The sequence below is a fragment of the Sardina pilchardus genome, chromosome 13, assembly GCF_963854185.1.
Source record: "Sardina pilchardus chromosome 13, fSarPil1.1, whole genome shotgun sequence".
Taxonomy (NCBI): Eukaryota; Metazoa; Chordata; class Actinopteri; order Clupeiformes; family Clupeidae; genus Sardina; species Sardina pilchardus.
The window spans coordinates 5,584,691-5,727,846 of record NC_085006.1 but is presented as its reverse complement, the minus strand read 5'-3'; the positions used below and the strand labels follow the sequence as shown (position 1 = coordinate 5,727,846).

The window sequence follows — 143,156 nt, the reverse complement described above, 5'->3', positions numbered from 1 at the left end:
GGAGACACAGACACAGACACAGACACGCGCGCACACACACACACACACACACACACACACACACACACCTGAAATCACTCCCTATCAGGTTGAAGTAAACATGATCCCTGGATCCCCGGAGGCCCAAAGCACTCCAGAGATGGCCCCCATTTGGACACGGACTCATCTCAGCTTTCAGCCCTTACCTTTCACGTCCTCACTGCTCCTCTGCTCACTGGCCTTCACTCTCCCGCTTACTCACTTCACTTCAGTCCCACTACCGGCACTGGTGATCTTGAACTTGTTTACACACAAACACACACACACTCACTCACACACACACGCGACAAGGTCCTCCTCCGGCATGCCAGGCCATCCCTCACGGAAGTGTGTTGTTACACTTCCAATTATAGAACAATATCATCCCGGCACAAGGCCTCTGAGGAGGCGCCAGACTCAGACGTAAACTCCTCCATACTCCACACGCGCCACTCCACAAGGAGCCGCGCCAACAGACAGCTGACACCGGGGCACACCAGGGGAATACATTTATGGTCACCGCTGCAGCTCTCAAGGACTGGCCAATGCAACGGGCTTCATGTGTCCCGAGGTACTGAATCTGAGATTTAAGCACATGTCTATGGGGCACAGTGTGTTGTGCAGCCAACCCATAATCATTGATCAGGTCAACTGTAGCTCATGGGAATAGTAATAATTTGGTAGACTATGTACTTGTCCTGATATATTTGTATTGAGGAGGTTTGCTTTTCATCAACCAGTTCCAGTAAGCTGTCTGTCACCCCTGTCCACAGACTTTCGCAAGTGTGTGGAAGTGGTGATAGGACGCCAAAATAGACAAGGGTAAACACTGAGTGTGGAGGTCAAGGGTCAAGTTCCTGTTACATCACAGAGAATCAGCATAATATCATCACCCTGGAGATCAGCTGTGCCACTAATATTAACTGTACCATTAACGATTAAGAAACAGAATAGAACACATTCTACTATATAATCATGTAATGAATAATGATGTAATTATGTAAACATTGACTAAACAAAGACACTGACGATAATTGACTGTAAAGTAGAATTTATTCAGAGAATTGCAGAAAAGTACACCATATCGTAACTCAAAACTAGATATTGACTCTAATGTAACAGCTGTTGAAGCGGTCACATGACTATGTATACAATATCAGCAACTTGAATCTGGTCATTAAATTTCATTCGCCTTCATGCATTAACTGATCAATAACGCAATAGAACTGATATAAATAATGACTCAATAAAGGAATTTAAATGGGAATTTATTGCAATCAAGTGAATTACTGATGATTTGAAAATGAGGGAGGACGGTATTCTTATGCATTATAAGCTATATAGTTAGGGGCTGAATGAACATCTATATTCCTACTGTTGGCTCAACATTTGCTTCACAGACTGTTGGGACTGTTACAGTACGAAGCCGTTGATTAAGCTCTGTTTCATCAAACTGCCACCAGTGTCCGGTGTGTGGTACCAAATCTAGACAGACCCCCAATGACATGGCTAAAGTGCGGAGCAGGCCGTGACCCGGCCCCATTGAGAGAGGAGGAATGAGGCACGTGGCGGTCAGTCATCAGTCGTCCACGCTGACGGTGGACACGGTGGTGGCGGTGGTGGTGGTGAGCGAGGCGGAGGTGCCCGTGTTGGAGGCGTCCATGCCCTTGACCCGCGGCCGCATCTGCTCCTGGGTGTTGCGCTCGGGCTTGACCAGCAGCACGTAGCACTTGGGCAGGAAGATGCAGGCCAGCAGGCCGAAGCTGGACGCCAGGATGGCGAAGATCTGCACGGCCACCATGAACTTGCCGCGCGTGCTCAGGTACGCCGGCACGAAGGAGATCCAGACGATGAAGAAGACGAGCATGCCGAAGGTGATGGACTTGGCCTCGCTGAAGTGGTCCTCCAGCTTGCGGGCGGTGAAGGCGAAGGCGAACGCCAGCAGCGCCAGCAGGATGTCGTAGGCGAAGATGCAGCTGATGAAGACCACGCTGCCCGGGTGGCACTCCAGGATGATCTTGATGTTCTGCGACGCCATGTTCTTGACGGGGTGCGGCGGCAGCAGGCACAGCCACACCGTGCACGCCACCGCCTGGACCAGGGTGCACAGCACCGCGATCGCCCGCTGGTGGGCAGGCCGGAGGGCGTCGGCGTCGCTCTTGGCCGCAGGAGGGGCGGGGGCCGGCGCGGTCTGGACGACGTCCGGGCTCTGCTCGGCACCGGCGGCGGCGGCGGCGGCGGCGGCGGCGGCTGCTTTCTTGGCGGCGGCCTTGGCGGCGGAGCGGAGCCGCTTGATGGCGCGGGCGCGGAGCATGAGGATGGCGGACTTGCCCGTGATGGAGGAGAGGCAGAGGGCGAAGCCCAGCGCCAGCGCCACCTGGCTGGTCATGCACGACCAGGGCCGCGGCTCGCCCAGGAAGACGATGGAGCACAGGAAGGTGACCACCAGCGAGAAGAGCAGGAGGAAGCTGAGCAGCGCGTCGTTCACCTGCGCCATGGGCGTGCTCAGGTGCGCCAGGAACACGCCGCCCACCGCCACGGTCACCAGCGCCCCGAACGCGGAGATGGCGATCAGCGTGATGCCCAGCGGCTCCCCGAAGTCCAGGAACTCGATGGTCTTCGCCACACAGGCGTCACGGTTGGCATTGGACCAGTAGTCCTCACTGCACTGGATACATGCTCGGGCATCTGCGCAGAAAGGCACAAGGACCAAAGTGAAAACACTTATAAGGGATTAGAGTGTCGGGTGCGGCTCATTATTTTGATGGTGGTTGTGGTGTGTGGTGAGGGGCGCGTCACATGATATGGTGTGGGCTATGTCTGTCTGAGGGAGTTCATTTGTGCTTAGCCACAGCTGCTGCACTGCATTGGGTGCATGACTTCATACAGCACACCATCCCAAAGTCACACATACATACAACAGGACTTTGACTACATACACACACACACACACACACACACACACACACACACACAAATACATATGAAGATTTACTTTTTCTATTTTGTTCCCTTTTGTTCAATTCATAGCCATTTTGTACTGTACTATAATCATTTGTTTTCATTTGTAAAGCACTTTGGATCAGCTTTTGTTGCGTTAAATGTGGTATATAAATAAATTGACTTGAGTTAACCATGTGAAGCCCTCCTGCTCCCCCGTTAGCAGCAGGGCAGACAGGATACAGCTGACATACTATAGACATACTATATCCATATGCTCAAATAATGAGCAAATGTACTATCTATTCATAGACACTGGCTCTGTGAGCATCCAAAACTATTCTATCCTCATCTTGCACATAGTGATGTTGATTATTACGAACATACTGATCATGACCACATATACATTTCTGAGCCTTTTTTGCGCTCTGATGAGCTTGTCCAGTCACCTGAGGTGTTACTGATTTCTCCATCTGCACAAGGGATGCAGTCAAAGCAGCAGACGGGCTCCCCCTGCCTGATGCCTTTCCTGGTGCCTGGTAGGCATATCTCACTGCACACAGAGCGCGGTATCTAGAAAACACCAGCAGAGGGCACCACAGGCCTAATGAGACTCATGAGTGTTTACATGGTCAAGTCTGCACTGCACTGTAATCTGACCAGACATATGATAGGCATAACAGCACCCAATTAAACATGGCCATTATGGACAATGGTAATGATGGACATTAAGTCCCCGCTGACCTCTAGGACGTCATTGTTCCAGATGATGGAGGCATTGTTTATGGTCATCCTGGACTGGGCTGGAGCTGTGCTGTTGTAGAACCCAACCTGGACGTACGAGAGCTCCCCCGCTGCACTCATCTGCCAGTTGATGATCTCATACATGCCGTCCACATCCCCGTCTTTGAACTCAAACCTCTCCTCAGTGTGCGGCACAACGAACTGTACGTTTTTCAGGTAGTACATCAACTTTAGAGGGAACAAATAAGCAGTTAGCATAACACACATGCAGCTTCACAACAAACCACATTAAAGTAAAAACACTTTGCTGTAGTGGCCAGGTTAAATGTATATGAGTATGTTGGAATGTATATCATCTGTATGTGTGCCAGTGTGCCTGTATTTATGGTTTGGGGGAAACTGTGTGTGGACTGAAGCGCATGTGCTTCTACTGCGCAACAGTGACCAACACTGACCAACACTGACCAACAGTCCAGCCACCCACCTGCCAAGGCTCGAAGCTGCCGATGTCTGCGCAGGTGCCGTTCTCAAAGGGCCCTTTCCCCGGCTCACAGTGCTCCAGGTTGTGCAGGGCGTGTGCTACCGTGTAGACGGCCTTGTAGACGCTGTAGGTGAGCCGCAGCTGGCCCACGTCCGTGTAGGTGTTGTTCAGCTGCTGCAGGGACTCCTTGCCCGAGCACAGGCCCTCGGGCACCACTCTGCCCACCGCCCGCGCCGCCGTGCTGTTGCCCGCCTCCAGCGCCGCCCGCGCCGCCCCGGCCTTGGCTTGGCGCAGGGCGCGGCCGTAGTCCAGCGTGCAGTTGAACGCCGTCTCCCAGAACTCCTCGGTGAGCGGGTGCTCGTACGGGTCGATGTCCAGCAGGTGGCGCCGCAGGCCGGGGAGGTCGGCGCGGCGGAGGCCGAAGCCCAGCGTGCCGCCCAAGACCTGCTGGATGCCCGGGTGGCGCGCCACGGCCGCCGAGGTGACCCAGGCCTCGCTGGCCAGCCACGTGCGGTCGGTGACGTTCTGCCGGAGCAGCTCGTCCAGCAGCGGGCTGAGGTCCACGTCCGAGGAGAAGACCACCACGATCTTGGCCGTGGAGTCCACGACGGACCGCACGATCCGCCGCATGTCCTCGGGCGTGCCCGCCTTGGGCAGCGTCTCGGAGAAGGAGATGCACACGCCCGCCTCCTCCACCTGCTCCTTGAACTCCTTGATGCCGTACTTGCCGTAGTCGTCGTCGGACGCGATGGTGCCCACCCACGTCCAGCCGAAGTGCAGCACCAGCCGGGCCATGGCCGTGGACTGGTGCACGTCGCTGGGGATGGTGCGCAGGAACGTGGGGAACTGGAACTGGCTCTCCAGCACGGAGCAGGACGACGAGTAACTCACCTGCAGACCAGCATCACCAAATACACACACACAATGTATTAAATGTTATGGAGTCCTACATCATGTGACTGTAATTCATTATCATTTCAGTGATGTTAGGAGTACTTTGATATTGTAATGTGAAATATCACTATACAAAGTTAATACACTGCTCTAGATGGTACAACACCCCAACGCAAAGTGTGATACGGCCAACAAATCGGAACAGTTTCATAGGTGTGAAAATAACATACGGTTAATGCACCCCTTACAAAACAGAACGCAGGGAATAGTGCGTGATATATAAATGATAAAGATATGATTCTGCTCTTCATGTCTTGTGTGAAAGAGGTCATGGGGTGCACCTGAGGGAAGTAGTAGAGGCCCAGGATGCGGGCGGTGGCGATGGAGAGGTCAGAGCCGCCGGCCCCCACTAGAGCGGCCAGCGGGGGTCCAGAGCCGCAGCGGTAGTTGGGCACGGCCTCGTCCTGCCCGGTGAGGTAGGTCAGGGTGCCCTCCACTGCTTTGGAGATGGTGAAGCACGAGTCGTAGATGACGTAGCCCAGGTCTGTCGCGGGCAGCAGGTCTGGACTACTGTTTATTTCCTTGATGGCAAACAGCATGGTCTGTGTCCAGCGGAAGGCACGGAAGTTAAATCTGAAGGGTTAAAGATTTCATTAAAATACAGACCATGTGACAAATGCAGGAATTCAAGTGCCATATCAAAACATGTCATCATTGTTCATTGCTTGATTCATTATTCAGTTATCTCTTATAGGAGTACTAATATTTATTACTACTATTTATTACTATTTATTACTACTATTTAATTGATTATTCCATCTGTGGTTGGCAATGGTAATAGCTCAGTGTATTTTGTCTGGTGTAATAGATCATTTCAGCCACGAGATGGCGCCAAATACACCCAAGTGAATGAAAAGTCTTGAAGGAAAAATCTGTGAAATCAATAGATTGGTCCTGGTTATTGTGATGCATAAATCGTGCCTGTCATTTGATTAGTCAGTGAGAGACGAAGATTTTAATTGGTTCTACGTCAGATGCGGTGGTCGGGCATGACCACTTGGTTCTTTAACATAATAGGGTACAGACAAGATGCAGCAATAGTTCCCCTAATTGTAATGGACATTGATATGAGACGCAAGACTATTATGTTTGAATGAGAACAGCCTAAAAACAAATTCATAAAGAGTAACTAACAAAGCACTGTCGAAATGACAACGAAACGTTTATTTTATTACTATAGGCTATTTTATAATAACTCTCAAACCAATGTCACTCAAAGACTTGCCTATTTTTTATAAGATGATGATATTCTTACCCTTCGCATCCAGTCGATACAGGTTCCGATGTGGTGTTGCTATCAGTTGAAGCAAGGCGCTGGTGAACGGAAAACATGCCGCCTATGACCACCTTCTTCTTTTCCACACTTTTGTAGCCATTCAAATTGAATTTGGCCTTCAATTTACAACTCGCCTGCGCGTCAGCCGTTGTGCAAAAATAAATAACTATTATAGCATAAACCAGAAACGTGCATTTAGTCTCATACCCCCTGAACTCCATGTCAGTGAGTAAGAAGTAAAGCCTACCCGTTGCGGATACAATAGAGCTTGCACTGATAATTGTTTTCACAGGTAGCGGCACCCTCATAATTTCCCAAGGGACTTTTGCTGTTGCATAAGTCAACCGCTATAAGGTGTGCACAGATTATTTGAAAAGGTAGCATGATTTATGTCAAGACTTTATGTTGGCTTTGGGTAACCTAAATGTGCAAAAATAATAATATTAATACAAAATCAAGACATGAAGTTCACATAAGGTGTTGAGGTCAGTTATTGCACAGTGAGACCACTGATGTAGACTAGGCCAACCAACTCCTCCACCACTAGCCTGCTACTGCAACTACTACTATTACTACTACTACTACTACTACTACTACTACAACTAATAATAATAATAATAATAATAATAATATCTTTTTGTGGTTTAATAGCTTTCTGTAGCCATATCAGTGTTGTAACACACAAGTTATGGGTACAACACAAAAGAGTTTTCTGGATAGCCAACACTCTGACATACAGGCCTTCCCGCCCAGCTTAACCTCATTTTCAAAACTGAAACAGACAGCCATAGGGGACTTGACCTATCAAACAATCCATAATTAACACATTCAAGAAACATTTGAGTGACTATCAAAACATAAAATGCTAGGGGCTCCAAATTAATTACATAGTGCATGCAATGACTTGTAAATAGACTCTGCTTGAAAGCCCACTTGTCATTAGGCAAGCTTTCCCCTGATGTGGGTAGCATGTTAATGGTCTCAATACAGTATCGCTGACATCCTGTGGGATGGAGTTGTTTAGACGCTGTGCTTGTCACTACTCGTCCTTCAGTGAGACGTGAGACTCACACCTGTGCCCTGACGTGTCAAGGGAGCGGGGAAGGCAGGGAGAGCTCGCCTGCAGCCAGGGTGCAGCTGTCACTTGTTTATGAGACACTGATGCTGGAGGGGAAAATACTTTTCATAACCTGAAAAGAGAATGATTTAATTCCGCAGAATTACAAAATATAGAGAAATACGTTGTGGACACAATCACATATTCTGGATAAACTGATGAATTAATGCACACTATAGCAAAAGCTTAGTTTCTATGTCTGCCTGTTGGGAATGTTAAGAGAACAGAGGAGAGGCTGTTTGATCCTAGAGGGGTGGTCTGAGGCCTGTGGTCATCCACAAGGAAACCATCTCACTCACCTTAGTCCTTACAGGTTTTTGATATTTATTTTATAGATCACTGACCAGGAGCACACGCTGATTCTGTTGTAGACATTTTGTCAGCAACTTAGAGTTTAAGTTTAATTTCAGCAACTTAGAGTTGATCAGAGGGTTATGGTAGCCTATTATCAGGTGATCTTTGAGATTTTAATCAGATCATACTGTATGACTATGCAAGCAACATTATATAACCCACGCATCTCACATGCCACACATTGAGTCACATTATTTATATAACATTATTTTTGAATGTCAAAATCATGAAATGTCACACGTGATTATGTAGTAAGCAAAAAAGTGAACAAAGCAATATGGTTTATAGTTTAGGCCTGTGAAATGGTTTTCCAACTGTCCTGAAGGAGTACCCATATACTGTACTGTATGTTGAGCACTTGCTGGCTGCTATTCGTTCACTCTTGTTTATTAAAAGACATACTATGTGACTCTCTAGCTTGTGAGGTCAATGTTACGTGGGGTCAAGTAATACAAGTAATACAATCTCCCAAATGACTTGAGAGACCTTGCATAGTCAATCACTTCAAAGGCTAGATGCACTGATTTGGAAGGACGTGAGGTCAATGATCAAGGTCACATGAAGTCCATGAAATACAGGGTTTGCGTGATATTGGCTGAATGGCTTGCCAGTTACTTACTACAAAGGCTAAATGCATTGATTACACACTCAAGGTTGTGGGGTCAAAGGTCAATGCCACGTCATCAAATGTCAAGATTCTGTTCACTGCAGGGCACTGGTGGTTAAAGCAGGCAGCAGAGGTCAAAACTAACTGAAATGCTTTGCTTTGAATTTGTTATGATTTAGCATAATGTTTACTGTACGTTTCGTGCTGTTTACTGTCTTACGTGTCATTTGTGGATGCCTGTAAGAAATCTCCCACATTGTGGGACAATAGAGTAAATACTGAATCTTAAATATTTTGTTGAGAAACTGTGAAAACTGAACTGTCAAGTCCTCACCTGGTCCAGTGTGATGATCTTTAACATGGCATGACTCCATAAGATCCAGTATCAGAAGTAAAGTTGGTGTAAAAACAGGCCTGGTTCACATTGCTTACCTCACATACATGAGATACGCTCCTTAACTGCTGACACAGTTGTGTGTGTGTGTGGTCATATTGCCAGCATTACCTCTGCTTCCTCCAGCTCTATCTTTTTTATATTAAGTTGGAATCACTGAGCCACTTACCGCTTGATTAAAATGTGAAAAATGCATGACAAAACTGTAGATGAGACATGGCTTGAGCTGCATCTGAAACATGTATGCCATGTTAATGCTCTAACCTGTTAACATGGATACTGAAATGACAGGCAGGTACCCTATATGTCGAAAAAAAAAGGGCAATTCTTACATTGTTACTTCCAGCATTAAGCAATCTTATTGTTGTAAACTATGGTGTCAATCAATAAGATAGAGATTAGTTCAAAGTCAATCCATTTTAACTCAAAGCAGAAAATAAATATTACACCATTTTCATTGACTGAGGTGCAGGGTAAGATCTAGACCTAGATCTACAGTTTGATATGTTCATTTCTTAAATATTGTATGTACCTGTGTCAAGTTGTGGACATGGGCTATGAAAAGGGTAACTCTTACATGGATGTTCAAATGTAAAATAAATAAAGATAATAGATAACAAAAAAGATGGATAATAAAATCAATGTTACTGAATGTCATTGACAGTTTCCACAGGCTCTTCCAATTTGACCCCAATAACATCACATTGTAATGATGTCTAAAGCCCACTAGTGGGCAGCATTGTATTATCCGTATGGATCACTAAGAGAGGATATCCTTTAATATCCTAAAGATTGAATCATTTTTCTGTGGATTACCAATGCACACATTTTGTGGGATGCAATATCAGTTTTGCTTGGCTAAAGAAATACACAACCACGTGCCACAGATTGTGCAACAAAATGGTTAACTGGAAATCACGCCAAGAACATTAGGGCTTGGGAGGAACGTGACCGACAAGCCCACAGCCTTATGACTGCATGTTAGCAGAAATCACATTAGCTGATTCTTCACGTTACACATGAATGACATTTCAAGGCCACTGGTCAGGGAGTTCAAGCAGAGCGGTGTAGAATGCTGGCCAGTGATGGCCAACGACTTATGGACATCCTTCCAGGCTGTCCAGCCATAGGATGGCATATGCAAATGAATATCAAAATAAAAACAATTTGAATTTGACTTTCAACAGAACTTCTTTATTAAAGCTTGGTTTTCATTATACAAATTTCAGTTTTAAAACTGCATGCGGTGGCTTGGTTTGAGGCACAATACTAAATAAAGGGGGAGGAAAAAGCATTGTTCATTAAAAAATAAATCCAAAACAAGGAATTGCATAAATTAAACTGAAATATGATTTCATATTGCAGTTCAACCCAACTACGTAACTGTCTATTAGTTTTGTGTTTCTGTTTAAACATATTCTCTGTAAAATATACATGTAAAAAGGCGACACCAGATAACATTAAGAACAACTGTTTGCGATTTAAGACAATGAATAAAACTGATCTTGCATGGTTCTTTGCAATCATGACCAAAAAGGTTCGGATAAAAACTGAAAACATATAGACAATAAATACCTAGCATGTTATTCATATCACCACCACACTGCAACATGTATCTACAGCAGAGTTTCAGGTGCAGGGGGGGTGGGGGTGGGGGAGTCTGTGGATCTATGACTGTCCATTAGCAGGCCAGTGCTAGGGCCATGGTGGGAACATCTGTACTAGGGTACAAAGACTCCTAGAGTCCCCCCCAAGAGTACGAGCTGACCATAACTTACAAATATTTCATTCACCCGTTCTGACCACAAGATGAAGGGAAACGCTCTGCTGCACACAGGAGACAGCAGACACCATCTCCTTCAGTCTGCATGTCATCCGTTACTGGGTAATTGGAAACGCTATTTCTCTAAATGCAAAAAAAAAAAAAAAAAAAAAAGCACAAAGGCTCATGGGTACACAGATGATGCCATTAAAATGTGCAAAACGTTGCCAAGGCAGTGAAACCGTTGGCCATGATTATGTTTAATGAAGACACACCAAAGAGTTCGTCGCTACTCTCCCATACTCAATATCTACACAGCTTTCTTCTCATCTTTAAAAAAAATTGCAGCATGAAAAAATGTTAGTCACTAAGTCCACTGGGGATGGCTTTAGTCCCCAAATGAATCAAGGAAAACAAAGAGGAAAAAAAAGAGGAAAGAGGCACAATTTCTACGACGACCCTCAGCAGAGCGGGGGGCTTCCGTCACTCATGTACACACACACGCCTGCTGTTCACAGGGTCAGAGTCGCCCTCTTACAACGAGCTTCCTCTGCCCCAGATGCGACATTGTCAAGAAAAATTTGGCAAAACAGTTTAAATGAAGCTCATCAGCTTTTTCTTCTTTTAAAAAAAAAGAAAAGTAAAGTAAAAGTTGATTGGTCACGTCACCATGCCGGGCCTCAGCGGTCTATCAGGGGTGTTATGGGTAATGAGGCTGGCTCAGGCCAGGCACGCAGAGCCGTGAGAGGTGAGGGCCAGAGCGCCAAGAGCCTCCGAGTGACCGGGCGATCATCTCATCTCATCTCACGGCCGTTAGGCCACAACTTCATGACACAAGGCTTTTTGTTAGGCGCCTAATGCTGCTAAGCTCCATGGTATGTAACACTAAAAGGACCCGGGGACGTCCCGGGGGCTGCTCTATCCGATGCACCAGTAGGAGGCACATGACAATATAGGAGGCAATCAACCTTTCTGCATCTCAGATCTCCCATCCACCAATATACACCAAAAACCACTTGCAGAACTCAAAAAGGTAAAATGACAATGCATTGTTACATATGGAAAACTTAACAAAAATAGAAAGTTATTATCATTATCGACAATAACAATAATAATAATAGCAATAATAACAATTAACCTTTTTATTCAACATTTCAACCGCCCCCCCTCAAAAAGAAAGGAGGAGGTGCATAAAGGTAGCGGCTTCTGGTGTGCGCTGATCACAGTACAGCCTGCCATCGTGGGAATGTTCCGATCGCTGCGGGTCACTGTTGGGGCGGGGTGGGCCAGGGCGGGTGCGGGACAGGGAGGAGGTGCAGGAGGAGGAGAGGCGGAGGAGAGGCGGAGGAGGGAGGGGTGGAGATGGACCTCTGGTCTACTCCCACTCAGTGGTTCCTGGGGGCTTGGAGGTCAGGTCAAACATTACCCTCGAGATGCCAGGGATCTTCTTGATCTCGTTGACCATCTTCATAACAACCTATGGGAGAGACCAGATTGGTCAGAGTTAGAGTTAGTCTAAACTTCTATTATGCTCATAAAAACTCATGCATGGTGCACTAGTGCAGGAGGGTGTACCAAAACATAAACCTATAGCAGCTATGTGGAATTTCACAAGGAAGGTTAAAATGCCTCAAAGATCTCGGTGTTCATGCAACCCAAAAGCCTATGAGAGCAACATGGTAGCTTTTACTTGGAATGGTTTTGAACATGGCAACTTTTATCACATACTGTAAGTCTCTTTTCGGAGTACTTACAGGAACTTGGAACAGTCCATTGCTAAATCAGTTCTACTAACTTCTCACCTCCAAGTCCCGTTTTTCATTTGTTTTGGCCATATGAACCAGTACTAAGTCGTAAGTGACTTATGCCGAAGTTGTTTATAGCGTTGTCACTTGGTACAGGGTTTAAAATAGGCACCCTCACTCGCCTTGCCAAATGTGAGTAAAGTAGCATACATTTTGCAAATATTTGAATGACCCTCACTGTCTACTGTCGCTTCAAGCAAATCCTGAGGCTACACCTGTTTTGTTTTTATGCTGGGAACAGCTGTGATAAAATTAGTCGGAGCAAGCCTGCATGCTGGTTAACAGTTAGTCATCAGATTAACGTCCAGAGAGCTCATCGATGTTTGATTTTATTGCCACTGAAGTAATAAATAACATCTGGAATTGAAGTGTAATTGCTGCCGTGTCATACTAGGTTAAGTTACAGGTTAAGAACATGGGGTCATCTCCGTGTTCTGAAACGAGGGGCTAAACAGTTGTCCTAAAGAATGTGCACTCGTACGTCTGATATTTTGGGGCATTCTTAAAGGGATATTCCGCCATTTTTGGAAATACGCTCATTTTCCACCTTCCCTCGAGCAAAACAATCGATATTTACCTTATTCCCGTTCATCCAGCCATTCTGTGAGTCTGGCGATACAACTTTTAGCTTCAGCCTAGCATAGATCATTGAATCGGATTAGACCATTAGCTTCTCGCCTGCTAGCTTCATGTTTAAAAGTGACTAAGATTTCTGGTAATTTTCCCATTTAAAACGTGTCTCCTCTCAAGTTAGAAAGTGCAACAAGACCAACTGAAAATGAAACCTGGCGTTTTTCTAGGCTGATTTGACATGGAACTACACTCTCATCTGGCGTAATAATCAAGGCAACTTGCAGCTACTGGCACTACTACTGCTTGTTGTCTATGGGGACTATTTTCAGATGCTGCGTAAGATATCACTGCGCCTATGGTACGTTTGCAAGTTGCCTTGATTATTACGCCAGATGAGAGTGTAGTTCCATGTCAAATCAGCCTAGAAAAACGGCAGGTTTCATTTTCAGTTGGTCTTATTGCACTTTCTAACTTGAGAGGAGACACGTTATAAATGGGAAAATTACCAGAAATCTTAGTCACTTTTAAACATGAAGCTAGCAGGCGAGAAGCTAATGGTCTAATCCGATTCAATGATCTATGCTAGGCTGAAGCTAAAAGTTGTATCGCCAGACTCACAGAATGGCTGGATGAACGGGAACAAGGTAAATATCAATTGTTTTGCTCGAGGGGAGGTGGAAAATGAGCGTATTTCCAAAAATGGCGGAATATCCCTTTAAATTGTGTATATCCGGTAAGTTACGCATTTTTCAGATGCTATGATGAGTCAGCAGTAAGCAAGTGGAGGAAGAAACTACTGCAAGTGAGGAGGGACTAACAAAGTAGGGGAGAGCCGGGACAATTCTGACACTTTTTTAATCAAACCTAATTCACAAAAAAATCGTACCATGCTGAGCTAATATTTTGTCAGCAGCAACGTACATCGGTCGGTCCTCTGCCAAACACAGTTGCATTTTCAGCAAAACCGTTCACAGATTATTTTAGCAAAAGTGGGATGTGCATAATGTTTCATTCGTCCCTTGGTCAGGACGAATGAAATATACAGCTCAAGCCATATAAACCTCCCGCAACTATAACATTTTGAATGAATGGTACTTCCAAAAGGTTTTATTTTAGATAGATTGGTGCTTGGCTGTACGTCTTAGTGAAGGTCTGATAATAACTATTTGCATTTTGCAGTCGTGTAGCCCACCTCCCAGTTATGGAAAGATCATGCATATGGATGATTCTGCCATTTTATAGCTAGAACAGCAAGTGATCCCATTTATATAATGTTTCTACCGTGCAAAATGTTATTTCACCATGTTTACACATGGGTTAGTTAGGCCACTGCACATCCAAATAAGTGTCCTTTACGACCCCCAGCCAGCCAGTCTCCATAGGTTAACATAACAAAACTCAATACCCTACCTAACATCTTTCTTAAACTGCTTTTAAACTATAGTATAAACAGAGATCAAGGACCTTGACACTGAGAAGTGTCAACAGAGAAGTTTAACTAGTTTTAACATTAGCAAGCGGCATTCCTGTATTTCGCCTATATTTCAGGCAAATTGCAACAGAAAGTGATGCATTGTTTGCATATCAGACGTTGCTGCCATTGCACAAGGCTGTTCACCATCCTTTTGGGTCCGAACCAGAGCAGAGTGTGTTCTGCATGCCGCCCATTCTCGTTAATAAAGTCTCTGACAGTAGCATGTTTTCGTATTTGCTTACACAGGCAGCGTGGGTTTTAAAGATATTGCTGCTGTGAATGCAGGTTTGACAGTGGGTGTGGCTTATGAATTTATGAGACCAATCAACGTCGACCTTGGTCACTAGGGGTTCCAATGCAAAAGGAAAAGACCCTGCCCTGATGTAGTAGCTGAGAGATTTATAGGAACTACTGTCAGAGGAACTTAATAATCCATAAAAAAGGGAAATATTCTCCATATATCTATTGGTATGACACATCGAAACAAAAATATCCTGTAAACCCCGTTTTCAATCCCCACAGGTACATTCTGATCCATCAAGGCCTCACCTCTTCAGGGATGTGGTTGTCAGGTGTTGCCGGGATGCCGGTCATGAAGTCGCTGGTGATGAAGGTCCTGATGACCACGGAGCGCCGGCACGAGGGCTGCTTCTGCAGGGGGTCGCGGTCAAAGTGCAGCGGCGTCAGGATCACCGGCATCTGACTGATCTTACGAGAGTAACCTGATTGGACAGACGAGAAGAGGTCATGGACGTTGGCCTACGATGACGCACTCGCTCACTATTCCTAAAGTGAACCACGCTCGCCAAGCATCTTGAACACAAAGTGCTCTCAGTGGGGAACACTGCACCTAATGACACTTATTAGCACTACAACAACATGGCACACGTGGGCTAATCGACTGGGGTGAGTGATAATTATTTCAGCAGCACAGCAATGGACTCTCCTGTGGCCTCCACTGAGAAGAATAGCTAACAGGAGCTCATTTGTGAGATCTGAATGGGAAAGCCACTCACTGACACACCTAATGCTTTTGAGCAGAATTGATGGGCATGATTGATTGAGTATGTTGTGCCTACAAAATTAATATATAAGTGAGAGTAAAATGACAAGCACAACTCAGACATTATGCTTTGAGTTCTTACCAGACTCCCTCAGGATGGAGTGGGCCACATAATCGGCCTGTCTGAGCGTGCTCAGTACGCCTGTGGTCAGGAAGGTGGGGGTGATGTCGGTGGGTGGCTCCTTCACTGGCGTCCCAAACACATACACCACTCTGGCAGCGGAAAAGGGAAAAGGAAAAACGATGAATCACCGTGGAGACGAAATCCTGGGAAACACTCAGAAGAAAGTGCCACCTGTCTTGGTAGTGGTGAGAGTGGCGTTGGGGGGAGATGGTGTGGCATTACCTGTTGATGGTGTGGCAGATGCGTGGGATGAGCCTGGACAGGAACATCAGGGACTCCCAGTGAGGGGGATCTTTACTGCACACGCCACACACATAGCTATAAGACCGCGAGTCACCCTGCACACACAAAGGAGAGAGAGGAAGAGAGAGAGAGGGAAGGAAAGAGTCAGACAAAGGGAAGAGAAAGAGCACAGATGTCCCGTCAGACTTTCTGTTTAATGCGTCATACAGTCTAAACCTCAAATGACTCTATGGGTCACGAGTGCTATTTTTACTTCACAACTTTCCAGACACGTTTAACAACACTGCAGAGACAAGGCAATAACATTTCCAAGCTAGTTTTCTGGGCAAGTTCCAACTTCAAATATGTTGATTATTGAGGTGAGTGATTCACAGTCTCAGCAAAGAGGGGAGAGGAAAAGGGCCAGATCCCTCTGCTGATCTGCCTGTATTAGCAGCAGAGGTCTTGCCAGAGTATATTTAGCCTTGTGGGATGACTGAGCAGTATGTCTGGCTCAGAGAGCCCGTGCTGCATCAGTGCTCGGCCCTGACCGTGGTTGGTGTTTTCATACTGGGTGTGTGACCGGCTCGCCACTCCCCTCCCACTCACTGGTCAGCCACAACTCACTAACACAAGCCTCTAGACACAAACATCCTGAAGTCTCTCTTTTGCACACGTATAGACAAGCGCACACGCGCACACACACACACACGTCTATCTCCATAATAAACTGAGAGCTGTTCAGTATCCAATATACGACCATTCTACAGCAGACTAATCTTTCACTGTCAACATGTTTACCTCTTCAACGTTAAAAGTCTATTTAAAAACCAAGACGCTCAAAGCTTACCAGGACAAAAGTGGAAGCACATATAGAATAGAGCAGCTATTTTCAGAAACCGCCAACTCATTCATTTATGACATGGACACGGCTACTGGAATGATGTGTAACTGACTCAAAGCACAACAAAAAAGAAAAAGACAGAAAAGGGCAAGAATAAAGAATTAAGGCTGTCCATAACCCCCACCTCCCCACACAAAATAAACTTTTCCATCCAAGTATGGTTAACCACAGGGTGAGGCAACATGGCAAACTCACAGAAACAGTTGTTCCGAAAATACTCAGGGCTCGAGACAACAACTAGAAAGACCTCTTGTGTTCAGGATGCCTGGGAAATTACAAACTTAAACTAAATGATTAGCCATAGACTAGACATGCTGTCTGTTCAGAGAAAACTATTTTCTAAAAGCAGCCCCCCCCATTTCACAATGCAGACATTGTCTGAACCTTCTATGGAAACAGCCATTTTTCCTTGGAGGAGAGGCCTGTTCTACTTCCCTAGCTGTACAGCAGCACAGCCTGAGTGATTTAGAACAGTTGGCTGAGCAAGTCAGATAGCAGTTCAGTTAGGGACTACTGTTTACTCTGAGAAACTTGAATGATTAACATTTTCTCAGTAATAGGATACGAGTCTGTTAGTCTATCCATCCAGATTCAGATGTACCAAAGGGAGTACCATGAGTGCCAAAGTATGGCAAGCTGCCAAATCCAATGGCAGTCCTAATCTGTGCACTTCACCAACAAAATTGTTGGTTGCACTTTACAGGGTCACGTTAAAAATATATCTGACTGGTACAATCCCATTGACGTTATGTACAGTCTATGATTAGGTTTTGGTTTCTCAGGTTGTTGAATTTTGAGCTCAATATCCAATCAGACAGTTTGCTTTAGAAATTGCTTTACATTAACAGAGCCAGGACTGCATTTTTTGGGGGGGGCAAAAACAAAAAGCATTGAGAGCCATCTGCTTTTATAAAAGTGTTCAAAAGAACATTCTTAGTTCAAAAGAACCTCCCCAGTATGTGGTTCCCACCCACCCACACTCACCTGGACGCCCACTGTTTTGATGGGCAAAAGGAAGGCATTGAGTGAATGAAGGCTGGTGATCTGCATCAGCTTTTCCTCCTCTTCATCTGATATGCATGATTTTACCCTCTGGAGGAGTGTATGAGGCTGCAAAGACAAAGCATACATTTCGTATACAATTGCAGACCTCATCTGTAAGATATTGCTAGCTGTAGCTGATAACGGACCACTCCAGATGTCTAGAGGCCAATACCTTTTTGACACTGGCAGAGAAGTCTGTGATGATTTTCAGGATGTTGTTGGTCTCGGCAAAGTCTTTGCAGACATAAGGCTCATCTGCGCATATAACTCGGATAGCCAAGCCGGGACCTGTCGGACAGAGGTATGTTAAATTAAAAACCTGAGGACCCAGAGCGATAAAGACAGCATATCAGAGCATGCGAGTGGACCACACTCACCAGGGAAAGGATGTCTACAAACAATCTCCTCTGGGAGTCCAAGCTCTCTGCCTAGGGCTCGAACCTCATCTTTGTGGAAGTCCTTCAATGGCTCTATTACTTTACCCTGAAAAAAAGAGGACAATCCATAGGAAACAAAGTTTGTCGTCAACAATTCAAACTTTCTAACCAACCAATAATCTCCATTATTGACAATGGCTGAATTAAAACTTCAATATCAACTCTGCCCAGTAGCCATGTTGTTGGAAGGTTCCTACCTCATCCCGGAGCTTGCGGATGAGCTCAGTGTCATTGTGGTGTGTTTTGATGACCTCAGCCTTGCCACTGGCAATGATGGAGGCACTCTCAATCAAGTCAGGCCTCAATGTGCCCTGGGCTAGGAACACCTCCTCAGGCTTCAGGTTCATCTCCCCAATCACCTCATTGGCTACCTGTAGAGACAGAATCGTCAAAATGCAAGTTACTACTCGTGCTCCAATAACAGCACTGCTCAACACAAAGACACAAGACGGCCACACACATACACACACAAGGAATATTGACCAACACTAAGCACCTCATGATCAAACATCAATACGCCAATTTCCAACAGTAACTGCATGTCATTTCATCAATACCGACTTTGGTTGAAAATAAAATCCCATGGATTTTCCTCAGAAAACAAAAGGCCCCATTATAGGCCATAAGCATGCAGCGATGCTGATACACAAATGAGACAGTTTGTAGCACACCTTGACAAATGTGTCTCCGATGATCTTTCTCTTCTCCTCTGGATTTGTGGTCATATTGAGTGTTTTGCTAATGCGTTTCCTGGGGGTCCGGTCTTCCTCAGAGATTGGCAGGGATGTTGTGCCGTTATAGAAAGTATGTGCTGCGTTCACCACTGGACGGAACAGGGTATGGCAAATGAATGATTATTTTGTAATCACAATTAGCCATGACAAATGGCAATAATAAAAAACACTTCAACTAGTCCATCAAACACTGATTCAGTTACACTTACAGTGAATAGAAAACTATACAAATGGCTTATGAGTATAATGGCGATATTATAACAGCAATTACCAAAAAGTCATCGTAATCCCGTTGTATGGCCAACATTAACATATAGGGTCCTATGCAAGCTTTGTGTTGACGATGGTTGGTAAATCAGGGATCCTACCTTTTAGATTGATACCCAGCTTTGTCAGCGCCTCCTCCACACTCTGGCTTTCCCGTTTCCTCATGAAGCCATTGTCAATGTGCACAGCGATCACTTGGTCTTGGTTCAATGCCTTGTTAAGAAGGGCAGTGCACACTGTCGAGTCGACACCCCCACTCAGAAGCACCTGAAAGAAGACCACAGCACAGTCCCACTTGATTTCAGGCAATCACAAACACAACTATTTAACTTGTCAACATTGAGGATCAAGTTTTACTGTACATGTCAAACTTGATGTCAGATTGTGGCAAATCAGGTCAATCCATGAGAGTGGTCATTAATCATACAGACACCTAGCCTAGAAATCTAGACGCACCCTAGCGGCCAAAAATATTTTTGCCTGGCGGGATGGTCTAGGGTCGCACCGTTGAGGACAAGCCTGCGCCAGGCTCGAGTTCAGACGAGCCAATCAGAACGCTCTGTCTGTGTACGGAGTCCTTGAGCCCGCCTTAGCTCACCTTCGGCTTCCGATAAGACGCCAGGGGGCTGGACCATGCGTCCTCGTTCGACGAGTTGGGTTTGAGACCGTATCGCACAACCAGGGCTGCCAAGTCATTTCTCACGCAAAATATTTCCCCATTCAGTGCACTATAGGCTATATTTTTTTTTCATGATGATAAACTTTGGTCATTGCCTTGCTGTAGTTCGAGCTCTGATTGACTGACAGCAATAACCAATCCATCAGTCCTTTGTGCCTAAATCTCACCAACCATAGAAGGCATCACGCAATATAAACAAATCAGAAGCAACGTAAGGCGGGTCTTGGCGCCTCTGACTTGTCTTTCAAACACAACAGCGCCGACTCCGACAATTAGATTTTAAACATTCTACCTGCTAGTTTTAGTTCACTGTTGATTCGCTGTTTCTCCTTGATTTTCCAAGTTAATGTTAAGGCTGCTAAGTCTATCATTGTCCTATACCTGTTGCAGAGCTGTGTAACATTTATTTGCCTCTTTCTTGATAAGTTCACACTTTGAGTGTGACAGTCAAAAAAAATGTCGCCAAAAACAAAAGATGGATGAGGCTAACGAAGCGCACTCGTTTGAATCGGCTTTGGAAGAGGCTTGGACTTTTCTTTGAAGTTTGAGCAGAAAGAAGCACCTAAGTCATTCGTTTTAAAGAAGGATGTATTTGCCGTTTTGCTGACCGGCTACGATTGGTCACAAATGCTGGCCTATTACGTGCAGAGGCAGTTTGAAAGACAACTGTTCATCCCACCCACAGACTTCAACTCTTTGAATGGTCCGACCCCAGACTATACATTTCTGTGTAGTTTGGCTTGCCAGGCTAACAGACACCCTCATCCCAAGGGGATTTAAACTCTGAAAATGACAGTCATACATACAAAGAATGCCATAATAAACTCCAAGATCAATACAATTCAGTGCGTAAGATTCACTCTGAGTTGTGTTCTTAGACAGCCTTTCTAAATGAGTCAGCCTGTTCGTTTGGCAAAAACCACGGCTTAATTAGAGGGTTTTTGGTGGAATCAGCTAAACACACAATTACCTCGATAATCAACAATCCGCAACACTGGGCAGAGACTGTTGGACTGAAGTGCATTGGATTCCTCTACTTCTCTACAAAGCAGACTATGCCAAGTGGGTGGGACTGAGTGAGAGGTTGAGTACATGATTTTCCAATCTAACCCATTTTACATCCCCAGAGAGCAAACCCACTTCATGGGAGCTCAGGGGAGCCAGGCAATCACCTTCCTCCAGGAGAGAAGGCAGATTAATAGGAGTTCTTAATTACTTGGCACCAAATCCTGACCCCCCAGCACCCATATTCATGATCCAATCTGTAAAGTCTGAACACACATTACATCACAGTGTGTTGCTGCCACCATGCCATCCAATGTGCCATCCTGATTAAATGGCTGAATGATGTTTGATTAATCATTAAATCATTTCCTGGCGGCGATGGAAACCGAGAACACCATATTCCACCCCAGGCATTCCAACAGACAGATAAGACAACCTCCCTCAGGTCAGTAGTAGTAAGTCAAACATCACAATGAGTTCTGACACATGAGCTAAAACTCCCGGCTCACCAGAACTTTGGACTTGTCGACCTTCTCCTGGATCTCCCGAATGCAGCCCAGCTGGCGGTTCTGCACTGTGAAGTTGGTGCTGCAGCCAGCAATCTCAAACAGGAAGTTCTTTAGCATATCCATGCCATTTTCTGTCAAGTCCACTTCGGGGTGAAACTGTGTTCCGTACAGTTTCTTCTGTTCATTGGCAATGCCTAGCAATGAAACACAAGAGACAGTCACTGAGAGGCACTTCATTCAGTAACATTAGAAGGACAGGCGTTTACAGTGATCCCTTGACAACTCATAACAAATGTATTTCCTGTCAATGTCAATGTCAATGGGTAGTAGCATGGATACACTGAGCTAAATTTCAAGTCATGTATTCAAGTCATGCATAAACACTGGCACCCCCATTCTGGTTGAGGAGCTTCCTTTCCCACTCCGTACCTGCAACAATGTTCCCAGACTGGGCAACAACTTTGAAGCCATCGGCCACTTTGTCCACACTGTCTCCATGAGTAAGCAGAACAAGCTCCTCCTTTTGAAGACCCCTACAGCAGAGAGAAATGTCAGTTTAAACCCAGTGGGTAAGAGAGAGTTCTTAAGCAATGTGTGTGCGCTAAGATGTCAGGCTTACCGGAAGAGAGAGCAGGAATTGTCAACGCCAATGCGAAACACACCATCCTCCCTGACACTCTTTCTGTGCACTGTGCCTCCAAAAACTTTATTCATCATCTATTAGGGGAAAACAGACATTAGAAACACATAGCTCAGGAGTGGCAAATCAATGAGTGTCGATTGCTAATTTAACAAGATCGCTCAATGAATATTGGGATAAAAGAAAATGTTAACACATGAATATATGACTGTGGTCATTCTGAACCATCATCTCACCTGCATGCCATAGCAGATTCCCAAGACGGGCTTCCCAATCTTGAATATAGCTGAATCAAACCATGGAGCATCCTCAGCATAAACCGAGTTTGGACCACCAGATATAATAATAGCCCTGAAGACAACCACAAATTCAGTTAGAGCTAGCAGGTCAAATTTCTAGAAGATCAATACTCATGTACACACTACACCCTCGGCATCATCGGCAATCTAAAGCTAATGGTCCAACAGCGTGTCCTAACAGGATCCAAGCAAGGGACCATCTTGTAGCATTCAATGTTATCTGTCTGTCGTGTCTGATACTGAATCCATTAAATATGCCCTTCTATTGAATCATATTTCTCATTCAAAATAGCAGAGCAACACAAGCAACAGAAAGAAAATACAAACGGGGCGTTCGACAAAACATTGTGTTTGCATCATTCTGCAAAGCACTGCTTCTCATTGTGTACTGTTATGACATTCTAATTGAAAACAATGTGATTAAACAGATTTATTCGATCGCATCGCATCCTATTAGGACACACAGTAAAATTTTTCCTTACTGGTCTTGGTTTTTAATCATCTACAGCCTTACTACTGTATACACAAACAATATCAAACAAACTTTTCTCATGCAACCTCACCATTCACCATTTTATAACGATGGTGTAAAAGGAAATGACAAAATTATCAAGACAGAGAACACTGAGGAAATATCACAGAAAGTCCTCTCACTATAATGTAATATTTCCAGAAAGGCCCAGGGAGGCTGGTATTCTCTCACTATAATTACTCTGGAAGTAGTCGCATAACAACAACCTCAGGAGTGTGAAAGACGAAGGCAGACTGCATTCTCTAGACCCACAGACATTTTAGAGGCTAAAAGTAGAGCTTGTGGTTTCAGTGCTGAGAGGGGACTAAGAGTGCTTTCACACCAACAGCAGTTGGTGCGCACCAAACGATCCATTCGAACCAAAAGCTCTTAGTTCGGTTCGTTTTCGTTGGTGTCAAAGCATCAGTCACACTCGGGTCCGCACTAAATCAAGTAGACCGAGACCGCCAAAAAGAGGTGGCCTCGGTCCGCTTGACTCCGCACCAAATGCCAGACTCTGGTGCGGTCCCTCTGGTGAAAATGCAAACTGGGGTCCAAACCATAGACTGTAGGTCAAAATAGTGAGTCAAAATTGGCGCTTATTTCTACCAGAGGATAAATATTGATGAAACGTCAAGCCAATTTTTGGTTCGTTTGCTGGTGTGAAAGCAGACCTCACTGGAGTCTATATGCGCCATAATAACAATTGTATTGCCTGATGCGTACCAAATAATCCCAACTAGTGGTGTGAAAGCGCCCTAAGGAGACTTTGTAGTGAAAAGTCCACTGGTAAAAACGGGATGGGATGACTGCATTGGAATAGGTCTTATCCTAACCACAAATAAAACACAGCACCTCTCTTGTGTCTTCCTCACCTGACAGTGAGACACCTGAACAGATAAGTATGCAGATCCATTGGATCCATTCCAAAGACTAAAACATTTGACTTCACTCCTAATCTCTGAACTTCTGCCCTTTCAAGGTGGTTAGTCCTATGGAACCTCTGGTGCCTTCCTAACACATCTCCATTGAACTTCTATGTTAACACACAACAACGTACAGGGTAATGTCAGCCAAAATACAGGGGGCTCATTTGGAAAATCATAACAGTGATATCTGTTGTTCTATTGAAAATTGAGAATCATACTCATTCTTTGGTCAACTGAAACCACAAGATCAATGTTTTAGCCATGTCAACTTTAGCAACATTAGTACATGGCTGCATATTTAAAAGGTGGTCACCGATGCTTTTAACAGGACACTATGGGATAGGCCCAAGGGTTGGGATGACAGGCAACGTGCTTAACTCCTACAAGTACTGTAGACAACTAGACAACTAATACAAAATATCTAAGGACAATAGTCCCATCATAGATAGTCAACTATCTTCCTATTGTGTTTTCTAGAACACTCATTCACCCCAGAGTTCAGCAATGACCTTAAATCTAAGGTCTAGCTGTGACTGCCCTGGTTTAGCCCTTAAAATGAACCCACAGGCCACTTATTAACATGATTAGTTGAGAGATAAAACAGACAACAACAGACACACAGACAAATAACTGGGACATTTCAAACCACAAAAGTCAAAATGCTGATGGTCCATATTGTCAAGGGATAGCATATGTCCATATGTCCAGAAAGCGAAAACAATCAGTTAGACGTAGATATTTCAAGCTCAGGAGTTGGAAGAATGTTATGGCATAGTTCCACTACTCAGTTGAAGTAGCCAAAAATAAATGTCAAGTCATATTTTAGAGTGTTTTTTTTTGTGTGTGTTGTGTATATCAAAGGTCCCTTAAGTATGGATATGTGCATCAACTTTACCAGGTCTTACCGAAAGCCCTGCTCTTCGATGGCGAATGCTGGAGTCTCCAGCGGCAGGATCTCTGACTGCACGAACAGCTCTCGCACACGTCGATCAATCACCTTTCCATACTGTGCTCCAGCATCTAGGATTACCACTGCACCATCGTATTGACACGAGCTGACTTTGGTCTCTCCACTGATGTCCACCTGCAAATACATTTTTGAATTCCCATTACAAATCATATTATGAATTACCTACCAATAAAAAAAGTTTACTTTGGAAAGGCTCCCCTTTCAACTTCAGGATCAAAGTTAAATGGCAGCCATTATTTTCTTGTTTCTTGACGTAATTAAGTAACACGTGCATGCATGAGAAGACGAAACTGTGTGGATGGTATTAGCAGCACACAGATGCCGTCACAGATTCATGTGGACAGTCACATGAATCTCAGAAGTAGGTGCAACATGCCCCATCTCTATATGGATACAATCCAGTTACATAAGCCCAGCTACTGCTGCCTACATGCAGGGTCTATTCCTGCGCTGGGCAATATCACATGTGTAGTATCACTATGGCTTTTACACATCCTCTGGCTATGCACCACCACTGTGGTTAAATGCAGGCGTTTAATTTGCACTAGTACACAAGGCATGAGGAATCATTAGTTATGGCTGGCTTGCAACTGACCATCATACAAATCGTGACAAATACATAGTTCACTTAAGTGATGAACAGCAGGTTGTGGACCACACAATAACATGACAAAAAAAAACATGATAACGTTTGTCAGGGATTTTGCACACCAGCCGGCTGAAGAGAGAAGAGCAGTGGAACTCAGAAGTCACGAGAACAGTAACAGTGTACCAGTTGTGATGAGCAAAACCTGGAGAGACGTACGCACTACGCAGGGGTGGCCACTGTATTTCAATGCAACAATTTACCCGGGCCGTGAAACTGACAGCATACATCAGTTAGTGAGTAACTGAAAGCCTACAGTCTGACAGATGAGATTTAACTTATGCTGCAGCTTACTCAAATCCTTCAAGAGTAACTGAGCATCTAGTGAAAACTACACCATAGCCACGTTATCCGTCCTAATTAGAGACCACTCCTCCGTTGAGTGCTTGCATTTATCAATCTACTTGCTTCATCGATGTCATCCAATGCATACATGATGGGGTTATCACTCATTACAGTGCTTCCCTTTGAAAACGATGGGTAGTAAACGCGTGGTAGTTCCCACGTGGTTTCTGCGACTCTTCCGTCAATGCAAAAACAGAAAAACTTGCAGATGGTCGTACAATAAGCACGACAATAATATCATCTCTGCATCAAGGTTGTCGACGTTGAAGCATTAGTGCAGGCAGGTGAAGTCTTCAGTGTCGGCAATCCAGAAGTGGAATGAGAGAATCGAAAATCGTTGGCCTATCAAATATCAACACACTACCGCTAGCTAGCTAATAAGTAGACTAACGTTAGCCCTAGCTAGCTGGTTAGCAAGGTGCAAGACATTCAAAACAAGCGAGAAGTCGATGTCATTTTGAACCCAGAGTTGATGTATGAGACACTACACTCCCAACAAAAGCACAACACACGAGTTACGGAACAGATTCATAAAAAGTTACTGGAGTAACACAAAGCTTATTCTACAGTCCGCCTAAGGCTATGATGGCTAGCACTGTAAGAGTTCACAGTGGGCTTGCTAGCTAGCTGGTTCATTCCACGCGGTTCAATAACAGGGTGCAGAGGGAGTAACGTTAACGCACTCTTCGCTGAACAACTCACTTTCAGGTGGAGCTGCATTGAGAATATGTGATCTGTAGCACATGTGCTAACAGAACGTTTTTGAGGCTATGTTTTATCACGAACAATACCCAAATGAGATCGCAACAGGCAGATCACCCTGTAGAAGCAAGCTGCAAGTTTCACCGAAACGACACAGGCCATAACCGGGGACTATCCCAAGGACCGAACCCCGCTCTAAAGGCATCCAGAATACCGCTGGGGGACTCCGGGCTCTCAATGCAAAAGAGACCGTGTTCATCCATCGGTTACAGGCAGTAGATGTGCCAGCCAGCATACTGACCTTGGATTCCCCGTTACACACAGCCATGAATGCCTGGAGTGTGGAAACTGCCTCTCTCTTCCTGGCCCTTCGTTAATTTGTCTTAACCGAGGGACTCAGCACGGGTTTTTCTATCGCGCCGACTACTGCCACTGATTACAGCCTGCTAAGCGTTTCCCACAATGCCGCGTACGAGCGTGTGATCTTCCACTACCTCCGTCTGGCAGGACCCGACTGACTAGCCGACTGGACTAGAGTTATGTCAGAGTTAACTCGGCGACTCTCAAAGGAGGAGTTTCAGTGAGTTTCACGTGAATGGGAGATTGAGGGCAGTTTTTTTTTATTCTGTGGTGAAAATGTTAGAGCCACGAGTCTACATGTGAATGCAATTTAAACCGTGCAGCATTAATTAGATCCCCATTTTCCGGGTTTGATATTTAGTCTTTTCTGAAAGTGGGGATCTAATACACTGAGAAAGGTGGTGAAAGTAGAATAGCAGTAGTTATGATGATTGACAGGCCTGATCATAACTATTCTCTACTTTCACCTCCTTTCTCAACGTCTTTTATTTCTCTATTAATCATAAAGGAACTTTATTTATTTATTTATGCTAGGGCAGGGGAGCTATTTATTATCATTATTATTATTATTATTATTATTATTAATAGTAGTAGTAGTAGTAGTAGCCTAGTAGTAGCAGTAGTAGTAGTAGTAGTAGGCCTAGTAGTAGTAGTAGTAGTAGTAGCCTAGTAGTAGTAGTAGCCTGTAGTAGTAGTTAGTAGCCTAGTAGTAGTAGTAGTAGTAGTCTAGTAGTAGGCCTAGTAGGCCTAGTAGTAGTAGTAGTAGTCTAGTAGTAGGCCTAGTAGTAGTAGTATTAGTAGTAGTAGTAGTAGTAGTAGTGTTAGTAGTAGGCTATTAGCCTAGTATTAGTATTAGTATTTTACTCTGCCACAATTTGACACAGTGTAGACCTAATATTTGCACTGTGCAAAAATGTAGCACCAACGTGTGGAATAAATCGTATGAGGCTAGAGAAAAGACCAGTGTTGCTCAGCAGAGATTCTGAAAGTAGGAGATAGCATGATGATAACTGTGTAGCCTACAAGTCCAGCGCAATGGTATATAAAACCTTTGAATGGTTGTCCAGAAAAAAAACACATCTTGTATAGGCCTATAAACTTGAGTTTAAATGTTTTAAGGTGGCATTTTGTTTTATCCTCTGCTTGAAAAAAAATATGTCAGGAGATTCTGATTTTCCCTTTAATGCATTTTGGTTTTACATGGTCTAACCCTAGCAGTAGCCTACATTCCTCAATCGATAATACTTTTTCTACTCGGTCTATTACCTTTAAAGACACAAAGAGTTGACCGACAGTGGGTAACAAGAGTGTCTCTCATGGCTAGTCACATGCCATTGACCCATCACCAAGTTCACGTGTCCTTGATTTCGCACTAGCAGTGCAACATACAGTCACTCATTACTGGAACAGAAAAGGAAAATAGAACCTCCTGATCGAGAAGATGCTTTCAGTCATGCTCTACTGTATTCAATTAATCTTGTCTAGCTGATAATGAAGTCAGGGGATAATGAATATTTAGTTGGTGATTTTGATGAGGCCTATCTGAAAAAAAACCCCTCAGTGTTAAATTGTATCAATCCAACCAATTATTATGAAAGATGTTAGAGCTGCCAACAGTCTGTCTCCAAATTTCTACACACCATTGTGTACTTTCAGAGACACCCCTCTACTATAATGAGTTGTTGTAAAGCTGAAAACCAAAGAGAGAGTTACATGTTGCCACCTACGTGACAGAATTCCCCCAAATGTCACACCCTTTGCATAATAGTACAACTCAGTGCAGTGTGCGCAGGTTTACTATTAAACTGCATCAAGTGAAAAAGATATACCAATATTTTACATTTGTGTCAAGGCATGTTTAAATGCATCACAAGTTCAGACATTGGTTCATGGTTCACAGAGCTGACTAAAGTCCAGAACCAATGATGTAGGCCTGCCTCCGAAGATGAAAATAATAATGTGCAGTGGTTGTTTTACTCCACACTGTTTCAAATGAAATGTGGCAACACAAAGTAGTGGCCTATATGTGAAGGACTAATATGTAATGATCAAAATTATTTTGTAATAACATGATGTGGTTATTACTTTAGTGTAAGTAAATAATTGCACAAATAAATAAAAATACATTTAAACAGTGTGGTCATGCAAATAATGATGTTCTGCATTTAATAATAATAATAATAATACATTTTATTTAAAGCGCCTTTCAAGACACCCAAGGTCACTTTACAGGGTTGCAAAATCATCACATAGAAATAAAAAGAAAAGAAAAATGTTAAATGTTAAAGTCAGTTAGCCAGTCCATAAGCTTTTTTGAAGAAAAATGTTTTCAGTCTACTTTTAAAGACAGTGATTGAGTCAGAGTGTCTGATGTAGTCTGGCAATGAATTCCATAGCTTGGGGGCAATGTAGCTGAAAGCCCTCTCTCCCAGAGTGCAGAGGTTCACATCAGGGACACGTAGCAGGCCTGCTGAGAATTTAGTTTCTTTATGTCTTTAATTTGAAAAGAAAAAAGACTTCCTAATCTCTTTGTCACCTGTTGTAGATCTGCCAATGGTGTCACACGTATTTCAATATTAATTCATACATTTCATATTGTATTTCTGCAATGTTTTATTCACATAGGCCTATACACCAAAAAATAATTTTGGTCAGGAACTCAATGCAGTTGACCTAACCGCATCCTTTGAACAGCCATGGTTTGAATTTGCTTTGCTATTCCTAAACAATATCGCCAAGCTTATGAAACACAATGTTTACAATGACACAATGACTGAGAACACTTTTATCAGACAAATATTTAATACGTGCTGCGGGTCCGAACTTGAGGCCATTTTACCAAGCGGAACGAAAATGTCGTGCTTAGGGACACGTCAGCTGAAGTATACGGAAGGATTTGAGAGACGCACAACTTCCTCAGTCTGCCTGGTCTGCCTCAGAGCATCATTCAACGCCGGGTACTGATTTTCCTGAAATGCTGTCCATTTCACTCCATTTAACTCTACCTAAAGATACTGGACATTCACGGGTTATAATGCAAATATATGATTTGTGATTTGTGACGCTAATTCATCTTTTTAATCGCTCTCTCTTAAGTGGCATGTGTTTCATCGTTTCAGGTAGGCTACTGCGCGTCACAGCTGGCACGAGATCGTTTGTTTTCGTGTTATGTTTGTGACAAGCATTGTATGTTTTTTCTCTATTAAATCTTGTCTATTCGTATGTATTTACATCATTCACTGGCATTGTACTTTTCCCTCTTTTTGATCTGTCTCTGTTGTTTGTCCTACCTGGAAACCTGATCCAAACCAGATTAGCCAGGGCCTGTCATTCAAACAACAGGCTATCAGGTGTTCCTGACCGTGTTGTTTTGTTTTTACATTCAAAGCACACTTCAAATAATCATTCTGCTACACTTTAACGGAAGTTCGTCCTAGACTGACCTCTTGCTGTGCTTTTTCAGAGCTATTTCTGCTCTTCATTGGTGTTCAGTGTAAAATCTCAACTAAAGTCAATTGTCATATTCTGCAGATCTTCCGTGGGCACAGCGGGATTGATGCCCCTCAAGTTACCATGGAGCTGCATGAATCAGTCACACACAAGAACGGGAGGCAGAGGAAGCCCGTTCTTCCTGCAGACGACATGAGACATCAGGAGGCGAAGTCCTCAGACATGGACACTGAAGAGGAGGATGCATTGCTGTGGACTGAGGAAAAACACCCCAAGAAGGGCATCAAAGAGGAGCTGGGAAGCGTCATGCTGCTCCTTTTCCTTTATGTCCTCCAGGGCATCCCCTTAGGCTTAGCAGGCAGCATTCCGCTCATCATGCAAGGCAAGAATGTCAGCTACAAGGATCAAGCTTATTTCAGCTTTGTCTTCTGGCCCTTTAGTCTTAAGCTGCTATGGGCTCCACTGGTTGATGCTATTTACCTCCCGAGTTTTGGACGCAGGAAGTCATGGATGGTTCCCACACAGTATCTGCTGGGCATCTTTATGCTGTGTCTGTCTGTCACTGTGGACTCCTTGCTTGAGAGTGATGAGCACAAAGGACCTGATGTGATCACGCTCACCGCAGTGTTCTTCATGCTGGCATTCTTAGCTGCCACCCAGGACATAGCAGTGGATGGCTGGGCACTAACTATGCTGTCACGGGAAAATGTGGGCTATGCGTCCACCTGCAACTCAGTCGGCCAAACTGCGGGCTACTTCCTGGGTAATGTGCTCTTCCTGGCCCTGGAGTCGGCTGACTTCTGCAACAAGTACCTGAGGTATGAACCTCAGGAGAAGGGCATCGTAACTCTCTCAGGTGAGCATGTCAAACAAAGTGCTAGTTGAAAAGTTGAAAGTCAAAAGATTTACCACAGTTGCTACTGGCTGGATTCCCTCTTATTATCAGTGTTTCAGATTGTGAGAATGTGCCAGTTAGCATCTTTGTTGTTGATGATGTTCTCTGGTTTATCATAGTTTGTATTATTTATGTAGAAAAATTAGGTGTGGCTAATCTCCATTGACATTGCATGCAGGCTACAGTAACGCAATGCGGTGGGTATGATAGCACTGTTGTAACTTGTCCTTTCTTTGTATCTGTTTACAGACTTCCTGTTTTTCTGGGGGATTGTGTTTCTTGTGTCAACCACGCTTGTTGCCATCCTAAAGAAGGAGAGTGAACCAAAGGTCCATAAGAAAAAACAAAAACCAAGGGAGGAAATACAGGGTGTCATTGAAACATACAAACAGCTGTTCTCAATTGTGAAGATGCCCACGGTGTTCACCTTCTGTGGTCTACTATTGACTGCCAAGGTGAAGCTTAAAAACTGCTCTAATTCACACATCCAGCTATAATACAACCATTCTGTAGCTAATACTTGATCAAGCCATTTTGTAAATTCATGTTTAATACATGTTTAGCCTGTAAAGTTTGCTTATCTGTGTGTGTGTGTGTGTGTGTGTGTGTGTGTGTGTGTGTGTGTGTGTGTGTGTGTGTGTGTGTGTGTGTGTGTGTGTGTGTGTGTGTGTGTGTGTGTGTGTGTGTGTGTGTGTGTGTGTGTGCGCGCGCATGTGTGTGTGTGCGCACGTGTGCGTGCATCATTGACTTGCGTGTTCCAGATTGGCTTTTCAGCAGCAGACGCAGTGACAGGGCTGAAGCTGGTGGAAGCAGGCGTTCCCAAAGCTCAGCTGGCCCTGCTGGCGGTACCAATGGTGCCCCTGCAAATTATGTTGCCCCTCATCATCAGCAAGTACACAGCTGGTCCCAGGCCTCTCGACATCTTCTACAAGGCCTTCCCATTCAGGTACTCTCACAGCTTCGCTTGGAATGTTTGGACTTGCAAGAATACAGACAATTCCTGTCCGTCCATGTTTTGGATTTCAAAAAGGTTAATGTTCTTAGGCCAGAGATTGATGACAGAATGCAAGGTGCATGTTTTAAGAGTTACTGTTGCATTTGTCTTAGGTTGCTGATTGGTTTAGAGTATGCGCTCCTTGTATGGTGGACCCCGAGTGTGAAACAGGAGGAGGGATATCCTGTTTACTACTACGCTGTGGTGTTGCTAAGCTATGCTCTTCATCAGGTAAACTCTCCATGTACTTTGCCATCCTTATGAGTGTGGCCACAGTGTTTTCCAGTTTCAACATTATTATTTACATTATTTTAAAGTACCCCTTTCGTTCGAAAATTAGGGGGAAAAGATGTTTTTTACTACTTCAAAATAATATTTGATTGATGGGCTTTACCATTTCCAGTAGCCATAAGTGTGTAGATTTGAACAAAATCTGGTTTGGTTCTTAATGGGAGCTTATACGGCCTAAAATATCCAATTTGTTTCCAATTTCTTTACAGAGTTTGGTACTGGGCTGGTGGGTACCCTATTTCTGCCCACTCACTCGGCACATTAATAGTTAGATCGAGGGTTCTCATTGCAAAATCTAAATTCTACTGGAGCTCCAGTCAGTTTTGCAGCCTTACAGCACTGTTTTACAGCTCTTCGAGTCACTGTACAATGTCATTTTTGGTGCAGAGATAATTTAGACACCCTCATGGGGTGGGTGGTTGCATTTCTTTAGAAATCTGCCGTTTTGGTTTGAATAGAAATGAATATCCAGTGACACATAGACATTAACGGTGAAAATATGGCATGGGCGGATATAGGTAAAATAAATGTGTGTTGGCGAGCTTAATGAGTGGGTTGCTTTTTGCACGGTCATCCTGAGTAATACTTATGAAAACCCTTATATGGTCATCTGTTTCTACCTTTTCCAACAGGTGGCACTGTACAGCATGTATGTGGCTACCATGGCCTTCCATGCCAAGGTCAGTGATCCAGTAATTGGAGGCACTTACATGACCTTGCTGAATACTGTGACTAATCTGGGGGGTAACTGGCCCTCCACCTTGGCCCTGTGGCTGGTGGACCCGCTGACCTCAAAGGAGTGCCAGGGAGCAGCCAGCCAGACCTGTGGCTCTCCAGAGGAGGCAGGGGTGAGTGCAACACCCAGTGATGGGTCATCTGTTATTTATTTAACTATTTGTGGTAGAGTTATAAGATTATGACTTAATAAAGAAAATGAATAACAATAATATAACAAGAATAAATAAGGCCTATGTAATTGAAGATTATTGTGTCTGATGAGGCTTGAAGCCATGGTAGACTGATGATTTTCTGAGTATATTCTCACGACAGTGTTAATTGGCTAAAATTGGTTGATGTACATTGCCTTATTCTCTCTCTGTCTCTTTCTCTTTCTCTCTAGCTTTGTGTGAAGGAGGGTGGGACATGTGTGACTGTGCTAGACGGATACTATGTGGAGTCAGTCGTGTGTGTTGTGATCGGCCTCACCTGGTGGTTGTTATTGGGCAAGAGGCTGAGACGGTTACAAGACGAAAGTCCACAGGCTTGGGAATGTAAATCATCCAAATGAAAAACCACAGCAACACCCAACATTATCCCCATACTCTTAAGGGACACACTATTATCACGCTCCTCGGAGACCTCATAATGCCTTTTTGGTTTATTTTGATTCATCCAATGCATACATCTGACTACTGTTGAAATTTGGACCATAAGAAGAAAAGCTCCAGTGTCGAATCCAGGTTATGACTCCTTCTCAAGACATAACTTGAAGACCTTTTCAAAGATATATGACAGAGATATATGAAGATATATAAATAGAGATCTGCTCCACCAGTGACATTTTCTGAATTTTGTCACTTCATTGTATGTGCCTTTTTTTATTTTGAGGTTCATGAAATTTCTGTGGGATTACCACACACAACAGTCATCCGTAGTTATACAGCATGGATTTGTTTAGGTTCAGAACAGCTAACCTAATTTTCAATGTTTCCTGATGCCATTATCATACAGAGAAAAAAAAGCAGAATAAATTTGTGCAGTAAACTACAGTTGCTGCACATTGGTTTCCCCACAAACACATTGTATTACATTGCAACACGTGTAATCAACAGAACAACTGATAGTTTTGTGCTGGAGTAATGATACAGTGTGGTCATGCAGAGCATCGTTTAGGTGCTTATAAAATCATCTGCTAAATGGTGTACTAATCTCACAAGGCTATTTGAATACTGAAAGTGCTCACATGCACAATACACTCAGGCTGTCAAAGAAACATCTGTTTTATAGTATATCCTTAAGACCAGCAAAAAGGGAATCAGTTATAGGTACAAGTTACTTTGTTTTTGTGATTGGGCCTTTGGCTTTCTTTTCTATTTGTTTTCTGGCTTTTTAAAATACTACTGTTGACATATTTATACATTTTCACTCTCACAAAGACATGTTTGCAGAGAATTATAGCCTAGACCTCAATGTACATCAATTAATCTTTCTTGAATATTTTCTTTAAAGCGATTCCCAAAGCTTATACATGCCAGTGTATTTCAAGCGAATCCAAACTGAATCAGAAACACTTGACCTGCTGTTGTCAGCTAAATCACAAATGTATGTGATTTACCAAATATGTCATCATAAGTAGGCCTAATAGCCACAAACTGTAATTTTAGTAGTCTGTAATTTCAAGACGTTGTGTTTGTTTTAGAAATGGTCATTCCTTCCACTGGTATTTTGACTTTATATCACTTCTAATCTTTCCATAGTCAGTGATGATTTTATTTGTAGAATACCCGGTGGTTTATTGGGTCACTGATAATAATCAGGGCATGTGCATTATGCATATCTGTGAGCCGTTTATAGTAAGTAACCAGATGAATTTCAGTCATCTCATAATTTCATGCCTTAAACACACTAAAATGGGCCTACATCTACTTTATATGTTTGTGTTTTTGACATTTGTAATGTTTTTTATTTCAGCCTATACACCATGCATGTCTGGTCAATATCCATGTAATCCACTCTTCCATGAGCATCTGGAAAATCAGTCAGAAGAGACGACTATGTTATGTGGCATTGTCCTGCAAAACAATGCGGAAGATTTTTATACCAGCATTTTTTAAAAGTGTAATGCAAAAGAACTGATGTATATAATATATGTGCTGCAATACATTACTGTGCTACTGTAGTGTTTTGTCTTCGTGAGCGTCCGCGCGTTTTCAAAAGGTATGGCTCATTAGACGTGCCGTACTACGTAGAGTGATCGCAGTTGTAGTCCAGTGATAAATAAACAACATGCCGGAAGAGCGATCTGACAATCTGAATTTACCAAATGATAAAGCAAAGACTAACCTTAACATTATAGCGATTGTATCGAAGATTGCTGACGATAACTTGACCATTGTGAGGGTATGAAGGAAATGATCGCATAAGAAACTGGTCACGGCTATACTCAATGCAGCTACGAAACTGCACCACATCATAGTGTGTAGGCTACATTAACTGTGAAATGCTGTTTGTTTCCTGCAGAATCTGAGCACTGGATTAGCTATCGTGGGCATTGTCATTTTAGGAAGGAGCATCAAATTGGTAAAGATGGTTTTAAGAGTTTGCATTAGCCAGTCTGTGAAACCTGTAGCTTTTGTGAAGCCTGTGAATGCACGCCCATAGCCTACATGCATGGCACCCACAGTCTTTTCTGCTATAATAGCCTATTAGAATTGGCATCAACCAACATTATTGTGAAACTACTCAATGAAAATATAGGGGTTTGTAATTGTCCTTCAGAGTCCCCCAGAAGTAATGTTAGGTTGAGACTGGCTGTTTATATATGTTTTTTGGAGAGACCTCTTTGAAATCACTAGACCAATCTGTTGTGTCAGTTAAGCTATTCCTCATAGACTTGTTTGGATGCCTTTGTTTGCAGCTCACAAAGTTCAATGCTGCTTCAGAAATTCCCTCAAGGTTCATTGAGCAGAACGTTGCTCTTCGAGGTAGAGTATGCAGCATTACTGACAAGGGACTGGAAGTGGAGCACATCCCAATTTATGTCCCTGTCCTTTCCCCCCTGCTGATGAAATGTGAGTGCACTCAAACATGGTTACCTCCAGCAGAACACAAAATCGTATTTATTGTCTGCACTCTGCACATTCACACAACAGCTGTTAGCTAGACAACGCAATAGGCCTACACCCAGACAGCTGTCACTAATTAGATGAAGCCTCTAATACCCTCTATCTTGATGTATGCTGGCTGAATGTGAGTGTCTGCTTAGTAAACAGTGTTTTTAATGCATGCAAGCTACTGGTAGTTAGATTGTTATCCTTGTTTTTATCCTTATTTGACCTCCTTTGACTCAAAATTGAGCAGTTGGGTTTATGTCATACTTAGACCATTATGATTGTTTTTCTCTCAGTGTTCTCATTGACCATACTCATCCAGTTACAACAGACTTGCACCCTGACCTGCTGAATTAAAGATTAACCAAAACCTAAAACTGAACTGTTGTAAAATGTGTGCTTTTGAACTTCGCTTGAATTGAGCTGTGTAATTTGGGAAAATGCACCCTTATTTAATTTAGCCTGCTTTGAAGAACTTTTCTCATCAAGACCTTGTAACGCTTTCAATTGTTTAATGGAACTTGTTGTAAAGCTCAATTCCTATGGTTGTGCAGATCAGGTTGGGGCTCCTCTACAGGTTCGTCTGGCCGGAGTGGAGTTGACCCCGGAGGGCTGGGACTGGCTGAGACAACAGCTGAGACCTGCGGAGACTGTGTGGCTGAAGCTAATTAGGCAAGAGGGCGACAGCCTGGACTGCTTGGTCTCAAGAGGCCGGGTGAGGGGAAATCTTTAAAATCACGGCTCATCACTGACATGCATGTGTAACTAGCAAACTTTAACTGCTTCTTAATATCTTCTTAATTCTTAATAGGGATAAAGATCTGATTTACAAATGGTCAACTGTTTTGTCCATGTTCTTTATTGAAAGCATTGCCATATCAGTTATGCTAACATGTTGTCTGTTTACACAATGACCGTATAGCCCGCTCTTCGAGTATGACCTGTGCCCTTCCTCCTGTGTCCCTCAGGGCTTTCTTTTGGGGACTAGTCTAAATGAGCAGATCTTGCGACAGGGCCTGGCCAGGTCCACACCGATCCTGGGCTTGGACCACCACTCACGGGTGTACTGGAGACTCCACAAGAGACTACTGAAGGCAGAGCTCCAGGCTGAGAGAAAAGGCCAAGGGCTGTGGAGGGAGGACAGCTTCAGAGAGAGAGTCTCTGTGGCCCTCAGGGAGAACATTGTGGTCAAAGGCGTGAAAAGGCTTCTCTCACTTACCTCCAGGACCAAAGAACAGTGAGCAGTCCACACATTAATAATCATCAGTGAATTACGTTTACGTTGCTGGATTATTTTTGCTGTTTGATTGATCAGCTCGCACTCCGTATATTAACACCCTTTCTTACCCCAGACAAACACACATGGATACAGCTGTTACAATGTGACTAACTAACTTTTGGTAAAATTATGTATATTTTCATTTTCACGTAAGATACTTCATTGTACACATTTGCAACATTGTATTGCACATGTAAAAATAATGTAAATAAAGCTTGAATACTCAAATTTAAACTTAAAGGGGCATGATTTTTCCTGAGATTAACATTGTATAGTATTACACTTGCCTAGCTTTGCTTTACTCAGACAGTATTTGTGTTTTCTGTGTCACATGTTTGCGTTGCTAAACAGATGAATCGGTTGTTATTTAGCGTTAGGACCACATGGATCAGTATAATCTGCTTTTTTCCATTCACTTTCCTCTCCATTTCCAGCTCAGTCCCCCTGCTTCTTGTGCTTAGGATGAGCAGGTTGGGCATTGTGCTTAGCAGCAAATCCATGGGGGTCTGCCTGATTACCCCACCCAGACAAAGCAAAAGTACTGTTGCCATGGATGCAGCAAATCTGAAAGACAAAGAGTGTCAAAAGGTGATGAGCTCTTAGTGGCCCCAAACTGAGGGGAAAGGGTGACTGTATCGGAGCAACGTGTCTTGACGTTTAAAACTTTCAGTCCAAAGAATCGAAAATGCACAAGTGTAGACTATTTAAGTACAGTTGAGACTAAAGGCAAAATCCCCCTACACACACACACACACACACACACACACACACACACACACACACACATTCACACACTCAACGTCCTGCGTGCTGTGTTAGTAGTGAAAGCAGCATGTTGGGGAGCCACTAGGGCTAAAATTGGGGTGGTTAGGGAGGGGACAGCAGCTTGCAGCTCACCCCCTCAATCTTTGTTGTGCAAATGTAACAAGCGGTGACTCCAGACTTCCCATTGGCTGTGCAGTTTGAACTGAAGGGGTAATGGAGAGCTGATTGCAGGCCCTGAAAGACTTTGAGCTGGCACAGCACTCCCTGGGTAGAACGAGGGAGGGTGAGAAAAGAAGGAGAAAAGAGTCCATTTTGCATGGACTGTTTGAGATAATGTCAACAAGAAAATATCCGGATCAAATTCACCTGTCCTGTAGTTCTCTAGCAACAACACTGTTTATTACAGTGTTAGTCATCTCATATATAAAATATTAGTCATGTCACTACATAAAAACTAATAGCCTCAATAGATTTTATAGTGGTTGTGTATACAATATTATACTATATATTTTCACATATTCTTAGCATGTCACATACAACTTTAAAAGACAGGATGCATTAAATTACTGTATGATGTGTTTTGAGTCGTTGGTTCCGCTCCATGAGTCCACTCCGGTTGTTCCCGTAGGCCTCTCCTCAAGTCAGTCACCCACCAGCCGTATCGTTTGAATGGGAGGTATGACATTGTGGCGGCACCGTCTTACCCAAAGCTTGTGTGTGGGACAGTTGAACGGTAAACACTGTATGAACTTCGTAACTCGGCTAAAGTATTGAATGCGTTTTTCGCTGGGTGCACCTGAGAGGAATGCTTTTCTGTCGAGGAGAATTACTTATGCCATCTTGTCCAAGAGGAATAAAGACAAATCTGAAGTAAGTGATTAACGCTATTTGTTAACAAGCAGGTGCTTCAGCGCAAAATAGGAGTTCTCATAAAGGAAGGCTATATGAATGTGTGAACACGTCTACATTTGGTAAAATGATAGGACAGGAGTAATCTAGCCTACAATAGGGAAAGTTAACACAACATTAAACGACAAATTCTAAGGAAAACAAATACAACGGGGCACCTAGTCTATGACCCAATGTGAGAGCATTGCCCTGTTCCATTATTTTGCCAATTCAAGCACGAGCCATTCATGCAGCCTTTGTAATTAGACAGGCTAGGTCTAACTTTTAATGGCCTGTCAAAAGCTTATTCTCCAAATAGCATTTCTAAGTGCATCATGATGTTAACTGAATTAAGGCAGACACACAAACATTGCTTTAGAAAAAGGGGTGAATCACGGTTGTTATCAGAACATCTGTGAACTTTTGTTGTGGTATTCTCTTCAAGGCTATTTCATAGTCTCAGAAGTTGGGTGATAATTTAAAAGATGCAGTTCACAGTTTTTGGCATAACAAAAATCAAACACAGCCTGTGGCAATCGAATAAAGAAAAGGACAGGTACCTCCCACTGCAGAATGCATCCTCTGAGATTTAAGAGTGGGTGGGGATATCGTGGTTGATGGCAGTTCTCAGACAAAGACACGAGGTGGTCCACCCAATGCTGTGAGGCCTTACTCACTAATCACGGCAAGTGAACTTTTTGTCTCATAGTAGGATTTTAATGATATGGGTAAATCAAAAGCCTATATCTGTTGTTCTCTCTAAACATAAAATAGTTTTTCATGTAGGCTATAGGCATAGTCATAGTGTAACATAGTAACATCAGCCTAAAGCTGTCCTTGTTCAGAAGATAAACATGGACAAAGCAATGTTGTGGCACTTTCATCTACTTTCCCTTTTCATGACAGCATTTGACTCACTCAAGGAGCCACAAAGTAAAACGATCCAGGACAGCTGTTGAAGTTAATAAGATCAAGCTCTCTTAAGTTGATTATTTAAGCTGTTTATCCACTAAAGACATGGTAGAAGGAGATTTGGCAAGGAAATTGTTCAGCTTAAGTATTCTCCCATCACTTAAGAAGAGTGTTATACTGTCAAATGCCACCCTTTGGATCTATGAGAATTACCAACACCTATCTGGCTGCCTAAGAGTGAGAGGCAGGGAAAGAGAATAAATCTCATGGCTGATGGCTTTCTAACAAACAAGCACTTGCTTTGCCACTGAGGGAATGGCCCCACCTTTACAGGAATGTGAAACAATCTCATCCATGTCATGGTGATACCCACTCCATGCGTATATGGAACATGAACAGGTAAAATGAGTCCAGTGTTTTTAAAGTCCTGCCCGTGTTAGTGTATCAGCTTGCTGGACTGCTCAGGTAGGGTTGGAAACATGCCTCATTGTTACAGTGGGGGCAGCAATGAATTATTTAACCCCCCATCCTCTTTGGGACAGAGGAATGGATGTTCTGGGGCGTGCTGAATTGAACCCTTTGTGGTCAGAGCACAGAGCAGACTCTGAGGAGGTTCGGTGGGACTTGGAAAAAAGAGAAAAATGAGTCAGAGCTTGTGATGAATCTTTGTCCCATAGAAGTTTATGGTAGTACAGTATAGTAGAACCATACTATAGAGTCGTTCAAATGTCTATAAGAGACAGAATCAAGTGTACCATGACAATAATGTATCTATCTGATATTATGATGCAGAACATTCTACCCAGTACTAAGAGTTTTATCAAATCTGTGTTAAAGTGTGTGTATGGTGTCCTAAAACATGTCAGATAAGTTGTTCTGTTCATGAAGTGGACCACAGTAAAAGAAGTGGACCATGATGCCCATACTATCCCCTAGTTGTAATGTCTGCAGATAGAATCAACAACAGACCACACTTTATTATGAGTCAGCTATAAAATTATAATGTGATGTTCAACCCTTCATTGACTGCTGTATTATTCAGTGAGTAATTCATATTACATTTTACATTTTGGCTTAGTATAGGAACATGGTCTGTTGCCATTTTACCCATTGAATTGAGTACAATATGGGTTCAATAATATCATCCTTGTTACAAGTTCGTAAGTATGGTTCCAGTGACCAGTGGGGACCAGTGACAGTCACTGTTCATTGTTTAGAATGACTTGACCAAACAGATTTGGTAACGTGCACCCACCTTTCTATTGTCCTACTGCTTTCAGAGTACATGGAAACAGTCTTTACAAAGTTACAGTGTTACAGGGGGTTTCCCTGCTCCTGTCACTTAGAAACAAACCACCATCAGGAAACCTGTTTTCTCCACCTGCACTGTCTGCAACCAAGAATGTTGTTTTCCCCATTCCACATGAAAGTGTTATTTCGTGGCTTTTAAAGATAATCTCATGAGTATTCCCAGACCTACAGCAGGGACTGGGAAGCAGTGATGGTTTTGGATATCTGACAGCAGCTGCTGTGTGATGGGCGAGTGAGTGTCTTTTTGCATTTGTCTGGGTGTCTGTATTGTGGCCCCAAGGTCATGAGAGCCATCTATCTGAAAGTGAGAGATTATCTGGTGTGAGAGCCATGATTTTATTAGCTTCTGTGACTGGATGAGTGTGTGTGGGGGGGACGAGGGGGGCATCCCCATTACATCTCTTGTGATCATAACACCTATTTCAGCACAAACACATTGCAGTTAGGTGTTTACTGTGTCACAGTTTGGTGTTAACTGTTTCCGAAACCTTAGATATGTCAAGCACCTGGGTCAGTTCCACAAACAGATCCATTTGTGGGAAATGATTGAAATGATGCTGTTGCGCTGTGCTGGTGTGAGGTAGATGCTCTCTTTGTGTTGGTTCACCAGACCAATTTCATTTGGAGGGTGAGGATTTGAGGTTGAAAAAAATGCAATCGATCACCTTTGACTTATTGAATTATATCCGCAAATCCTATTGCTGGTGATGTGATGCAGTTAGTGTGGCAGCCAGCTGTGTCCAGTCCTGTGTGTGTGTGTGTGTGTGTGTGTGTGTGTGTGTGTGTGTGTGTGTGTGTGTGTGTGTGTGTGTGTGTGTGTGTGTGTGTGTGTGTGTGTGTGTGTGTGTGTGTGTGTGTGTGTGTGTGTGTGTGTGTGTGTGTGTGTGTGTGTTTGTGTGTGTATGTGTGTGTGTGTGTGTGTGTGTGTGTGTGTGTGCATGTGTGTGCGTGCGTGTATATGTGTGAGTGTGTGTTTTTGGTGAGTGAAGGAGACAGGGATGGAGTAATGACTTATGGTGGTATTGTATGTTTTAAATTTCATGGTGCACTTTTTGGCACCAGACCAGACCATTTCCCTTGAGTGAGAGAAACCCATGCTTACCTCACCCTTCACTGGCTGTATTTAAAGGAATAATTCGCCTCAAAATGAAACTTGTTCCATTATCTATTTATGTTCCCCTTGTCAGTGCAGTGCAACGCAAGCCAAGTCACCCAGCAAAATTCTGAACTGCATCACAACTCAGGTCAAACACTCACAACACATTTCCCAACACATATCCCATCTCATGTTTACAGTAAGTCTTTTACAGCATGTTTGGCTGATGTCTGGCGCAGCCTTAGCAGTCTCACACGATTCCTCCTCACCTCTCCTCACACACACGTTGAACAGTCTCTTATCTTCAGGCAAGCTCCAACGGAGTGTGCAAGAACATCCAATTTTCTCCCCAGACAAGAACAGCTCTAATCTGGTGGTGAGCGGTACATCAATGTCAAATGAAATTCTCACATTACCATGCTGTTACAGTGTAATGGCCCCTGTAATAACTCTCATTCCCTTTCTCCCCTGTTAGATGAATGTGTGATCTCACGAGGTCTGTCTCCTGTAGAGTGGAAAGGTTCTCCTTCAGGTCTATTAGGCTTTCCTCGGACTCACTGTTTTACATTGAACTCACATGACACATGGCTTGATTTAAAAAATAACATTTATTGTTTCTTTTATTAGATCTTGGGTTTGAGGTGTCTCCTCATTTATAGGCCTTATGGAGTATTTTTAGCATGTCTGTCGCCTCCAAAGAAGTTTATTAAGCCTATAAGCCTTTAAACTTAAATGATCCTTGCACAGAATAAAAATGTTGTAAGGGAGCCTCTCTGCCAGCTGTTCTGTGGTTCTGCTTAATCTGGAATCGGTTATTCCTCAGTCTGTGTGCTTTTCTTACTTCATCTACTCTACTCATTCTTTTGCTGCAGAGTGTTGCCTCCCACAGTGAACCTAACCTTCCCTCGCAACATAGCCAACCATCTTCTTCACATGTCTATTATATCTGTCCTTGTCTTCTCACCTTTGTCCATCTTACTGGCTTCTTATTGCCTGTTAACCTCTTTGTTTGTATTCACCTCCTGCCTCTGGCTCTCTTTTCCTACATTTCACTCTCACTTCCCCGTGAATGTCAGCTCCCTCACGGCAGCACCTGTTGCTTGTCTCTCTCTCTCTCTGGGTGATCTATAGAGCAACTGTCAGGGAGAGTTCCGGAAGAGCAGGAGACTGCCCGGCGTCAGGCCTTAGTGTCTGGTTTCAGCCCACCTGAGGGGAAATGTCCAGTGGGAGGTGATGGGGTCAGGCTCACAGTCACAGAGGATGGAATGTCACCCATTGAAGTCATGCACTTTAACTTTATTCATTGCCTTTGAGGGGTGTGAGACAGGGTCTGCCTATTTCACTCATTCACTGCTCTAGAAGTTCAGCTTTTAAATAGTAAACAAAACAAAGCACATTTGTATTTTTCATCAAACATCCACAGTGTCACCTCTCTGCGCCTCGGTTATGTTACACACACTGTTATGATGATTTGAATTAATCAACCAATCAAAACTATACACATGAATTATGAATGATAGTCCGTTATTTGTAAATTGTTTAAAAAGGTCACAGTGCTTCAACAATTATGCCAACCTATAATTATTCATGATTACAAATCATAAGAGAAAATGCAGCTTGTCAGCAATCAGCAGCAATAACTCCCACATCCATGATGGAAAAACATGAAGGGATGTAGCATTTTTGACATTTTGGCCCTGTTATTATCATTCAGAGGGAATGTCACACAATGTTACATCGGGCTTTCATCTGCGCTGCTAAAATACCCTTAGGTGCTTTCAGACTGATTGTGAATTACAGTGCCATTATACAGTTTAATGCAGGATGTGCATTTGGCATCATGCCAGGGGTTTGTGGTGGACATTGCTGTAGTATATGTTACTGAGCTGAGCATTAACGAAAATCCTTTAATGTTTGCTCACTAGGATATGTGATGACATATTACGTCTGATTCATATTTAAGCTGTTTTTAAGCCATTTATCTGAGGTTCAGATGGCTGTGACACAGCTAGGCTTTCTGTGTCCTGCCCCTCATAGAGTCCATTCTCTCTCCGTTAGGCTCTTCTCGCACACCATATCATGACTCATGCTGCACCGATGAGCTTTTAAGATTTGCTATCGATTAGAATCTTGTCATCACAATCAATGATGCATTAGTTGGCTTACACAACAGTCTCGTTCAGCGCTCTGCATTTCAGACTGACAAATGGAATGGTTTTGTTGAACTCATTTCGATCTGCTGTTACTAATACCAGCTCAGTATGAGGCAAGACAGTCACAGATCATGGCATTGCAGTCTTTGGCTTCCTTATATTTGAGCTTTCATGGAGAGCCCTGGGACCGGCGAAGGGATGGCTTGGGTTTTTGTAGTCTCCTAAAGGCTGTGGGACATCTGACATGGTAGCACAGGTCAGCGGTGCTGGGTTTTCCTTCCTCGTAGCCCTGAGGCTGAGATCAGTGTTGGATAGCTAAAGGGATCACATGGTCTACTGGGCCCCCCATCAGAGGCTAGCTTCTCAGGTGTCCTGTCAGGATCGTGTGTGTCTGTCTGCACTGTAGCCCTTGCTGCACTAGTGGGTGGCTGTGAGTTAATGTTCCATTGGCTTGGTGCTGGGAGACAAGCTTCAGAGCAGAATTACAGATGCTTGTTGTGGCTCGGTTGACAGTGCTTGGTGCGACAGTGATTGTGTGATGCCATTTCTATACTGCTTGAGTCTTTAAATGATTGAATGTGAATTCAATGTCCTGGAGATATAACTGATCACTTTCTTTCTCTCTCTCCTCCATGTCCTTCACAGACATCACACCCTCCCTTGATCCCTCACTTTAGCAGGCTGCCATAATGAGCTCCTGGGGGACTGAGAGCCAGGGTAGTCCCCGGTATTGCAGACACTTCCTCGCCGACAACAGCATCTTCCATGGTGGGTACTCAGCTCTGTCATCATGTGCCTTTACTTGTACTTGTCAAAATGCCATAGACTGAAGTAGGTAGATTTATGTCAGGTGACGTTTTCCTGTCTGAATTGACCTGATAAGGTGAGTACTGTAGACAAAGACGCTGCATGACTTCACAAGAACAATTGATGAAGCTAAAGATGTCCTTCTGAGCTGAGGTTAGACATATCTTAAATCAACTCTTTGCTTTGAATTGATTTTGAGGATTTGAGGACATATTTTCTGCCTAATGCAAGTACTTTTCCAACACAGAATTGAATTTGCAACTCAGGAAAAATTTATTATAATACCTTAAAGATATTGGTATTTATACTAATGCATGTGATAAAGGTAATGCATTTTGACTGCAATGAGGTTTATGCCATTTTACTTAAATGCTGTATATGCCCATGCCTGAGTTAACAAAGAACCAGCAGGGGGCGATATCATCCTCTCCCCTCTTACGATGCATAACGTCATATCAGAGCAGAACTCCCAAGTGGATAGTTGCAAATCTCCATCATTAAAGCAACTGTGTAATTTCATTCAGTCAAATGATAATAATGGGGCAGGTGAGGAGGCAGCTCTCCTGGGAATCTTATTGTGATTGTTTGTTGTGATATCTCCCGATAGCTAGCGTGACAGTTGTGTATTCCTGCTACAGTTTTAAAATTGAAATGCAATTTTGAAAAGCCCACAGATGGTCATCAAGATGAAACAGTAGTTAATATACGGTGATGTGAGATTTTTTTTTTTAATACAAATGCTTGCAGCTAGTGGCCATGCTCTGTGATGCCCACTGGATTAAACACGATGAAATAATATAAATAAATAATTCACAAAGAATATTAAAACCTCTTTATCTATATTTCTGCCTTTAGGCGGTCTCTGATGACTGCTAGCTACCAGCTGTGATGGAGCTCTCGCTCTTGGATCTCAAACCAAACAAACAAAGGATGCTATCTTCATATATGAAGCATGATCAAGATGTATTAATCAGTTAGATTGTTAGATAGATTTAATCCGCTGAAAATTCAGAAGACAACATTGCATGAAATGATCTTCTGCGGCTTCTGGTGGAGTTTTGTGTGTGGGGGAGATGCGTGACTGCAGCTAGTCCGTGGGTGGCTTGTGGGTATGCTTGCCTGATAGTTTGTGTGATGCTCTGGCGTGCTCTCACTGCTTGACACCGCCTGACTCTGCTGCTGAGTGGAGCCGTTGTTTAGCCCCACACACCTCCACCGCTCAATCACTGGGAGAGATCGGCCGGTGATGGACCGCCCTCTCCGTGGTTAGAGAGACAGATGGAAGCGTGCCGATCAAACATGGGGGACCTGACGTGTTCTCCTTGTTCTTCTCAGTGTCCCCTGCACCCCGCTCCGCTCCCCCCGAAGCCCCCTCTTCCCCCTGATCGTGGCTGACAGAGCCGCTGACACTTTGGTTCCACCGGGAGGAAAGAAATTTCGACGATTACAGGCGTGGAAAATAGGGACAGAGCTAATCTGTCAGAGGTGTGGTGTCTAAATTAAAACTGGCAGTGTATGGAGATTGTACTTTGTGTGAGTGTAGGGAACCTTAGAGAATACACACAAACACACACACACGGACACACACACACACACACACACACACACACACACACACACACACACACAGAGAGAGAAAGAAAGAGAAAGAGGGAGAGAAAGAGACAGAAGGAATGTGAAGTCATCTGGGATCCTTTTTTGCTTCTCCAATTCAAAAAGAAGTATTGATTGCCTCACCTTTCACCCTAAATTGTGGTCAAGTCATCAAAAAGTACTTGTTTGATCTGACCTTTCTTCAGGAACCCATGAACCGCTTAATCTAATAAATGCATTAGGGACACCACACTCTTGCATAGACACACACGCACACACACACACACACACACACACACACACACACACACACACACACACACACACACACACACACACACACACTCGTACACACACACACACACACACACGTACACACACACACACACACACACACACACACATACACACACACACTCTCTCTCTCTCACACACACACACACACCCTTCATGCAGAAGAAAATGTTATTTTTGTGATTTATGTGTGGAGAGTGTCTGCGGGGATGTCGGGGAAGACTCTCTCTCATATATCTCCAGGCTTTATTTCCTTTAAAGTCACTGAGCACTTGATGGATACGCGTCTCACTCCACTTCACTGAGACTGCGCTCTAATCTGAGTCAGGGGGGAACAACAGAGGAATCACTCAGAGGCAGCGCTGTAAACTGGATTTGCACTATAGGGGAGACACAGCAGGATGATGGAGCCATCAGATTAAGAGCCTGCATAGTAGCCAGCCCCCCTAGCCCCTGTTCAGCCTTGCATTCCATTGGGAATGAGGCTGTGCGGTCCACTGTAATGATGAAACAATGGGCCATTATTTATTATTTTGGGATATAAAGATCACGACGGATCACTCAGTCCAGTCTGGATTTTGGATATATAATTTCCCTCATTGCAAGCTGCATTATAGTACAAAAGTGCCTTTACCTCCCTTTTAAATTAGCTCAGCCGAGTCATTTAGTTAAATCACAGTGCTCAATGCACTCCAGCTGCTATATGTGCTGGACAGAGAGAGGGCCGAGGGGAGGTCATGATGGAGACTCTGTGGGAGCCGGTGAAGCACTCAAACAAAAGAGCACACCGAATAAGATATGGGAGGAATCTGGCTTCCTGATTGTTGCAAGGAGAGCTGTATGGTTGGTCTGTAGAGCTGATCATTCATTCCCATACGCCACAGCTGGGGATGTTATTGTCTTCAGGGGCATTGAGGTGTAATGACCCATGATCTGGCTAACTCCTCTGGGCCATACATTGCTGCAATTTTCCAGCTCATTACATAATCAATGTGCCCAATGACATCTGCTTTGTTCACAGTTTCCATGGGATGACATGAAAAATGCCAAATCTCTCAGATATATACAGATTTCCTTGCCACATTGTTCAGGTGTGTTAGAAGTGGGTTTAGGCCAAATCTACCTGGCTTCTTCCCAAAGAGGTCCAGTGGCATGTGTGAAAACACAATAGGCTTGTTAAGTAGAAGGCCTTCGTGAAAAAAGTTCACAGTCCTACAAGTGTCTTTAAGAATAATATCCGGATAAGAATAACGTCTGCTTTGTTGTGTGTTTTAGGCCTATAATACTCTAAGCCATTTAGTGCATTTGGTGTTAAGGTTTCAATCCATGATTTCACTCAAAACATTTAGGCTATTTGATGATTGAGAATGAAGAATTTACATTGGACTGTTTCACTCAGGTGACGTGAATGCTGTTTTTAGGCATTGTCAGTATCCACTCAGCCTATCAAACGTTTTGGCTGCCTTAGTGGGTCTTTTTATTATCCTATTTCGAACTCAGGTGAGATTGTTCAAAGCAACATTAAATAAAACAGTTTTGCCCAGCGTGCATATCAACACAATGATTGCTTGTTTGCTACTCAGCAGCTGAACTTAATTCATGTGTCGATTCTCGCAGTCTGGCTCATTGTGAGACAGCCATAACGATGGAGCCCGTTTATTAGAAGCAGGGAAATTGGGTGGGATTGATTTCATGGTGTTTGCACTGGCAAACAGTTTTGTCAAATGTGGAAACCTGTTGTGCATACTAAAACCTATTTTGTGTGTTGGCTAAGAACGCGCGGCAGCTCCATTCCTCGTCCTCTATATTTACAAGTCAAACTCATGGTGGCTTTGGCGCGCTCATGCCCCGAGCTCTCTTGCTCTGATGCTCTGATGCTCGCTGTAGAACGTTCGGGATATTACATGCCCCCAAAAATTACATGCCGTCGTTAATATCCTCGGACATTGCGTGGGCCTATAGTTCAAATAAAGCCGTTAAAAATACACCTTACACATCGCCCGTAAAATGCATGATGTGGCGTTAACCTAGACTTATCCGCAACAATTTTACACCCCTCCCTCTCCCCCTCAAAACGGTTTCTCACAAATGTTTAGTCTCAGATGGGTATAGAAATCTCGGACAGTCTGTGAGGGAATCTAACAGACAAGGGAATTGGGAGAGGGTGACTGAAGAGGAGAGGAGAGGAGAGAGTCAGCGCAGACCAAGCCTGGGAAGACACATCTGCACGGAGTGGCTTACAGTTAGTCCGGTTTGGATGTATCGGAATTTGAAATAGAGTGGATGAATGTTAGTTATTGTTCTGTTTTGTTTGGAGCTGCATTTTTACCTTTCATTTTTAAGTGACGTTATTTTTCCTGAAAATTATGTCAAAAATAAATGGAGCAACGCGTTGACTCAGATTTTCTAGAGACCATCCCTTTTTACTCCACATTCCAGAGAGGGATTCTTTGGCTTAAGTCATGCGCGCCCGTTATATACTGTAATGGCAGAACTTGAAGTTTTCAGAAATCTCAGTCTAGAAAAAGGTGAGTTTTCTCGACAAACACGTAATCGCGTTTTATTGTATTCTTTAGGCAACATCTGATTTACGCTGTGTTATGTTTTAGCGTTTAGCATTATTTTAAAATCATTACCATCTTGCCTGTCAACAATTCGTCTTTAAGAGCAGTAACTTGACACGCCTTTTGAAATGTTGTTCATTTTCATACAGTAAACTTTCTGCTATCCTATCTTAAGCAACCCCCACTTAGATAGACATATCATATCCAACTGTTACTGTTTGGGGAAGAATGTTCCTTTTTGGAATAAACACTTCTGGAAAACAACGTCCACCCACACATCTGAGAGGTCTATATGAAGTGGCGTGGACGAGTGGAACTCTCCATGGTCCTGTAATAGGGCGTCTGTCAACTCGGAGGATAAAGTGCCACCGATCTACGGTTTATTATAAGTAGCCTTTGCATGACAAACGATGGGGAGATACAATATAAATGCAATCCATACAATGTCGTTTGTGAACAATTGGTTTGTGCTTAAACAGTTATGCCATCTGGAGGCAGCGTTACTTGAGCGCCATGGTTTATGGATGCGCACGTGATCTAAATGGTTGTTTTGCGCAGGAAAGTCCAACCATCCTTTTAGCCAAATATTAAGGAGCAATCTAATTCCATACAAGTCGGCTTTGTGCAGTTGTGTTTTTAGCACATATTGACATTTGTGGTATGTCTTGTGCTTTTAAACTCCTTCAGACAAACACCAAAACATTTTATGTTCTCTCTCCCTATTTTTCTTTTTCACTCGCTTCTTTCTCTCTCTGCCAGTCAGCCTGCCTATGTGATTATGTATTTTTCTGTCTGTACGAGTGCACATGCTAGTATCAGTTTGTGTCATTTCAGTTGGCACTTGATGCTAGATAGACAGGTGTGGTACCATTAGATGAGTTACAGTAATGCCCTTGTTCTGATGTTACTCTATCAGTTCCTTCTCATACCATCCATGGTCCAGTCATCACCATCTGCTGTGCTAGTTGGGAACAACATGAATATATAAGAAACCTGCACGTAACTAATAAAGCCTGTGGTCCTATATGTGGGCTGTATTGATTTTGTATTGCCTGGGAAATGATGTTAAGTCTGGAAAATTATATTTCTGTGACTGATGACTTCTTTCTGCTGTGGCCTGTATGTGGCGTGTGTCAAAGCAATGCTTTAGTTTGGTCATGGAATTTGGAATTTTGATGCTTGTGTCTTCATGACAGTGTTCCACCCGCTGCAACTGCCCGCCACATGGAGAAAATGTGTTTTCCATGTAAAGCGTGGATAATGATGAATCTCTGCAAGACTCTTTCTGCTCGCAAGCACCAAATCAGTGAGAGATTCCTTCGCTCTCTCTCCCCCTCTCCTTTCTTTGTCCATCTCATCTCCTCCTCCCAGTGTCTTCCTTGTGAACTGAGAGATGGTATCTCTATCATTTTATTAGACTGTATATGCACCATTGTGTCGGAGAGACATGCCACATAAACTGAAATGGATCAGTTCTGCCTCAATAATTATCCACTGAGTCCACTGAATGTTGAAAGGCAAGAATAGCCTTTACATGCAAATGATAATTATTGCATGATATGAATTGGAATCGTCATATTAAATTATTGTGACACATGAGCATCAGTATGAGTGGCAGACTTGGTATATTGCTATACTGTTCCTTCAGAACTTCCCCGGTGGTGGAGCCGTGGGAATAAATTGTGGCGTGTGTGAATTGGTGGAGATTAGGCAGATCACACAGGACCCTGTGCCTGCCTGGAGAGATATCCGAAACAGCACAGCCTCATCATGGCTTTGGGTGGGGAAAATGACAGGGAGTATAGTATAGGAATCCCCCCTCCCCCATCCACACTGCCCTCTCTCTCCACCACTACCTCCAAACACCAGACAACCAAGCTTTGATGAAGGAGCCGGGGTGCCCACGGTGGGAGTGACATACACACACACACACACACACACACACACACACACACACTCACACACACACTCTCACACTGCAGTGGCAGCAGCAGTCATGAATACATTACGCCGCAGCACTGTTATTTTTTTGCTGTGGTTGGATGAAGCACCCAGAGGGTCTCCTCAGAATAGATGTATGGGGCGATGGCAGCTCCAGCATCCTCATTGTCTCTAATTAGCAGGCAGAGCTGGGGAGGAGTGCTCTCCCAGGCACTGGGCTTCCCTCTGCAAGGGTTGACATTGTGGGTGTTTGTTTTCTCGCAGCTCTTTTGCACACACATACAGAGAAAGAGTGTACTGTATGTCTGCCCGAGTTTCTATCTGAAATATGAATGACCATGAATAATTCCATAGACATGTGGTTGGAGGAGGATGTACATTCTCTACTGGTATATCTCTTATTCTTATTTAGGTTCAGGGTGATCTTTAAAGGTGGCATGATATATTATAGAGGTAACACTATTGGTTGGACTACTGTCTGAATTGCTTGTGTTCACTGAATTGGTCCAACAGGAATCCTTCCCAGGCAACATTGGAATAGTTGGAATTGTAGTCAAAGCCCATAGGTTGTGCAGCAGAGCAATGGACTGATTTAATTTCATAACTGGATAGGTTTCATCTCCACCGAATCTGTCATTTCAGCATGGTAGAGAGAGATAGGTAGATAGAGAGAGAATGAAATGGAAAAAACGAGATTTTCTATTATTAATGTGCCTTGTGCTGATGTGAGATGATGGTGATGGTGATAGGAAACATGCACTACATGCATTGCCACAGGCATAAAACATGACAATACCAAATGCACGATTTGTATGATTTGATCACTGTTGTGCTACCATGCATGATGCAATGATGACAAAAAGATGATACCTGACCTTGGACATGATACATGGTGCAGTTTAACATGCTACAGGACCATATTTAGGCATTGTAATTAGGGCCCGAGCACCGAGGTGCGGCCACTGAAAGTGGCTGCACCGTAGGTGCAAGGCCCTATTGTTTTTGCTCAGATTATTATTATTATTATTATTATACTTCTATTCCTCTTACCCTTAACTTTTTCGCCCTTTTTCACCAACTTGACATGCACTAAAACTCTTGTAATTTGGCATCTAGATGTGGAATTGTTAACTGTACTTAGAGACAAAGGTTTGGCCTAGGGTGTGGCTCAGGGACTGTATAGCGCCACCTAGCGTGCTGTCTACTGTGGTTGACGCATACATTCACGGAAATGAACCAAATTTGGTGGACATGTGTGTTGTATTATTCTGAACAAGTTTTACATTTAAACTATATAGTGAATCTTAGAAGAATTTGAATTATGTGAGATTTTCTGATTTTTGCACATCATGTATTTTGAAATACTTCTCCTAGACGGTTTATCGAAATTATGTCATTTAAACACTAAAATGATCTTGAGGGGTGGCCTGAGAGGAATTGCGACCAGATTTTTGAATTTCAAAAGTATATTGAAATGGCGAAGGTTTGAATCTAGGTGTCTTATAAAAGAATCAAAAAGTTGGTGTTATAGGCAGAAAACAGTGACTAATTTGGATGAAATTTGATGGAGTATTAGTTAGTGTGTTTGTAGTGACAGTCATATACAAAGTTTTGAATTTGGTGTTGTTTGTGTTTTTTAAAAGCGCATTAATGATTGTGGTGGACACAGTTTTAGCTAAAATATTTTTAAGCGAGTTGATGAATAATTATAATCATATCAACCTATGCTGCAATTTTGATTTCAACCATGTTAACAGAAAGTGAGATATTTAGGTTTATTAGGTTTTTATAGGTCTGTTTCCCTAGCCGCGCATGGTCTTGCTCCCTCACTGTGGCTCACCCACTCTCCCCCTTCTTGTCTGTATCCCTCCCCCCACAGTTCTTCCCACCCCTCCCCTCTCTCCCAGCTGGATGTCTCTCTAACCTCCCCCGCTTTCCACACAGAGACTCAGACACAGACACAGACACACACACACACACAGACACACACAGACACACACACACACAGACACACACACACACACACACACACACACACACACACACACACAGACACAGACACACACACACACACACACACACAGAGTCAAGAATGACAGTGTGATGCAAAGTAAAAGGTAAAGAAAAGATCATGTGTATAAAGATTTTACTCAGGTTAAGTTTTTGTGATAGAATTGGGGACTGACTAAGTCAGACCCAAGTTCTAATCCTCATAAAAATGCTTGGTTGGAATGGCATGTAATAACCAGAATACAGTAAAGTCATGTATTTTGAAACACTAGTCCTAGACGGTTTATCGAATCAAACCAAGGGTTTATCAAATCATATATCAGCAGTAAAATGATCTTGAGGGGTTGCCCAAGAGGAATTGTGAAGTATATTGAAATGGTGAATGTTTGAATTGGGGTGTCTTTTAAGACAGAAATAGGCCACAAGGGGCATTGATGGGCCCAAGCACCTGTAGTCTGTGACCCAAATTTGGTGCGCTTGTGTGTTGCTACCTCTAGACTGAGACAGAGCCCTGGTCTAGGGTGTGGCTTAGGGACTCCTGGTCACTCACTCACTCACTCACTCACACACACACACACACACACACACACTCTCACTCACACACACACACACACTCTCCTCACTCACTCACTCACTCACTCACTCACTCACTCACTCACTCACTCACTCAATCACACACACACACACACACACACACACACACACACACACACACACACACACACACACACACACTCTCACTCACAAACACACACACTCTCCTCACTCACTCACTCACTCACTCACTCACTCACTCACTCAATCACACGCACACACACACACACACACACACACACACACACACACACACACACACACACACACACACACACACACACACACAGTGTGCCGTGGCCTACTGGTTAGGGCTTGGGGCTTGTAACAGGAGGGTTGCCGGTTCAATCCCCAACCAGTCCACCACTAAAGTGGTTCTTATCCTCACAAAAATGCTTGGTTGGAACAGCATGTAATAACCAGAATACAGAAAAGTCAAACAATCATGACTTAGTTACGTTTTGTTTACATCAAGACACACACACACATTAAAAACAGCAACAGGTTTTATGAATTCAATGATCTGAAGCAGAGTATTGATGTAAGCCTTACAGATGCATGATTTACAGTACACCATATCAACACACTGGTTATCATCTCAAATTTGGACTACAAATATGGATACAGAGATAGAGCTCTGGCCTATGGTGTGGCTTAGGGGCTCTATAGCGCCACGTAGCGCGTTGTGTACTGTGGTTGACTCATATATTCATGAAAATGAACCAAATTTAGTGGGCTTGTGTGTTATTGCTACCACTAGTCAGAGACAGAGCTCTGGCTTAGAGTGTGGCTTAGGGACTCTAGAGCGCCACCTAGCGCATTGTCTGTTGTGGTTGACACATACATTCACGAAAATGAACCAAATTTGGTGGGTATGTGTGTTATTGCTATAGCTATTCAGAGACAGCGCTTCTGGCCAAGGGTGTCTTAGGGACTGTATAACGCCACCTAGCGCATTGTCTGTTGTGTTTGACACACATTCGCGAAAATGAACCAAATTTGGTGGGCTTGTGCGTTATTGCTATCGATAGTCAGAGATAGAGCTCTGGCCTGGGGTGTGGCTTAGGGACTCTATAGCGCCACCTAGCGTGTTGTCTGTTGTGGTTGACACATACATTCAGGAAAATTGACCAAATTTGGTGGGCATGTGTGTTGCTCATGCACATGCCCACCAACACGTACATGTTGCTTTGTTAGATTCCGAAATGTCACAGGTCTCCGCACCGCAGGTGCTCGGGCCCGCCATCGCCGCTTGCGGCTATATTGTTTCAGTTGTTTTTGAAGCACTGCGTCTGACAAGATGGAGTGCTTTGAGGGGATTGTGTAGGCGGATGTGTGTGTGTGTGTCTGTGTGTGCGTGCGTATGTGCTGTGTGTGCGTGCTGTGTGGCACCATGCCTTTGTCTATACACTTTAAAAGAGTTGTTTCTCAGTAAAACTTCCATCAAGTGAAAAGGCCTCAGCCTCGCAAAAGGGCTTCTGAAAGATCGATGCCCATTGATCTGCAGTCTACTCTCCTCACTCTCACAACACTCGGCCTTCCCGGCTGTAATCTCTTGAATCTCTTGTCTGAAAAGAACATCTACTCAGTGGCCTGATGGGATCTCCTGGAGGAGTCACTCACTTTTACGCATGTATTATGTCATCGCACACAGATTAGCGCTCCGTCCACATCTGTTCACTTCAGAGGGGGTGGGGGGAGGTGGGGTTGTCCTGGCAGAATACGCACGCGTCCACAACAATGCATTATGCGAGATCTCGTGGGAATAAATCCGCGGTTGGTCAAACACAAATCTGCAAAAGTTCAAAGTGCTCCTTGTACAACAGCTGGATGGAGCCGGAGCTGGCAGATGACCAGTGGGAGGGTATTCGGGCGCTGGAGGGGCAGGACAGACGACTGGCAGGCTTGTGCCCACAGATGGACAGAGCGCGGCCAGTGTGTCTGAGACGCGCGTGACGGTGCCATGGAGCTGCTGTCGGAGTCTGCGGAGCGGCCAGCCGTGGCCTGCGTGGCGTCACTGCTCGCCAGGGGGATCTACTGCATCGGGGGCAGCGTGGCCGTGCCACACAAGTGTCGCCTAGCCTACTCAGGTAAACAGACAGAGACACAGAACAGAACTGTGTGGATGAGCTCAGGTGGCTGTGGACATGTGTTGCACAGACAGTAGTCTTATCTGTGTTGGTTTGGGCTCTAAGGCTATCGTTTCATTCAGTTTATCTGTGTTTGTTTGGGCTCTATGGCTATCTATCATTTCATTCAGTTTATCTGTGTTTGTTTGGACTCTATGGCTATCTATCATTTCATTCAGTTTTTAGATGATTTAGTAGAGCATTTCTGCTTTGAACGGAATGTTAAAAAGAGATGTGTGTACTACGATAATAACAGGTATTTTATTACTAGAGAAGCTTCAGTCAAGCACGATTAAATCTGAAGGACTTTAAATAAGAGTGTCTATTTTTGTCAGCTGATTTGGGAATTTGAGTGGCAGGGTATTTCCCATTATCCCTCAATTCCCTGTTTGGGTGTATGGGGGTCTGTTTATGAGTTGAGCTTGGCTGTTTTTGTGAAACAGGTTTGTTCCTTTGACTCGCATGCATCCTTGCTGACTGATCAAATCCAGTTAAAAAGCGTAGCTACATGGAACAGATGGCAGTGAAAGCTATATGCAAACAGCATAGGCACAAGCTCCAGAGCTATTTATAGGATTGAGTTCTTGTTTATGATGCTGAACTGTGCATCCCTCAGGAGAGCTATCATCTCATGAAGTGCTCGTGCACCGTGCAGCACGCTAAAAGCCCTCTTAGCGCACACCCTTGTGTATGTGCATGTGTGTGTGTGTGTGTGTGTATGTGGACGTCCACCTCTCTCAGAGTGTGACTGAGGGCTATGTTATCACCCTTTCACTGGAGAGGGCCTTTAATTGACTCCCAGTGTAGTTCCTGTCGTGTCGTAATTGATCGGGCACCTTTATCTTAGTTGGTCCTGTGGGGAGAGGAGGGGAGGTGAATAGCGAGGCTCAGGGTGGAAATCAGACAGTATTATCAGATGAGGTTGTATGAGATGAGAGCATCAGTGATGAGTGGAAGTGAAATGATCATCCGCTTTTGATAGCCCTCACCTCGTTTGCACCAGACAGTCTCTCTTGTTCTACCTGCCTGCCAGTGTAAATGGACTGTGAAATGATGGGCATTACGATTTCAAAAATCTGATTGTGATACTTTGTTCTCCCTCTAATTTCCTAACATGTGAAAAAGGCACGGCTGTAGTCTGTGGTGGTGCTGGAGCCTGAGGGTGGCTTAGGTGCACTGATAGCATCGTTTCTTTCAACAATCGGATGTGACATGGTTTGGTATAAATTTGGCATGAGGAGTGAGGGCTAAACTTGGAACAGGTGTCTCCCTGCAGCCTCACATTAGAAGCATGCCTTCATTTTCTGTCTCTGTCTCCTCTTCTAAATGGAGGCATTTTGTATCGCACATTATAATGAAATGGTGTGGCGTTGTGGAACTCGTACACACATCTTTATTTCCAAAATAGGTCAAATTGTCATCTTTTCCGTCCTCTTTGGTTTCTCTCTCTACACTGGCCCTCTTTACTCTCTCATTCTCTCTCTCTGTTTGTCTCTCTCTCTCTCTCCCATTGTGGCTCCTTCTCTTCCTCTCCTCTTTGCTGTGTGCCGTGCCTCTGTGGTTGTGTGGGGGTGGGCAGTGCGGCGCTTGAGGACGTGAGCATCAGAGGCTGAGGCTTTATGACCCAATTACCCTGCATTTGATTTCCTTTGTGCCCCTGCTCTACACAGCTGCTTTCATCTCCTCTGTCTGCTGCCGCCAGGAGCGCCGGGGCCGTTTCATTCACCTTGTGCCCCCTCCCTCCCCAACGCCTCCAGCCCTCTACTGGACCAACACCACGCACACACAAATGAGACAAGAGGAGACACACAAGCATATAAACAAACCTTTCTCCCTAACCACATAGATAGCTGGACATCACACCAAGTCTTATGTGATTATTTTTACAAGCCTGCAAAGCACAATATTGAGATGTAGATGTGTGTGTGTGTGTGTGTGTGTGTGTGTTGGTTTGTGTGTGTGTGTGTGTGTCTGTGTCTGTGTGTGTGTTATGTCATTTGTGTATATGAATGTGGACAGTAAATGACACTTGTCCTGACATGCTCCAGCCACATGTAGAGAATGATCCCGGTTGAAGAGCACGTAGTCCTCCGTGGTGACTGTCGTTCCGTATATTCCAGTGGGTGTTATGACCCAGGTGAGAGAAGGGCCACCTGTGGCTGTGCCTCCACAGGGTCCTCTACTCCCATCTGTGGAACCTAATGAGCTCTCCACCCCTACTGGCCTGGCAGTGGAGGTTGGATGGATGGAGATTTGTAGAGCGCTAATCAGCCGTGAAGGTTTACTCTCCTCACTGCTAATTGGGTTTAAATGAGCTGAAGAGAGGCTAATGACATGACTCTGTTCGAGAGAATAGACTGAAGTCGGCGTGGAGAGGAGAATGTGAGGACAAGGAGTGAGTGATGAGGGAAGGATGGGGTAGGGGCCAAGGTGTGACAACTTGTTTTAGGTTGTTTGTTTTGGTAGTGTGTTCAGTCGTTTAGTTGATGTGCACACTATATCTGCTATAAGTTGCATACAGTGTAGGTCAGTGATGAGCCCATAGCTCCTATGTTTCAGTTGAATCAGGAGTTATTTTTGTAGCCTCACAGTAAATCCAGGCATTTCTACCCCATCTCATTAAGATAAAATCCTCTTTAATATGCTGTGCGTGTAATGACTGACCCCTGGGTCAACGACAACTTCACTTACTCACACTCTGTCAAGAGCCGTTACAGCCTCAGAAATCCCTTACTGCCCACCTAACATTAATTGCATTTCTGAGTGCTCAATAGCTGCTCTTCCACACATTAGCTACATTTTTGATGAAGTTCTGTAGTGTTTTTTACTGCAGTTGACCACAGCAGATGTATGTGTATGTGTCTAGTGAAAAAGGCTACTACGACCCTTATTATTTGGTGGCTATTTAACTTGTTCAATGGCTGCACTAAAAAATACCACACCTTGTCAACTACATGTGTTTCTCCCAAAGACGTGGCAATAGCTATCCTGCCCAATGGAAAATGTCTGAAAAATGAATTACATTTGCAATACTTGCAAGATAAATCTGTATTAAAGAGCTTATATATACATTCATATGCAGATATCATAGAACCCTTCAACATGCAACGTAGGTTATAGAAAATCTGTGCACCGTGTGCAAACAGTGTACCCTTTTAGATAGGGATTAGATAGACCCCGTGTTTTCATACAGTACACAAATGGATAGCTATGCATTTTACAGGCATTTTCCATATGGTGAGTTTCTGTGTGAAGACACAGACAATGCGTTGTACATTATTAGATTTCTCTTTTAACACTGCATGGTGTCTTGGAGGAAAATGCAAATGTTCCAATAATGAACTCTATGTTAGGTATATTGTATACGTATCAATATGATTTAATCATGAAAAGGAAATGGCCACCTATCAATACAAGAAACAAGACATGGTATTTGATTTAGGCTAAACAAAACAAATTGGCCGAAAAGTTTGAGGCTGTGTGGTACAGGGTGTAGAGTTTTGATTGACCTTGACAGACCAAGACCAGGCGCAATAATGAGCCCGTTTTGCAAACAAATCTGAATTACAGATCAGTTTGGTCTAATCAAACACTCATGGATATTTATGATGAGGATGTGATTGTGCCCTTACATCTCTGTCGGCACTGTATGACTAGGGGTTTGTATCTTTGTGCCTAGTCAGTTTTGCAAGGAGGAAAAATAGGCGTTGCCATCACGTCAGCCTCAGTGGAGGCACTACTTTGAGTACTCTGAGCTGCCATAGCTCTCAGGCTTGTTTGTGGTTCCAGTGTTTTGTAAGCTGATATGGGGAAATGTGACCTGGAGAGTTCTAAAGCCTGACAGAAGCAGTCCCGTAGCTGAAGTGACTGGGCCCAGCCTAATGGATGTAGGAGTGTGAGAGGTGTGCTGGAGTGGTTTAGAGGACTGGGTGGATGCAGCCAGGGAAGGATGCGGTGGTAAGAACATACGTCAGCGCTGAAGGAAAAAAGGATGGGAGTTTTCCTGTACAGAAAACTGAGGAACCATATTTATTTTGAATGAATTCAGCATGAAAAAGACCAAGAATAGTCACAGATAATGCATGATAAAAACTCAAATAGTTCCCAAATAGTCAAAGGATTGGAAGTCACAAAGAATAGCTCAAGAAATCCAATTAGCAGAGAGAAGTGGTGTGTCTTTTTTTTTGAAGATCAGAAGTGTTTGATTCAGCTGCAGTCAGTCAGCTCGCCGGTAAGAGCGGGCTGCCCTGAATCTTTCATAAAGCCAATGCTTCATTTATAATGAACAAGAGATGAGGTGTATTTAAATACATGGAGATAAAGTCCCACAGAGTATCCAGGGGAGCTTTTAACCATTGTGTTCCCCATTCACTAGTGCGCTTGTACCCTTCACTAATACCAGTGTTCTCTCCTGTCTGTTTCTGGCTTGATATTTATTCACGCTTCCTCAGCCCTAACCCTTCATAATGCATCAAGTTACATTCACCACAAGCACTAAGCGATATTGCACCTCTAATGCTGTCATTCCGTTCCAATGTAATAATTACATAATTATATTAGTACTGATACAGATCTGATGGGGTGAATGTAAAAGCTGCCTCTGTGCCAAGCCATTTTGCCTGATGAGTCAGTGAGTGTGTGGAATGGTTTTAGCTTGAGTTGGCATGTGAGTGACACAGCTGCATTCATAGTGGTGGATAGTTTAATACAGTCTGAAGATGCCCTACTTTTGTCTTGATGCACTGGAGTGTGTGTGTGTGTGAGAGAGAGAGAGAGAGAGAGAGAGAGAGAGAGAGAGTGTGTTTGAGTGTGAGTGTGTGTGTGTGTGTGTGTGTGTGTGTGTGTGTGTGTGTGGGATCTATATAGAGACCAGGGGACTGAGGGGGTGGTGGTGAACTTGTCTTTCATGCACATGGCAGTGGATAATTGGATTGTGGATTGTAGCCCAATCTGTGGAGAGCTGATAGGGTAGATGGGGATGGTTCAGCTGGTCAGGAAGAGGTTGTGCGGAGAGCACTGGTACACAGTACAACCCCCCACTACTGCGCTATGATGTTGTTTGTTCTGTCAGTCCTCCATGTTGGAGTGTGTCTCCCTGAACAAGGCAACGGGTGTCATTGTTTTGGCTGTGAGCTAATCCGTTGCTTGTGCCTCCCCAAATCAAGCAACTTAGCTCTGCAGCCACCCTCGCTACCTCCGGGCCTTGGAACCTGAAATCTGGGCTCAGTGAATTGGAGCGCACAGTCACACACTCTCCTCTCTGTCTCAGCGAGCTCCCTCCCTAGCGCACTGCCATGTTTGAAGGGAAAAGCTGCAGTGGGAGAGAAGACGTATGTTTGGATCCAGTGGCTTCTTGTCTGCACGCGTCAAAACAAAACACACAAAAGGAGCAAAGCAAAGGCATGTCGCTTTGATTTAGTCGGATAAAGATCTCCTGGAATGGAGGCAGAAGCGTCGTCTGGAATGACAGTTTGAAGTGTGCCTGAGTGCGTGTGTGTGTGTGTGTGTGTGTGTGTGTGTGTGTGTGTGTGTGTGTGTGTGTGTGTGCATGTGCATGTGCACATGCCCATCACTTTGCTTGTGAGTATATCTGCTGTGTGTGTGTGTGTGAGACAGAGTGTGTGTGTGTGTGTGTGTGTGTGTGTGTGTGTGTGTGTGTGTGTGTGTGTGTGTGTGTGTGTGTGTGTGTGTGTGTGTGTGTGTGTGTGTGTGTGTGTGTGAGACAGAGTGTGTGTGTGTGTGTGTGTGTGTGTGTGTGTGAGTGTGTGTGTGTGCGCCTGAGCGTTTGTGCGCACCTGTATGTGAGCGATTCAAATCCCCTCTGGATTGTCTTCTCTTCTCCACCTCGGCTGACGTCCCCTCTGCCGGCTGAAGCCGCTTCCTCCCTTTATTGGCGCCCGTGCCACAGTATCAAAGCTTGCGCTTCCGCAGCGGCTGCTCACTCATCCGTGTCAACGGCATAGTAGTGCGCCGACGGAGGGTGGAGGTGTCAGGCACGGAGAGCGGAGAGATCGGCCTCTTTATCATGCACACTGTGGAAGGGGTTGGAGGGGTGGAGAGGGGTGGAGAGGGGTGGGGGTGGTGGAGAGGGGTGAGGGGGGGGGGGGGGGTAAGGGGGGGTGGAGGGTCTCTGCTGGAGCCGGGAGTGGATGGGCTTCAGCTGCAGCGTAATTACGCCAGCACACCTGGCTCAGAGCACCTGAGCTCTACAGCAATACTCCACAGGCATGCGGGAGAATGCTTTCAACGGTGTGTATGGGTGTGTGTGTGCGTGTGTTTGTGTGTGTGTGTGTGTGTGCGTGCGTGTGTGTGTTTGTGTTTGTGTTTGTTTGTGTGTGTGTGTTTGTGTGTGTGTTTGTGTTTGTTTGTGTGTATGTGGGTGTGTACTTCCAGGGGACAGATGCTGGCTCAGACCGGATCTTATCTTTCAAAATGGCTTCATTATTTCAGTTTTTGAAACAGATGCTTCATATGAGGAGGGGAGTGAAGCCATATTGGTATTGTGTAAATCTCTTTCGCTCTTTCAAGTGCTCCACTGTAGCACGCCATGGTTATATTCTATTGCACTTTGAAGTTTGTAAATATATCAGTGTTAGTGTGTGTCTTAGTGGTCCCTGTAGATTTTCTTTCCAACACAATGGAGAGGCAGGCAGAGGGCTGCATAAACATTCAGAAAGATCCACCTGATGGTGATCTGCCTGACAGCACACAGTCCCTGTTGGACGCAGAATTCCCTGCATTTTTACGACCTGCATTTTCTCCCCCTATTTCTACGACCATGACCATCTCTATTGGCTCTTCATTTTTCATTTGTAATGGCCAATGTGTGTAGCAAGCTCAACTTTAGTATGAAGAGCTGGAACCATAATCCATATGATGAGGCTTGATGTAATGTTGACACTGCTACAAATGGCACATGACTTACTAAAGTTTAGTTAGTGTTAGAAGAAAAGAAGCATAGCACAGTGCACAAATGTTTCATAATGAATACTCTCACCTTTGATAACGTCTTCAACTTTGCTCCCCTCCTTCAGTCGAGCGATGTATGAGTGTCATGCAGTCCGGGACTCAGATGGTCAAGCTGAAGAACGGTTCTAAAGGCTTGGTCCGTCTGTTCTACCTGGACGAGCATCGCTCCTGCATCAGATGGAGGCCCTCCAGGAAAAGTGAGAAGGCTAAAAGTAAGTTTCCGAACATGCTCAGTCCAAATCCTGAATGGGCCTCTGGTATAATGGAGCCTATCTTACATATTTAAAGCCAACGATGGGGATACATTTCTATTTAATACGCTCCCCGGCCAAATTACAGCATTACTGATCACCATTAAAACCCATTATGGCCCACTGTGGCATCCTGCTGTGAAACATTGATAGGGACAAATTGAAACAGAACGCAATGCCGCTATTGGGGCATGATTATGGATTGCTCGTAACTCTTTGTGGAGGCTCAAATCAAATTTGGGCCCCTTGTTTACAAGGATGAAATAACAGTGTCGGCTGTTATCTAGTGCAGGTGTCAATCCTGTCAGCCTTGTATACTCCACAACTCGGCTGGTCTTGAAAACAAGCCATATATTCTCTGCATGTATGGTCATCCAGAACATTCTGCCATACTTCCTGTCCCAGTGTAGCCCAGATGGAGGATTAGGTTTCCCCACTGGGATGCTCAGAAGCCATTGTTCTTTCTGTTTGTCTCACTCTGCTGTTGTGATTGGGACACTCGTGTGTAAGCCTCTTAGTCTGTCGCCATTTGCATAATTACAAAATGGTGAAAAATAACAAATAGTTGCTCCCATTGTCTGTATTGAGAGCTGCCTGGACTGGCCGTGCAGAACCTCTTTATTGTGATGAGCAGGGAAGACTCTGATCCATAAGGGCCATTTGATATGAGAATACGGAACGGAGTGCCTCGCAAAATGTGTACATTTTCTTAGAGCAGAAATGCCCTTAGAGTGTTCAGTAAATTCAGACCACAGAATCAGACGTCAGAATCAGAGGTCAGTTCCTAATGCCCTCATTCCCGGAGATGGGCTGCCCAAAGCGAGGTAATCAGAGAACATTCAAAGTGGAAACTAGGGTCACTGGCAAGCCTGTGGGAAGAATGGGAGAGGGGGTGGTGAAGCACACAAAGCAATGTAATCTCCATGTGTATTCCATCTCCTTAATATGGATGAAATAGTATTCGCTTCTGCTGCCTTATTCATACAGACGTCTCATTGCGTTTTTGCCCAAATACTGTAGAGTACATCCATGATGTATTTCATTTCTCATTTTCTGTCACAATGAGCTGCTGACGCTTTGCATGTTGTTCCCTTCATTTCTCCCTCTGGTTTCTCTTGAGTGATCATCTCCCTCTCTCATCTTGTCACTTCTCCACTCTCCAGTCACCATCGACTCACTCTACAAGGTCACAGAGGGGCACCAGTCCGACATCTTCCATCGGCATGCCGAGGGAAGCTTCGATCCTGCCTGCTGCTTCACCATCTACCATGGAAACCACATGGAGTCAGTCGACCTGGTTACCTCCAATGCCGAGGAGGCCCGCACCTGGGTGACCGGCCTGAGGTACCTGATGGCAGGCATCAGCGACGAGGACTCGCTGGCGAAGAGACAACGCACCCATGACCAATATCCTTGTCTTCTCCCTGATACAGACACATGTAAAGAAAATGAGTGCTTGCAAATCGACATGAGGTTGATTTAGAAACAGATAAGGAAGCCTAGTGAGAGCTATGGTGTGTGGCGTGTGAAATTTGTAAATAATTGGACTGCTGGGGGAAAATGATTATCAGTGACATGGTATCTTTGCTCTCTTATTTCTCAACATCTGCTATGGGAATGGGAATTAGACACCAAGCACTGTGTCTGCATTTTGAAACAGATCTGTTTTCAGACTAGGCTGAATGTGTTGTGGAGCATGTTGCTAACACTTTTGCATCCTTTGTGCTTAAAGAGTTTTCAGGCGATTGCATTTGCATATACCTCTCCGCTCTAGCGAGTGGCCTGTTGTTGTGCTAGTACGTTCTTGGCAGCAATAACAGGTTGCACTCTAGAAAGCGATATATGCATCTTTAACTGTCATATTTATGGCAGACATAAAACACAACCGAAAGCAGTATTGCTTGTCATAAGGCTGCGCCTTTTCAAGCCTTTGCCTATAATGTGCCAGTCATAGCTAGCCACAGGTCCTCTGGGGCATCTGGATGACTTTCAAACTCACAGACCACCTCATCAGTTACCTCCTCCCCCTCGCTTGGCTCTGCTCCCACCAGTGTCACCAACTTTATCAGCCGCATGACATTTTCAGCACTTGCTGAAATAATCCGCTCAATTCAAACTGCTCTTGGCTTTTCAGAATTTTACATGGTCTGGAGATGTCTCAGATGTTGATCACCCTAAGGTGGGGTTCTTCTAGCACTTTCTTGTATGAATGAGACATTTTTATGTTTACACACCAAACAGTGGTTTGCACATAAAACAGTGTGGTGAGTTCTGCCTGCGTGATGACAGAAAAAAACTATTCTAGACCCCCTAATTTTATACGCTGCCTACATGTTGTTGTTTCCTTCTAATTTAGCATGGCCATAAATAAAATAACTTCTTCATCGTTAGTGCCTGTCTTCAGTCCCATCACTTCCTTTTGGAATCAAATAACACATTTCAGCTTGTGGTCTTGTCAGATGCGCACATACCGGTACATATGACAATCCAGACGATGTTATAGTTTTTTCTCCTTAACCCATGTGAACATGGATGAAGCAGACATTTGAGGAAGCCGATAAGAATGGTGATGGCCTTCTGAACATTGATGAGATGTACCAGCTCCTACACAAAATGAATGTGAACCTGCCTCGTAGGAAAGTCAAGCAGATGTTTCAGGTGAGGGCAAAGTTGAATGGCTGGAGTAGTGTTAATAACCATTTGGAACGGAGGTGTCAACCTGTACAGAAGACAGTTCCATTTCAGCACAAGAAGAAACGCTGATTGTTCCTTTTCATATATTTCAATGAAATGCTCAATTTTCAGTACAGATGTTCAGAATTGGAGCTTAAAGCCTGGTTGTCTCTATATCATCCCCTTTCTGTCCCTTGACTCTCTAGGAAGCAGACACAGATGAACAACAAGGCACCCTCTCGTTTGAGGAGTTCTGCGTCTTCTATAAGATGATGTCCCTACGCCGGGACCTTTACCTGCTGCTCCTGTGCTTCAGTGAGAAGAAAGACCACCTCACAGTAGAGGAGCTGGCCAACTTCCTACGTGTGGAGCAAAAGGTTCCTACTCCAATGCTATGACTAGAGCATATTTTGTTACCTTCAAAATCACCACCTTACTTGTAATGATGACAATTTCACTATCTTCAATGACTTTTCAATATCTGTCTGAGTAGTGCGTCTGCATGTCGAGTAAGGACCCCTGCGGTTCTGGGAATGTTTGATTAATTGTAAGGAGGTAGTAAGCTGATTTCATAAAAACCTTTGCAAATTTACTCTCTATGGTCCACTGACCCTAATCTTTATCTTTGAGGAATGTCCAACCGATATTTTTAGTTTTGGCTTAGTTCCTCCTTCCTGTAATTTCAATAGAGTAATTCACTTTAGCTTCATGCCAGACTTGCAGTATTATAGTTGGGATTATCTTAAACCTCTCCCAGTGTCTGCCTTTTAACAGAGCCTTTCTTTCCCATGTTTTCTACCTCCTTCCCCTTTTGTGCTCTTATCATCTGGCCTTATGCATGACTGCTCTTTGAGCCCCTCTTTGAGCTGAGTTCTCCCTCCCCTCCTCCAACATGAGCCGCTCTGCTCTTTCTGCTGACTACACTCACCATTTTGGACTGGCCCTGAAATAATGATAAAATGACTACTGTCCAGCCAGGGGGCTCCACGGGACAATGCACTCCTCCAGCTACTAGTCCTGCTTGGACATCTGTGCGCTTCAAAGATATGGATAGAGGAGGCAAATGAAGTGAAAGGTCCAAGCAGCCAGTGTGAGAAAGAGACAAAGAGAGAAACAGATGACAAGATTGCATATGAGGCCAACAGATGACCTCTGAAACTGTTTGACAGGAGTTCAATAAATGTCTGTCATGCCACTCTCCTCCACTCTCCTGCAGATGCCAAATGTGACAGTGGACTACTGCCTGGACATCATTGATAAATTTGAAAGCGCAGAGGAGAATAAACAGAAAGGAATTTTGGGCATTGAAGGTGAGATCTTAAGTCTACCTTTTTCTAAAGTTTTAAATGTGGGACCACTTGAGTTCCCCAAGTTAAACAGTACCATCAGTACAAAGCAAACGTTTAGTGTGTGTGTGTGTGTGTGTGTGTGTGTGTGTGTGTGTGTGTGTGTGTGTGTGTGTGTGTGTGTGTGTGTGTGTGTGTGTATTTGTGTGTTTGTGTATTTGTGTGTGTGTGGGTGTGCTGATCATACCACTGAGTGAGAATAAACCCGAGTCAGCTCATTTACGGTAATTCCGCTGCACTTAAATCTTAAAATAGATTTCAATAGGCCCTACCTCTGACTTCCAATCAGCTTTATAGCCCTGAGTGGTGCTCTAATGGATTTTATTGCACTTAATTGTATTATTGGATGATAGCGATCTTAATATCTGTGTGCATTTTTTATGAGCTAGAGTATTATGTGCGTCCTGGTGTCAGGTTGGACTCATGCCAAAATTGTAGTTCTTACACTCTTGCTATTGTCCTTATCCTGCAGGGTTCACCAGCTTCATGCGTAGCCCAACATGTGACATCTTTAATCCCACACATCTGGAGGTGAACCAGGACATGGATCAGTCCCTGTGTAACTACTTCATCGCATCCTCCCACAACACCTACCTGACCGGAGACCAGCTCCTCTCCCACTCCAAGACGGACATGTACGCCTGGGTGTTGCAGGCCGGCTGCCGCTGTGTTGAGGGTAGGACCCCTACTAGTCATGTTCTAGTAATCTTAACTGGCATAACTGTGTTCCAGTATTGCTAAAGCAATGGGGTGGATTTACAATAGCACAAAAAAATCTAAAATAAAAATACAAATATTTGACATAAAGTAGTATAGGTAGGTAAGAACAGAATAGTCAACACACATGAAAATGAGCAATCATTCTATACACATAAATGATGAACTAATAATAATAAACAAGTTGTTAATACATAAATAAAAGTAAAATGAAATACCAAATTTAGTCAGTCCATGCACCTGTCGGTGAGTTTCTGAGTCAGACTATCCATCCTACCCCCCTCTCTTCAGTGGACTGCTGGGATGGTCCAGATGGAGAGCCTATGGTGCAGCACGGCTATACTCTCACCTCTAAGATCACCTTCAAGTCTGTTGTAGAAACTATCAACAAGCATGCCTTCATCAACAATGAGTAAGTGACTAATTCTATTTTACCACTTTATTTGTTTTCTTTTTCTGCCAGTGTTGGCTTGCAATGTAGTATTATTCTTTTGAAATGAATGCAACCAGGAAGCCTGCAGACATAAGGTCTGAATTTGTAAATTATAAATTCCTGGCACTAATATTGCTTTGCAGAGTTTCGTCATGATGCCTTTTGTCTAATGTGTGCTATTTGCATATTTTTGTTGATAAATGGTGAAACTGAAGTCTCTATCGTGATAAATTGATGCATTTTTGGCTACTGACTAAGACAGTATCCTAATATAATAATTTGTCTAAATGAAATCACTGAAATGTGAGCCTAATTCACTAATGGGACTCTACAGCATACAGATGCCCTGAAATTTCAAACGTTTGATGGATGTCCACATTCTTCCTTTTCTGCATCACATTTTATCGCTTTACAGCCACCTGTTCTCACTAATAGCAGCACACAATAGAGGGATGGAGAGTGTAAATCGCATGCAAATGACGGAATCTGCCTTGGCTCTAGACAGAGAGAGTGTGTGCGTGCGTGTGTGTGTGTGTGTGTGTGTGTGTGTGGGACGCATACATACATGTGTATATGCATGTATGTGTCTGTATGTGTGTGGTGTGTGTGTGTGTGTGTGTGTGTGTGTGTGTGAGATTAGTGAGGGCCAAGGTGTCCTTCACCATGCGCAGCGGTAAGCCCTGAGGGGCAGCCCCTCTTTTGGACAGGCTTGACATTTAGACTGTGTCGCTGTCTAGATGCCATTTCATCTCAGCGTTCCTTTAAGGGACCAAAATATGTCGTTTCATTTCTGAGCTCACACTGACGTGTCCCCCCCCCCCATAGGCATGTAGGTAAAAGGTAATGTGAAAAAATATGTTTCTTTTTAAAAGCTTTATATAAAAGCCAAACAAAATCAGGGAACTCTATTACAAAATCTTAATGACTCTGAATACCATCCCATACCATGGAGACAAGTTCTGTGGTGTAAATCAGTCGTGAATAGTGTGTTGGATAAGTCTGATTGCGTAGTGCTAGTAGCGGAATTGGTTTCTGTGCGTTCATAAGTTAAGTTCTCTGTCTCTATTGGATGTGTGCTGAAAAACTATGTTTGACAAGATTGTGTTGATCTGTGACATATTATTCCTTTGATGTGGAAATAACAGATGTTGCAGACTGGCGCACTTTGAATATATGTAAATGGCATAGCTTCTAAAGGCTGATGCAAGCATATTTACTGCATTGTGGCACATGTCACAATGTGTCTAAAAGGTAGAATAGCTATGGCGTGTATTCATGGGTTTTATCAGGTCCCTTTCCACAGGTGTATAAAATCCCTGTGAAAAGGGACCTCATGAAACCCATGAATATCCACGCTGATCAGAAAATGCCCCTGTTGCCAGGTACCCGGTCATCCTGTCCATTGAGAACCACTGCAGCATCCAGCAGCAGAAGAAGATTGCCCAGCACCTGAGGGACGTCTTTGGGGACAAGCTGGACGTGCAGGAGGCGCTGAGTAAAGACCCAAAGCAGCTGCCCAGCCCCAACAGCCTGAGGGGCAAGATCCTCATTAAGGTGTGGCGCCACTCGTCACTTTACGGCTCTCTTCATCCCCTCATCGATCGGTTGTTTGTCCTCTCGCGGTCGCCCGTCTTCCCCTCTCTCTCTCTCTCGGCGCTTTCAGTGCTCGCACTCTTGATTTTCATCCTTGTCTAATCTCCCTTTATGCTTAATCTCTGCTCTCCCTGGCCCCTCATCAGTTCTTGCCTCTGGGATCATGTCTTATCCCTTCTGTCTGTAGAGGTTAGTGTTTTGAAATCATTTGCATCCAAGATATTCATCCCCTGAATCCGCAGAACAACACAGACACTTTGTCAAGTGTCATCCTTAGTCTTTTGTACGCGCTATACTTATTCCCATGTTTATTTTCTTGGAGTAGTGCTACTAAACAATGGAGTGCCCCTTTTTCACAAGTGAAGAGGCACAAAAGAGAAATTGGTAATGTAGGTCTCTGTGTTAGTCATGGAAGACTGCAAGTGTGAATGAGAATTGGCAATGAGGACACGTTGGCCAGTTGCCATTATACAGTATACTGCACACACACACACACACACACACACACACACACACACACACACACACACAATGTGTGCAAGCAAATAGCACACACAATTCCAAATGCACACAGATGGGCAATAAAAAAAAAAACACAACAACAACAACATAAACAACAACAACATTCCTCAAGGCTTTTTTTCCCCTCTCTGGCACGATGAGTAACACACTCCATTACATTCAATATGCACTCCCCCCACTGTCTGTTGCTTTACAAAATAAGTAGCCGTCTGTCTATAAATAGACACGGAGAGACATGGAGAGTAGAGACAGGCCACAGAAGGGAGAGATGGTCCTCTAAAGAGGAGGCAGTGGGTGGCTCTGCCACAGCAGAGGGACGTGAGGACAGATGGTCCCAGCAGTCTGCTATTCCATGGGACTCTCTCCCTAATGAGGGCATCTCAACGTCAGATGGAGCCGTCCCCAGACAACTTCCCATCACACCATAGCCTCCGATGGTGAGCAATTGCAGATGGTTAAACTTGGCTTTTAGAGCAAAGCTTGTAGAAAAGGAAAACCGGTCTTCTACTCCTCAAAAAGTTGGTCTCATCGCCATAACTGACATAATGATGATGAATTGGCAGACTGTAGTTCTGAGGCTGATGGTGTTTGGGCCTGGCCATGCAGAACAGCCCAGATGTGCAACATTCTACTTAGACTAGACAGTAGAGCACCCTCAACCTGTGGTCCAAAGAGCTCTTGATGCCTCAATGCAGTGTTGAGAGTACTGCAAGGTAACTGGGTACCATCCCACCAGTAAGATGTGAAACTGAAGTCCAAATTCTCTATGATTTTAAAGGACTCCAAGAGCTATAGTACGGTAATAATGTTGGCTATGATAATGATGGTAGAGTTAGGAGCAGGAGCACGGTAATGATGGTAGCCCTGGTGTCCGGCTCAAACAGGCTTCCCTGTCATTGTCATTTAAATTATCCCTCGTTTTCATATTCTCTGTCTTCATATTTCACTGTCACACAGTCTATGTGTTGTGAGCACATTAGTGCATCATGGCAGCTGTTGCATCTGTGTCCCATTTATACTGTCTTAGATAGCCTCCTAGATGAGACTCATCAGACTCCCATCATAGTTTACTGTAATGGCTTTTGTTAACTTGGCTTATGGCAGTCATAGATGGAAAGTAAAGCATCAGGTGTTTCAGAAACGTTTTTTTTCCTGTTTCCAATAAGAAAGGAGTAAAAAAAAGGTTGAAAAGACATCAAAAGGAGATGGAAAATTGCAATATACCTATAGCAAGACCCTGAGTGTTTTCCTCCTACATAATGGATTAGAATGCTTCTTCATGGAATTATGGTTAGATGGGCAACATACCCTGATCTCCTGCCCTTGATTTTTTGCATGCATTTTGCAAAGTGGGAGAAAGACAAAGAACAGAATGTTGTGGTTAATTCCTAAGACTCCCACAGATCATTGGTTTAACATTGAACACCTCCTAAGGGTAACGGATTCCTACTGACAGCAAATATGTATGCCTCCCTCAAAATAAAAGGGTGTTGTGGTAAATGTTCTGTGAGGATCAAAGGGGCATTCATGGATGATCTTGCCGCTGTTGTGCTCTCTGCAGGGTAAGCGTCTGCCCACACACCTGTCAGAGGATGCAGAAGAGGGGGAGGTGTCAGACGAAGACAGCGCCGATGAGATTGAGGATGACTTCAAACTGAGAAACACCACCGTAAGTGCTAAATATGAACACTACCACACACACACACACACACACACACACACACACACACACACACACACACACACACACACACACATAGGTGACCATCATCACACAGACATGAGAAATGTCAGGCTTGGTCAGATGAGAATAATTCTCCATCAAAAGTTTTATTTCTACTCGTTTTCTGTAAGGCCTGACTCAATGTAATCATCTCTCTCTCTCTCTCTGACTTTTCTCAAGTTATTTTCACCTCTGCTCTGCCTCTTGTCTCTCACATGCTATTCTCTAACTCTTTTTTCCCCTCACAAATCGCACCTTCCACCATTATCTCAGTTAACTGTGATGGTACCAAGCAGACCAGCTGTGCCAAACTGAGGGCAAACTGAGCTGACTGACATGCTTTGCTGATGCACAGAAATAGCCCATAATAGTTTCAACTGGCTGTTTCCCTACAAACAGTAGGAGATGTTTGCACATTAGCTACAGGCCTTTATGATGATGGGCATCAACAGAGATATCCATGGGCGGATTGGAAGAATGCTCTGGAAACCACTGTTCTGTCTTTGTGTTGTGGATTATAGCATTATAAGGAAGTGGATTATATAAACGAACAGGTTACCCAGTACTGAATCTGATTTAGTCCATTACAGTGTTCATTCCAACTCTACTTTTGCCCCCAGCGGGGCGCTTATGTCTTGGCGCTGTATGAAAGCAGCCCATATACACACATCCACTCCTGCTCCTGCTGCATGTCCTTGCTTGGTGTGGAACTATGTTCAGGATTTGCATCCTCCAGCCTCATTTGCTGCGCTATCGTTCTGTGATTATTATGCTAATTGATCTTATTAAATGATACCTTGGTACATTGGCTCCTCATACAATATAATACATCACTGGCACTTTGCTTTTAGTGATGGCCACGGCAGTCTGAAAATGATTTTGTTTCAGGTCTGATTTCAAAATCAGACCTGAAACAAAATAATTAGTAGCATTACAGAGCAGACATTCATGACTTGAACACACAAACACTTTATCACAAACATTTATCACACGTCATTGCAAACATCAATTTGGGTTCAAAATGTGTGCTCGCTATGATGTTCATGGTATAAAAATTGTATTTGCCTTTTTGATGGTAATTAAAGTGTTAAAGGGATATTCCGCCATTTTTGGAAATACGCTCATTTTCCACCTCCCCTCGAGCAAAACAATCGATATTTACCTTGTTCCCGTTCATCCAGCCATTCTGTGAGTCTGGCGATACAACTTTTAGCTTCAGCCTAGCATAGATCATTGAATCGGATTAGACCATTAGCTTCTCGCCTGCTAGCTTCATGTTTAAAAGTGACTAAGATTTCTGGTAATTTTCCCATTTAAAACGTGTCTCCTCTCAAGTTAGAAAGTGCAATAAGACCAACTGAAAATGAAACCTGGCGTTTTTCTAGGCTGATTTGACATGGAACTACACTCTCATCTGGCGTAATAATCAAGGCAACTTGCAAACGTACCATAGGCGTTACCATCGTACGCAGCATCTGAAAATAGTCCCCATAGACAACAAGCAGTAGTAGTGCCAGTAGTTTGTAAGTTGCCTTGATTATTACGCCAGATGAGAGTGTAGTTCCATGTCAAATCAGCCTAGAAAAATGGCAGGTTTCATTTTCAGTTGGTCTTATTGCACTTTCTAACTTGAGAGGAGACACGTTTTAAATGGGAAAATTACCAGAAATCTTAGTCACTTTTAAACATGAAGCTAGCAGGCGAGAAGCTAATGGTCTAATCCGATTCAATGATCTATGCTAGGCTGAAGCTAAAAGTTGTATCGCCAGACTCACAGAATGGCTGGATGAACGGGAACAAGGTAAATATCGATTGTTTTGCTCGAGGGGAGGTGGAAAATGAGCGTATTTCCAAAAATGGCGGAATATCCCTTTAAGAATGACAGTGTTTGTGGGGGAAAAATATTATATAGTTCAGTTTATACATTTTATACATCATTTGAATGAAAAGTTTTTACATTTTGTTTGAAAACTTTAATTTGTTTGCACAGATTTAATATATTGATATAACATATTGCATTTAGATTAGATTGGCCTGTTAATCTTTAAAGTGTTGTTCTTTTGCTGTGCCTTGAAATAGCTAAATTATGTAATCCATAATCTGGAGAAATGAGTGTACAGTGCCTTACTATTACTTAGCAATGTAACACTAAGAACAGTGGGGTTGTTATTAGATAACTAATATATCCTACACTAGCTAGCAGTTCACTGATTGCCATTACAATACATCTTAGGATGCCTACTTTCCACTATTTCAACAAAAAAAGACAAATTAGGGATTCATTGTGAGAACCACCTTAGAGGAGGTTACTGACAGATCACGTGGCTAGAGAAGCTTCGATGGCCCCAACGCTGTTCACATCAGTAATTTAATAAGGCTAGCAGGGAAAAGAAAGAGGCATCTGGACTGTTGCCAACCCAATGCAATTGAAGCTCTGCTTTCCCAGCTCATTGGCCTGAGGATAGATATTGTCCTTGTTTATTTCAAGTCTAACGAAATGTCACTAATCCAAGCCTCCCCCTTCTCACACCAGAGCAACAACCTAAGCCAACACCAGGTGGAATCCCACATCAGGAAGAAGCTGGATTCTCTTCTGAAAGAGGCAAAAATCGGCGACAAAGAGGACACAGACAGCTTCTCCATCCGGGCCCTTCTGCGTGCCACTCACGAGGGAATCCACAGGAACCTCGGAAAGGTGAAGAGCTGCAACAGCGACACACACACACACATACGCTGTGACACACACACACACACACACACACACACACACACACACACACACACCACAGTGCCTGTAGCAGGCTCTTCTCAACAGGTATGCCACAATTGACACAAATAGCTCATGCATGCCACATCATAAACTGTGTACACATCTGCATGAACACAGCTGAGCTAACTCATCCATTTACTCATGACACCTAAGGATATACAGCACAAGAGACACACATTCATTCAAGTCCCGAATCAAGTCAAGTCACACAAGTCACTTTTTTCTCATTTCTGTAGCACATTTTAAAACAACAGCAGTTGACTCACACTTCTCTACGATTGAGGCAGTTAGAAATTTACAATAAGGAAACACAGGAATTAGCATCCACAAGGAGCATTCCCTCAACATATTTCCAAATGGAATTACTCTACTGTACCTCTCTGTGAGCATAATATTATTATCAAACTTATTAAAATGCATCTCTAATTAACACAATTTTGTCTCTTCAATATTCAGTAAGCAAAGTAAACAAAGTGACGTTCCAATGAAGTCAATAATTTTGTTAGGATCATGCATAATATTAGATTAAAAGGTTGTTGTCTATACAATTATATTACGGCCTGTTTTCCGTTACTCTCTGATTTATGAGACTATTTTAGATTGTCTCGATGCCTCTTTGAACTCCTGATTGCAGTCAAGAACATCTAGAGCAGCATTTATTAATGTTTAATTTATTCGGCCTGTGTTGTAAAAGCCCTATTGTTTTGGTTTTCAGCTTCAAAGTTTCTTTAATGTGATGCGTGTTACGCACGCTGAATGTTCCAGTGCTCGCTCACACTCACACAGAAACACATCAAACAGAGAAAGAGAGAGAGGCAGACAGAGTTAAAAGGCCAGAGAGAGAGCCGGAGACAAAGAGTGGTGGACACATGTGGACTCCCCTGGGCCGGCTGGCATAGAAAAGTGAAAGCCGTGTGTTAGTGGCCTGCGGGACATCCAGGCTTTCACTCTCCAGCCCGTCCTCTGATTCCAGAGGCCGAGGGGACAAGTCCCTGCAGCTTCCTGTCAGAATGGAGAGGGAGGTCTCCTTTTGTCCCCTTCTGTCCACCCTATTCATGTAGACTACGCTGAGTTATCCTCATATTCCTGCCACTCTACTGTGGCCATTCAGTCCTCATGACATTGCTTTGTGATCTTTTGTTTATCCTCACACATCCAGAACTCCAAAGAAGGCCTGAAGAAATCCCATAGTCGGTCTTTTATTAGCGGCATGAAACCCAAGGTAAGCAAATGTACTGCACTTTGCAGCAAAAAATAAACACATAAGACATTCTGCATTACAGTTATTGCTGTGTTGTTTTGTGACATAAGCCTTGTGTATGGTTCCTCAGAGGAATTCCAGGCCCAGGCTGAAGTGTCAGAGTGTGGACACGGACGATGAAGGGAATCAAGACGTCTATGGGAGGGAGTTAGTGGGCATGCCCAACAGGTGATGAGAGTGATCATGACAACTGCTTTGTTGCGACTGATCGTTTTATTTAAACAGGACAAGGAGAAAACAGCCTGTGGCACTTTACTGGAATGTCTTTTACAGTTGAACCCAACATCATCACTTTTATGTTTTGCGAAGCATATGAGGTCAAGAGAAACCAAACGTGAAATAGGCCAAATGACCACCCTATTTCCTGAGCTACTGCCACCCCATCTGGTATATACTGTAGTTTGACACGATGTGACATGACATCATGTGACTCTGGGGTTGGTCAGATACAGTTAGACAGAGAGAACTCAAAGGCTATGTGTCCATTTGTGTTAAAGAAGCAATGAAGATGAAACGATAAGCTGAAAACATGAAGGGGAAGGACTTGGCACACAGATGGACAATATTATCTGTGATATAACCACGACTAATGGACTCAAGTCAGTCCTATGGGATGCCATTAAGGCCAATGAGCCATTTTTATGTATTGAAAGTGTCAAGAGCATACTGTGCATGGTGCATTTGTGTAATAAAACAACCACAGAGTCCATTTCTGAGTTTTAGTCAATCAATTTGATTATTCCTCTGTGTTTTATCTGACCCCAATACTCTTAGCTGTTCAGTCAATCAAATAACTGACTATAATATGAAATCACCCAATGGCAGGTTATACTTATAGGCTCAAGGTTTCCTTCTGTCTACCAGGTTGAATACTGTTATCACAGAAACCAATTAGTGCAACATTTTGTCTGTTTTCTTTATAATCACTAGTGGGAGTATATTTCTCTATGACCACAGGGGGTGTACTCATCTGATTTATTACTTCCCATGTGCATTCATGTATGACTGTGTGCGTGTGTGTGACTCTGTGTGTGTGTGTGTGTGTGTGTGTGTGTGTGTGTGTGTGTGTGTGTGTGTGTGTGTGTGTGTGTGTGTGTCCTAATGTAGAGCTGGTTGCCGGCGGCGGAAGACCATAAAGCTGAGCAGAGATCTGTCTAGTGTGGTGATGCTTACCAACTCTCTGGCCGAGCATGAAGTTCTGGAAGAGGGTAGGACTGTACTCTAGAATATTGTACTCCTGTTTACTCAAATTAATCTATTCAATTCAAACTCATCCAGATTGCAGAACAATTAATATTCTTATATGTACAGAACAACAAAGCAAAAGTCAAATGCAATTTTATTGACATTTTCGTGAACTGTCAGTCTTTTATTAATTTAACTTCTTTTTTATTCTTGGTGCTTTGTGTGTCTTTGTGGCGCTGTGTGTGTCAGGTGGCCCAGGAAATGTGCTATCATTCAGTGAGACGAGGGCACAGCAGCTTGTCCACCACCGGGCAGAAGAGTTCCTCTTCTTCAACCAGCTGCAGCTCTCTCGCATCTACCCCTCGGCCTACCGCATCGACTCCAGCAACTTCAACCCACAGACCTACTGGAATGTGGGCTCCCAGCTAGGTGAGACACTGTAGAATAGTGGACACGGGATGGATAAAGGCAGATACACACACACACACACACACACACACACATACACTTACTTGGCCTGTTACAGCACAGACATACACATACACAATGCATAATTACCTCCATTAATTCTACATTTATTTTGCCGCAAATGCTCAAATTGCACAAATGGGTCGAGTCAACTCTCCTCAGTCACTATCATACTCACTGTAGACTGATGAATGTGGGTTCTCAGTGACAGCTGCTGACCCACTGACCTTATCATGGTGTGTCAATATGGGGTCCCCTCTGCATGGCCATATGCTCCCCCAGACACCATCTGGACTGCACTGTACCACCCTATACGCACACGCACAGCATCGCCCGACCACATCACACGCACATGAACGCCTATTACCTTCACACTAATGGATGTGGTGAATGAAGACTGGTATGTGGTATGCACAGACACATGCAGCTAGATAGACACACATACACACAGACACAGACACACACACACACACACACACACACACACACACACACACACACACACACACACACACACACACACACACACACACACACACACACACGTGTATAAAGAGTGAAAGAGAAAAATGGACAGAGATAAAGAGAACAGGCTGATGATGTCCCATGATGAGGAGGGGCTTTGCTATGCCTATCTCTGATTTCTGCCATTCTGCCATGCCATTGTTTCCTGAGCTTAGAACCAAGTGTGCTTCAGTTGATAGACGCAAAGTCTACTGTCTACTGCTTGGAAATAATAATGTTTACGTCCTTGCAAAGTTTTGTCATGTATACACTATATCTACATACTGTACATCAGTGAACAAATAATGACCTCCACATGGTTGATTTCTCTCCTTGTGGACTTCAGTGGCTCTGAACTACCAGACAGAAGGTCGTATGATGCAGTTGAACCGTGCCAAGTTCATGGCGAACGGTGGGAGTGGCTATGTGCTGAAACCTGCACCAATGTGCAAAGGTGAGTTTTTCACCTAACAAGGTGTTTAGGAAAATATTCTTATATTATATTAACACTGTTTGTCACATTGCATGAAATTGTCTGATAAATGATGTACTGTATGTACTACAAAGAAAGATAATTCCACAATAGTTACTCATTACTCATTAAATGTTTTGAAGGAATCACTTTTTCATCATCTAGTTTTAAATTTAAACTTTCACTGGGAGACAAGAACCATGAATACCGATGCTGTATTAATTGAGCTACTAAAATAACTGGTAGAAAATAATGTAGAGAGCTGTATTTGTGGAAATCAACTAAATAGGATTGAAATGAAGTTGAAATGGACATCTGTGTCTCTCTTTCATTGTCCCAGGATCCTTCAATCCATTTTCTGATGACCCACTTCCAGCGTATCCCAAAAAGCAACTGCTGCTGAAGATCATTAGTGGACAGCAGCTCCCCAAGCCACCTGACTCCATGCTGGGGGACAGGGGAGAGGTCAGTCTCCCTCAGCACTGTAGAACACCTCCCTGCCGTACAGTACATGGCCCTTCACCACCTCACAATGAGAACTACACCACACAGAATAGAGCACACACTATGCCACATGAACATCTTTGGTCTCTGACTGCCTCTCCATCGATCCTCCTAGTTGACCTTTAGGATCTGTGTTCCTGCTATCATTCTGTCTGTCCTCTCAGATCATTGACCCTTTTGTGGAGGTGGAGATCATTGGTCTTCCAGTGGACTGTTGCAAAGAGCAGACACGTGTGGTGGATGATAATGGTAGGAGTGTGTGGAGCCGTGTGTGTGTCTGTGGGTGCAATACATACTGTTTCTGCCAGAAGGCATGTGCTCTGACAGTTATCATTATATACCCAACATAAATGATATGTTTATGTAAATGAATAAAAAAGAACACATTATGCAATTCATACATCATTGCATGAGATGTTATTTATATTGTGTAGATTATTATTGTTGTTGGTGTTGTATTCTGTCAATGCTCAGTGAGTAACCGTTGCTTGTTTTGAAGGGTTTAACCCCGTGTGGGAGGAGACTCTGTCCTTTACTCTACACATGCCAGAGATGGCCCTGGTGCGCTTTCTTGTCTGGGACCACGACCCAATTGGACGAGACTTTGTCGGCCAGAGAACCGTATCATTCAGCAGCCTTATGCCAGGTAGTTGGTCAGTTAGTTTTGGTCAACTATATCAATAGTAATCATGCACCATAAGGAGGGAAGTGCAATACAAATAATTTAATTTACAAAAAATCATGCTATTAGAACACAATCTGTCCTTCTGATTTTGTTTTTGTTCTGGTAGGTTACAGACATGTTTACCTGGAGGGTCTTACAGAGGCATCCATCTTTGTTCATGTCACAGTGCATGATGTCTATGGAAAGGTAAGAGTGACGTCAGGACTCAAACTCTTGTTTTACTTGCTAGCATAAACCAAGTTGTTATCCTTTTTGTTCTGAATGGATAATGACACTGTTTGCTTCCAATGAATAGCCAGGACTTGTTCTAAATGGTCTAAAGATATGTAAATGCTCAAGCATCATCCTGTTTACTTTCCAGTGGAGTCCCCTAGTCCTCAACCCCAGCTATACAATAATGCACTTTCTAGGAGCTAATAAGGTATTCTGGGTGTTCAGTGTATTGCATGGCACCGCATGATCTGTTGTACTGTATGTACTGGACATTGCTACTGTATCTTGTGCATGTGTACAGTTTACATGTGTTGTGACTGTGAGCATAGCCTGTTAGGAGTGCTTTATCTAATTCTATGGTCTTCAGTATATTTGAATATATCCACACTGAAGGTGTTTTCTATAAATTATTCATGTTTTATCATTGTTGTATCTGTGAAACATGCCTGTTGCAGTCAGATGCAGGCCAAAAGGACTACTCAGGTTATGAATGTTCTTTCACTGTATATTTGAAATGGACAATCATAGCAGATAGTTCATTTACAGATACAAATCACTGATTTAAATATAAAAATATCTAGCTCCAAACTACCACAAAACATATAACAATAATGTAAATATCACCTTCCCACCCCTATTTCTTGGCTGATATTTAAAGCTAAAAAACAAAACAGATATCTCTTAGTATTCACAGAATTTGATTTCCTTAATATATTCACTCAATGTGTAACCCAAAAAGAGAGCTGCATAATTCAATTCTATAGTATTTCTACACTGATGTTTGTGTGAGCATTCTGATGAAAAGGTCGATGTGAGGCAGCATTACCAGGATAATCCCGTTTACACTGTACTGTAGCCTTACAAATGGATGGTGCTGCCATCTCTTGGCAGTTTGTGATATTGCACAGTTTGTAAGATGAGATGTGTCAAACTCATCACTTTAGAATGTCTAGCTGTTTGCACTGGATGTTTGTACAGCAAGTTACTAAGTCACAGTTAAGTCATTGATGTCATTGCTGTACCAGATCTTGTGATTTATGTTAGGCATGCTCATTCTGTGTGGATTATCTGTTATGTGTTCTTTTTTTCTGGCTATTGTTTTCTGTATGCAGTGCCCATTTGACGATAACCATTTCTTGTTCAGCACTTTTACATAATTATGATTTGATTAAATTTTGTCTGTATTTATGTGTGTAATTCCTGCAGAATCGTCAGCTGAAAGGTATCAGAGGCCTGTTTAATAGGGGTACAACAAAGACATTGGTGGACACTGGACTCCCTGTGCGAAAGCGTTCCCTCAGCGATCACCTCCTGCGGCGCACCGCAAGTGCCCCTGCCAAGGGCCGAAAGAAGACCAAAGTGACTCTGTCTGAGGTGGCAGAAGACAGGAAGAAAAGCACGGTTGAAGCCTTGCAAGCACAGGAAGTGGCAGTGGGCCGTCACAGCAGTCCTCGAGCTGCTCTCCAGCACAGGCCAGTCTCAATGCCCCTGGACAGGCTACTGCAGGGCCAGCTAAACCTGACGTCCCCAGACCAGGAGAGGCCTGATCCAATCACGGACACCCTCATCGGTGAGTCACACTCCATACACGCAATCTGCCCAGACACCACAGAAGATAAAAAACAGAGTGTGTCTGACTCAATTTTATTTGGTCATTTATGGGTCCCTGAAGCAACTTTGCAAAGAATGGTCTTATCTTATTGGAGACTTAATGGTAGTGAGTTCAATCCAGTATGACAGTTGGCTGAGATGCCTATTCATATCAGAGAATCATTGCATTCAAGATATTAAAAAGTATTCTCTGATTATTTTTCATCTCTTCTCCTACTTTAGTCACAATATGTATGTGTAACCCTCCCCTGTGAGAGAGACACTGATAGATTCACAATTTCTTTCGTAACACCTTAACTTGCTTTTGTCTTGTTCTGTCTCTACTGTTGTGCTTCTCTGTAGTAGAAAACTGACTAGGATACCCTGGCAGGTAAACCAAAAGCCTTACTAAGGTTGTCTCATCCAAAACATTCCAATATTACATCATTCCACTGATGTAATTTTTATTTCTAAAAAAGAAATACAAAACATATCTTTCTCTCCAAAGATGCCATCTGGTCACATCTTTCAAAATCTGTGTTTTATGAATTCGATGTTCCTTCTGCACCTACAAAATTTCATTCTCAAATCCCTCCACTCACAGTCTGACTTGGTGGTACATCACATCTGTCTTTGTGTTGCGGTTGGCTTGTGTCAGCGTTGGTGTTCCATCCCTCATGAGATTCTGTTGCCATCGCTGACATTATCCTTTTCTCTGCAATGTCTTCCACAGATTTGGTGCGCTTTGAACGTCCCAGATCCAAATCAGTTGATCTCCTCATTGAAACCACACCATCACACAACTCTGATGACCATTCCACTGCAGTTGGCAAGATCCTTGGACCAGACGAAATGAGCAATACTGCATATCTGGTCATTGGAGATGGACAGAGAAATGTAGATGATCCCAACACAGACCCTTCAGTGGACTATGTCACCCATCAGACCAATGCAGAGGAAGTGCCGATTCCATGTGGCTCCTCACCTGTCGCAGAAAGCAGCCCAGCCTCCCAAATGGAACCAGACTGCTCAGTGAATGTGGTCTTTAGCCCAGTGAATCACAAACCTTCTCTTTCTTCACCTTCACCTCTTGCAGTGGATCAGTTTGATCAGCAAAGTCAGCTTTCTCTTCAGGACAGTACCATATCAAGGCTTATTGATGCTGTTTCCTTAGGCAATGAGTATGACACTTGTGGATCTATATCAGCCTTGATTGGTCAGTTTGAACTCACAATGGAACATGGGACCCCTAAAACAGAATCAGGACAATCAATCTATTGCCCCCCTCTCTTCAATGTAACACCAAACTCACAGAAAATATCCCACAACCAGAATAAAGGCAACACTCTCAAATCTTTCCCAACCTCACAAAAACATGCTTCCCCTAAGAAAGTCAGCCAGAACACTAGTAGTCCATGTAAAGTTCCATTCTATTCAGAACCTTTACTTTTCTCAAGTCCGGAGACCACAGAACCTGCAGTGTACACTATTATTGATGAAGAGGTGCTGACTCCTATTTCTGTAAGCAACCAGTCCATTGTTGTTGAGGAGACCTTCCAAGAGAACTCAGATGATAGAACATTAAATTCTTTCCCTACTAAACAGGACGTCAATGGACATATTGAGGACAATGAAGCCTGGGGGCAAGACAGAGAGGATGGCCAAAGAGGCCAGTATCCCACCCCCAGATCAGTCCATACCTGGAAAGCAAATGGCTACACTGCCACAGCTAGTCCAAACCTTGAGCACTTCCTTTTATGCCAGGACTCAGCAAGTAGTAGTCTAATGGAGGTAGAACTCAACGTAGATGAAGATCCTCCAGAAACTACACACTTATTTTCAAGACGTGGTTATAATTGGAATGGCCACAGCCTTACTAATAACATTTCTGCTGACATACACAGTGCCCATTACGCTCCCTCCCTGCATGACAGACCCTCAAATGGGCCCTCAACTCTTTACAAACCCACCCTCCAGCCCCCTCCTTCACACAGATCTGCTGGTCAGCCCTCCCAGTTCACCCAACCGCAAGGTTCTTCTGCTCTTTGCCAAGATCGCTTCCCAATCAGCAGCACAAAGACTGACTCCAACTACCACATTACCAGTGATAGGACTTTCTCCAGAGGGTACCAGCAGGCCTCTTATGGGGGATACATGACTAATGGGAGACATGGAATGTCACAGGGAAGAGATGATGAGAGATCCAGTCCCTTTCACAATGGAAATTCAGATTATCGGTCTGAGCCCCAGATACACAGCTCCACCATGAGCAGGGATTTATATTCACCTATCTCAGACTATGATATTCCTTACAGTTACACCAAGAATGACTTCTCCAAGAATGCTTCAGCCAAATATTCTCAGCACACCCAGGACCCAGCCCCCCTCTGCACGGAGCCCAGTTTAGCTCCACCACGGGTACCTAAAGCCCCAAGCCCCTGCAAGTCCAAGAGTCTTGGAGACCTGACATCAGAGGACATCTCCTGCAACTTCCAAAGCAAGTACAAAGTCATCAGCCGCAGCTTTATCACGCCGTCCCAAATCAGCAGGAGGATGGGCGGCCTAAACCAGCGGCCTCAATCTGCGGACCCCTTGACGGAACAACTACGCAAGCTGGTGACCATGGAGCAAGAAGAGCGCCACCAACCATCACTCACCTATCCGATCCCGCCCAAGCCCTTGCCAACATCCCTGCCCTCTCTGCACCCTTGCCCTGTCAGCTCAGCAGAGGCTGCAGACGATCTGGAGGATCCACCACCTCTTCTCAACCGCCGGCTGTCCTCTCGGAGTCAGAGCCGAGTGCGGCACATCGCCAGCCGCGCCCGCGAGAAGCAGGAGGCGCTGAAGTCCCGGCCGGCTGCCAACAGCAGCCAAGTAGTGCTGCGACACAAGTCGCCCAGTGCACAAAATCCAGGGCCTAACAGGCATTCCACTGGCTCTTACATTGCGGGGTATCTGGATCAACTGGAGGACCGAGGTCTGCCTGAGGGGGCCTGTACCACTCTCCGCTACAGTTATGGTGATCACTTCTACACAGATAACTCAGCACTGACCACTGATTCCTGTCTTCCCTCAGAACCCGAGGTTTACTTCCTGCTCAGACTATGAGTTTCCTCAAATGTGATTTTATGTATATGCCCACTCAATCTCCTGCTCATTCTTAAAAGGTCTCAACAAGGGTTGTCAGCTGTTCATTAAGACAGCATGATGTAAATATAGGCCTACCTGTTTTTATGTGTGAAAAGTCCTGTCCTTTTGGCCTACACGTTGTTTGTCGTGACCTTACTCAGACTGCTTTGATTTTGAGTCGAAGGTAATGTGATGAGCAGTATGGTCCTTGTCCTTTGATCTTTCTCTTTGTTCTCTGAAAATGTGTGTATAATTATAAATTTGGCTCCTATTTTGATAGAGCTGTACAGTCTTCCTATGTCTTTTGTTCTGTTTGTACATATACAAAATGTTGAGTTTGTATTTAAAGCACCATGAAGTCTCCTTTGTTTTAATTACAATGTTGACTATGTTAGTAACGCATGTTATCCGTGAACTTGTCAAGCATGACTATGCACCGACTTTTAGATGTTTTCATGCTTTTGCACAGATTGAATTTTTTAATGTACTGGATGCAATACATAGACATGCTTGCTCTCTTTTAGTCATGAGTTCAATAATGGCAACAAAGAATACAACATATTCTTAAACTGATTTAAACTTTTATTTTTCTAATTGCTTTGATACCAAAAGCAAAAACCAACCTTGTGTGACTTGTATTTGTTACTTTTAAAAAGAAAACATTGGTTTCAAGCTAGACTAACATATTTTTGGTGTAGAAGTACTGGTATCGGAATCTAATGTTTGTATTTGCACCTAATGGGAAACTGAGCATTTTCCTACCAATGCAATAAAATTCTGAAAAATTGAAGAAATGATGGGAATTTGTGTCATTTACACTGGATCCTCTTCTATACTACCTAATTACTGTGACAGGCAGAGATGTTGATTTCCCTCTCAGAAATGACTCAGTCAGCACATCAGTTTTTCTAGCTTCTTTACTCACCTCTTCCTCTAATTGTTTCAAAGGCCTCTGTAAACAGATGCAAACACTGAATGTGTTTACTTCAGTCATTAACTGCCCAATCTATGTGACCCAGGCAAATCACTGTCCCCAAGCAGCACCAGTCAACTGTATATTCATCACTAATTGTTGGGCAATTATTACTAACAGTTTGTCTCTTGAGACGAAAAACTCTTTGCTCTCCAATCCTTGTTTTTCTCATGTCCTCTCAGGACTGTGTGGTCTGAACAAATAGCCATGCTTATAGCACTCTCACACACTGAAGGGGAGGCTGGCAGTGAGTCAGGTCAGGAGAGCTTCACCCATGCCCAGCTCTTCTTCAGCCCTTTTGCTGCAGGCGTCTGCCACACTGCTGCTTCTGTGGTGGCACTGGCCAGAGGCAGTGATGTCTGAGGCGGCAGAGCAGGAGCCGAGCTGTTTGCGTTGGGACCAACCTGAAGGGGTTGATGACCGTGGCCTCTCTCAGGATGGAGACGTGGTCATTGGAGGGCTCTTTGTGGTGCATAACCAGCCACCGACTCTAGACTTAAGTTTTATCAGGACACCTGGTCTCAAACCTTGCTTTGGGTGAGTGTCACACTCTCTAAAAACATACATTTTTTTAATCCATGCTAATGTTTTTCCTCGCCTCGTTGGGAATTTCAAAAGGAGAAGACATGCATATTGCATCAGATTTGCCTTAGGCTGTGAAGGGTAAACAAACCTTGAAATCAAAAAGTGTGTGATGAAACTACTTGAGGTTTTTCTTTGATTAATATAACATAAATTGTACAGTGTCAACAACAACCTTGTGTTTACCCACTTTTGCAGACATGACAGGGCTGCACCCTGTCACTGAACCTGTAATTATTTGTGTAATGTAGAGTAATGTAAGTTTATGGCCTCTGTAATCACTCTCTTGTTTTACAGATATACAGTATTGAGTATGCTTATGATACTTAAACCATAAGTACTATGAAATATTCATCTGCTCTCTGCCCTCCATATTAAACAAATGGTCTTACTGCTTTTCAAGGGAAGATATCAGAAATGTTTATAAGAGAACCATCCTGACATTTCTGTAATCTTGTCTTGATAATCTTAATACTGTACCATATTTGATGAAAGGAGAGGGCTGTCACCCCTGGCCTGGCCTAAAATCTAAACTCCAGGGCAATATTGCTGCATCTTAACTGTAGTTAGTCATACTCAACTGTCAGTTTTTGCATTTGAATTCTAAACACATATGGACTTAATTTGTGGTTGTTAAGCTGATATTTATATTGTAGAATAATAATGTTTGTACATCTATTGTAGGATATTCCAGTATATTCAATGATGTAACAAGAAAACCCACAAAACATATTGGAAAGTCTTTTTTATTTTTATTTTACTGATTTCATCATTTGGGCATAAGTAACTAGTTTGCACTATGAAGCAATAAACATGTAGTAGTGACCTTAATAAAGGTAATATCTATTGTGCCTAACAAATCAGTTTTCAGAAGCAACCTCTCCGTTGGGCCCATGCTTTGATATTTGCTGTTGAGGAGATAAACAGGAACCCCTACCTCCTGCCAGGAGTGCGGCTGGGCTACCAAATCTTAGACAACTGTAGTCGTTACCCCTGGTCAGTACGAGCAGCAATGTCTTTGATCAGCGGGGGGAATCATTCATGTGAGTCTACTGGACCTGTGCGTGTTATTGTAGGCGATGCATCCTCAACCCAAACTATCATGCTGTCCAGAATCCTCAGCCCGCTGCAGGTGCCACTGGTGAGTCTCATTTAGTCCTCAATCCTCATGTTCACAAGGTTAAATACATGTGTATCACCTTTTACTGAAGTTATGCAATCAACATGACATGCTGTGAATGGAGCATGATTTATATGTAGAGTATTTATTCATCATGCTGATGATGATTGGCTATTTACAGTTTTTCACACTCCAAACTCCAATCTCATTGATGATTGATTCATATTCATTTAACCTGATTTAAAACCTTTACTTCACAGATCAGCTATCAAGCCAGCTGTGCCTGTCTGAGTAATAGACGAGAGTTCCCCAACGTGTTCCGCACAATTCCCAGTGACGTGTATCAGGCTCGCACCATGGCCCGCCTTGCTGAGCATTATGGGTGGACTTGGGTGGGAGCTGTGGTTGTGAATAACGACTATGGACTACTGGCGGTGCAAGCCTTCCAAGAGCGGGCACAGGGCACCGGGACATGCCTGGCTTTTTTTGAGACGCTAAACCGCGAGACCTTGGCCCAGGACGTGGACCGGGCAGCAACTACTGTGCAGATGTCTTCGGCACGGGTGGTGCTGGTGTTTGCCTGGTACACAGATGTGGAGGCACTGCTGCTGGAGCTTGCCCGCAGGAACGTGACCGGTAGACAGTTCCTGGCCAGTGAGGCCTGGAGCACCAGCTCATACCTACTCAATAACCCTGCCCTGAGAACTATTGGGAATGGAGTCCTGGGAGTGGCCATTAGGAGTGCCCCCATCCCAGGACTAGAGGCACACTTGCGCAGGCTTCATCCCTCCCAACACCCTGGAGACGCCCTTCTGAGAGACCTTTGGAGGGAGGAGTTTGGTTGTGACCCTGACAGTGAGTCTGGTTCTGACTCCTTACCACCCTGCAGTGGGACAGAGAGCCTGGAAGAAGTGCAAAGCACCTTCACAGATACAACTTCTCTTCGGGTGACTTATAATGTCTATCTGGCTGTGTATGCTGCTGCACATGCCTTCCACTCTCTACTGTCGTGCAGTCCAATACACACAGAGGTGAACACCAGCCAGCAGTGCTCCACTGACTACAATATCAGTGCGGCTGAGGTGAATATTGATCATTTGCTCAGATAGTAGTCATAAATAATGACCACAGAATCTCACATCATACAGTATATTTTTACCAAAACATTATTAGACTTGAAGTAAGATCCAGTTTTATGCATGTCCACACTGTTGCTATAAAGGATTACATTTTTATGGTTATTGTTGGAAGTGTGAACAGGCCTTTACACTCAGCATGTGCTTTTTTAAAGGTTTTGCAACACCTCAGTCAAGTGAATTTCACCACTCAGCTCGGGGAGAATTTCATCTTCCATGGTGGGGACATCCCAGCCGTCTATGACCTTGTGAACTGGCAGTTGGCCCCCAACGGAGTGCTGAAGTACATCACAGTTGGACGTGTGGAGGGATCCAAGCTGCATCTGGAAGAGTCGGCCATCTGGTGGACAACTGGATCACAAGTAATAACATTTAAAACTTTGCCATCCTTCATACTGTTATGCATAATAAACTCATTTATATAAGTACATTTCAGCCATTACATACTCTCATTGCCAGGTTCCAGTATCTGTGTGCAGCCAGTCCTGTCCGTCAGGAACTCGAAAAGCGAGACGGAAGGGGGAGCCAATCTGCTGCTTTGACTGCCTTCCCTGTGCAGACGGAGAGATAAGCAACACAACTGGTGAGGAGGACTACTATACCTGTTGACGCTCCGTAGAGTAATACACCTATAATGTTGTCATTAGGAAGTAGGAACACTGAAACACATCCACCTGCTTGTTTATTGGATTTGTTGGATTGGAAGTAAGATGTATAATTAGATCTGTGCAGTGGTATGAGCAGTTCGAGGATGACAGAGCTCTTTTTGCCAAACAGACATTAATAATTTGCAGTGTGATGGTTGGCATGATTATTTGGAATTGTGAATATATTGCCATTAAAAAAAGCACATTGACTTAATGCAAGGGGGCTCCACTGCACACTGGTAAATTTACTTTATTGCGCAACGTGTTTCGCATTCTGCTTCGTCAGGCTCAATTCCAGCTTCTCCAGTGAGCTCAAATGAGCAAATGCACTGTATCACAGGTGAGGCAATTAAACCCCAAAGTGTCACGTGACTCAGGTCACCAATCAGTCAGCCAATTGTCTATCACCAAACCCAGCTGATCATTCTATTCTGGTCACAATGATCTATCAGTGCAAAGATACAAGCCAAAGGGCCTCACACAATTACATACTGTACAATACTCACTTGTGGTGTACATACTGTATATTCAAGCACTTCACAAAACTTCACAGTATTTCACAGAAATACATATTGCATAATGCTTATATAATCACATGTCCATAATTACATATTGTGCAAAAGTCCCCAGAGAATGAATACACATGAAAAACACACACATCCTGACAAAATTTATAAGACAAGTTCACCTTAACATTAAACATTGTGGCAAAGTGTTCAAGGGCCTAGACTTAGATCATCCCTCCACTACATAGAATTTATGTCACAGGTTAACCTTTCCATAAGCGCATTGTCTTCTTTGCATCCTTCAGATTCTCTGACTTGTGATCGCTGCCCTCTGGAGTTCTGGTCCAACGATCAGAAGAGCATGTGTGTTCCTCTCACTGTGGAGTTTCTCTCTTTCACTGACGCCATGGGCATCACGCTCACAACTGTTGCTGTGTCAGGTGCTGTGATGACAGCAGCTGTAGCTGTTGTGTTTCTGTACAACAGACACACACCCATCGTGAAGGCCAACAATTCTGAGCTCAGCTTCATGCTCCTGATGTCACTCAAGCTGTGCTTCCTGTGTTCTTTGTTGTTCATGGGTCAGCCAACAGACTGGTCGTGTCGCATTCAACAGGCAGCTTTTGGGATCAGTTTTGTCCTGTGTATCTCCTGCATCCTGGTAAAGACTATAGTGGTCCTGGCTGTCTTTCGGTCAGCAAGACCTGGGTCTGATTCTTTGATGAAATGGTTTGGACCAGGTCAACAAAGAGGCAGTGTTTTTCTCTTTACCTGTGTCCAAGTGGTTATATGTGCTGCATGGCTATCTTTGAAACCTCCTCAGCCTCACCGTAATATTGGGCTAAAGGGATCGAAGATCATTCTAGAATGTACTCTGGGATCGGTGGAAGGGTTTGCGACATTACTTGGCTACATTGGTCTGCTGGCAGCCATTTGCTTCTTGTTGGCATTTTTTGCTAGGAGGCTTCCCGATAATTTCAATGAGGCCAAGTTCATCACCTTCAGCATGCTCATATTTTGTGCTGTGTGGGTGGCATTTGTCCCTGCCTATGTGAGCTCACCAGGAAAGTATGCCATCGCTGTAGAGATCTTTGCTATTTTATCATCCAGTTATGGCCTCCTTCTTTGCATATTTGCTCCAAAATGTTTCATTATATTAATACAACCACAAAAAAACACCAAGAAATTTCTTATGGGAAAAATATGAAATATGTTTGAGAAAGGGAATTGTCATGAGGAATGTTGATGTAAATCCCATGTATACACAAAATAATAAACTTTTAATGAATAACTCAATGCTCCATGATTCAGTAGTCATAGTAATACATATTTCCTATAAAAACATGTAATGTGATTACATTATTATTTTATTATTAAAGAAATTACTGTAAGTAAACAAGTTGAAATGGTAAAACAAATTGTTTGTAAGTATTGACATAATTATCTCATTCTTAAAAGGTGGACTCAGACACTTCCTCTTATTCTAATCGAGAGAGAAATGGCCTTGCCTTTCTAGTGTTTGACTGCCACCCTCAGGATATTATGGAAGGGAACATCGCTGGTCAGTGATTTGCTGAAAATATGCATATATGAACCTTTTATATATAAATAGCTACTCCTTTCCTCTTTGTCATTTTTGATTGTGGACAAACCAACTATACCAAAAATACCAATACAGAGTTATAGTCACTATCTGTCCACAGTGAGGGCTGAACGCTAATACCGTATACACAAATGCACACACTAGGCCTATTGTAGGTGTATTCAACCTTTCCAAAATCCTCCCAAAAATCTCCCCTCTCAAACACATGGCCTGCCTTCTTAATTTGATCTATCCCATATCAGATGACATAGTGAAAAGGTACTACCCTCTCTATAAAACAATTGAGAACAAAGAGAGGGCGGCAGACAGAGAGCAGACATGCAGGTTTCTCTGAGTCTCCTTCTGCTGGCCTGGACAATGTCAGCAGACACTCTGCTCTCTCCCACCCTCACCTCCAGATCTGATACATCTGACCTCTGCCAGTTGCAGGAGCAGTTCAATCTGCCTGGGCTTCACCAGGATGGAGATGTGATCATAGGCGGACTGTTTGAGATACATATGTTTGCTTTTTTTCCAGAAATGTCTTTCAGGACAAAACCAGAGCAGCTTCGGTGTTATGAGTAAGTTTAGAAGCTGCACTGATGTACTTTACTGTGGAAAACGTTAACCAACTGAAGATATCTTGAATTTTAAATTCTGAATATGTTTGTGTAAATGCGCAGATATATTGTATTGATACACAAAAATACCAAAAACAATTTAATGTCATAATGACTGCCATAAATATAGAAAGTTTATACAGTAGGTTCTATTACAACCATTTTGGGCCCTAACGGGCAAAGTGCCATTGCTCAATGCGCAAAGTGTCTCCTGCATAAACCTATTGTAAGGCATTTGGGAGCATTCAGCTGCTCCATCGATGTTTGTGTTTATATGATCTTGCTAATTATGTTAAATCAACAAACAGATTTCACCTCATTATATATATATAACAAAATAGGGCCCTTGATGTTATTTACTGTAATTTTCAAGTCGCCCTTTATAATTTTAATATACATTTTAATTTTCAGGTTTAACTTGGATGGTTTCAAAAGAGCACTGACAATGGTTTTTGCTGTGCAAGAGATCAACAGAAACCCAAACCTGCTTCCTTATATAAATCTTGGCTATCAAATGTCTGACAACTGTATGAGGATGGATGTGGCAATCCGAGCTGCCACAGCTCTCGTCAGCGGATCTGAAAAGTCTTTTTCCATGCGGAATTGCACTGGGCTACCCCCTGTGTTAGGCATTGTGGGGGATCCTGCATCCTCTCACTCAATTGCCATATCCAGTGTACTAGGACTGTTCCAGGTTCCCATGGTGTGTACATAACACCAAGGAATAAAACTGTACAGGCATATTCTCAGCAATCTATATTAGATTTGAAGACAGAAATGTAAAAAATCTAATGTTTCTCTTTCTTCATATCTCTAAAATATGTTAGCAACAACTAATAGACAGTTGCAACTTTTAATTTATGTTATGTTTACTGAAAATAGCTTAAATTTCTCAGCTTCATAAAATAGCATATACGCATATTCACACTTGCAATGCAATTTCATTTAAGAACTTCATGTTTTTCACTTTCTTTTAGGTAAGCTTCTTTGCCACCTGTTCCTGCTTAAGTGATAGACGGCGCTACCCCTCTTTTTTCAGGACTATTCCCAGTGACGCCTTCCAAGTGAGAGCTATGATACAGATATTGAAGCACTTCAGTTGGACATGGGTGGGTCTCATCTATAGTGATGATGACTATGGCCGCCATGCTGCTAAGTCTTTCCATGAGGATGTCTCTGCATTTGGTGGCTGTGTGGCATTCTCAGAAGTGCTGCCCAAAGACAATGATATTGTGGAGATCAGAAAGATCATGCAGGTGATTCAGACATCCACCTCACAAGTGATTGTGGTTTTTTCAACCGGGTCATACCTACTGCCCCTCATGGATGAAGTAGTACGTCAGAATATAACACGGCAGTGGATTGCCAGTGAGGCATGGTCCACAGCTAGTACATTTCTTATCCCTCGCCTGCTCCCTCTATTCAGAGGCACTCTGGGCATTGCCATCCGGCGTGGAGAGATTGAAGGACTGAAGGAGTTCCTATTGAGTGTTCACCCCGACAACAACACTGACAGTATGGTGACAAAGTTCTGGCAGCACATGTTCAGCTGCCGTTTTGAGCCAGAAGAGGCTTTGGCCATGTCTGAGGGAAGAGTGTGTACTGGAGACGAGGACCTGAGCAAAGCTGATTTGGCGTATAGTGATGTGTCTGACCTCAGACCCTCCTATAACGTCTATAAAGCAGTCTATGCCCTGGCACATTCTCTCCACAACCTGATGAGCTGTGTTCCTGGGCAAGGGCCCTTTAAAGGGAACAGCTGTGCCAGTCTACATGACATGCAACCCTGGCAGGTATAGATAAATATGTAAATATTTTCCTCAATGAACTGAAACATGTTTATTAGTAGGGCCCAGCATTCACTATTTTCTAAATGTGTTTTCCCATCCTGTTTGTATTAGTTTCTTCACTACTTACAATCAGTGAACTACACAACAAGTTTCGGGGATCACGTGTCTTTTGACGAGAATGGCGATGCCTTGGCCATATACGACATCTTGAACTGGCATGGGATGCCAGATGGAACAATGAAGGCCAGAACAGTGGGTGTTGTAGATGAATCACAACCAACGGGGAAGGTGCTCAGTCTAGATGAGGACAGAATCTTCTGGAACTTTCAATCAAAAAAAGTAATTTAAGCTATTTTAAGCTGAAAGTGAACTATTTAAAGGTTAAGTAAGTAGAGCTGTGTTGTCTATGAAATCAATTAATTAATGAAATGCCTTCAAACATACAATAATTAAATCAGTTTACTGTTGCAATGAGAATGCAAAAAACTGTAATGTAAAGCATCATGTAGGGAGATGCTGTGTTCGTCTTTAGCCACAATTGGGTGTGCTTCCAGAATCATATCATATTTGAAATAAAAAAGATTTGTAAAGGCTTTGATACATCGTGAATAATGTAACAGATGTATAGGAGAGCAACTAGCTATAATATCATACATGAAGAAACTTGTAAATGGTATACCGTTTAAATGGTATGTTGCTTTCGTCCACAGCCTCCAAGGTCAGTGTGTAGTGAGCCCTGTCCCCCTGGAACTAGAAAAGCCAGAAGGAAAGGACTACCTGTCTGCTGCTTTGACTGCCTTCCTTGTGCTGATGGAGAGATCAGTAACACTACAGGTAAAACTCCTTTGTTGAATAAAACATAAGGATGTGCAGGTTGAAGTGCATAGTGACACATGTAGTTTCACTGGAGTTGAAATGGGAGTGTCTGCTGTGTTTTGCTAGAAAGCTCAAGGTGAAAGCCCTCAAAATGGCTACACTATTAACTGCTACTGTACAATCTGTAATGTATGTGTTTAAGTGAATTGTTCTGTTTCATATTCAGTCTCTTTATTCCCTTTGCTGTTCAATTTGTTTAATTTCTAGCATTTTTTGTATTTCAGATTCTCTTGAATGCTTCAGATGTTCAAAAGAGTTCTGGTCAAGCCTGCAGAAAGACCAATGTGTCCCCAAGGAGGTTGAGTTTCTCTCCTATGAAGAGGCTTTGGGCATCTCATTGACAACAGTGTCTGTTCTTGGGGCGTGCATTGCTGCTGTGGTCCTTGCAATATTTGTTTACCACCGTCATACTCCTGTAGTGAGAGCCAACAACTCCGAACTGAGCTTCCTGATTCTGCTTTCACTAAAACTCTGTTTCCTGTGTGCACTGCTGTTCATTGGTCAGCCCAGGCTATGGACCTGTCAGCTCCGCCATGCAGCATTTGGTATCAGCTTTGTACTCTGTGTCTCTAGCATTCTGGTCAAGACAATGGTTGTGATTGCAGTTTTTAAGTCCTCAAGACCTGAAGGAAAAGGGGCCGTGAAGTGGTTTGGGGCACCCCAGCAAAGAGGCACTGTCATTGTCCTAACCTCTCTCCAAGTGGCCATCTGTGTGATCTGGCTCTCCACTGCCTCTCCTACACCTCACAAAAACACTCACTACCAGAGCTCCAAGATTGTGTTTGAATGTGCAGTGGGCTCAGTGGCTGGGTTTGCTACATTATTGGGTTACATAGGCCTTCTGGCAGCCATTAGCTTTTTGTTAGCTTTCTTAGCAAGAAACCTCCCAGATAATTTCAACGAGGCCAAGTTCATTACCTTCAGCATGCTCATCTTCTGTGCTGTGTGGATTGCTTTTGTTCCTGCCTATGTCAGTTCCCCTGGTAAGTATGCAGATGCAGTGGAGATCTTTGCAATCCTGGCCTCCAGCTTTGGCCTTCTCATGGCCATTTTTGCTCCAAAGTGCTACATAATTCTCCTGCATCCAGAGAGAAACACCAAAAAGGCACTCATGGGTCGAGCCTCTAAATGATGCACCAGTGTGATGTACTGTAGCATGAGATCATTCTTTTCATTTACTTCATAACTCTTTTGTGCCCTCTCACAACTAGCAATTTTAAATCAACATTACTGGTAACGTTTATGCTGTAATTAATCTGTGTTTTACTGAAGTTCAAGGCATGAAATAAACAGATTTTCATGAAGCCTGAAGTAGTCCCTTATCAGAAGACAATATACATTACACTGAACATTGTGACGGTTGCCACAGTAACATTGTTACTGACTGTGGAAATGCAGTTCCTTCTACCTGTTGTTATGCTGAGTTATGTGATATTAAGCGCAAGTTCTGACATGGACAAATCTCAAAATGAGTAGAGACGTTTTCATCACCTCGGAGCCCTGCACCCGGAGTTTTAAAACAGGTCAACCAATGCAGTAATGCTAGACTTTCTTAAGCAATACACCCCAAGAGGCTGTAGGTTCCATTGACAGCTGAGGGGTGTTGTTGGGTATTCAATTCAATTCAATTCAATTCAATTCAGTTAAAAAAAACTTTATTTATCCCCGAGGGGCAATTTCTCCATGCAGGCATAGTGACATAATAAGACGCACAACATATAAGACAAATAAGACAAGACAAGGGAGAACAGGACAGACAAGGGTGTGTGTGTGTGGGTCCCAGTCTCCTAGTCCCAGGAGAGAGAGGAGGAGGGGGCTGGGAGCATATTTAAGTTCAGAGGGCGAATAGCCTCAAAGGTAAAAGTAGCCTTCCTCCTGTTGGTCCTAGCAAGAGGACAGCGCAGACGCCTGCCAGAGGGCAGCCATTCAGAAACTCTGTGCAAGACATGCGTAGAGTCTTCTAAGATGGAGCTGGCTTTTCTTAGTGTTGCCTTGTCATGCAGTGATGTCAGAGACTGAAGAGGGTGGCCAATGATTTTAGAGCATGTGTGCACAATGCTCTGGAGGTGTTTCTTGTTTTTGATCGATAGAGTGAAACCAGCATATCGATGAAAAAGTCAGTATACTTTCAATAAAGGAGGTGTAAAACATATTGAGAATCTTCCTGCTCACTCCAAAGGAGTTTCCTCAGAAAATACTGCCGCTGTTGACATTTTTTGAGAATCACCTCTGTGTTGGGAGTCAAAACGCAGTTTGTCATCAATGACGGTGCCCTGGTATTTGTACTCCTGTACAACTTCAACTGGTTCCCCATGTATTATAGTTGCAGTCCTGCATCCTCCATGCTTGCTGAACCTCTCAATGAGTCAATGAACCTCTCCTTGGTTTTAGTGACATTTAGCTCCAAAAAGGAGCTATCACACCATTCCACAAACTCACTGAGGACAGGCACGTGATCATGGATAGAACCTGATAACAAGGACAGGAGAACAGTGTCATCGGCAAACTTCACTAGATGACGATCAGGATGACGGCTTCTACAGTCATCTGTGTACAAGATGAAAAGCAGTGGTAAGAGGACACAACCCTGGGGTGAGCCTGTGGATGTGTATCTGCTGTCAGAGAACCTCTTATTGACCAGCACCTTCTGTGTTCTTTGGGTGAGAAAGTCTGTGATCCACAGAATTAGCTGATGATCCAAATTGAAACAGTTGATACGTTTTTTAACCAGCATGTGAGGTTGGATGGTGTTGAAGGCAGACGAGAAATCCGCAAATAGGAGTCGGGCAAAAGAATTTGGGCTTTCTAGATGTTCATGGATGGTATTCAATATGTAGATTTTGGCATCATCCACCCCTCTTTTCGTCCGATACGCAAACTGAAGAGGATCCATCATTGAAGCTGTGGCGTTGATGATATGAGCTTTCACAATCCTCTAAAAGGCCTTCATGACAAGGGAGGTGAGGGCAATGGGTCTTAGGGACTTTAATGCTGGTCTTCTTGAGGATGGGAATAACTGTGGAGTGTTTCCAAGACTGTGGGACAGTGGCAGTAGATAGAGACCTCTGGAATATCTGCTGGAAAATGCATCCAAGCTGCTCAGCACAGTATTTCAGTGTGTAACCACAGATGTGATCTGGACCAGGGGCTTTCTTGATCTGTGTCCTTCTCAAACACTCCACCATAGACTCAACTGTGATGATGATAGGGTCACTCGGGGTCAAACTAGTGATGATATCCGCCAACTGAGACTGGTGATCTTTCTCAAACCTGGTGTAAAAAGAGTTAAGCTCATTGGGGAGGGATTCATCACTGCTGCCAGCCACACACACAGGTCTGAAGTCACGCACAGTGTTGACTGCTGCCATTGTCTTAATCTATACCCTGCCAGGCCTCCTGGAGATTACCTTGTGTGAATTTCTCTTCGATCTTGCTTTTGTAAGCTGCTTTAGCTTTTTTGATGGCCTGCTTCACCTCTCTGTTTACTTGTTTCTTCTCCAACACAGATCCAGTGTAGAACAGTCATTTATTTTTGTTCAGCCTTAAATTCTTTAGCGACCCAGGGTTTATTATTGGGAAAGATGGTGATTTCTTTGGTGGGGATGATATTATCTACACAGAAAGATATATAAGATGAGACACCATCTACCTGCTCATTCAGGGTGAGATCAGGTTGTAAAGATATGTCCCAAGAGCATTTCTCTGATCTGAAACCACAGCAACACCATCACAACAGAGCTGTCCAGGACCCTTGCTAGGGCTGGAACGGCTTGGCCAGAAAGGAGTCATACATGTTTACTCCATGAAAGTTGAAACAGAATTTTAAAAATATGTTCTATATTTTGTTAAGAATTTAACTTAACAGCGACATAGGCTAGCCTAGGACCTATCTTTGTTACAACCTGTCGCAGCCATTCAAATGTGCGGTAGCCTACCATTGTAGCAGTAGCATAAGCGCCATGAATGTAACAGTTCTAAAATCATTCAAATCCTGTTCCAAATCAGCGGCCCCCTACAGACAACACTTATACTAGCACGCACATGTCGGCGACATTTTCCTGATATGAGTGGTTTGGTTCTAGTTAGGTATGTGTGTGAGGACTGGAGATTGGAACCAGACTACTTAAGGTTGAGCCTCTTGACAATTTGAAACATAAGACAGGCATTTTGATAATCATTTAGCTCAGCCAGTCTTAGTAACTTAAAACGATGAAATAGAGGGTGGGTAGAGGAATTTATCTCTGACCAGGACAGGGCCCATATGACTTTCTTTTGACTAGATACTAGTTAAGATGGCTGGTGAAGGTGTTGCACCATATCACATTACTGTAGTTAAGATTAGGTTCAAAGAGAGTTTTGTACAATGTAAGAAGGGCAGACAGTGGAAGGGAAGTGTCTGATCTTGAAGAACAGGCCAAAATACTTGGACAGTTTGTTTACAAGATGGTCAATATGACATTTAAAGTTGAGAGAGACGTCGATATGGACCCCTAGGAATTTAGTGGCATGCACTCAGTTATTCATAGTGAAAGTGAATGTTAAATGTGTTTAATGACTGAATGCACACATAACAGAATGACATTTTATTAGATAAAAATATTTTTGTTGGACAATGTGAGACAAGATGTCTATAAAAATGTATGTTTTTGTAGCTATTAAAATTGTTGTTACCAATATAGTAGAACAATAAAACACAGATGTTTTAGACATTTTGAGCCTATTTATTTAACTTAAACAAGCTGCAACAGACCAACAAACAGGTCTGAAATTGAATTATGCTTGTTGATGGTGTGCCTCCTTCATCTCCCTGTTGTGTGTCAGTGTCACCGAAGCTAATGTTATCCTCGACGCTATCTTGGCTCTTGGCCACTAGTCCTGGCATGAGCTTCAAAAGATTGGAGTTGCTCACAACTGACGTGGACAAAAGATTTTTTCCTGGACATAATGTGCACTGCACGTGAACATTCTTGCCCTTAATGTCAATAAAAGTGATAATGCTTTTATTTCCAGTTTGAAAACTCTGTCTTACATTGTTCTGAACTCGCCATTGCTCTTTGTGTGGTAGGCTATACGTGAGATGCAGGTAGGCCTGGCTTATATAAAGTATCATGTAGCCTACGTAGGCTATGTCAAAATCTACTCTGGTTGGCAATTCAATTTTATTGGACCAATCATCATGTGGAAAAAACAGGGACATTTTCTGTTTTACTATCAATCGGATTGAAATACATACAAAGTTTTATCTTAAACAAAAACCGAGACATAGTATTTTCCCGGGGACAGGCAACCAAAAGCGGGGGCTGTCCCCTGACACCATGGATGTCTGGTCACCCTACCCCAGACTAATGTTCCTTTAAAAGATTGAGCTTAGTATGGTGATAGTCAGACTACTACACAACCCAAAACTTGAACAACCCTACACCTGTTTAAAGCAACATCTTTTGTTTATTATTTAACTCCCATGCCTGACCCGTACTTGTTTGTCTGAAGATGGTGGCCGACATAAAAAATATCTTATAAAATACAGTATATACAGTACACTGGCATGTATGTTTGCCGAATCAAATGTGTTATGGTCATGATTCACCTTGTATCTGGTTGGCCTGAGTCTCCCCAGCCCACACCGTCCTAAGAATGTCCCAATGCACTGCAGCAGCTCTGGGCATCCTATCCATGCACCCACCCAGATAACTCGGCCTATACACTTATTCTGGGGGGACGTGAATTGGTCACTCACGATGTTACACTGAATATTATACTGGTTGCCACAGTAATGTTGTTACTGACCGTGGCGTGCAGTTTCTTCTTCCTCATCTTATGTTGGTTGTGTATGACTATTTTAATGTGTGTAATGTCATTATTCTACTTATTCATAAGTCTGCTTTATAAAGATCTCTAGTGACTGATGAGCTGATAGGAGTTTGTGACCATTTGTTTGTGCATTCGGCTTTATAATCTTACAGTGATATCCCACGCACATTTTTACTGCAGGCAACTAATAATGGAAAATTGAAAATGATGATATACCCTATCCTATATCCTGTACCAACATGAACCTTTTTTTGTGTGATGCCTTTATGAAGCGAGGAACATAACCAAAATACCCCCATACAATAAAAATGTATACAGTAGGCCTATAGGTTTGTTCAAAATGAACGAATCCTCCCCTCTCACACAAATGGCCAACTTGCTCAATCTCATCTATCCCATATGAGATGACACAATGAAAAGGCACTACCCTCTCTATAAAACAATTGAGAACAAAGAGAGCAAGGCAGACAGAGGGCAGACATGCAGGTCTCTCTGAGTCTCCTTCTGCTGGCCTGGACAGTGTCTGCAGCCACTCTGCTCTCTCCCACCCTCACCTCCAGATATGATACATCTGACCTCTGCCAGTTGCGGGAGCAGTTCAATCTGCCTGGGATGCACCAGGATGGAGATGTGATCATAGGAGGACTGTTTGAGATACACATCTTTGCTATTTTTCCAGAGATGTCTTTCAGGACAAAGCCAGAGAACCTCCAGTGTCATGAGTGAGTTGAGAAACGACAGGCCAATTAGTACAGAACAAAAATGCTCAACTGAAGATACCTTTAATCCAAATTATGTGTGTTTATGCATATCTCCAAATCTGTTGTATTGTCCCACAAATTACTAAAAATTTAATGTGGTAATGACTGCTATAAATATAAAAAGGTTGGGTTTTTTTACCGACAACCCGAGCCTTAATATTATCTACTTAATTAATGGCGATTTTTTTTTGTTGTCGTCGTCAGGTTTAACGTGGACGGTTTCAAAAGAGCACTGACAATGGTTTTTGCTGTGCAAGAAATAAACAGAAACCCAAACCTGCTCCCTGACATAAAGCTAGGCTATCAAATATCTGACAATTGCATGAGGCTGGACGTGGCATTCCGAGCTGCCACAGCTCTTGTCAGCGGATCTGAAAAGTATTTTTCCATGCGGAATTGCACTGGATCGCCTCCTATGTTAGGTATTGTGGGGGATCCTGTGTCCTCTCACTCAATTGCCATATCCAGTGTACTGGGACTGTTCCGTGTTCCAATGGTATGAAACAGCAAGAAATTAAACTGGCGTGCTAGCATATTCTCACCATGCGATACTGCAAGCAATGCTGATCGATGGCGATCTTGATATATAGATCGGATGACTCTTTTCTCTGTTATCTCCAAAATATGTAACTCTTGTGGAACTGTGTTCATGCTGATGACTGTACTAGACCACTGTATTACTGTATGAAAGTAGAAAGATGTCATATGCCGTATGATAGAAACACTGCAATGTTTTATTGATCCATGGCCTCTCAAAAAGATTCAGCCATCATACATTGCTGTTTGAATAATGTAAGGCTGTTTTGTCTGTTTCAAACTGAATCCTGCAAAGATCTTCTTTTGGTATAACTTTTGATAATATAGATAGATAATATAAAAGTTTAAACACTTCTTTATTTTTATTGCTCTCCTTTTGTTTGTGTAATGCCACTACTAATTAAAAATGGTAGTTTAAGTCTGAATACGTTCATATTAACTTGTGAACCATTAAAGGAAATAATGTTCATCTTTAGCACTTAACTGTTTTATCAGTCTTATAATGTAGTCTATACTGTATAACACACTTGTCATGTAATTTAATACAAGAACTTAAAGGTTAAAGAACTTGCTTTTCATTGTCTTTCAGGTAAGCTTCTTTGCCACCTGTTCCTGCTTAAGTGATAGACGGCGCTACCCCTCTTTTTTCAGGACTATTCCCAGTGATGCATTCCAAGTGAGAGCTATGATACAGATATTGAAGCACTTCAGATGGACATGGGTGGGTCTCGTCTATGATGATGATGACTATGGCCGCCATGCTGCTAAGTCTTTCCATGAGGATGTCTCTGCATTTGGTGGCTGTGTGGCATTCTCAGAAGTGCTGCCCAAAGACCATGATATTGTGGGGATCAGAAAGATCATGCAGACAATTCAGACATCCACCTCTCGAGTGATTGTGGTCTTTTCAACCGGGTCAAATCTACAGCCCCTCATGGATGAAGTAGTTCGTCAGAATGTAACAAGGCAGTGGATTGCCAGTGAGGCATGGTCCACTTCTAATGCATTTCTTGTCCCTCGCCTGCTCCCTACACTCAGAGGCACTCTGGGCATTGCCATCCGACGTGGAGAGATTGAAGGACTGAAGGAGTTCTTATTGAGTGTCCGCCCCGACAACAACACTGACAGTATGATGAGGAATTTCTGGCAGCAAATGTTCAGTTGCAGGTTTGAGCCAGAGGAGGCCTCGGCAGTATCTGAGGGAAGAGTGTGTACAGGAGACGAAGACCTGAGCAAAGCTGTTTTAACATTCAGTGATGTGTCTGACCTCAGACCCTCCTATAATGTCTATAAAGCAGTCTATGCCCTGGCACATTCTCTCCACAACCTGATAAGCTGTGTCCCTGGGCAAGGGCCCTTTGAAGGGAATAGCTGTGCCAGTCTGCATGATATGCAACCCTGGCAGGTAAATATAAATGTTTAAATATTAAAGAAGGTATTTTTTAAAACCTTGTAATGCAGAGCTTTCAAGTAGGCTATTTATGTTAATGTAGGTCTGGTCTACCATTTTTAATTTCCATTGCTATTCTTCCTTACTGTTTGTATCAGTTGCTTCACTACCTACAGTCAGTGAACTACACAACAAGTTTTGGGGATCACGTGTCTTTTGACGAGAATGGCGATGCCTTGGCCATATACGACATCTTGAACTGGCATGGGATGCCAGATGGAACAATGAAGACCAGAACCGTGGGTGTTGTAGATGAATCGCGGCCAACTGGGAAAGTGCTCAGTATAGATGAGGACAAAATCTTCTGGAATTTTGAATCAAAAAAAGTAATTTAACTTCCTTTGAAGTTGAACATAAACATATGAATGCTAAAACGGCCATAGGACGTTACATTTAAATAGTTAAAAATACTATTATTTAAAAAAATACCCAGAAATAGCATCAGAATGTGAGAAAGTACATCAAATGCTTTCCCACCTACGATATTGAAATCAGTCCACTAGGACTATGAATACAACATTTTTATTCTAATGCCTATAGGAAAATTCAGGTTTCAGAAATTCAAATGACTTTCAAATGACACAAAAGCTACTAGTCTTAAGTAACTAATTTACATCGCTACTCATATTTATATAGGGGAGCAAGAAGTTGTTATATGTCATAATTGCAACATGTTTCTTTCGATCTCAGCCTCCTAGGTCAGTGTGTAGTGAGTCCTGCCCCCCAGGAACTAGAAAAGCCATAAAGGAAGGACGACCTGTCTGCTGCTTTGATTGTATACCTTGTGCTGATGGAGAGATCAGTAACACTACAGGTAAAATGACAACAAATGTGCTAATCCTGTGAGGAATACATAAACTTTAAAATGAAAAAGGCTTCACAAATCTATTTGTATTGGGATGCCAATGTTTACTGTTTGACCCAGCACACTGTTATGTTCCGAGAGTATTTTCTTCCATAGGACTGTCAAACTATCTTTTTTTTTATATCGCGATTAATCACTGAATTTCTATAGGTTAGTTAATTGAGATTAATCACATGTTTTATCACACATACATTCTATTATTTTGCATTTCTGAACTTTCCAGAGTCCATATTAAGAATGCAAAGCAATTATTACCAGTGTACCAGAAAGTTTTTTCATGAACTTAACTTATTTTATTATTCAAGCTTCAAGCTTCAAGCAACACAATGTATTCTTCAGAAATAGGGCTGGTATAAACTGAATAAATGCTACAGCAGAAGTGCATTCACAAAATGTATACACATTATTAAGGGCATAACAAACACAAAAATACTTCATAACAGTGTATTCAATATCGTTGAGTTCAGTTGAAAATAACAAACTTAGAACAAACAAATATGACACATTTCAATGAAGTGCATTTAACAAAACAGAAATAGCCTAGTCCAGATACAGTAAGTGCATAACAAACAGAAAAAGCGTCATCCTACAGTATCTCCATTAACTATGATAAGTCCACGCATAACAGTGTAGGAGTGTAGACTAAACAATGTTTAGCTCGTAGATTTAAATTTGAAGTGCTTCGATGATATTTTAATTCCATGTCAACTGAGCCAATAGTGGCACCGACATGAGTGCACTGTCACTTGCCAAGCACCAAAGTTTTAACTGGCAACAACGGATGAGGAATGGATTTTATGGAGTGGCACCGGCAAAATAGAACAGCGGCGGCAAAGTGCAATGCTGGTGCGTGGACTTCTATTGAGAACAACGGAATGTAATGTAATTGAATGCTGAAAGCAGAGTGCGCAGCGCCAAAGAGGATCGTTGGTAACAGAGCAAGTGACTGTAAAATCAAAAATCTTGGGCGGCATGCAATTAATGTTAATAAATTATCACATCAATTATCAATAATTATCACATTATGCTCAGTCCTTAATTGCATCGTGATTAACACATCAAGGCCGACAGGCCTAGTACCAAAACCTTGGTACTCTACTCCATTTCCTCTTCATTTAAATTCACTTCTGATTTTCTGCCTTTCAGATTCTCTTGAATGTTTCAGATGTCCAAAGGAGTTCTGGTCAAGTCTGGATAAAGATCAATGTGTCCCCAAGGAGATCGAGTTTCTCTCCTATGAAGAGGCTTTGGGCATCTCATTGACAACAGTATCTGTTCTTGGGGCGTGCATTGCTGCTGTGGTCCTTACAATATTTGTTTACCACCGTCATACTCCTGTAGTGAGAGCCAACAACTCTGAACTGAGCTTCCTGATTCTGCTTTCACTAAAACTCTGTTTCCTGTGTGCACTGCTGTTCATTGGTCAGCCCAGGCTATGGACCTGTCAGCTCCGCCATGCAGCATTTGGTATCAGCTTTGTACTCTGTGTCTCTAGCATTCTGGTCAAGACAATGGTTGTGATTGCAGTTTTTAAGTCCTCAAGACCTGAAGGAAAAGGGGCCATGAAGTGGTTTGGGGCACCCCAGCAAAGAGGCACTGTCCTCATCCTAACCTCTCTCCAAGTGGCCATCTGTGTGATCTGGCTCTCCACTGCCTCTCCTACACCTCACAAAAACACTCACTACCAGAGCTCCAAGATTGTGTTTGAATGTGCAGTGGGCTCAGTGGCAGGGTTTGCTACATTATTGGGCTACATAGGCCTTCTGGCAGCCATCAGCTTTTTGTTAGCTTTCTTAGCAAGAAACCTCCCAGATAATTTCAATGAGGCCAAGTTCATTACCTTCAGCATGCTCATCTTCTGTGCTGTGTGGATTGCTTTTGTTCCTGCCTATGTCAGTTCCCCTGGTAAGTATGCAGATGCAGTGGAGATCTTTGCAATCCTGGCCTCCAGCTTTGGCCTTCTCATGGCCATTTTTGCTCCAAAGTGCTACATAATTCTCCTGCATCCAGAGAGAAACACCAAAAAGGCACTCATGGGCCGAGGCTCTACATGATATGCCTGCAGGACGTAGCCTAATGTATATAATATGTTTCACTTCCAGTAATGAGTTCGTTTTTAATTTAGTATACTCTATACAGTTGTTTTCAATCCTGCATTACATGGTGAGATAAAATGCTTTGTAATCACAAAAGTAATGTTTCCACTGTAGTCTTTCATGTTTACATGCCTTGCCTATCATTTCAAAGTTCAAAGCATGAAATAAAACACCTTTTCATTCATAACGTTTTTGTTTCATGCGACTAATGTGCTAATGAGCTTGAAAATGGGAAAAGATTTGGAATCTAAATGAGCAAATAGTAATTATCCACATGATATTAGCCTAGGAAAATGATGAATCTGAGTACATGTACTGAATTTCAGCTAACACTTCATTCCCTCACACCACATTTACAGTATATGTTGTAAACAGATGGTACGGGTTGAGAATGCTCCTTTCCTTGCCGCACATCGGGAATGCCGCAGGTGCGGGATTTGCAATTAAAACTGCAACCGCAAGGGGGCAACATAAGACCGCCCTAATAATATGCGGGTTCGGAAAATATAATATGCAGGTCCATGCCGGAAAAACACGAAAAAAATCGAAGACACCACACTGGTGACAAACGGAGAAAAGAGACATGACGCTCGGTATCTCCGATCACAGTTGCAGCATTTTCGAACGTTATTACTCACAGCTCTATGACGCGACGTAACTCAGTCAGTCCAGCAGAGATGCCAGGGCAAAGTTTTTGTCAATGGAGAGGGAGAGAAATGCTTATTACCTTCTTTCAATGAAACGGCAGTGTCTGCTCAACTCATCAAGTCACAAAAACAAACGCAATGTTTAGGACAGTTTGTCATTAGCTAACCGGGGATGCCTTTGTTTGCTTGCCAAAAGTAGACTAGTTATCGAAGGCAAAACTAATTCACGTCTTCCCCGTATATAACGTTGGTTTCCCGTAAAGAAGTATAGTTAGCATGTCGGTTGGAGGGAAGCTAACGTTCAACAGGAGATTCCCCGTAATGTTTGGATAAGAAGCTCAGTCCAGCCTGCACGAAAACCATGACGGAAAGTCATTCGCAAGATCAGTGAAAAAGCGTGTAGACTACGGTAGCCTACTGTTTGATAGGGCAAAGCATTACCTAGAGGCAAGTAAACATAAAAATAATATTAAAAACGAACGTTAAAGAGACCCTATGCAACTTTCTGCAGGAGACGATCGCTCCTTGTTTACATCTGGAAGTCTGAGACAAAGAACCACGCTTGCAATTTATATATTTAAATATAGCCTATACATGTATAAATATACACGCTAAAGCTGTCGGGGAAGCTCTGCAGAGAAAATGCAAGCATAAAACGAGCGAAAACGAAAAACAAAACCGAAACCAGAGATGAAATCGCCAATCCTGCATAGTTCCTCTTTAATAACGGATTGACAGTTGTTGGGAAAATCCAATCTACCAGATGAGTTACAGCAATGTACAGGATGGCTAACGTCACAAAATGAGTACGAGTCTGCGCAGTACGATGGAAAGTAAACAGATTTTTGTTTCAGCCCCCTCCCATTGAGAACAACAAGGGCTGTGTCCAGAAATCAAGCGTGGACGCTGGATAGTACCTTCTTTCCAGTAGCGTCTTAGTTAGCTTGCTCCTCAGTATGCATCCCTACCTACATTTGGACAACACTAACTAGTTGGCATCACCTGACTCGGGGAGGGGGGTGTGTTGACGATTTGCATGACGTTTGGAGCTTGACCTGCGCTGCGCAATGGATTATGGGATATCTGAGGGCAAAAAAGATGCATCGATGCACGCTTGGAAATCACGCCAAACTAAGTACCCAACTAGTGAGAGCGCTTGACTTTCGAACAGTCTATTCTGACGTAACTTCCGGAAAATGCACACTGCCCATGTTTCAGACACAGCCGGAGTCTGTTTGTCCATTTCTTTTAGGTCTATGGTTCCACCCGGACCCCTTAAGGGGCGGACTTCTACAGCTGCCGATTGTTTACTAATTGATAATCACGAGCTACAGGTGTTCGTAAATAGGGTAGCTTTGCGATTGGAGAATGGGGCAATTGGGGAATGCTTTTAATGAGTTTGACTCGAAGTCTCAAGGCGAGAGGGGGCACGGGAACGAAGCACTGGCGGGCGCCGGGAGCAGTGGCCGCTGGGCTGCACCGAAGATACTCACACAGGGCTACAACGAAGGAGGCGAGAAGCCATACACGAGCCAGTTAACTGTTACAAGACTAAGAGCTATCCTATCCTATGAGTTGTCCCCACCTGGATTTAAAGAGTTACTGTGCCTTCACACCAAGACCGTCAAAAGCGTCAAGAGCGCCGGAGAGTATGCGATATGGAGAGTCGGCGATACCGGCGTCAAAAGCGTTCTGGGTGTGAGCGTGGCTTCATGAGCTTCACGGGCGTCAAAGTAAGAAACGCGAAAAAATGACTTTGATAAGTAGGCTATCATATGAGTTCCTGTTGATGATGACGTGTAGTGCACAATGGAAATAATTTGAAGGAATCTAGCAGCAGTCTTGTAAATAGTGACCCACAGTCTTTGCAAAATCCTAATCTGAGACTAGCCTGTGACTAGACTGTGACTAGAAACTCAATGAATTGACTTTAGATGTGAGAGGGTCTAAAACTGTAGTCTTTCAAAAATCTTTTCCAAATCTTTGCAAAGTCTGTCAATGTAAAGTAGGCTTAACACGTCTGATGAGGGTCTTCTAACTTCCCTATGAACACCTACTGTAGACCCGTTAAATAATGTTCCTAACACTGACATTGGGCAAAGGATCCACGTTTGTGCTTGGTGTAGGACTTATCTCTCACGTTGTCCAGCTGCAGCATTGCTAGGCAGAGACGCGTGTGAATAAATAAATCCCGGTCATCTTCTTAAGGCAGATATTTCCCTTCAGAATTAACTGTCAGCGAACAGAAGACCCAACAATTCATTCCTGGTAAACTTTTTCCATGTCTTTAGACGATTATCTAATGATAATACTCGTTTACGTTCACAATACCACTCTGATACAATGGCTCACAGGCAAGCTAGCTCAGCTGATATTTCGCACTGGCTTAAAATGCCCTTGCTCGAATATTTTGTATAGAATTCTGAGTCGGGATGTAGTATGACATGTCTGCCAACTAGTGGCAGGGAGTTTGAATGAAATTTGACACCCTATTTGACAAAATCAGTTGTTTTATTCAGTACCGCATCTTGTTGAGTTAACTCGACGGTGGCGCTTAGAGGGTTAAGTAAAATGTTATTTAAGACACTACTATTTTTAATTCGTTTGAACATATTAGGCCTTCAGAGAATGGATGACTGGCCAGTCACTGAATGGCTAGCCATATAGTCTCTGGAATAAAGAGATTTGAACCCCGGTCTCCGGAGTGAAAGGCAATGTTCAGGTTCCAAAAGGTAAAAATCAGTAGCCTGATAAACCAGCCTAAATGGATTGGATGTCTAATTTAGTCTGGCCCCGATGAATGGATACAACGGAACATTGTTGATGAGCACAACCCGTTGTCTTTCAAACCGTGTCTGTGCCTATAGGCCAACGCTCCCTCAAAACCCCGCCCCAGAGCCCTCTGCCCCGCCCGCGTTGATTCAAAACACATCTCTGCGTTGTGATTGGTTTAGTTGCCATCTGCCAGATTCAGGGCAGTGTTTTCAAAATGTTCAATGGTCCGAGGCCAGACCCAAATGCAGGCAAAACATTTTGCCGTCCAGCAGTTGGCGCTGGTTTTCCAGGCTAACAAATCAGGACATCTAGTTGTGAAAGGTAGTAACTGCAACCAAAGTGCACTGTGCCTACTTCAGAGGCCACTGTACCCACCCAGTTCGGCCTACCATCAAATGCTTGGCCTCTTTAAAAAGCTAAGACCTTGTAGTTTCTTAGGGAACAATAATAGCTGTGGGAAGTACTGGCACAGAGTTACAAAGGCTAGAATATTGTTTTTTATTTCTGCTGGACAACAAGCATCTCTGAACTGACCACATTTCAGGCCTCTAGGTCACTTGAGATGACTTAGGAACGCAACTGAGCCCTAGCACCAGGTCTTCTGAACCTGACTGACTACACTGTTTAGATTGTATATAGAATGACTACACAAAATATGGAATAATTACACAAAAGTCTCTAATTTTGCATTTTCTTTGCTGCTTCAATGGGTGTGTATAAAATGGACTATACATCTGCACAACTAATATTGGATAAAACAACTAGAATATTCCATTTCTATGTATTCCTGTGAATATTTCAGTACCCAATATGCTGCATCTACTTATTGCACTGCAGCTAGAAAGTAAGGAAGCACCAAAAGCGGAGGAGGCCTTTTAAAAAAAAAATTATTTGAAACATAGTGAGATTAATCTGATAATGTAAAGCACTAGCAGCTACATATTGTACATGGGAAAGGTTGTCATGGATTCTCCAAAGTCCAAGCTTTCAAATGGGATATACAGGAATATGGTGCATACAACGATTCAGAATGTTGGGGGGGAGGTGGGCCGTGGAAGGCACACTGATCACAGTAAGCACTTCCATATGGTGAATATGTGTACATCACTGCACCAATACCTTGCTTTTCCAGTTCCATTAAGATGTCAAGACCTGTGTTTTTTCTCTTCTTCTTGCTACTTGTACACTTAACTGAGGATCCTTTAAATCATAATGAAGGTTAGTTTTTAGTTTTTCAACGAATGCTGAAACAATAAATGCCAACATATGTGAGGATTTGGATTTTAATTTAACTCATCCACAAGGCAACACAGCAACATTTGTTACCTAACTAGTGTAGCGTCTGATAGCGGACGGTTACTTTTGTTTGCTAGTAACAATCTGTGTTTTGCGACATTTTGTAGTGTAGTCAAAAACTCACTTCCCACAGACCTGTTACTGTACAGCTAGACTAACAGCCTTGATTGTAGAGAGAAAGTTGCCTACCAGCGATACTACGTCGTCATCGTCTGAAGAATATCGACCATTCTTCAATTTCTTCCTTTTCCCCTTCCCTTTCTCCTCCGGGCTGTCTCCACCATCGAGATAATGCCTCCTCTTGCTAACCAACTCCTCTCTGTTGTCTGAAAACAATGACAACATTGTTAAACATAATGTGTGATTAAAATACTAGTATTATTTTGGGCAAAATAAAGTTTCTCTCTATAAATCCACACCGCGCCCACCCACACTGAGATTTCCATAATAACTTTAACATTTACATCTAGCTGCTAGGCTGCTAGAGTCTCTAAGCTTAGCTTGCTAGCGAAACTTAACAATCAACAACATTTTGAAACGAAGCGTATACCGTGATATTTGAAATATTACCATATGTATGCACATATTTTAAATAAACAGTGAAAGGAGAAAAAAAACTTGTGCTATTTACCACTGATAGAATCCGTCCTGGACATGACACAATCCTTCCTTTTTTTTGGCCAATTTACTTTATATGTTAGCCTACAAACGGATCTTTTATGTCCACAGTCCCTTCGTCAGGAAAGTCAAATAATGCATATTTGGTCATTTTCTTTATTTTTCTGTAGATCTATGTAGGGGAATGGGATATATGACTAATGTAAAACTGTTAGGCTACTACTGTATAAGGTTCCTTTGTGTTTTATATAACTGGACGTTAGATGTTGACTGTGTGCAACATTAAACTGTGGGGGTGGGAAAAAACTGAATGGGCTAGCTGTGAGCCATCTATGGGAAGCCGTACGGTGCAATAACATTGGGATACTGGCACTACACACTGAATGTACACACCACACACTGAAACATTGACACATTATACACCCTTTTACCACACTGAAAATGCTTGAACACACTGAAACTGAAACACCAACACACTGAATCTGCTAGCACCACACTGAAATCACCCACCCAACACAATGGGTTTACTTGCACACACTGAAACTGCTTGCACTACTGAAACTGAAATGCTAACACACAGAAATCACTCGCTCAACACACTGGATTTAGCTACTTGCACACACACTGAAACTGCTTGCACTACACACTGAAACATTGACACATTATACACTGTGCACTTTTACCACACTGAAACTGCTAAAACACACTGAAACTGAAACGCCAACACACTGAAATCACCCAATACAATGGGGTTTACTTGCGCACGCACTGAAACTGCTTGCACTACACACTGAAACATTGTTACACACTGTGCACTTTTACCACACTGAAAATGCTAAAATACACTGAAATATTTACCCACACACTGGGAAGGAGAGCCTCACGTCATCCAGCTGTGTGCTGTGTTGTTTTTCAGGTGAGTCATTATTTTCGATTAATTTGTTGTGTTTGTGGTGTTTCAACTGTGTGACTCTGCCAGTTAGCTATTTTCCCTTATGCTAGCTCCCGTTAGCTAGCGAGCTAACTGGCTAACTTACATTGTATTTGAATGGGCGGCTAGGCTAGTTGTTTACTTCGTTAGTTTGAATTACTCTCGATTCCCTATCGAATCACCTAAGAAGCTTAAAATGTTGTTGGGTTTTGTTTCTTCTTATTTCATGCTTAGATTGTAAGTTGGGTTACCTGGCCTGTAGCTGTTAGCCTACCCTGGGGAAGAGCAGCCGGGGAAGGAGAGCATCACATCCAGCTGTAGCCTACTGTGCATTGTTTATCAGTAAACGAACTAAAGAAGTTTAATTTAAAGGGACACTTCACCGATTAACATTAAGCTTTGTATCTTTAGAAAACCAGTCATGTTTTTGAATAGTCATGCATTATTCCCTCAGTTTGCCTTGAGATGGGAGAAATACGGATTTCAATGTTGGACTTCCTCTTTCAATGATGTAAAAATCATCATTTTACATCATTGAAAGCAGGAAGTCCTATTCATGGGTTTCATTGAAATCCGTATTTCTCCCATCTCAAGGCAAACTGAGGGAATGATGCACGACCATTCAAAAACATGACTGGTTTTCTAAAGATACAAAGCTTAATGCTAATCGGTGAAGTGTCCCTTTAAAATAAACCAGCCTGCATAGGCTAAAATATTTAGCGTTGCTCCCGGCTGCGTTCATTGCTAGGTTACGTGTATTTAATTTGATGGTAGCTGTATCACCTTTCGCATATTTTTGCATTTCATAATCAGTCCAGAGCCCCCACCCCAACAGCAAGCTCCTCACACTCTCACATGTGGCCAGTGTGTTGGGTGTTTCAGTGTGGTGCAAGCAGTTTCGGTGTGTATGGCGAAAAATTCAGTGTGTTGCCGTTTCAGCGGGTTCAAGCACTTTCAGTGTGGTAAAAGTTTCAGTGTGTATTGGAAGCAGTTTCAGCGCGTGTGCAAGTAAACGCAGTGTGTCGGGCAAGTGATTTCAGTGTGGTGCCAGCAGATTCAGTGTGTATGACGGAAACTTCCGTGTGTTGGCGTTTCAGTTCCGGTGTGTTTTAGCGTTTTTCAGTGTGTGTGCAAGTAAACCCAGTGTGTTGGGCGAGTGATTTCAGTGTGGTGCAAACACATTCAGTGTGTATGGCAGAAAATTCAGTGTGTTCAAGCATTTTCAGTGTGGTAAAAGTGCAGTGTATGTGTCAATGTTTCAGTGTGTGTAAGTACATTCAGTGTGTAGTGCCATTATTCCAATGTTATTGCACCGTACGGATTCCCATAGCCATCCATTGCAGCAGGCTGTAATAATTGCTTGATCATCAAACTAAGGGGATTGGTGCAGCAGCCACTTCATAAAAAGCAAGTGGCCCTTTACCCCGAAAGCGGAAAACGGGAGGAGAAACAGACTGCCTGGATTCGAATCGATTCGAACGCCTGCCGCGGAAGTTGTGGATTCTTGGACACACATTGACAACAGGAACTGAAAAGACTTTATAACGCTCTCAATCTCACACGTTACAGGAAAGTAGCTCTGCCTTTGCCTGTGTGTACGTGTGCATTACGTAGGTAGCCTAAAAGTGTTTGTTGTGACTAAGCACCTTCCCTCCTTCCTCGCCAGTCGGGAACAAACTCGACTGCCTTCCCGAGACGAGCGGCCAACCTAGCACACAATGGTACCAAAAGACCCAATAAACAGTTCATGTGAAAGCACAGCAAACGTGGTGATCAGAAAGAGCAATCAAACATGCCACTAGGCTGTATGAGCACTACTAAATAACCCTACAAGGTAAGATAGACATCACTAGAGTTCAGCAGAGGTGGTTTGGTATGGACAAAAAGACAGTGTGTGTCACTAGACAGGCAGAGGCAGCAGAGGATGGAGTCCCTCTGTCATGTCTTGTGACCGTGTGTGGCTCTAGCCAGAAGAGGTTCGTGTCTGTGTATGAACCTCATATATCATACTACAGCAGACTGGGTAGAGTGATGGTCACGTATGACTGTAGACATTTGAGCTGGCACTGTCTGTGCACAAAGGCACGCATGTCCTGTGTTCATAAATTCGTTTCCAAATGGCACCTCTTCTCAACTGAACCCTCCCTGTTCAGGAGGACCCGGAGCATGGAGGAAATACCGGCTTCCACATTCACTACTGATGCTCACAACCCTGATGAAGCAGAAGGTTGCCAGTACCCCCCAGAGGGGGAAACTTTGGAACGCATGATGGAGTACTTGCTGGAGAAAAAAAAAATACCCGGTGAGGTTCCTTCAGATGTCGTCATGATGGCCGGGGCTTCCCTCATAAACTCCTACCAGGAGAGGCAGTTTGTGAGGAATGCCAAACACCACTCAGCGAGCCAGTGCGCATCACTGCCAAAGCAAAGATTATCACTGTCACAGATGTGTTGGAGGGTAAATATGCCTTTCTTTTCAAGGGATAAACATGTAAACTCTTTTGAATACAATATAGAAAAACACTGATGACTTTTATCTTTTCCTGTGCTGTGGCTGATATTGTTACTATTCTCTGTTGACTTTTCACTTGTCTTTGTTAGGGATTTCAACGTACAGGAGGAGCTGTCCAAGATGTGCAATGGTGTACCGATACCAGGAGTGGTCGGATGGGCTGCACAATTTTGACGACCACATCCTGCTGTCCCTGCAGCTTTGTATATTCTTCAGAAATACCCTCCAGGTACCTCCAGCAGTTTTATTGTGTTACTGCAATCCTAAAAAAAAAAAAAAAAAGACAAGCAAGCAAATTGATTTTAAAATGTTGCTTCTCTATTACCAGACACATCAGGCAGTGGGGAGTGCTGTGGAGGTGCTAGAGGCTACATGTGGGAAGCGGTTCCCTGCGAGACAGCGTGTGCTGCAGGCCTATTTGTCCTTTGAGGCTCTAAGTGACCACCAATATACATTCTCGTGTGTGTCCTGCGGCCACCACCCGGCTGTGGTGGTAATGGACCTCCACAAAAAGGGGGTATTTAGTATGCCTGGTAAGTCAGTATTCACAATAATTCCAATTTGGCAAATGAGCTAATGTCTTAATTAGATGTCATAGACAGCAGTTCAGACGTCATGTTATTTCTCCCATCCCAGTAAGCAGCATTGAGGACCCACCCCCTGACTATACGGGTTAAGTGGACATTGGCCAATTTTGGCACAAGATTTCTCTCGAAATCATAAACTGTGGGCTTATCCCAAGTTAGGATTGGCATAGTAAAACAATAAAATGTCATAGCAATTTTTGAGATTCTATCACTTTACTCTCATCGCCATTAGCCAACAGGAGCAACCCGTTTGTGGTACCACCATCTTACCACAACTGGGCTCCCTGGGTTGGCCCACATACAAGGGCCTCTGACATGGTGCTCAATACTGAGTTCAGAAAGGTGTTGCCTGTCAGTCAGCTCTCTCATGGCCAAGCCTCAGAGGAATTTGATGTGACAGAGGAGCCACTGGCAGACGAGCTTTTAAAGCTGAAGGTAATCGCAAGGTTTACCATGGAAAAGTTTTGTTTTCTATTATTTCTCGTCAATCTAGTCAAAGTGCCCAATCTTTCCGCAGATGGATGCTGTACGCAGTCTTTGTCAGAGATGTGGGGTTGACTCCAAGCGGTCGAGGATGGACCTGATAACTCGCCTCCGACATCAGATGGAGTCAAGGGCAACCTATGACAAGGTGTTTTCCCAAGTCTGGGGAGCATCTGGTAGGTTGACAATATGTTGTCATCATATTGACAATATACAACTGGCTGTAGGGTCACATCATTATTTTTACACCACCTTTGGCCTTCCATGACATGTATGATATGATGTATGATATACACACACACACACACACACACACATATGTATATATACTCCATAGTAGAACTCCATAGTACACAAGCATGTAAACACAAAGCATTGTGGCCAATGTATTAATGTAAAAAAAACCCTTAGTTTTACAGGTGTTTACATATATTTCTTTTTCTTTCGTAAGGTGGATGGGCGGTGGTTACCTGTCCTTGCGCAGTGGTATACGGTGTGAAATTTAACCTCAGGGCAGAGAGTCCGCGAGACTTCGCAGACATACTGCTGTCCATGAAGCACATGCCAAACGTGAGTCTGCATGACTTTGCCAGGGGCCTGGCAGCTCATATGAATGGGAGGCAGCCCCAAACTTTTTCACCTCACGATGGCAGGCTGTTGGAACCAACTGAGGAGAATTTGGAGGCAGCACAACATGGATGCGCACAGGTCAACCTTCCATGGCTGCTTACCAGGAAGGATGACACTGACCATGACGGGCATCCTGTCACGGGGGCCTCAGAGCACTACGCTCTATATGATCGTTTCCACGAAAATAACACTAAGGACCCCAGAGATGCCCTTAGGAAGGTGGAGCTGGTGCCTGAACTGCGAGGCTGGGTTAACAGCCAATGTGCTGAGCAGCTGTTTGCAGGCATGAGGAAGAATAATTCTTTTTTAAACATGATGTCACCATCTAATCATGTTTTTTTGATGAGAAACATCCTCCACAACCACAATAACAAAAAAAATAAACAAAAAATAGAGGCCATGAGAAGGAACCTTGGAGGGTTGGACATCATAATTGATGAAAATGGGCAGACAGTAATTGGTAAGTATCTTGCTCCAATTACACAGCTTAAGTAATGTTAACTGCAGCATTCTCAATATGTTGACCGTAAATCTTAAATGCTTTTTGCACTTATCCTGCCCCTACCTACCATCCCCATATGCACAACAATTCCACTGCATTCTTTACTTTAGTAATCATGTGCATTTGACAAATAAGCCTCCTTGTATTCTTTACATTACTGTGATAACAGCTCCACTACCAGCAACCCCAACAGTTTCACCAACAACACCACCAGCAGCCCCAACAGTTCCACCAACACCACCAGCAACCCCAACAGTTCCACCAACAACACCACCAGCAGCCCCAACAGTTCCACCACCAACACCACCACCAGCACCACCAGCAGCCCCAACAGTTCCACCACCAACAGCCCCAACAGTTCCACAAACCGCAGCTCTTTGTGGGCTAAACTGTTGTGGTCTGGCTCATTTAAGCCACCTGTTTCCAGTAGGCATAGACTTACAGGTGCATGTTTTCTGTAAATAGTTTTTAAAAAAAAAAAAACCTTAGTAGTCACCAATATGAATGATGACTTTTTTTCATAATGTTGAGGTTTAAAATCATTGTACATTGTACTTCGAAGGTTGATGATTTGTGTCATCAAAGCCTGAGGCCTGACTGCATTGGAGAAATAGGACCAAATAAGTTTATGCGGCAAGAGTTGCGGTCACTGTGGCTGGACTGTCAAGTCGAAGCAACTGTAAGTACAGTATGACTTGATTCTTATGTATTTTGTATAATATTACATGTTTTATGTCATATTTAGCTTAATTGTCGTACTTGCGTGAAATTCTCACAGCTAGCCCATTCAGTCTTTTCCCACCCCCACAGTTTAATGTTGCACACAGTCAACATCTAACGTCCAGTTATATAAAACACAAAGGAACCTTATAGTAACAGTTTTACATTAGTCATATATCCCATTCCCCTACATCTATTCTAACCTAATGTTAATGTTAACAAACTCACGACTCAACTCTCAAATATTCAACTGACGTCTCACGAGCTGCGAATGCGTATGTGTACAAACGCATTCGCAGCGCATGAGATGCTCGCGGGTTTAGTTGTCTGATAGTCTTACTGCAAAATGTCGCGAAATTCTAAATGATATTTGTCCGATTTTTCTACCTGTGTCAAAAACTACAAGATGGTACAGAGGTCAATTGAGAGCAGAGGAATGGCCAGCAGATTCGACCGAGGAGGTACGGAAAACTTGAATAAGAGCGTCTCCTTGCTTTGTCGCAAGTAATTCTCTACAGGCTAACCTCCATTAGTCTACTGGCTTCCAGATTGATTCAAGGCCTACATTTGAAGCTGAATTCTCTGATGACGGAGTAGACCTTGATGATCAAATGAATACCCAGTCTATGGTGTGTGCACACTCAACGCAAAGTTAATTAAAAGAATTAGAGATTAAAAATATATATATAACTATACAATTGTAAGTTAAGTTTAAGATGCCACAAACAGCTACTTCCTATTTGCTGTGGCTATAACCTCATTGGTCTATTTGGCTTTTCCAGATTGACTCTACAAATGAAGCTGAATTCCCCTGTGATAATCCACCAGACCATGATCAAGTGTGTACACACACAAAACACAAACACAGCTAGTTGAAATAGAGAGAATGGAGTGGCAATAGAGAGAATGGAGTGGCATACAGCGTATCAGCTGCAGCCTAAGATTCAATTCAAGATTTAATACTTTAATTGCCATACAACAGAAGTTATTAGGAATTTGCTGCAGTGTGCTCTACTATACAACAGACACAGCACCACACAAAAATAGGAAGTTTAAGACATAAACATAAGACAAGTACATACATGATTCATTCATTCATTCATCCATTCACACTCGTCCCCACATAGGCAAGAGTCTAAAGTGGCAAGTGACTTTCGTGGAAGTTCACCTAAAGTGCAGGTTTTAAGTTCAATTCCAAAAATCCTTTGTGTTATTAGCCTAAGCTAAGGCGGGGGGGGGGGGGGGGGGGGGGGGGGGCATTTCTTATAGTTTTCAGCCGATTGATAACGTGAATTGTGAGCAGCTGGGTAGAAGTGTCAAACTTCTAAAGCAAAGTATTCTGGCTCTACTTTGATGCCCCCAAACCAGAGACATTTAGGCTAGGCTAAAAAATATTCAAGTAGCCCTAGACAACAGCCCCTAATATGCTCATGGAGGCTCACGTTTTCATGAAAGCTTGATAGTGTGCAAAACGGCAACATGACGTTCAGCTAGTAAAGGCTACATTCAACCTGGCTAGTTAATCTTGTTAAAATTAGCTTAAATTCGTTTTCAACTAAATTAGACCTAAATAGTTACAGAAATGTCTTCATTCAGACGTTCATTCATTTGCTAGGTACGAGGCAACATCTATTTTCATTGCTTTCTCCTTTGCTAAGTTAACTGACAGACTTACCCTAGCTAGCTGCTTGCTATTGGAGTTTCTTGTACGTCTTTCTGCCGTTCTGACCCTGTTAGTAAGTCCAGTGAGTGACACAAAGTTGGATGCTCAATCAAACGTTTGATTTATTAACAACTAAGCAACTAAATGATTAAGTTAATTAAGTTCATTTTCAATCCACATGCTCAACTTTCCTGCGGCATGCCAACTGATGTGTACAGTTATCCTGCATTTCTGATTGGATATTAGCAGCATGAGCTCCACTGATTGGTTCATTGACGGAGCCACTTCCGCGGAGGATCTTCCTCCCTTCGGCCATTCACTTGAATGGTATCCACGAGCCGCGGGGGTCTGGAGAGTTTATAATGGGCGCTAATGGGGGCCTTGAGGAGGAAGATCCTCCGTGCAGTAATTTTCAATTGCGATAGGGGTCGCTTTTGCAAATTTGACTAATTTCAGTAACATTGCGTTTGAAAAGCAATTAGTTATATGTTGATTTAGTTAGGAAGTTGGTTAAATATATGTATATTTTATTATTTTAATTTCCCTGAAAAGTTTAGGGAGGATTGTCCTCCCTTTCCTCAATGGACGAGCCTCCTCTGATATATTAGGCCTACTAATCTGCAGGCCAGTGCAGTGTTAATTTCGTTAACGAAAAATAAAGCAATACTGTGCATAATAGCGCTCAATGATTATGCAAACATTTACGATAGAGTATGATGGAGTTGTGAAAATAAACAAAAGACCGGAACTGAAAAGCAATACTGTGCACTATAGCGTTCAATGAATATGCAAACATCCATGATGGAGTTGTGAAATGAAACAAAAGGCCGCAGCTGAAAATCAGTGCGCATTAACTTTCCATAATAATGCAAATGTCCACGATGTAGCCTACAGTATGACAGAGTCGTGAAAAGACCAAAACAAAAGACCAAGACCACAGAATCTGTTGCTGTTTTTTTATTATCATTTTTGGAACACAAAATTAAGCTTATCAATGTACATAGCAACACGTTAACAAACTATATATCTTAAAACAATAAACAATATAGGCCTAGGCTATTCAACAAACTGCTGGGCACCCGAGGTTGCTGGAACATCATTTCCCTTAGCAGGGAAAAGCCGTCCTGGATGGTACCCGTGATGGTCTCAAGGTTCGTCGTGAGCCGCTCCAGATTTGCAGCGCTGCGCCGTTCGGAACTTTCCATCAGTTCCAGCATCCTGTTCCTGTACTGCCGATCCTCTTGAGCACTATTCTCTGCAGGAAGTTTCCTCTTCAGTCGGTCCCTTCTGTGGTTGTTCAGCCTTGCCTTTATTAGAGCAGAGCAGAAATCGGTCAATTAGAATGTAAAACAAGACAACAACTAGACAAACACAGCTACAGTGCTAGCATACCAAATTTCTCAGTAAACTTGTAAATTCAGTAAACTTGAAACCAACTTACATCAAGTAAATGTCTACGCTATTGTACAACTTCAGACGGTAGACTGTCGGATGCTGGCTCCAAATTGTCGACTGTCGGATGATGATCCAAAGACGCTGAATCAGGCTCCGATGAAGTCGAAGGCGACGCCGTGGTATCCTTGGTGTTCTCCATCAAATCGCCTGATTCGAACCCTCCAGGGATGGCGTTGGTCACTGGCGATCCACCCCAGATTTGTTCGCACAACTCGAAAAAAAAAACAGGACTACACGTCCGTGGCCACTCCGCCGACCAGAGTCCACGGCCTGTCAGTATTTGCCACGGACTGCTTTTAGCTTCGTAGCTAACTGGAGCTTGGACACCTGCTCTGAGGTGCGAGGGAAATCCACGTCCCCGGTGGGATATTGCAGCTGGAATGATGCCGTGATGTCCATATATTTGGACTGGCACGACTCCCAGTCCACATTCTCTTGAAACTTGTTGGACTTGTAGTCGAGGGTGACTCGGAGGAGCATCTCCACCTCACTGTCTGTCCACACGAAAGAGTCCCCACGTTGAGTTGCCATCTTCTTCTTGCCGTAAAGATGATCTGTCACCTTGCAGTTTTGAACTGAGCGCGCTCATTGAAGAGGAACGCGTTTTATGCATTTGCATAGCTGCCGTCAAGGGAACACCCACTGGCATGCCCCACCGCTTCTTCTGGCCAACTTGGAGTTTTCACCTCTGTGTGCGCAAACGTTTTTTTGACCGGTGTCGTTAAAGGTGTGAAAGCGGTGAAGACAAAAACGCCCTGCGTCGTCATGTAAACGGGGTCTAAATATTCAATAAGATCAACAAAGATCAATAAACGGCTAAACCACGTTTGGACTGATAGTTATCTCTGTATCACCGAGGTTAAGAGTACCATTAAGTTCCCTCATTTTGGTAATTCCAGTTAAATAGCCAGAACTGTCTCGAGTACACCCATTGTAGAACTGTTGATAATGGCAGGACTGAGTAGCTCGGTTTAGCAAGCTAAGTCTTATGGCATAACACCACATATACATAAGTTGCATCTATGTATTCTCACATTAATGTTTATTTCCTACAATGTCCGTGGGAAGTTTTAATACGTAATACGTGTACGTTGGTTATGTTAAACTGATGATATTAAAGTTAGCTAGTTAGCAACCTAAAGAAGCTACCATCGAATATTAGCTTCCAGCGAAGCTTGGAGAAACCGAGAGTGAGTTAAGTTGTTCGCATACACTGGACAGTTAGGTAAACACAATTCCTTCACATCATTGTGTTCAGAAACAAGCAGAGCTGCATTTGAAAGTAAAACGAAAAGTGTAACTGTTAGCAAGTTCGCCCATTGACTTTCACTGTGTGATGTTAGTATGTTTTCCCCCACAGAGGGGGCGGCAACCTTCTAACCGTCTATATCTATACAGTCTACACCAGGGGTCTTCAACCGGGGGTCCGCGGCGGTACTGCAGGGGGTCTGCGAAAATATTTAGTCTGAAGCATTTTTTCATGTGATCCTCCCTGTGTAACTTTTTGCCAACCTATGCCAAAACACATTAGCAATCAAATAAGAATGATGGATCGTTTTTTTAACTCCCCGGGGGAAAAGCTACACGTCAGACATGGAGGTTCGGATAGAGGATGCCAACACGGCTTCCATGAATAGCCAGTAGCCTAAACGCAGACAAGACAAGACTCGTACATACTTGATCCAACTCAAATATGCCTAGCCTACTAAATTGAGTTGGATCATCGCGATTAACTCATTCACTGCCATTGACGTCTTTAAACGTCAATTTAGACACATACGTTGACTGCCATTGACGTGTTTAGACGTCAATTGCCTTTTTCAATGGGGAGGGCTCCTGGGTGGGCTTGGGAACGATCTGGCAGAGTTTCAGGCTCGTAAACAGACTGTACTAGTGATCCGAACCACTAGATGGCAGCAGTGCCATTTGGATGATTAGTATTTGCCTAGAGTGCACATACAGTATGCAGAGACACATGCAACAAGCAAACACACTGAAGATCGACCACAGTGGATCTAGTTTGCACGCGATGCAGGGAATAAATATGCTTACTTCTTACATCAAGGATGGAAAACACGTGAACGGTATGATCCATTTACATTGGATATTGCTATATAGACTAACAATAACTTTGCTAGTGCTAGCTTCCTAAGTCTACCGTCCTGTTCAGAGTCAATAGTGACCATCAGAGTCCCTAGCAACCTTGATGAGACTGACGAGATAACAGTGCAATCGTGGTTGACATACTACTGAAACTAGGGGTGTCACGATTGTCCAAATCCTCGATTCGATTTAATTTTCGATTTTAAAGCCACGATTCGATTCGATTTTCGATCTTTTTTTTATTAATGCATTCCTTGTGTCATTATTATTATTATTATTATATTCATTTTTATTTTTTGCCCTCTTCCTATTCTGTTTCAGGGGGCTTTTATTTTGAAAGCAATTTTTATTTTGAAACCGTTCCATCCGTGAGGTTGTAAACAAAAAAAAAACGTCAAACATAGACATGTGAACATAGTGAAATGAAGCAACACAGAATGATACTTTGAATGTTTGTGCACACTCTGAAGACACTCTGAAGAGACCCAAGGTTAGTGTTAATGGAATAAGTACTTATCAATGTGCATTTTAAGCCTTAAAGTCATTTTGAACTGTAGGCTAACTAAATCGTTTTTTTACTTGCTAAGTTGAGAAGGCTAAATTGGTGTTAACTGACTAACTGACGTGAATGAACGCAAAAATGCTTCCACACCCGTGATTTCAGAGTAACAAGAGGTTGATGTGCATTTTTTAACTGGCTGCAGCCTAAAATTAGAGGAGTGTTGATGCTTCACGTGTGTGGTTTTGCGTTTTGGGCATACATGCTGGACGTCACGTTGGGGGTGTGGCTGCATCGTCGATTCTACTTTTCAGTTCGAAGTTCGAGATTGAGATGTAATTTCGATCGATTTCGATTTAAAATCGAGATTGTGACACCCTTAACTGAAACGCTAACGTTAAAAAGTTGATTTTCACAATAAGATCGTTTTCTCAATTTTTTGATCAAAAACAGGTGCTTTTAGCAAAACTAACCCATGTTCTACTGACGATTACTAAAGATTGGAAATCGATAGAAACAAACCGTTTTTCCTGGTGAAAGAAGAGTCTACTCTTACATTTGGTACCTTCAGTGTTTACATCATAAAGGTCACCGTTCTGTGGATCTTGAAAAAACAGTCAAAATGCTGTAAAACGTCTATACTAGCAGTATGGAGCGCTCTGCACTGAAAATCGCTGGCAGCCAATGACTGCGTTTACATGCACTTTAGTATCCCGGTTGCGATCGGGGTTTTGAAGTATCCCGGTTACGTATTTGCACATGTAAACATCATACCCCGATTTCGGAACCCCGGATAAGCCCTTATCCCGGTTACGAGTATTCCGGTTATGCTAGGTGGTGTACTCCCAGAGAAACCGGAATACTGTTCCATGTATACACCTTATCCCGGTTTCTGACAGCAGCCGACTATATGCGCAGGCGCGGTCTCAGACGTAACTCAACGATGAGACCATAGGATAAGACCAACGTAAACACCGGTAAACACAAGCGGTAGGCTACAATTTCAATGGCAGCGGCAAGATCATCCCATTATTGGACAGATGAGGAGACAGACTTCTGCCTCTCAGTGATGTCTGAACTGAACATAGTTAGGAGTTTAGATGGGAGCACCGCAATGCTGATTTGTTTCGTCTTGTGGCGAACCGATTGAAGGACGCTGGTTTCCCCCTCAGGACAGTGGAACAAGTCCGCTCTAGGGTGAAAACTTAAAAAAAAACAATACTATATGGCCAAAAGCCAAAATCGGACCAGTGGCTCCGACCCTGCTAGATTCAAGTTCTTCAAGGCCATCGATGACATGCTGGGCCATCGTCCCCTGGCCACTTCCGAGGACGGTGGCATCGACGTTGGCTTTGATCATCAAGACGACACGAACCCAGGTAGTTAATGTTAGATAGTTCTAACAGTTAGAACGGTCTCATTTGCGAACGCTAACGAACGCTAACGTTAATCATCATGTTGGTTCATAGTTGTGAAACTATCACATATAATCAATTCGTAATATAGAACATAGGCTAAAAGATGAGTTTAGGTTGTCTATTTACATCTTGATTACTTTAATGCTCTGTCTCCATCACTAGCAAACAACTTGATTGAGTTGAGATAGTTCTTATCCTCACACAGGCATGTTCACCAACATAAGCAGGCATTTATGATTGTGTTTTATCTTACTTTGGGCAACTGGTCTGCTTTCTTGAATAACTCTGACTGCCGTAGGACTTTGGCATCATGAGCACTGCCAGGAACCTTACAGTTCCCACTCCAAAAACTGAAACAGCAAGGTTTTTTTGCGTCACATACAAAATAATTAATTTCTTTATTTGAATATGATATATAGAATATGAATTTGAATGTTAAAGGACACAGGCCTACTGTTTCCTGATGCAAAACCTGGCAGAAATCGTACAATAAGACAGTGTTGATAATTGACTATGTGATTACTATCATGCATGAAATTAATAGGCTATTATGTTCTGTGACACCTCCATAATATTCTCTTCCTTTAGTAGACATGGTAAGCAGAATTAGTAAAACACAGTATTAGTCTACCCTGATTGGTTATGAAAGTGATGGAGCTCTATGATTGGTTTTCATTACGTATAAGTCTGAAGATCGGTCTCTGTCGACTTCAGTTGTCATAGGGTGGCCGTAACATCAAGCAGTCTTAAAAGCCTATTACAACGTAGCCTACCAGTATTGGTCATCCACAACTCCTGGAGAACGTAGGAGGTCCATCCTTTACGGTTAATAAAATCCCGATAGCCATCGCTTGGAGGGAGAATGGGGATGTGGCTTCCATCTACACAGCCTATCACCTGTGGGATTCCGTATGTCCTTTGAAATCGATCCGCAATCTGCACGGCCTCCTCACAGTTTGGGACTCTTATGAAGCTGCTCATAACGTTGTCCACCATACCGCGGCTTTCACTGGCACTCCAGACCTCCAGTGCTTGCAATGTCAAAACAGTGCAGGAAGAGGGTGCGATAGGGCCGGCTCACCCTCCTGTGTGTGGAGTAATACTGTATGAGTTGATCAGAGCGATCAACTCCACCCTTGTACTTACTGTACTGCACCACAGGAACGGGACATCGGACCTCGATGGTACGGAAGCTTCCATCCCTGCTCTTTACTCTCCTCCTAACACTGTCGCCGACATGCACTGCATGGATGGTCGAACACATTGACACCTCCCTTGTGTCCATCCACTTGACAAAGACCATTTGTCTTGCCTCACCCAGCGTAAAGTGCCACGCGGTGTTTTGCGTGTGATAACACCTCGACTGGGAGGACATCCCTTCCTCCCCTCCCTGTAGGTGCCACAGGCTCCGATGTTCATGGTGGCCAGGTCGGTGAACAATGTGGGACTTGAGTAGAAATTGTCTACATACACGTGATACCCAGTGCCAAACATAGCTGGCTGCACTAGGGTCATCACGGCATCGTAAGACAACCCCTTCTCAGAGGTCCCACATGTCTTGCCAGTGTATACTGTAAAGTCCACCGTGTAGCCGTTGCTGGAGTCAGCCATAACAAAAAGCTTGATGCCCCACCTGGTGGGTTTGTTCTTCATGAACTGAGTGAAGCCCGTCTTGGCCTTGGTGGCAACCATTCTCTCATCCACAGTCAGCTCCCTTCTTGGATGATAGGCCGACTTGCAGGCCACTCGCATGTGGTCCAGCAGGGGCTGTGCACGATGCAAGCGGTTGTGGTGGGGTGTGCCCTTCTGGAGGTCGTTGCTGTGGTCCTCCTCCAGGTCACTTAGGTGAAGGTTCCACAGCAGGGCCTGGAACCGAGCCCTGGGCATCACGGATCTTGGGAATGTGAGACTCAGCACAGGATCGGTTGACCAGTAGTCTTCCAAACTTGGGAGTTTTACCAGAGCAGTGAACTGCAGCAGCCCCAAGAAATGGTAAAACTCCTGGACGTCCACGTCCTCCCACACATAGCTCCTACCAGCTGCATTCACAGCAGCATACCTGTTGGTGTTGATGCAAACCTTGCGAACCACAGCTGGGGAAAAAAAAAAGCTTGAAGAGGTCTGAAGGGGTGTGTTGGAGAGTGGTGTCCACCTGTATGCCCGGGGTTTTCAGTGGCCTGAACCTCAGAGGTGGTGGAGCAATGTCGACATCCTTCTCTGTTTTCCACTCCACCGGCAGAGATGGCTGCGCAGAGTGAGTGGCCTTTCTGCTCCTCTTCGATGGTGGTTGGGCTTCAGAAGCGTCACCTCTACAATACGTATGAAAAAACACTTTGTCATTTCATGTACATGTAAAGCAAAAAAACTGGCTGTGAGCTTTGAGCATCTGGCTGGCCAACACTGTTCATATGCATAAATATTATACCACTTTAGGAGTGGCATCAATGGTGGCAACCATGTTAGGCATGGTAGGCATACATTCGTTCATTTTATACTCAGTGTCAGGGTCCTCAGTAGCGTGTAGAGGATCCATATGCAGCCACAACAGCCCCCATAGAGCTGGGATCATCAGAGAGTACCTCCAGAATTTGGGAGTGGAGAGGATGGAATGGCCTGCCGTGAGTCCAGACCTCAACCCAATTGAACACTTGAGGGATCAGCTTGGACGTGCTGTACATGCCAGAGTCACCAACATTACCATGTTGGCTGACTTGCAACAGATCCTTATCAAGGAATGGAATGCCATCCCACAGCAGAATGTAGCCAGGTTGGTGACCAGCATGAGAAGAAGGTGCCAAGCTGTTGTGGCTGCATATGGATCCCCTACACGCTACTGAGGACCCTGACACCGAGTATAAAATGAACGAATGTATGCCTAACATGTTTTGTTTTCCTCATTTCTGTGGGAGAGTGCAATCGTCAATGCTTGAAATTCTTCCTTGATGTCAACCACCTGGATATCGTCCCACATTGACAATACATCCTCCACGCTCAAAACTTTACGAGGAAGACTCATTGTTTTTGTTTTGTAAATAGGCTAAATGTCTGAATGAATGGATGGATGGGTGGATACCAATAGCCAGAGCCAATGCAAGTAACAGCAAGCTATGCTAACTACGCCCACTTTTGCTGCCTCCTTTACTCCAGTCAGGAAACTCTGATCTACAAAAGTGTTTCCTGGGCATGGTACATGTACTATCCTGCAGTATATACATCACATGAATAAATGGCGTTGTTTGTTTTGGCTCGTGCATGCTGTTTCACATGAGGTAATAAAATGACTTATGTAGCTTTTCGTAGCTGCGACTTCATATCACAACATTCTAACAACATTCCGGTCGTGGTATTGTTTACATTTAGTTTAAATAATGACAGTTTTATTTCTACTACACGTAACAACACATACTGTACATGGTATCAAAATGATGTCTGAAGTGTACTCTGTTTAAATATTCAGGAAGGACTTCCTTATAAGGCGTTGCCTTTTAAACAAACGTGACAAGAGTGGCGTGAGGCACGTTTCAACACGCTGGCGCGTACATTGAGTAATAAGGGTTAATGCAAGTTCAAGTAGATTTGGACGTAGCTTTCAAATCAACAGTTAATAGCAAATAATAAAAGAGGAAAGTGACTCAAAGCAAATAACCAAAGAGGAAAGTGACTCATAATTACCTTCCATCATGTAACGTTATGAAAACTCTGTCGCGACCACCTTCGCTGAATCGGTAATTCTAGCAATAACTGCCAACTCTTCTTGGTAGTTTCGTGCCCATCCCACCACTTCTGCAACGAAGACGCGCATCACTGTGGTGACGTAGGCACGTCCGGACGAAATACCCTAGATTTTCATTGTCCCGTTTTCATTCACTGGTCACAGTGGTTGTATTTGCCTGTTGCGTGGGCTTTGTTGGTGTATCTTCGTCTGATTGAACTAGTCATTTGTCAAACATTTTGTTTAAACGTTGTCTAATGGGTAACCAAATGTGGGCGTTTGAAAAAAATCTGCCATTTTTCCTTCTGATCTCACAAGATTATTACACAGTCAGTATCAACACATACGGCTTACACATGTCCATGTGAAATCTATAGTAGCAATTATTCACATTTGAAGTCTTTAGCTTGAGTACTTTTTGAGATAATGACATCTCAACTTTGCTGCAGATTTTGATGAGGGCGCAAATGTGCCAAAAATAAGAAGGGGGGTACCATGTTCAAACATTTTTTTTCTCTGGATGTATTTGGTATATTAAGCTAATATTTGGCTAAGTTCGTTTAAATGGTTACTCTTTAAAGAGGAATAATGCAGGATTGGCGATTTCATCTCTGGTTTCGGTTTCGTTTTTGTTTTCGCTCGTTTTATGCTTGCAAATTTCTCTGCAGAGCTTCCCCGACAGCTTTAGCATGTATATTTATACATATATAGGCTATATATAAATATATAAATTGCAAGCGTGGTTCTTCTTGTTCCTTTCGCGTCTCTGACTTCCAGATGTAAACAGCAGACGATCGTTTATCAGAAAGTTGCAAGGTTGTAATAGCGGAGAGGGACACTAGGGGCGGGAGGAAATGTGACTGTTTTCGATAAAACTGGTCAGTCAAGCAAAACAACGATTTCTAAGCGATTTTATGACTATGAAAAAATTGCATAGGGTCTCTTTAAGTGGTAAAATTTTGAAGCAAATCTGAGATGGTTAAGCAGAAGGCATTTGTTGGATTGAGGCGGAATGACCCAGAGGGCAAATTCCCGGCTCCACCTTACCGCCAATGTGGCGGCTTTCAGTGTGAAAAGGGCTATAATATACTGTGGTGACAATCAAACGTACATCTGTGCACAATAGTGGGATCCTAATTTGAAGGGGGTGGCTCCAGTGTTGAGCTTTGTGGGTGGGTGAGCTCTGTGGGTCTTCTGTAACAATGCCCCTGAGCATATCTCTGGAACCCCATAGGGATGCTCAGAGAGGCTGTTGTGCCTGCAAGCAGCTGCCTTTTTCTTCCACATGCTGGGGAAAAAACCTCCCACTTCTTTCTTACATCAGGGCCGAGCACCTGTCATGGCTGCACATTTTTGACAATGTTTGTCACAGGTTTTTGTTTCCGTTGATTGGTGTAGGTGCCCTTGAATCTACTGAATAATACAGAGTTGTTACTGTAGCTTACTGTAGCTCTCCAAGGTCACTTGTATTTCTTCAGACCTGAACCTTTGATTTCACTCCATTTCCAAAAGAATATAATTTTGCACTTTTTTAACTTCCTGTATCATATCAATTAAATACTTGAGTTCCAATGCCTTTGGGAAACATCAATTTCATGGGTTTGCAATGCATTCTGGAAAACCACCACTTGTTTTGAAGTAAATACTGTAGGTACATTTTTAAAATTGCTTGAGCCCTCCAATTATTTTGTCACATGCATGAACATTTAGAGGTCAATAATTAATTTGAAGACACTGATGATGGCTAAGTGTCAAAAATGTCTTTTGTCTTTTGGCATGCTCTCTGTTATGCTCAAGAAAGATTATACACTTCAGTGTTTTTTTTGTTCTTGTTAAACCATCAATATACATTCATCATGCTCACTTAAAGAGAGAAAACATTTTGAACCTTGTGATGTATGTGGCACAAACTATCTGAATCCTGAGTTATGGGTAAATACTAATGCAATCTTTAAAATGCACTCTGGCCTACTGCAGGCCTACTCTAGCTTCCCACTAATATAAACTGAATGAACCTCCCTCTCTCAAACGAATGGTCAAATTGACATCCAATGTCAGATGACAATGAAAAGGTGCTACCCTCTCTATAAAACAACTGAAAACAAAGAGAGGGAGGCAGACAGAGAGCAGACATGCAGATCTCTCTGAGTCTCCTGCTGGCCTGGACAGTGTCTGCAGCCACTCTGCTCTCTCCCACCCTCACCTCCAGATCTGATACATCTGACCTCTGCCAGTTGCGGGAGCAGTTCAATCTGACTGGGCTTCACCAGGATGGAGATGTTATTATAGGGGGACTGTTTGAGGTTCATTTGCTTTCTTTGTTATCAGAGATGTCTTTCAAAACAAAACCAAAGCCGCTTTGGTGCCACAAGTAAGTTGAGAAGCTGCAGGCCAAGCATTAGGGGGAGAAATGCAAATTAGCTGCTGATATCTTAATTCAAATGATATGTTTACACATACAGTATGTGTTATGTTTACTGTTACACAAATCCATCAGAAGCAATGGAATGTAGTTAATTGTAAGATAAAAAGTGTTTTTTCTTTTTTAATCCTACAAGACCCTTTCATATAGTATTAACAAGTAACAACTTAGGAGCATAACTAATACCAAATGTATGGCAATGAAGACAATAAGTAATGTACTTTTATAATTGTATTAATATTGGTGTTGTCAGGTTTAACCTCCATGGATTCAAACAAGCAATGACAATGGCTTTTGTTGTGCAAGAGATTAACAGAAACCCAAACCTGCTTCCGTATTTAAAGCTAGGCTATCAAATGTATGACAACTGTGTGAGGCTGGACGTGGCGTTCCGAGCTGCCACTGCTCTTGTCAGCGGATCTGAAAAGTCTATTTCCATGCGGAATTGCACTGGGCTACCTCCTGTGTTAGGCATTGTGGGGGATCCTTTCTCCTCTCACTCAATTGCCATTTCCAGTGTATTGGGACTGTTCCAGGTTCCGATGGTATGTAGCATCAAGAAATGTTTGTCCAAGGCATGGAGTTGTGGCTATTAAGTCAACATCAAAGCAAATACAGCATAAAGTGTAGTACATTTCTCTCTACTCATACCTCCAAAATATGTTTGCAGGGATTCAACTCTCCCCAATCTGTGTTCATCTTACTGAATAATTTCTTTGTATATAGTGTGAGCCTGTCTGCTACAGAATAGATTACGATAATAAAAAAGGCACTGTTTGTACATTTACACAGTAATCACTGAATCATTAAAGAGAAGAGATGTCTTTATTTATCCTATTGTTTTACCAAATTTATAAAGTACAGCGTTATTTCATACGTGGTTGAAAAAAAACTAAAAAAAATGTTCACTGTCTTTTAGGTAAGCTTCTTTGCCACCTGTTCCTGCTTAAGTGATAGACGGCGCTACCCCTCTTTTTTCAGGACTATTCCAAGTGATGCATTCCAAGTGAGAGCTATGATACAGATATTGAAGCACTTCAGATGGACATGGGTGGGTCTCATCTATAGTGATGATGACTATGGCCGCCATGCTGCTCAGTCTTTTCATGAGGATATCACTGCATTTGGTGGCTGTGTGGCATTCTCAGAAATACTGCCCAAAGACAATGATATTGTGGAGATCAGAAAAATAATGCAGGTTATTAAGATATCCACTTCTCAAGTGATTGTGGTCTTCTCAGCAGAGGCATACCTAATGCCCTTCATGGATGAAGCAGTTCATCAGAATATAACACGGCAGTGGATTGCCAGTGAGGCATGGTCCACTTCTAATGCCTTTATTGTACCTCGCCTGCTTCCTACACTCAGAGGCACTCTGGGCATTGCCATCCGGCGTGGAGAGATTGAAGGACTGAAGGAGTTCCTATTGAGTGTCCGCCCCGACAACAACACTGACAGTATGGTGACAAAGTTCTGGCAGCACATGTTCAGCTGCCGGTTTGAGCCAGAAGAGGCTTTGGCCATGTCTGAGGGAAGAGTGTGTACTGGAGACGAGGACCTGAGCAAAGCTGATTTGGCGTATAGTGATGTCTCTGACCTCAGACCCTCCTATAACGTCTATAAAGCAGTCTATGCCCTGGCACATTCTCTCCACAACCTGATAAGCTGTGTTCCTGGGCAAGGGCCCTTTAAAGGGAATAGCTGTGCCAGTCTACATGATATGCAACCCTGGCAGGTACTGAAAGATAAATAACAGCTTAAGACATGTTTATGTGCCAGGCACAATTTGTACAAGTGGTAAAGATGAAATGTGTAAATATGTTTTCAAGCAACATATGGAATGCAGAGCATGCACTGTGCAGAATGAGCAGGATCTGATGGTCACCAAGTATTTAATTTCCTACTTGTTACTCCCATCCTGTATCCACTAGTTGGTTCACTACCTACAATCAGTGAACTTTACAACAGGTTTTGGGGATCATGTGTCTTTTGACGAGAATGGCGATGTCTTGGCAATCTATGACATTTTAAACTGGCACGCAATGCCAGATGGAACGATCAAGGCTAGAATCGTGGGTGTTGTTGATGAATCGCAACCAACTGGGGAAATGCTCAGGCTTCATGAGGACAAAATCTTCTGGAACTTTGAATCAAACAAAGTATGAGCTTTGTGTATTTACACTTATTTTGATTTATTTTTTATTTTTGATTAATTTTAAAAAATGACTTAGAAATAGCAACATAGTGTGAATAATGTCAATAAATCAACCAATCAATACAAATGTGAGATATGATGTAGGAGGAAAAAATAACCCACCAAAACACACCAGTAACTTTTTTCTGGTTTTCACCGTAATTCATGTTACGTATTATTATTCTTTTTATATATATACAGTATATACTGTGTATATACATTGTATATTTTTTAAAAACTAGTGTTATATGCTGCTCTCAATCTCAGCCTCCTAGGTCAGTGTGTAGTGAGCCCTGTCCCCCTGGAACTAGAAAAGCCAGAAGGAAAGGACTACCTGTCTGCTGCTTTGACTGCCTCCCCTGTGCAGATGGAGAGATCAGTAACACTACAGGTAAAGTCATACAAACAATGTGCTAAAAGTAATTTGTTTAATAAAAATTCAACACAGATCCATAAATCTTGCTAAATTCATGTTTTTTTAAGTCAGCTGTGCAAGACTGAGATAAGTGCAGTGGCAGTACATGGAAGGAGAGTAGCCTACCGGCGACTGTGTTTTAGGGGAAACTGTAATTGTGTGACATTGTTTCCAGCAAATACCAAAAATGCTTCTAGACAAAAATGTAGAAGTGTCTGAGTAATCTTCAATGCTAATTTCGTCAGACTTCTCTGTCATGCTGGTTTCAGCTGATTACAGCTAGATAATCCTTGATGAGAAATACTGTGACATTGTAGTATCATAAGATCTCGGGACACCCCTACTTAAAGCGTAAGTTTGGCGGAAAATGAAAATAAAGCTATTTTCTGAATGAAAATACATCAACTAAGCCGTGGAGGAAGTAATTTTCGTTCATCACGCAGTACAGAGCTAGCACAGGCAGCAGCTACAGTCCAAAATCGCTAACAGTGGGTTGGCATGGGGCAGGAAGCCACACGCTTTCAAAGTCGCATTTTTAAACCACTAACATTGCTCAAAACAGCGCCAAACCAAGTCAGCAGCTTGCTCTAGGTGTCTACACATAAAACGAAGTACCAATCAGTCTGTAAACGTCGGAATAGTTTGTATACAGTTAGAATTAGTTTGAGACAGCAAACCCATCTGAAGCACAGAAATGTCACACGAGATCTCACACGGGAGCATTGCGTGATAATCACGGAGTTTCCTTCATGAGGAGCTGGAAGGGCTAAGTGTTCATAACAGTCTTCTTTTATAAACGTCGGGTTCGTGAACCAAGTTATTGGTGCTTCGTTTTATGTGTAGACACCTAGAGCAAGTTGCTGACGAGGTTTGCCGCTGTTTTGAGCAATGTTAGTGGTTTAAAAATGCGACTTTGTCTACCCTTAGTCCCTTCCGACAATAGTTCCCGTGCTTCCGTGTGAGATCTCGCGTGACGTTTTTGTGCTTCAGATGGGTTTGCTGTCTCAAACTAATTCTAACTGTATACAAACTATTCCAACATTTACAGACTGATTGGTGCTTCGTTTTATGTGTAGACACCTAGAGCAAGCTGCTGACTTGGTTTGGCGCTGTTTTGAGCAATGTTAGTGGTTTAAAAATGCAATTTTGAAAGCGTGTGGCTTCCTGCCCCATGCTAACCCACTGTTAGCGATTTTGGACTGAAGCTGCTGCCCGTGCTAGCTCTGTACTGCGTGATGAACGAAAATTACTTCCTCCACGGCTTAGTTGATGTATTTTCATTCAGAAAATAGCTTTATTTTCATTTTCCGCCAAACTTACGCTTTAAAACAGTTAAAGGTATACTATGCAACGTTTTTCAGTTAATCAATTCGTTCCATACTGTTATATATGATTAAATGGGTCATTACCGGTCGAACGGTGTCTTTTTTGGCCGCTCTAGTGGTCTGTAGCGGTAAAACCACACTTGCAACTTCAGGAGACACCGGGCACGCACCCATGCCCTACTCCAGGAAGTGTCATGTAAAGTCTCATGAAAAGGCACGGCAGACTGACCGATTGAGGAGTTTTGTCAAATATACACGCTAAAGCTGTAGGGGAAGCTCTGCAGAGAAATATGCAAGCATAAAACGAGCGAAAATGAAAAGTGAAAGCGAAACCGGCGATGAAATCGCCAATCCTGCATAGTATACCTTTAAAATGCACCACCAGTATCAGTAAATCATTCTCTATGTACCAGTGTCAGTCTATCTTACTTTTCACTTTATTATCTCTATATCTTCCCTATTTTGGCTTTCAGATTCTCTTGAATGCTTCAGATGTTCAAAAGAGTTCTGGTCAAGCTTGCAAAAAGACCAATGTGTCCCCAAGGAGGTTGAGTTTCTCTCCTATGAAGAGGCTTTGGGCATTTCCTTGACAACAGTGTCTGTTCTTGGGGCGTGCATTGCTGCTGTGGTCCTTGCTATATTTGTTCACTACCGTCATACTCCTGTAGTGAGAGCCAACAACTCTGAACTGAGCTTCCTGATTCTGCTTTCACTAAAACTCTGTTTCCTGTGTGCACTGCTGTTCATTGGTCAGCCCAGGCTATGGACCTGTCAGCTCCGCCATGCAGCATTTGGTATCAGCTTTGTACTCTGTGTCTCTAGCATTCTGGTCAAGACAATGGTTGTCATTGCTGTTTTTAAGTCCTCGAGACCTGAAGGTCAGGGGGCTATGAAGTGGTTTGGGGCAGCCCAACAAAGATGCACTGTCCTCATCCTAACCTCTCTCCAAGTGGCCATCTGTGTGATCTGGCTCTCTACTGCCTCTCCTACACCTCACAAAAACACTCACTACCAGAGCTCCAAGATTGTGTTTGAATGTGCAGTTGGCTCAGTGGCAGGGTTTGCTGCATTGTTGGGCTACATAGGCCTTCTAGCAGCCATTAGCTTTTTGTTAGCTTTCTTAGCAAGAAACCTCCCAGATCATTTCAATGAGGCCAAGTTCATTACCTTCAGCATGCTCATCTTCTGTGCTGTGTGGATTGCTTTTGTTCCTGCCTATGTCAGTTCTCCTGGTAAGTATGCAGATGCGGTGGAGATCTTTGCAATCCTGGCCTCCAGCTTTGGCCTACTCATGGCCATTTTTGCTCCGAAATGCTACATAATTCTCCTGCATCCAGAGAGAAACACCAAAAAGGCACTCATGGGCCGAGGCTCTACATGATATGCCTGCAGGATGTAGCGTAATATTCTGTTGCCATTCCGAAAATAGCTATTTTTTACATTCAATACTTAAGTCTATAATGCCTCTGCACAATTTACACAATCATCTGAATTTAGCTAAACATTAGCAAATATAGTGTCACTGATGTTCAATGCAATAAAACACATTTTCATTAAGTCATCTTTAGAAATGTTTCATGTGACTTGATGTGCTAATATGAGTTTTAAATGTACACATTGGATCTAAATTATTTGTATTAAATAAAGTGAGGGTACTGTTTAATTGCAATCAATGTTTTGGTAGATTTTCATAAAAATTTACCATGTGATATGGCGCAACATAAGTCTGAAAGCTGGCCTTAAACTTAGCCCCACCCACAGAATTTGAGGTCGGGAAATTGGGTCTATGTAATTATTTGTGTGAAATATCTGAAAAAATGTTGTAAAAAGTATATATGGCCAAGACTAATAACAAATTATCACGACAATAAGTCTAGTGGCTCAGCTGTTGTGCGTCAGTACATTGCGCGAGCGGCCAGAGTTCGCATCTTACCTCTCCATGTCACTTTTGAGTAGCCTACCACACAACAATAGGTTAGAATTCTGAATATATTTAATTACTTTACATCGAGTGGCCAGGAACACGACATCAGTTTATATAATAGTTCCACGGATTATTTCCACGTTTCACTGGTCAGACACAAAAGCATGTGCGTCTCCCACGGGATTAGAACCTGCAACATGTAGTTTACAAGCCAGCTGCCTTAACCACTATACTAATGGTCGATGTACCTACAATGATGGTTCATAGACACCATCATAGTAGCCTACCAAAACGCAAACCAACACGCAAATTAATGCAAAGTAACACAAGTAGCAAGAATGAGCCCAACAGGGGAGTCAGTCTTTAAATTTAAATTGACCCCAAGGACAACATGAGGGTTAATACATTATCATTTAACTGAACTGCCTTGCACTTTATTTGTATTTGATCTTAAACCTCAGCCTATACTGATATTCCCACCCTCTTTCAATTGTGTATTGCATCCTGCGTCCTGCCTGTGCCTGTTGGGGTGGTCAGGACCATGGAAACCTTGACAGGGACAGCAAGGCCATACTCCCCCTCCAAACAATTGCATTACCCTATCCCACCCACAGCATCTATTTATTTGTAGGCCTATATGTACATACTGTATTCATATACATAGCCTTACTGCCCTTATTCTATTCTTACTGTTTTTTAATGTTATTGTTGAGTGTTGTACCTGAGAGCAAACAAACAAATTGTTTATTAATGCAAAACTGGCCAATAAAGCTGATTCTGATATCAATACATTTGTATTATATCAGTTGATGAGTGTAGTGCTTCATGCAGGAAGCAGACCTCTGATAATGTAACATGCCACTGACAGCTTTTGCAAAACCTAAAGCCTTGTTGGAGAATCACTTCATTAAATTTGACATATGTAGACAAACTGACAGAGGTCTGAGCTACACGTAAATAAAACACTTTTTTTATTATGGCTGTGTCCTCAAACAGACAAACATATACAGCATATACATATATAAATGCATAAAACAATGAGCAGAACGTCTCACAAAGTACTTAACACACACTACTACTTAATCTATCTACCCTATCTACTGTATCTATCATCTAATCTATATTCTTAATCTTTTCATTTAGGTTGAGGAATCTGCCTCTCTACAGGCATCTAAGACGCATTTTAAAAAGTTAAACTTCAGCTCGTCTCTCTTTTGGACTGGGAGACGTTTCAGACGGGATGAGGCTTAAAAAAAACAGCTCATCAGGGTCTGACGGCGAGGGCATCAATTAGCTCATGCTCAAAGGCACTAAGGCTTGATTTAGCCCTCTTTTTGCGATTAGGCCTAAGCTCAAAGGCACTAAGGCTTGATTTAGCCCTCTTTTTGCGATTAGGCCTAAACTCAATAGTATAGTGGTGGGGGAGCAGGTGTACTCTGTGAAGCACTTGTGCTCGGTGTGGCAGGAGGGTTGGGAACAGGAGATGGGCTGGGAGAAGGAGGTGGGCTGGGTGAAGCTGGATCAGGAATGAAGTCTATTTCTAGCTCCACAATCTCTCTGGGATCGGGCTGGAGGAGAGCGGCCTGGGTGGCAGCAGGCTGGGGGGGGGGGGGGGGGGGGGGGGGGGTTGGGGGGCAGATTGGCGGCGGAGGGGCAGGTTAGACCAGGGGGTCAGGATTTGGAGGGTTAGCTTCAGCCAGTTAGCATGTCATTTGGCCGCCGACATCTTTGAAAAAATGGCGTTCCATGGTTGTACCATATCCGGCACCAGCGCATGCACGAGACAACTCATGCACGAGCTGTCTCAGCTCATGCACGAGTTTCGATTTCGGCACGAGCGTCCTCACGCGTCCATGTTGATAACGCATTCTAGAAGACATAAATAAAATGACTGACGACTAGGATTAAGTTACCGATACTTGATGCCTGTGCATTATCATTATACCAGGCTTTGTGAATAAAAGAAAAAAGCAAATGTCGTTCTAATAGGTTACTATTATTTGCATTAGACTATGTATGAGTTGGCAAGGTATGATAAGACATTCTAGGAAATGCGAAGAAATTCTCTAACTAAACCCAATTATTAACCTACTCGCTGTCGTGTAGGCTAGGCTAGGAAAACTATTTTAAAACGCTCAGCTGCAGACCTGTAGCCTAGTTAATAACAACGCAGCGTTGGGGGTCACAGCCTACAGTAGATAACGGTAAAAGTTTCCGACAGTGACAGCAGACTTAAAATGCATGCTGCTCGAAACATAACACATGGATGCGCGCTTCTACCGGTAAGCCTATAATATGCGTTGGCTTCATTTCGTCTGTCTACAAATGTAGGTTTAAACTGCAAATTCACACTGGGTGCAGCACAAATAGCATATCTGGTATCCACACGTTTCTTACATCCCATGTCTACTTACTATGAGTCATTTTCGTCGGGTAGACAGCCTATTGCGCACATAACATCCTAGGCTACAGTCAGTTCAACGCATTTACTGTGGGGATCATATTTATGTGTATGCTAAGTGAATTCTTGCTCAATATTGACTCGCCATGTTTATTATATCATGACATATGAATATCACATTATAGGATTTCGAGACAAGGGGCAAACTTCTCCACCACCATCCCAACTCAAATAATTGAATACATTTGCGCCTGTAACGATAGGAGCGCGTTCACGAACACCTTCTCTCACTCTCCAATCTTCATCAACGATGTACCTATGTTGTCTCGTTGTAACGTGGAGCCTAATTGGCTCATTCTAGCGGGTGACGGAAATGGACACCCATGGAACGCCATTTTCTCAAAGATGGCTGCGGCCAATTTCAAACTTTTTTGGCTGAAGTAGCTAGCCTAGCATCGGCCATTGAAATGAATGGGGGCGGGACTTAGTCCCTCTCTCCAGTTCTTATAATACCTCCATGGGTTAGACACAGTGGGTCTACACTGAATGAATGGGGCCAAGAACCCCATCACTGCTATACCGCCACTGGTGCTGTGACGGGGCCTCAGCCCCAATCCTTCGCTTTTCCTTGTCTTTATTTTTCTCCTTAACATAAATGTCGCCAAGGCTCTTCCACCTACACTCTTTCTCTGACATAAAAAAAAGAAAATACATTTCACATCACTAATAGGGAGGGAAAGTGAAAACCAGCGCCCCAAGTGGTTGCGTTCCTATCGAAGAACAGCTCCAATGTTAAGTCCCATAGACCGACTTTTCAAAAAAATACTACGCAGCTATACCAGCGATCTTATCCACCAAAAATATTTTTCAGTCTGCATACTGTAATAATCTACTAACTGTGAAAATATCAGACCCTATTTCGCCTTATTTAAAAAAACCGTAATTGCTCGTTTCATTTCATAAATGGACTACAACTTCAAGTGACGTGACACCCTTCCACGACGTTACTCACCTAGCATGGTTTGTTTATTAGCCTGTTAGCTAGTTGGTTAGTTAGTAGACAATCACACTTACTGCCAGCTCTTGTGTGAGTAGGAGCACAACACAAGTTATCCCAACATAAAGGTAATTACCACGCGGTTTACATCGCTCTCTGTTATTACAAAAATATGATTGCCAGTTAAGCAAATTGCCGTTTTGATCAGTTGGAGATGAAGCGCCCAAACTGGTGACGTCAAATGCTACTGTAGCTAGCTACTGTAGTTCGTTATCACCATGTTACAAACAAACTCAAAACAATTAAACTGATCCTAAAAAATAAAGTATGACCACTCGAAGCAATAGAGCTGACCTACATGCATAGCATATTGAAGGCATTTAACTAACTTCCCATCATGGGCCGAGATATATTTTTTCTAGAAGAAAATCCCATCCACTCCTGCTAGCCTCTAGGAACGCAACCACCATTTGGCGATGAGATTACTTTCCCTCCCTATAATGAAGGGGTTAATGACTAGGCTACATTTGGTTTTGTTTTGTTACATTTTCAATTAATCCTGGTAAAATCTTAAATTGGGATAAAATCAGCACATTTAGTCCCCCCCCCCCACACACACACACACACCTGAGCTAACTTATTTGCCATATTTAGAGGTGGCAGCTAGTGCAATTTTCCCATTGACAACCAAAGAAATCTGAACATATTAGCAAAGAATACTTTCGTCTGCTTCATAACGGCTACTGAAAAATGTGAGGTATATCAAATGTTATTTTGGTGTACTAAAATGCATGATTGTTTTAGAATTTCCGAACGAAAGGGCTGGTAGCCTAATTGGTGCTTTTACCATAATGTAGGCTAAAAATCATCTACCTTGTCTGATTTGTGGAACTGTTACCTACAACCCTTTGGAGGTGAATAAAGAATGTAATTGGGGAAGTTGATGTGAGCGATTGATTGTATGGAGACTAGAGCTCATAGTGCTGTAGACGCCAGGCTGGCATTTCATTTAGCCTGCTCGCTCTAGCGCATGAATTCTCGCTCGTGCATGAATGTGTGTCCAGAGGGAGGGACTTGAGCTGTATATGTTAAAAATCTGCCGGGCGTTTTGCAAATTCCGTACCCAACCTTTAATGTATGTCTTGCTTTTGCATGCAGTGGTAATTTCCCCGAAATTACATTTTCTAGTTGTAGTTCTCCCTTTGCTGTTCTCAGCTACCTCCCTGTTTCCTGATTATCGTTATGAAATGTAAAACCCTGCCACCTCTGCCCAGGCTGCTGGCTCCTTCCTCTCTCCAGGTGTGTTAACTGGCTACCCTGCCACTCTCACCTCCCTATCCACCTGTGCCCAGGCTATTCATTTTTCAATTGCATTAGGTAAAATAATAATAAAATTGCACCAGTACACAGTCCATCACACTGTAAAACAACACCTATGACCATGTAATTAATAATGTAAATACCATTTTAGGTCCCACTGCTGGCTCCTTCCTCTCTCCAGGTGGTAGTACCATCCCCATCTCTAGCCAGACTGCTGGTGACCCCTCAGCCTCAAACGCCATCACTAGATGTGTCTGGAGTGGTGGGTGGGTTTCCCAGGACTCCCAGCCTCCTCCACTTTCGACCCTATACTGTAGCTGTCCGCCCCTTACCCGAAGCTTGCCCACGAAAGGCTGTACCAAAAGGGAGGAGGAAATCTGAACTAACAGACAGCCCAATCAAAATTCAGAGTCTAGCAAGAAGTCAGTGCCTAACCAGAACGAGTATATTGCTGTCTGGTTTGAGGAGAATCTTTCAAAAACCTCTAAACCAGGGGAGATATGGGTCCAATGTTGGGCTTGTAAGGAGTGGGCCCACGAGGCATGTACAGAGGGAGGGACAAT

The 143,156-nt window shown here is 43.2% G+C and overlaps 10 protein-coding genes and 1 pseudogene across 11 annotated transcripts in view; 8 read left to right on the top strand and 3 right to left on the bottom strand.

Annotated features, from left to right (window-relative positions):
• Positions 1–375, bottom strand: part of kcnab1a (potassium voltage-gated channel subfamily A regulatory beta subunit 1a) — a 100,680-nt gene extending 100,305 nt beyond the window's left edge. Inside the window, exon 1 of the mRNA XM_062552530.1 lies at positions 186–375. The gene's annotated coding sequence lies outside the window, so the exon portion shown is untranslated. The remainder of the gene's footprint in view (positions 1–185) is intronic.
• A 1,222-nt stretch (positions 376–1,597) lies between these two features.
• Positions 1,598–8,852, bottom strand: LOC134100051 (vomeronasal type-2 receptor 1). Its single transcript, XM_062553098.1, has 8 exons — positions 8,826–8,852; positions 6,393–6,547; positions 5,419–5,710; positions 4,187–5,074; positions 3,703–3,930; positions 3,408–3,531; positions 2,310–2,706; positions 1,598–2,183 (listed from the first exon to the last, which is right to left on the bottom strand). The coding sequence occupies exons 1-8, from the start codon at positions 8,850–8,852 to the stop codon at positions 1,598–1,600; spliced, it is 2,697 nt and encodes an 898-aa protein (XP_062409082.1).
• Positions 8,853–10,063: 1,211 nt separating this feature from the next.
• On the bottom strand, positions 10,064–27,062 carry gmps (guanine monophosphate synthase). The gene is made up of 16 exons (XM_062552279.1): positions 26,831–27,062; positions 24,772–24,950; positions 22,364–22,478; positions 22,107–22,204; positions 21,917–22,020; positions 21,488–21,681; positions 19,396–19,561; positions 18,965–19,116; positions 18,491–18,664; positions 18,234–18,339; positions 18,029–18,144; positions 17,797–17,922; positions 15,909–16,024; positions 15,645–15,775; positions 15,049–15,221; positions 10,064–12,124 (listed from the first exon to the last, which is right to left on the bottom strand). The coding sequence occupies exons 1-16, from the start codon at positions 26,855–26,857 to the stop codon at positions 12,023–12,025; spliced, it is 2,079 nt and encodes a 692-aa protein (XP_062408263.1). The 5' UTR covers positions 26,858–27,062; the 3' UTR covers positions 10,064–12,022.
• A 2,727-nt stretch (positions 27,063–29,789) lies between these two features.
• On the top strand, positions 29,790–35,418 carry slc33a1 (solute carrier family 33 member 1). Of its 2 annotated transcripts, none has more exons than XM_062552277.1 (7): positions 29,790–29,846; positions 30,421–31,195; positions 31,484–31,689; positions 31,996–32,180; positions 32,342–32,459; positions 33,152–33,367; positions 33,640–35,418. In XM_062552277.1, exons 2-7 carry the CDS (start codon positions 30,463–30,465, stop codon positions 33,805–33,807), a joined length of 1,626 nt encoding a protein of 541 aa, XP_062408261.1. In that variant the 5' UTR covers positions 29,790–29,846; positions 30,421–30,462; the 3' UTR covers positions 33,808–35,418. The 2 variants fall into 2 exon arrangements, with proteins under 2 accessions (XP_062408261.1, XP_062408260.1); XM_062552276.1 differs by having other exon boundaries at positions 29,808–30,008.
• c18h3orf33 (c18h3orf33 homolog (H. sapiens)) lies at positions 35,416–37,862 on the top strand. Its single transcript, XM_062552278.1, has 5 exons — positions 35,416–35,639; positions 35,760–35,819; positions 36,157–36,310; positions 36,904–37,064; positions 37,318–37,862. Exons 1-5 carry the CDS (start codon positions 35,526–35,528, stop codon positions 37,588–37,590), a joined length of 762 nt encoding a protein of 253 aa, XP_062408262.1. The 5' UTR covers positions 35,416–35,525; the 3' UTR covers positions 37,591–37,862.
• A 1,266-nt stretch (positions 37,863–39,128) lies between these two features.
• Positions 39,129–86,460, top strand: plch1 (phospholipase C, eta 1). The gene is made up of 23 exons (XM_062552878.1): positions 39,129–39,263; positions 45,399–45,521; positions 63,720–63,866; positions 65,069–65,312; positions 66,434–66,563; positions 66,785–66,955; positions 67,795–67,888; positions 68,397–68,600; positions 68,933–69,053; positions 70,457–70,628; positions 72,751–72,858; positions 75,446–75,607; positions 76,842–76,904; positions 77,014–77,111; positions 78,051–78,151; positions 78,378–78,557; positions 79,447–79,554; positions 79,913–80,037; positions 80,241–80,325; positions 80,576–80,722; positions 80,868–80,947; positions 82,181–82,544; positions 83,298–86,460. Exons 2-23 carry the CDS (start codon positions 45,443–45,445, stop codon positions 85,670–85,672), a joined length of 5,358 nt encoding a protein of 1,785 aa, XP_062408862.1. The 5' UTR covers positions 39,129–39,263; positions 45,399–45,442; the 3' UTR covers positions 85,673–86,460.
• A 545-nt stretch (positions 86,461–87,005) lies between these two features.
• LOC134099855 (extracellular calcium-sensing receptor) lies at positions 87,006–91,928 on the top strand. Its single transcript, XM_062552877.1, has 6 exons — positions 87,006–87,203; positions 88,113–88,389; positions 88,629–89,450; positions 89,660–89,866; positions 89,964–90,087; positions 90,963–91,928. The coding sequence occupies exons 1-6, from the start codon at positions 87,022–87,024 to the stop codon at positions 91,862–91,864; spliced, it is 2,514 nt and encodes an 837-aa protein (XP_062408861.1). The 5' UTR covers positions 87,006–87,021; the 3' UTR covers positions 91,865–91,928.
• A 689-nt stretch (positions 91,929–92,617) lies between these two features.
• On the top strand, positions 92,618–96,657 carry LOC134100050 (extracellular calcium-sensing receptor-like). The gene is made up of 6 exons (XM_062553097.1): positions 92,618–92,820; positions 93,271–93,562; positions 93,837–94,652; positions 94,761–94,988; positions 95,360–95,483; positions 95,750–96,657. Exons 1-6 carry the CDS (start codon positions 92,618–92,620, stop codon positions 96,655–96,657), a joined length of 2,571 nt encoding a protein of 856 aa, XP_062409081.1.
• A 5,159-nt stretch (positions 96,658–101,816) lies between these two features.
• On the top strand, positions 101,817–107,003 carry LOC134100049 (extracellular calcium-sensing receptor-like). The gene is made up of 7 exons (XM_062553096.1): positions 101,817–102,058; positions 102,302–102,593; positions 103,224–103,578; positions 103,768–104,039; positions 104,183–104,410; positions 104,775–104,898; positions 106,096–107,003. The coding sequence occupies exons 1-7, from the start codon at positions 101,817–101,819 to the stop codon at positions 107,001–107,003; spliced, it is 2,421 nt and encodes an 806-aa protein (XP_062409080.1).
• Positions 107,004–109,060: 2,057 nt separating this feature from the next.
• On the top strand, positions 109,061–118,807 carry LOC134100048 (uncharacterized; annotated as a pseudogene).
• Positions 118,808–131,727: 12,920 nt separating this feature from the next.
• Positions 131,728–137,332, top strand: LOC134100047 (extracellular calcium-sensing receptor-like). Its single transcript, XM_062553095.1, has 6 exons — positions 131,728–131,966; positions 132,271–132,562; positions 132,937–133,752; positions 133,949–134,176; positions 134,479–134,602; positions 136,425–137,332. The coding sequence occupies exons 1-6, from the start codon at positions 131,728–131,730 to the stop codon at positions 137,330–137,332; spliced, it is 2,607 nt and encodes an 868-aa protein (XP_062409079.1).
• Positions 137,333–143,156: the final 5,824 nt, after the last annotated feature.

Excerpts from the sequence above, each read along its gene's own strand:
- LOC134100051 (XM_062553098.1), bottom strand. The coding sequence starts at position 8,852 with ATGTTAAAGATCATCACACTGGACCAG. Across the intron at positions 6,548-8,825 it reads AGATCATCACACTGGACCAG|GCGAGTTGTAAATTGAAGGC; the intron begins GTGAGGACTTGA and ends GCTGACGCGCAG. Across the intron at positions 5,711-6,392 it reads GTATCGACTGGATGCGAAGG|ATTTAACTTCCGTGCCTTCC; the intron begins GTAAGAATATCA and ends TTAACCCTTCAG.
- gmps (XM_062552279.1), bottom strand. The coding sequence starts at position 26,857 with ATGGCTGTGTGTAACGGGGAATCCAAG. Across the intron at positions 24,951-26,830 it reads TGTGTAACGGGGAATCCAAG|GTGGACATCAGTGGAGAGAC; the intron begins GTCAGTATGCTG and ends ATGTATTTGCAG. Across the intron at positions 19,117-19,395 it reads GCTGGGTATCAATCTAAAAG|TGGTGAACGCAGCACATACT; the intron begins GTAGGATCCCTG and ends TGTTCCGTCCAG.
- slc33a1 (XM_062552277.1), top strand. The coding sequence starts at position 30,463 with ATGGAGCTGCATGAATCAGTCACACACAAGAACGGGAGGCAGAGGAAG. Across the intron at positions 31,196-31,483 it reads GGGCATCGTAACTCTCTCAG|ACTTCCTGTTTTTCTGGGGG; the intron begins GTGAGCATGTCA and ends ATCTGTTTACAG. Across the intron at positions 32,460-33,151 it reads TAAGCTATGCTCTTCATCAG|GTGGCACTGTACAGCATGTA; the intron begins GTAAACTCTCCA and ends CTTTTCCAACAG.
- c18h3orf33 (XM_062552278.1), top strand. The coding sequence starts at position 35,526 with ATGCCGGAAGAGCGATCTGACAATCTGAATTTACCAAATGATAAAGCA. Across the intron at positions 35,820-36,156 it reads TAGGAAGGAGCATCAAATTG|CTCACAAAGTTCAATGCTGC; the intron begins GTAAAGATGGTT and ends CTTTGTTTGCAG. Across the intron at positions 37,065-37,317 it reads GCTTGGTCTCAAGAGGCCGG|GGCTTTCTTTTGGGGACTAG; the intron begins GTGAGGGGAAAT and ends TGTGTCCCTCAG.
- plch1 (XM_062552878.1), top strand. The coding sequence starts at position 45,443 with ATGAGCTCCTGGGGGACTGAGAGCCAGGGTAGTCCCCGGTATTGCAGA. Across the intron at positions 69,054-70,456 it reads CATGCCTTCATCAACAATGA|GTACCCGGTCATCCTGTCCA; the intron begins GTAAGTGACTAA and ends CCCTGTTGCCAG. Across the intron at positions 76,905-77,013 it reads TTAGCGGCATGAAACCCAAG|AGGAATTCCAGGCCCAGGCT; the intron begins GTAAGCAAATGT and ends ATGGTTCCTCAG.
- LOC134099855 (XM_062552877.1), top strand. The coding sequence starts at position 87,022 with ATGTCTGAGGCGGCAGAGCAGGAGCCGAGCTGTTTGCGTTGGGACCAA. Across the intron at positions 88,390-88,628 it reads GCCCGCTGCAGGTGCCACTG|ATCAGCTATCAAGCCAGCTG; the intron begins GTGAGTCTCATT and ends TTTACTTCACAG. Across the intron at positions 89,867-89,963 it reads GGTGGACAACTGGATCACAA|GTTCCAGTATCTGTGTGCAG; the intron begins GTAATAACATTT and ends TCTCATTGCCAG.
- LOC134100050 (XM_062553097.1), top strand. The coding sequence starts at position 92,618 with ATGTCAGCAGACACTCTGCTCTCTCCCACCCTCACCTCCAGATCTGAT. Across the intron at positions 92,821-93,270 it reads GAGCAGCTTCGGTGTTATGA|GTTTAACTTGGATGGTTTCA; the intron begins GTAAGTTTAGAA and ends TTTAATTTTCAG. Across the intron at positions 93,563-93,836 it reads GACTGTTCCAGGTTCCCATG|GTAAGCTTCTTTGCCACCTG; the intron begins GTGTGTACATAA and ends ACTTTCTTTTAG.
- LOC134100049 (XM_062553096.1), top strand. The coding sequence starts at position 101,817 with ATGCAGGTCTCTCTGAGTCTCCTTCTGCTGGCCTGGACAGTGTCTGCA. Across the intron at positions 102,059-102,301 it reads GAGAACCTCCAGTGTCATGA|GTTTAACGTGGACGGTTTCA; the intron begins GTGAGTTGAGAA and ends TGTCGTCGTCAG. Across the intron at positions 104,040-104,182 it reads ATGATATGCAACCCTGGCAG|TTGCTTCACTACCTACAGTC; the intron begins GTAAATATAAAT and ends TGTTTGTATCAG.
- LOC134100047 (XM_062553095.1), top strand. The coding sequence starts at position 131,728 with ATGCAGATCTCTCTGAGTCTCCTGCTGGCCTGGACAGTGTCTGCAGCC. Across the intron at positions 133,753-133,948 it reads ATGATATGCAACCCTGGCAG|TTGGTTCACTACCTACAATC; the intron begins GTACTGAAAGAT and ends TGTATCCACTAG. Across the intron at positions 134,177-134,478 it reads GGAACTTTGAATCAAACAAA|CCTCCTAGGTCAGTGTGTAG; the intron begins GTATGAGCTTTG and ends TCTCAATCTCAG.